Here is a 144179-nt window from a genome sequence, read left to right as displayed (position 1 = left end):
TATTAGCCATCAGCGTCAATGCGGACCTGCACGGGGGAGCACGTGACCCAGCCGCGGTTCTTCCGCTCCAGTGCCCACACGTTTACTGATAGTGTCAGATGCAAACAGCTACGTCAACTCGTGCACAGACTTGGATTTGGCGATCGATTTACTGAGCAATGCAAGTTCTACAAAAATACATATCAACTGTTGAAAAACAGGTGCTGTGGCAACTCGTTGGCCTGTCAGGCAAGGCTGTCTGCTTTCAGTGCTCGTGTATGTCTCAGCCTCGTTCGTCTTCTTCATATTGGTTGAAAAAACAATAAATGGCATTTCAGTAGAAACAAGGAAAGTGACATGCAGAGCATACGCTGATGATGTGGAGCTCTTTTTGAAAGACGTATCTGACTTTCATCCAGTACAAACTTTACTCTCTATTTCGACAGGCAACAGGCACAACGATAAACTGGAGCAACAGGTTTCCACTGCCCACTGTGTCCTGTACTCTGTTCCGCCAGTCGTCTTTGAGTTGCGCCGCCAACACATTCAAAGTGCTGCGTGTGCAGATGTCGTATACGACAACATTAAACTGGCTTTAAATACTGATTACTGTCAGCGCTGTAACGAACAGACACGCAAAACGCAAGCCGAACCTAATTCAGAAATCAGAGCTACCCAGCGTCTTTGTGTTGTCAAGGGCCTGGTGTGTCACCCACGTGTTGAATGTGTCGAAACAAATGGACAGGGCGATTAACCAGTCTGTAATCTGAGTTCTGTGGTGGCTGAATTTCGATTCTGTTCGCGGGGTTCCTTCATTCGACTCAAACCCCAAGAGCTGTGCAAGAGCCACATCAGTTTCTTACGACGCCATAAAATGTACAAAATAGACCACCATTTTTAGTATTAGAATACTACCAAGTAGTGATGTACGTATATTAAACAAAAGCTTACTTGCTAATGTTTCTTAGGATACTAAACACGATATTCTTCAGACTGACTTTTCGAATTAAGTAAATACATGTGAATCTATAGCACAATCTATTAAAATAGGGCCGGCCGGTGTGGCCGTGCGGTTAAAGGCGCTTCAGTCTGGAACCGCGTGACCGCTCCGGTCGCAGGTTCGAATCCTGCCTCGGGCATGGATGTGTGTGATGTCCTTAGGTTAGTTAGGTTTAATTAGTTCTAAGTTCTAGGCGACTGATGACCTCAGAAGTTAAGTCGCATAGTGCTCAGAGCCATTTTTTTTTATTAAAATAGGGCAGTCAAAATTATTTTAGAATAAATGAAGTAATCAACTCAGAAAACAGGCGCTACAGTCTGGAACCGCGCGACCACTACGGTCGCAGGTTCGAGTCGTGCCTCGGGCATCGATGTGTGTGATGTCCTTAGGTTAGTTAGGTTTAAGTAGTTCTAAGTTCCAGGGGACTGATGACCTTAGCAGCTAAGTTCCATAGTGCTCAGAGCCATTTGAACCAAATTTATTTTTTTTTTTTTTTTTTTTTTTTTTTTTTGACAGGTGTTACACAACCTATAGTGGCTAGTAGCTTCCTCATGGAGTTTGTAAAACGTTCACTAAAAGTTTGTGCAAGAGTTGTGCCATAGGTCTTCATGGCTGACACAATCGTAAGCCTTAAGGAAGAACTGGTGACGTCACCCGTGTTCCTTACTGCGTGAGCTGCCACACCCCTGTACACACAAACGACTTGGGAAATGTTGTTTTGTGCATCTCCACAATTCCGGTAAAAACTAATGCATTTATCATTTTTAGTTCTGACACGAAGCGTTTCATAATGAGTTTGTAGTGTTCGTCATGATAGAGGTCAGGAGCGGAGGGCGTTGTAAAATGAAAAGTAATGAAGTGGAATGGACCCAGTTTATTCCTGTAACGATGGTACAGTGGTGCCTACGTAGGGCCGAGCAGCCCCAAGAGGGGTTGCCGTCTGCTCATCAGAGAGGCAGAGGCTGGAGGAGCGACCACTCGGGGCCGAGGTCTGAAGCCGAGAGAGCGCGGAGCTGTTTCCGAGCCGCCCTCGCCGCTCCCGGCCGCGTCCCCACGTGATCACACGATTAGTCTCTGATTGGAGGATTGATTCCGCCAACGCGCCTTGCTAGTAGCGTACCCCCGTCAGCGCAACCGACCCGTGGGACTTGAGTCTGACCGAGGAGCACGTGGCAGGAATGTGCCGACCGTGGTCTTCCGGCCAGCACCTTCCACCACAGTATGCCACAAGCTACGGCCGAACATTATGCATGGAAAATTTTATTTAATAAAATTTTGTCGGCAGTGATCCCTCTTGGGGGGTCTCCTCCCTGCACATCCTTTCCCCTTCCGAAGAAGGCTCTCTGGATGAAAATGGAGCTTATTCTAATTGATTATTCCATTTAAAAATATATATGATCATTATGAAGGGTCCCAGAAATTAACATCCATAACATAGTGATATCAATATGTGCAAAAGTTACAGAGTGGCCTGAAGGAAGGCTCTTGAATAACAAACTTGTGAAGTTGGTGCGACGGCAGTGGGGCGGCGCCATGCTGTGAGTGTGTGTCGGCGGTGTGAGTGGTGGTGGGTACCCAGGCGATGGTGAGGGGCACCGGAGCATGGCACACTGAAACACTCCACCCTCGTGGGGGTGAGAGGATGCTCCCAGGCCTAACAGTCACAAGGGGGGTTTCCCCCGTAATGTTACTTTGAGTTCTTAAATCTAGGATTACAATGGTAATTGCCCGAGTGGCTGAATGAGAACATTACAAAATGACAAAAAGTTAAAGAGAAAACAAAATGACTTACATGAGGGTTAAGACTCGACAGTTAAATTGTGATTCCATAGACTTTACATAGAAATACAAATCCATTACAAAATTAGCTCATTGACCTGACACCTAGACTACAACTTAATTCTAAGGGGGGGGGGGGGGGGTCATGCCTGATCGCATGCACCAAGGTTGGCAGGTAGTTTCAGGTGTGATATTCAGGTTGTGGGGGCGGTACTACTTCTCGGAAGGAAGTGAACCATTTGCAAAACCCTCTTTTACAGAGTATCCAGGATACTATAATCAGAATCATTACAGTGATGATTACCGAACCAGCGCTGGGTAATACAGCGGTGGTTAATCGCTTGGTTTGGTGCCAATCAGCAATATGTGAGGCCACTCGGTCAAGAGCAACTTGGTTGTGTTCCTGGGTAAGGAGATGATTGATCGATTGGAGTAGATCTGAATCATTGGTATTCGGTTAATTCTTCAGCTTCTCATGGTGATGGATTTTAAAAGAGAGTTCAGGAAGGTATAAGGTAAATGTGGGAATGGTGACATGAAAGGTGGAGTGCAATTGAGCTGATATCCTCATAGAAGCAGCGTATACGTCACATCTTGAACTATTATACACTAGGCCACTATTATTCAGTGTTACCCGGTACGATTCAGTCTCTGACATTGAACGGTGGCGGTGACAGTCTGTGGAACAGCGAACAGAAAACTGTTGCCAACAGGCTGAATTATTGGTTGACGAAGTGAGACTAGAACACGAGGACATGGAGGTGTAGTAGTTTCAGCTAAAAACAGTGCCATCTCGCAGTCAGTAGTGTTAGTGTGTAAAATTAGCGTGGAGCATAAGTAATGTGTTGTGTGGGTGCAACTGAGTAGCTCAGCGCGAGAGAGAGTGGCGTGAGTTTGTCGATCCCGACTAACTATTAAAAATTCTTGAGTCTGCCAAACAACATGGTGGTGAAGGGTGGCCCAACAGACTGGAAAAGTGTATATTTGATGGCACTCGTATTCGCAATTTGCGCACGTGATTGGCAAACCTCATTGGCATCCGAATACCGTCAGAATTACGGGTAAGTCGGACCTCCAACGCAGCATAGTAAAAGGGGAAGTTGCTTTCCCGCACGGCATAAAGCATTTGTTTAGGGGCCAAAATTTGCAACGACACATTGTGTAGGATGTGCAAGAAGGGCTCTGAGGGTAACAGGTGTGGACTGAGCTTTCCTTGCAGTCCGAGTTGAATGGCCGAGTGTAACATGTGCACGTGTAACTGTGCTGTGTGTATATTAAATAAAAGAATCTGCGTGGTCTTCATAATGTCCAATGTGATAGTTAGATTACGTAATCCCGAGCGAAGATGAGTCCACTCTTGGTTAAAGGATTGTTCAAGTGCACCATAGTGTCGTGTTAATCTGTCGGCTACAACTTGTATTTGTCTAGTTGTGGCTAACAGGTTATTCTCAAGATGTGTCAGGCGCACCTGTTGATGTACCAACACTTCGTGATTAACTTGTGTTTCCGAAAGCGCTTGCTGTGTGTCCAAATCCCAGCGTTTTGCGTCTGTTTCGTCAGGAGTCCCAAAGACAGATTTTAATAATGTACCTCCAACGGGCAACCAGGCTCGTTTGAAACGAGGCAGTGGTACTGCATCCCTAATACTGTTCAATTGACTTCGAAGGGTTGAAATAATTCTAGTCACTTCCCACAACGATCGGAGAAACTCATCTTCCTTCGTCTGCGTCAAGAAGGTTTCATATTTTGACAATTGCTGAGCTGTATCATATAAAGCACGGTCTTCCTCTTCTAATAATGTTAAGTTAACATTAGCTGACGCAATAACATAATGTGGAGTATGCACCAGATTATGACGACGGCCAAAAAGCACGCCAGACGTGGAAGGGTAGACGTGAAATGGAGGCGCCTTAACGGCGACGACGACAACCATTGAGATTAACATTCTTCCCATTGCGGATGATAAATTGACAGCCATTTGAAGGGAGGTTGCTTTCAGCTTCCAATGTTGATAACGGTCGACTGCGAGAGAAAGTGTTAGTGCCCCTACAAGTAAAAATTTCCTGGCTTACTTGATGAGTAATTCAGAGATGAGAGAGGGGTACAACGTTGTAGCAATAGTTACCTGGCAAGTAGCGACGATGGACCAGTTCAGTCACGCTTACTGATGAAGAAGGCCACGAAGTAGAATCACGGCAGGCAGGCAACAGTTTGGCAGCCGTGGGGGTAGCAAGGCGATAAGACAATGGTGTGATTCAACACTGAGTATCCGCTGATCAATCACGCGTCAGCAAAAAAGACGCTGAACGCGGAGGCAGTACTACGCAGTGCAGACTAAGCGTAACTCGCTGGAAAAAATTTCTCAACCTGCTATGGAACGAAGGCCAAGTGTCGTTAATTAATTTGAGATTTTGTACGAAGAAAGTTTTTTTTTTTAATGAATAAAATGAGAAGGAATCCTGTGATCGCGGTGCAAACCTGCACAGCCTAGGCAACTCCCACGCATTGGCCACTACGCAGGGGCACCCACCCCACTAACGCTCGACACGGCGAGACAGGTGAAGTACTTCATAAATTTCAGAAATAATATTGAGTGGTTTTTCAGCTGTAGAAAACCCGAATGAGGGTAGGACACCTCAAGCTAACTCAATAATCATAGGATCTTTACTTACAAAAGTGGTCAATAGAGAGATTAACTATACTGAAGTCGGAAATGAATGTTAGCGAGAGCGAGTCTGTTGCTCGTGAATACAGAGGCTGGTGTGTGAAGCCGTGGAGGCGGCGCAGCGCAGCTCTATCAGCGCTGAGCCGGCAGAGTGCTGAGCTCAGATAACAGCGCCGGAGAGCGCTAGAGGCTCTGCGTCCGAGACCAAGGCATTGTAAGTGCAACTTAAAAGTAACAGTTTATTGCAAAGCAATAATAAACGAATAGCTGATGTCACAAAGACGTTTGATTCCATTTTAACAGAACTTAAGTGTTCAACAGGTAAATTGATTACGTCGTTGATTAAAAGAAACTGCTACTGAACATAACGTACATACGTACGTACTTCCCTTTCCCCTTCCGAAGAGCGGAGGGCATAACCGATAAGAGCCTTGTTCATGTACTTAGTATATGACAATAGAGGTCTGGTAACATCAACAAGTTACACCAAGGTAGTGTGGATGTGAACAGTGTGAGTGTGTTGTAAGTTGTTATTGGGCGTATGAAGTGTTGTGTAAATGTGTGACTAATGGTAGCTGATGGCGGATACGAATTGAAGGCCAATAGGTGCTATCAGAGATACTTCCAGTCGAGAAACAATGAAAATTAAAAGGGAATACCGAATATGACACACAAATAACGTATAACCATAAAGTGTACTACCATTAATCATAACTATAAATTGATAACAATAAGACATGACACTGAAGTAATTATAATTGACAAGAAATAAAATAAAGGGAATATTTCCCGAACATAAACTTCCGAATCGGATACGAAATCCGTCAGGGGATGTTGTTTTTTTAGTCGGTTGACGAAGTGCATAAGGGACTACGTCAGTAGAATCCGACAGTGTGTGTATATAACAACATTGTTCTTAAAAGTGCAGTTTGCACTGTCAGATGGTGAAAAGCAACGAATCCGTTCAGCAACGGAAAAGGCTGTCATTTGGGGAACGGTGTCTGAATCTTTGGCAGAATCCGACGATTTTGCGATGGAATTGACATGTAGAAGAAAGTGGCGTTGTATAAAATGTAATAAAAGAGCGTCTGGGGCTCAGTTCATTTGTGGTTGAGTGCCAAGGGCGTAGTGTGAGCGCAAATTGTCTCACGGTAATTGATGTATGAATTGTTTTGTGGTCAACCGAGGAGCCTAGGATTCGGTGACGTGTGAGTACAAGTTCGCGGTGCGAATTAGCTACCTGCGAGTGACTCGACTAATAAGTTCAGCAGTGCATTAGTGCAATCTGCAGACTTGGATTGATGATTACATAATTTGCAGGGCAATGGAGCAACCTGCGGACAGTGCTAAGGCAACCTGTCTAATAATTGAGGGGTAGGCAGTGCATTGGAGCTATCTGCGATACCGTGGTTCAGAGGGCCTAAGGGCGTCCGTCTGACTTAATAAATAATTGTTGTAGGCACGTGGGTTTCCTACGATACATGGAACAAAGGTATGAGCGGCGTTATTAGCGACCTGCTGTACTAGGAAAATGTCGACTGTTCAAGCAATAAAAATAGCTCTTAAGCTAGAATAGCATACATGCATAAATAGCGTCACTTTTTGTGCGCGCAATACATAACACTACATAAAATGAAACTCATGAACTATAAATCACTAGCGCTAGCATAATGACATAATTAAACACAATGATGTATAATAATAACGCTGCAAGTAGTCGGAACGCTCAACGTTAACATGTAACACTGGCCACCTGGGGCTGGCTGCTAGGCTGCGTGTGTGTTTGCTTTAAAACTGACGATAAGAAATTGAACTGAAAGGACAACTAGGCACAGTTCCCGTAGCGCTTACATCACCGGCTAATTAGAGGCAAAGTACGTATCTCACAGTGGATCATCGGCCGATATATTGGGGCAAGACTGCCACAAGGGAGAGCAATATCTCGGTGTAAAAGGGCGGTAAGATTAAAAGACCGGTACTGTCGGAAGAGGGTACCTAACATGTTGTAGGGGCCTCCCCATCGACAGAAGAAGGAAAACAGGATAGAACAATGACCACGGCGGTAGAGTAAAATAAATGGGGAGGGCAAAAATAACTGCGTAGCAACCAAGGAACAATCGCCCACCGATATACGGCAGCCCGGACGATTGGTCGTTTGTGCCTCGTCAGTGGCGTGAAAAACCCGTGGCATTGCATTGGTTTGCCCATATCTGGCCTTGTCCAAGGAAGATAACGTTAAATGTCCTCATAGTTCGATGTGTAAGAGGGTTAGGGCTGTAGTTTGTAGCTTATACAGTGAATCAAAGCAGTAGTGAAACTTCACGTATAGGATTGGCAGACTAAGGTATGCAGAAGAATGTAAATCGTTAAGAACTTCGTGTGATTTATCCAGCTAATGTGAAACAAAACGAGGAAAAGAATTTAAGCAATGAATCACACCTACTTAATATTTATGTTAAGATTTATTGGGATGTTTGAATGAATTTTGTTTGCCGTGTCTTCCGGCTGCATGAAAGAAACCAGCTCGGAGCTGTCAGCGAGCGCGCAGCGCACGCGTAGCTGCGGAGCAGGCAGCGGCACGTCAGCGGTCACGTGGGACGGCGTGCAGCCGCGGGAGGCCGGCCGCTGCTGCAGCGACGAGTAAACACGCGCTTAGCGTGTACCAGAAATAACGACCAATTAGAAATTGCTTATTATCTAGCATAAGAGTTTTTTAAAAAGGCTGTTAGTTATATAAAATGATGGTAAATGCATTGTAGTCTGTCATACACGGGGGATAGGGCAGTAATTTGCGGTTTGTTTTTGTAACTAGTCGGACGCGCCGCGTGTCGAGACGCTGGAGGCGGCAGCGCACGTGCTGATAAGATACGTCATCGCGCGGAGCGCTCTTACTGGCTGAGAAAAAATGATGGCCGCCGGCCAGTTCTTGGCGAGGAGAAGGGACAGCGCTGAAGAGGAGGGGAGGCGACGGCTGATGTGTTGTCCCGCCAACGGCTGGTCCCGTAAACAAAGCGAACGAGGCGTATGCATTTCAAGTCCTGGCTTTATCTGTTCCGATTACTTACGATCAGCTGCAGCAGATACAGAACTACGACATATAGTACAATACACTAGACGTCAACGTAACAAGTATTAAGAAAAGCTCGGAGTAAAAACACTCCACATGTACTGGTTTGCCAAATAGATAGCAATAGAGGACATTGAAGAATATTATTCGGAGTTAGCAGCCGCGGTACTGCCAACACCAAGTGTAATGGTTGCATTTGAAGCAAGTCAGTTGCGCGACGTGTAATGCGTGGCATTGCTTGCAAAACATAAAACATAATCATACGTATGAAAATGAGCAAAAATACATGACGGGACTGGGAACTCCGTGGTGGCCAGGCACGTCTTGCTTCCAAGTCCCTGGAGAAAATGACTTAAACTAAGCTGCAATAAAACATAACATAAAACTCTAACTAGGCGTGATTAATCACGCGACCTCAACCCATAAGGGTGTCGATTCCGCAGAGGGTATCTACAACCCTGTGGAGGTAATCTCCTCCGTTTTCTCCTTCGTCTTTGTTCCACTTGAGGTGGAGGTGACACAGGCGGATGGGGGGCTGCGACCTGTTGTGGTGACACAGCCCTACCGTGGTAAGGTTGCAGGCGGTCAAAGTGCACTATCACCGTACGATCGGTTAATTGCAGTTCTGCATTGACTGGTGAGGTCAACCGTACAATCCGATACGGGTCTTCAGAGCGGGGAGAGAACTTTTTAGTTCGTCCCTTTTTGATTGCCGGGTTTCGTAGTAACACTAAATCACCTGTTTGATAAGTCGATAAAACAGCATTTTTGTTCTGCCTGTGCAACTGTTTATTAGTGGCTTTGATATTATTCCTCTTTACCTTATACCAGATCGCTTTCAGCCGGCGGGCTAAGCCTTTTACTTCCTTTAATTCTACACCTTGAGGTAGTTTGTCTATTTCGAACGGCGAATTCATCGGCCGTCCAAACACAGCTTCGTAAGGGGTATAGCCCGTGGATTCATGTATTCGGGTGTTGTATGCAGAAGAAATATACGGTACATATCTGTCCCAATCAGCGTTCGTTTTTGCAACATAATAGGATAACATTTTACAAATTGTACGGTGTACGCGTTCAACGCGACCGTTGGCTTTAGGATGGAAGGGAGTTGTACGCCATTTTTTGATTGTTAGCAGTTTACAAACGTGTACAAATAAAGCAGACATGAAATTGGTTCCTTGATCCGTTAAAATGGCATCAGGACTTCCAAAAGGTAGTATCACACGATTTACAAACTCTGTCGCCACAGTTTGAGATGTCATGTCGGCGAGGGGAACTAAAATTAGATAACGTGAAAAGTGATCAATAACAGACAAAATGTATTTGTTACCTTGTTGCGACTGTGGAAAAGGACCTTGGAAGTCTAAAGCAAGAATTCCGAAGGGTGAAGATGCCTGAGGAAGTGTTTGCAGCGGCACTCGCGGCTGCCTATTTTGCGCTCGCTGTGCACACGGCAGGCAACATCTTACACACCTGTCCACGCCACGTTGTCCGTATTGCCACCAATAACGTGTCGCAGTTCGAGCGTTCGTAGCGCGTTTTCCGCTGTGACACGCTTGCATTGTATCGTGGCATTGCCGTATTATACGCTGCTGCAAGCATTTCGGTATTACCAAATGATTTCCATGGGGAGTTTTTCGATACAAAAGGTCATCTATTACTTCAAATTTTGGCAAGGTGGCGTATCTGTGACACTGAACGTCCACCTGCTGTGCTTCTTTTAACTCTTGAATTGATACCTCATCTGATTGAATGACACGCACTTTTCTACTTGACGCATCAGCATTTTGATGCAACCGTCCAGGCTTGTGCCGAACTTCAAAATCATATTCTGACAGTTTCATGGCCCAGCGCATAAGTTTGCTGCTAGGGTCTTTAAGATCCAATAACCACTGCAGAGCACAGTGATCGGTAAGAACTGTAAACTTGCGACCATAAAGGTAACATCTAAAATAATTAATTCCAAAAAGAAGGGCAAGCAATTCCATTTCTGTAGTACTGTAATTAGTTTCTGCTTTATTCAGTTGACGAGAGGCATACACAACGGATTTTTCCTCACCGTCTTGCATTTGGCGTAGGACACATCCTACAGCAAAATTAGGTACGTCACAAGATAAAATAAAAGGTTCAGTGAAGTCTGGGTAAACAAGTAAAGGTGAACTAGTTAAAATAGTTTTCACTGTTTGAAAGGCGGTCGAACATTCATCCTTCCACACAAAAGGAGTACCCTTTTTCAACAATTTAGTAAGAGGTTTGGTAATAGTAGCATAATCTTTAATAAAACGGCGGTAATAATTTGCAAGACCAAGGAAGGAATGCAATTCCGTTAAATTTGTTGGAATAGGAAAAAAGTGTCTACTGCTTCAGTTAATCGTGGATCTGGCTTGACTCCGCTGGAACTGATGACGTGACCTAAACACTGCGCTTGTGATTGAGCAAAAGAACATTTTTCTAATTTTAAGCTTAAATTAGCATTTTGCAATCGCAAAAGTACACTGCGTAGACGTTCAGCATGTTCAGCAATGGATACACAAGGCACATAGTAGGTTTCAACCCACGAAATAGCAGATCTGCAAATCGCTGAAAGGTTGCTGGCGCGTTGCGAAGCCCGAAAGGCATCCTTAAGAATTCATATAAGCCACCAGGAACTACAAAAGCTGTCTTAGCTCGATCTTGAGGAGCAACTGGAATTTGATGATACCCACTGCGCATGTCTGATGTTGTGAAGTACCAGACGATCGAGTGTTTCATCTATCCGGGGTAATGGATAATGATCTGGGGTAGTAACCTTGTTTACTGCTCGCATGTCTACACAGAGGCGATAGGATTTTTCTCCGGTCTATAGATTTCTTTGGAACGACTACAACTGGGCTAGACCACGCTCTAGAAGAGGGTTGTATTATTCCTGCTTCTAGTTGCTGTTGTATAGTTTCCTCTACCACTGACTGAAGATGGTAGGAAAGTCGGTACCCTTTTTGAGCTGTTGGCCTAGCATTTCCGGTTGGAATCTCATGTTGGATTAGATCTGTTGCTGGTAAATATTTCCTGTCTTCAAACAACCATGAATACTCATTCAATACTTCATTTATTAGCTTTTGTTCACGCAATGGGAGGTGACTAAGCTTAGCTTTAAACTTATCTGTCAGATGTGACGTGATTTTCCAATGGTGTTGAGAGGCGGCAGCAATATTTTTCTTTTTCAGAGAAGGGGTTTTCATTGGCAACTCATCTTCTGCGATAACCTGTAAGCTGGCTAATACTGTACCACGCGGTGCTAAAGCTCGCTTGTGACTAAACTTGTCTAAACACACGGGTACGCAATTTTCTTTCTGTACTTGCTGCGCTTTGCACAGGCTACGTTTTACGTGGACCTGCATCTGGTCAAGAGTTTCATTCTGGCAGAGTGGATCTACCAAGAAATGAACCTCTTCAGATTCACGTATCCCGACAGGCACTCGAAGGATCTTTCCTGTGCCTTCTGGTATCTCCACGGGATTATCGGCTTTTAGCACGGTTACGGAAGACTCCGAAACTTGGGAAACGGATCCTTTTTTTCCCAGCTTCGCTCGCCCGCAACGTGCAGTCACGTCCAAAACGGCGCACGTTGTCGCCTAATTGGACGTTATTGAACCTACAGTCAATAACCCGCTGGAAATGACACAGAAAGTCACTTCCCAGGATGATGTCGTAATCCGTGCGCTTGTTCCGTACAACCTCCACCGTAAAAGCATATTCTGTGTAGTCCAACATGAACTCAACGCAACAGCTGCCATCAGGTTTCCCTATGCCGGGACCAATACCACTGATATGGTACCGCGGCGGTTGCAATGTTCTTTTACCTCTCTTCGATAAAAATGCCAAGCTGATCTGTGCGCCTGTGTGAATTAGCACGCGTATTGGTTTGCGGCCTCCAACACCGTCGACAACCACGCTCGCCACCTGCGTGATTCCCTCATAAGCTGGTAGGGTGACTACTTTTAACGGGGCCCTGGAGGCGTGGCACTTCCTGCCCCGCGGCCGTTTCCCGAATTCTGTGGTTGGTTTCCGTTTCACCTGGAATTTGCAGGACAATGCACGCTTTGGTGACCCATGTTCCTGCACCGATGACAATATGGGACGCGACACTGCTCTACCACATGTCCTTGTCTACTACAGCGCCCACACTTAGTGTGGTTCGAAAAGACACGTCGGGGCTCGCTTTGCCGCGCGGACACGGCCACAAATCGGCTCGCCTCCTCTCTTAAGAGTGCTAACCGCACGGCTGCATGTAAAGTGCGGGGTGAAGCTACCTTGATTTCGCCCCCTACCCGTGGTCTAGGGGCAGTCTGCCTTCGGCAGGGCAACAGAGCGGACGCGTACGTGTTGACTTCCTGCGGCGCGCGAGCTCGCCTTGTTTACTTTCCGACGGCCGTTGCTTAAGTGCCGGCTTACCTTGTACGATCCATGGCGAACCGTTACCGTAAATCAACACTCCGATTTACTTTCTGCAACGATTGTGCCCGACCCAAAGCACTTGAGGTGGAGCGTTTTCTGCGAGAGGAAGTGAAGATCCCGGCGACCGATATTATAGGCATACATTTGTCCATCGTGAGCAGCACGGTCTATGTGAAAATCATTAACGACGCGGCGTGCGAACGCATACTACGTGAGACCAAACAGGGGCTCCGCTTCTGTCACGCTGATGGCATTGTGGGAGAGGTAACCGTCGACCACGCAGGCTTAGGTATGCGAACGATACGCATTTTCGAATTGCCATTCGAACTTCCAGCTGAGGAAGTCGTCGCGGCACTACGCCCATACGGCACAGTCCACGGCCACACTGCGGAGAAGTGGACACAGTTTCGGACGTATCCTGTCCTAAACGGGGTCCGACAGGTCACCATAGATCTCCGAAGCCACGTCCCGTCCTACTTACAGATCGGCGGATGCCGTGCCATAATTATATACGATGGCCAGCCTCGGACCTGTTCCGGGTGCGGCAAAGAAGGCCACCTTAGATCCGAATGCCTACAACGGCGTATTACGCAACTTCCAGCTGCCGAAAAACCACCCACGTCGCAACCTACAGTGCTACCGGTGACCTATGCCGCTGCTCTGGCTTCTCCTACCACTTTGCAACGTCGCCCGGTCACCACAAACGAGGCCACCAACGAGCCCGACCAGACGCCGACGGAGAGCGCCTCGGACGACCCGCCGCCTCGGCCGGCCATTGACGCCGCTCCGAAGATGCCGACGCAACCAGACGCTGACCCTGATCTCGGAAACACGATGGAGATCGACTCGCTCATCGTTCCTACAGTGGCCTTTCTGCCAGAACGACGTGACTCCCTTCCGTCGTCGGACACGGAGGGTCGCACAAGGAAACAACGTTCCCCGAAACGTCGCAAGCGAAGACGTCGCACCGTTTCCGGCCAAGAGGAGACGTTACAAGTCGAGGAGGACGTACCCGTCGACCAGCACGAAGCCTCAGAACCCGCTACTGCTGACGAAGACGTCATGAGCGCGGAGACATCTATCGGTGTGCCTGCGCCCCGTGCTGACGCTGAACTAAATCATGAACGTCTCACAGGCGACACGACACCACGCACAATTACATCTTCTGAAGACAAAATGGACGATACACCAGTTTCCGCTTCCACGGCGTGGCACGAGGAGGAGGTCACGGAGCAGGAGTCGTTACGGGACCCTGCGCCGTCACGGCCGCACCACTAATCATACTCTCACCAGACTCCCCTGCGGGCCAGCGGGATAACGTTCCGCTGCGACGCCCACACCCTTGCGCGGACGGCGGAGTGGACCAGCCACCAGCAATCCGACACCAGGCCTACCGGATAGCAACCATCAACACCAACAACATCCGTTCCAGGGTGAAAATCCGCCTTATGCAGGAGATGTTCTGGGCTTCGGATATTGATTTCGCCCTTCTGCAGGAAGTTCACTTGGCTAGTCTCCCGGATATTAATGGCTATACCGCCCACGCCTCCGCGAGTGATCCTATGGGCCGCGGGGTGGCCATCTACGTCCGCCACGGGATTTCTGTGACCGATGTCGCCTTCCTTCCATCAGCTCGGGGCATGGCACTCACTGCCATGGGGACACGCATCATTAATGTCTACGCTCCCTCAGGCACCGAACGACGGCATGAAAGAGCCCAGTTTTATTCCGAGGAAATCGCTCCCCTCTTTTTAGGGCGTTATGACCATTGCCTACTAGGAGGTGACTTTAACAGCGTTCTGCATCCTAAAGATCAGATTCCCCACTATACTACATGCCAGGAGCTACGTATAGTGGTGCGAGACCTCCTGCTTCACGATACCTGGGAAGTACAACACGGCGACCTTTCAGGCCATACCTTTCTTACAAGTCATTCCGCAAGCCGACTAGACAGGATATATGTCTCACAAACTCTTAGATCTGCGATACGGGGCGCCGAACGCTGGCCGCTGGCCTTTTCCGACCATTGCGCTTACATCTGTACGGTCCTCCTTCCGCCGCAATCAGTATGGCGCAGCCGTGCGCCATGGAAACTCAATACCTCACACTTGCATGACCAGACGTGTCGCCAACAAGTCACTGACACGTGGACAGCCTGCGAACGACGCCTTCCCCGCTACCGCTCGACATTGACATGGTGGTTGGACTGCGCCAAGCCGGCGATCCGGAAGACACTGATGAGATACGGGAAGGACATGGCCGACTGGCATCGCACCACTGTTGACTTCTATTACGCGATTCTCCGAGATCTGGATGCTCAACCGCCAACCCCGGACAACCAGTTGGAACGGCAAAGAACTAAGGCGAAGATAATTGCGCTGGCACGCCGGAAATTGCAAGGGGTCGTGATACGGACGCGGCGCCACGATCACGCGGATTTAGAAATTCCATCCATGCATGATATAGTGTCCGACAACCGAAGGCGTCGTCGGCAGATCATCAGCACTTTGACAACGCCTCATGGAACGCAGGTGACGACTCAGAATGACATCGTCCGCGCATTCGTCGAGCACTACCGTCGTACTTATAGTGATGACGACTCTGAAACTGCAGCAGACGACTCCATTTTGATTTACGTCACGCGCACCCTCCCCCACACGGAGGCGGATGCTTTGACAGTGGCGGTCACGCTAGACGAAGTCAACAACGCAATCGCCAAAGGTGCAGTCAACAGATCGCCCGGCATTGACGGCTTACCGATTGAGTTTTACCGTACCTTTCGGGACCTCATGGCCCCACGGTGGACGACTATGTATCAAGAACTGATAACATCTGACCAAGCAATCCCACCCGCCTTTGCTGAGGGCATCATTATACCAGTCCACAAGCCAGCCCGTGGTTCGATGGTCACGAGTTACAGGCCGCTCACCCTCCTCAATGCCGATTACAAGATTTTCGCGCGCTTACTGGCAATGCGGCTCCGAACTACACTCCCTCATATCCTCTCGCCAGAACAAACGACGCCTGGCGGACAGATTAACATACAGACTGCCACAGGGGAATGCCGCGACTTAATTGCGATAGCGGCGGCCTGCAGGCTCCGGGCAGCGGTCGTCGCTATAGACTTCGACAGCGCCTTCGATAAAGTGCGTCATCGTTTCCTGTTTTCGGTGGCAGCCCGAATGGGCATCCCTCCTCCGTTTCTCGACGTCATCCGGCGTCTTTACGACAGTGCCAGTTCACGTGTCCAAGTCAATGGACGTATAGCAGGGCCGGTACCTATCTGCCGTTCGATACGGCAGGGATGCCCCCTCTCTACCCTCCTGTATGCTATTTCCCTTGAGCCCCTTATTGGGGGCTTGACGACCAAGCTTTCTGGCCTCACCCTACGCCAACACACTTTTCGCTGTCGGGCATATGCTGATGACCTCCTCCTCCTCATTCGCTCCGGCTCTGAGATTCGGGATGTCCTCGACTTGATTACCCGTTATGGGGCTGCCGCTGGCAGTGCCATGAATGTCGCCAAATCTTCTGCAATGCACATTGGACGAGGCCTCCAGGAGGGTGAAGTGGCACCACTGCCGCTTGTGCGGACTTTCCGGTACCTGGGCATTACCTTTACCCCCACGGTCACACGCACGGCGGCAACGAATTTCCGTCGCCTGTTACACGTCATCCGCAACGACGTCCGCCAGAACCTCTTGCGCCGCCAGGACACACTTCAAAGGGTTGCGTTTATTAATCTTTATGTGGCATCAAAATTGGTTCACATCGCGCAAGTTCTCCCTCTGCCAACTGCAATTGGGCGCAACCTTCAGGCGGCTTTTGGCTATTACCTCACGGCTGGTTCAATGTTTAAGGTCCGTTATGAGACACTTACCCTGCCCACACGGTATGGTGGCGTCGGGCTCGTCAATGTCCGTATGCGATCTGCAGCCTTGTACATGAGTACCATGAGAAAACAGTGGATGGGCCAGGGTACATCTCTAACACGCAGCTTGCTTGAGGTCCTCCTACCAGCTTCCACCTCACCACCAGTGTCTGTCGGCCATATCGTGCCTCATTTGTCCCATCTTTCGACCTTTTTCGTCGACTACAGTTATATACATACCAGTCTCCCAGATACACGCCCACCTAGGACTAAGGATTTTTACAGCCTGTTGCTGCGCTGTGTTCCCCGGAATGTGATGGAGACCAAACACCCCTCCATCCAGTGGCCCATAGTGTGGACTACCGTCCACCAGCCCTTCCTCCCTACGAACGTCCGGGCGCTGTGGTATCACATAGTCAACAGGAAATTTGCCACGAAGCAGCGCCTGCACAACATTGGCTTGTCAGAATCCCCTCTTTGTCTCCTTTGCCAGCAACTGGACACTGATGAACACCGTCTGACATGCGCCTCATCGCACGATGTATGGCGCTTCGTGCAGCAAATCATTGCCTGCTATCTCCGGGTGCCACCAGACACAGTCGAGCCTCGAATGTTTCTATACCCGGAGGACCGAAATTTTCCCGCCGCCAAATGTCATGCTATTACGTGGGTCAAAGGGTGGGCGGTCGCTTATCTCTTTAATGAGGGACCTAAATCCCGCCTCGACTTCTGGACCTATTTACGAACAGCCCATGCAGCTCTCGAAAACACGCCACGTTACCAAACATTATTTGCTAACTATCTTCGAGCGGTCCTTGTTAGACCTCCACTGAGTTGGGGGGTGCCTGGCACAGAGGGCACCCTCCCCTCCTCCCCCGGCGGTGTCTGAGTTTCAACCGCCTACGATCTATTCTACTTCTGACCTCCGCGGATGGGAGAGCGCGTCGCAGATTGCGCGGATTTTATTTCTTTTTGCTTTTCCTTTTTCCTTTCTTTTTCTTTACCTAGAATTTATATTTCTTTTATCTTTCGCATATGTGTTCCCATAATTTCATGCTATTAGTGAATATTAAAAAAAAAAAAAAAAAAAAAAAAATACACGAATAAATAAAAAAAAAAAAAAAAAAAAAAAGGGGTAGCATCTTTGATTCATAATCAAACGTCTTCGGACACGGGTTCGATCCCCGCCACTGCCTAAATTTTGATAAATAATCAGCATTGGCGGCCGAAGACTTCCGGCATAAGAAGCCAGCCTCATTCAGCCAATGGCCTTGTCAAAGAGGGCGGAGGAGCGGATAGAGGTTCAGGGCACTCTCTTGTCCTAGGGGTGGGAAATTGCCCCTAAAGGCGGAAGAATCGGCAATGATCAACGACATGAGGATGCAGAAGGCAATGGAAACCGCTGCATTAAAGACACGTAACGTGTATCCACAGGACATGTGGCCTGTAATTGAAGAAGTGTCATGATGATCTCTCCATTGGCAAAAGATTCCGAAATAGTCCCCCATTTGGATCTCTGGGAGGGGACTGCCAAGGGGGAGGTTACCATGGGAAAAAGATTGAATATCAAAGGATAACGTTCTACGAGTCGGGGCGTGGAATGTCAGAAGCTTGAACGTGGTAGGAAAACTAGAAAATCTGAAAAGGGAAATGCAAAGGCTCAATCTAGATATAGTAGGGGTCAGTGAAGTGAAGTGGAAGGAAGACAAGGATTTCTGGTCAGATGAGTATCGGGTAATATCAACAGCAGCAGAAAATGGTATAACAGGTGTAGGATTCGTTATGAATAGGAAGCTAGGGCAGAGGGTGCGTTACTGTGAACAGTTCAGTGACCGGGTTGTTCTAATCAGAACCGACAGCAGACCAACACCGACAACGATAGTTCAGGTATACATGCCGACGTCGCAAGCTGAAGATGAACAGATAGAGAAAGTGTATGAGGATATTGAAAGGGTAATGCAGTATATAAAAGGGGACGAAAATCTAATAGTCATGGGCGACTGGAATGCAGTTGTAGGGGAAGGAATAGAAGAAAAGGTTACAGGAGAATATGGGATTGGGATAAGAAATGAAAGAGGAGAAAGACTAATTGAGTTCTGTAACAAGTTTCAGCCAGTAATAGCGAATACCCTGTTCAAGAATCACAAGAGGAGGAGGTATACTTGGAAAAGGCCGGGAGATACGGGAAGATTTCAATTAGAGAACATAATGGTCAGACAGAGATTCCGAAATCAGATACTGGATTGTAAGGCGTACCCAGGAGCAGATATAGACTCAGATCACAATATAGTAGTGATGAAGAGTAGGCTGAAGTTCAAGACATTAGTCAGGAAGAATCAATACGCAAAGAAGTGGGATACGGAAGTACTAAGGAATGACGAGATACGTTTGAAGTTCTCTAACGCTATAGATACAGCAATAAGGAATAGCGCAGTAGGCAGTACAGTTGAAGAGGAATGGACATCTCTAAAAAGGGCCATCACAGAAGTTGGAAAGGAAAACAAAGGTACAAAGAAGGTAGCTGCGAAGAAACCATGGGTAACAGAAGAAGTACTTCAGTTGATTGATGAAAGAAGGAAGTACAAACATGTTCCGGGAAAATCAGGAATACAGAACTACAACTCGCTGAGGAATGAAATAAATAGGAAGTGCAGGGAAGCTAAGACGAAACGGCTGCAGGAAAAATGTGAAGACATCGAAAAAGATATGATTGCCGGAAGGACAGACTCAGCATACAGGAAAGTCAAAACAACCTTTGAAACGTCCCCTTAGAACAATTATACACGACTGTGCTTAAACTGACACACAATATTTTTTTAGCGCAACGCAATCTGACTTTCAGAAATCCCTACAAAGGAATGGCCCTAACTAACATTAACCTGTACCTTTCACAAATCACTTACCTCACCAAAATCTTCATTACTCGAACTACTGCAATACAGCGAGCGCCACTACTGCCAGCTAAATAAAAGATTCAAACTACCGAAGGCACTAACTACTGATAGGGATAGTTAGCAAATGGAAGATTTTAATAGAGAACAAACACTGTATTTACCTTAATAGTCATAATATATGATATCCAGTATTACAAACTTCGAAACTCCGCCATCTCTCTCCCCACATCCACCACTGCTGGTGGCTCACCTCTAACTGCGCAACGCTACGCGCTGTTCACATCCAGCTGCCGCTGCCCAACACTACAATGGCAGACAACAATGCAAACTAGCCACAGACTGCACATAGCACAGCCAGTGATTTTCATATAGAGCGCTACGTAACGTTGCCAATAAGAAAACATAAACAGCCTACTTACACCTTCTACGCTTCTAATCCTGTCCGCGAATGCTTCTAAATCCTCACCCGTTTTTTGCTTAAGGGTGGAAAGCAAGTCGCGATAGTAACTAGTACCACGTTTGTCTGTATACCTTTCAATCGACCCTGTTGCAAGGGACTGGACGGTAGGGGCATTTTTCGAGCTCTCGACCGACTTCACGTAGTTCCGCGCTTCGCCGGTGAGCTTCATTTTCATCACGTTTAAGAGAAATTCATCTGGCCAACCGCAAAGCTTTCCGATGTCCTGGACATTCTGGACAAGCGTTCCAATATTCTCGTGCGACTTTCCAGCGAACGCCGGAATAATCGCTACTGCTGGAAAGCTCTGCACCACAGCCACAGGTGATCCTGCACTAGTCAGTGGTGGAGTCACCTGCTTCGGCTGTTCCTCCACTAGCACTTGCTTAGCAACGTTAGATTGCGGAGAAGCCATTTGCAGATCATCTGTCTGCTGCTTGATTTATCTGGGTCTGCAGCGCCGAGAGGGGATCTTTATCCTCTCCGGCTGCTCCTGCCTACAATTGCTGCCTGGTGGTCGGCATGTTACAACAGTGTGGGCGTCTACACCGCCGTAGCGTCGCTAGCGACTTGCATTATTTGGTGTCGTGCAGTCGACGAGCGGCGGCAGGCGCGTCGATCACGCTTTGTTGCGGGTGAAGTTTGTTGTCTCGTTTTGGTGTGTTGCACGTTGTTGTTGCGTGTTGGGAACAGGACAATGTAGACTTTCCACGCCCTGCTCATGAACCCGTGCCCTCAGCCCTGAGTTACATCCTTACCTCAGCAGCCAACAGCCGGTGGCCCTCACTACCCGTCACTAACTCTAACTGTCCTAATCTGTAGTGTCCTGACAATGAACAACACAGTTGAAACGTCCCCTTTGAAGAATTATACATGACTGTGCTTAAACTGATACACAATATTTTTTTAGCGCAACGCAATCTGACTTTCAAAAATCCCTACAAAAAAAAAATGGCCCTGACTAACATTAACCTATGCGTTTCACAAATCGCTTACCTCACAAAAATCTTGGCTACTCGAACTACTGCAATACAGCTAGCGCCACTACTGCCAGCTAAATAAAAGATTCAAACTATGGAAGGCACTAACTACTGATAGGGATAGTTAGCAAATGAAAGATATTAATAGAGAACAAACAATGTATTTACCTTAATATCATTATATATATATATAGCAGTTCATGACAAATTTCAAAACTCCGCCATCTCTCTCCCCACATCCACCACTGCTGGCGGCTCACCTCCAACTGCGCAACGCTATGCGCTGTTCACATCCAGCTGCTGCTGCCCAACACTACAATGGCAGACAACAATGCAAACTAGCCACAGACTTCACACAGCACAGCCAGTGATTTTTATACAGAGGTGGCGTTACCAATAAAAAAAACCTAAACAGCCTAATTACACAGTCTTGCACATAACAAGAGTGGCATATGATGCCCACAATGAAGTTGGCAGCAAGTTTCTCTGAGTGAAATATATGCTAAAGACCCAATAGAAACATTGTCAAAACAAAAATTTTTACATCTGGAAAGACGACGTCGATTTTGATACGATGACGATATATGCCATGAAGGCTCAGGTCTGAAGCAAGCAGGCAACCATGCCACGGTAAAACTGTGGCGGGATGGTCCTGTCGGTCAACCGCCACACAAGAGGGCGCTGCTGTGTCAGTTGTGCAATGATGCTGGTATCAGTGGTCACGTGAACATTCTCAAGAGCATAGACGAGGTTCTGGACGCCCAAGTAGCAGAGGCACCTGCCCATGTCTCTGTATTGTCAGGGCAGCAGTGGTAGGTTGTACAGCCAGCACAGCACAGGTGAGAGGGACTCTGAGCCCAGACGCGTCCACGCGAACTTTTGCGAACCTGTTATTAGGAGTGATGCTGTGGGCAGGCGAAGCTGTAGCCTGTTTCCCCCTCACGCCACAGCATGGACGTGCACCACTCGACTGGTGTCATCAGAGCATCACTTGGAAGATGGATTGGCGTGCCGAGGTCTTGAGCGACGAAAGCGGATTCTGCCTGCACGCAAGTGATGGTAGTTTGCTCGTACGACGCAGACCTGGCAAGCGCTGTCTCGTAGACAAGACACACTGGTCCCAGCCACTACAGCTCCCTTTCATTTTTGCTCCTTCTGGACGGGACTTTAACATGCAGCTGATATGTGCAGAATATTGTTACACCTGTTCAATGCCACTCTTGTAACTGGAAGGTAATGTGTTGTTCCAACAGGACAATCCTCCCCCACACGCTGCCTGTGGAACTCAACGTGCTCTGCAAGATGTGCGGCGAACTCCCTGGCGAGCAATGTCCCTGGACTTGTCTGCAACCGAGCAAATGTGGGATACGATGGGAGGAGAAGTGACTTCTGCGACTCGACAACCAACAACTCTTACAGAACCGGTCGAGCAGGGATGGCATAATGTATCGCAGTATTCTACATGTGTGCGATCGACTGGATACCAGAGTCAGTGCCTGCATTACCACCTGTGGAAGCTACGCCATATACTAATATGTGTATTTCAGCAGGAGCCGATACGTGCTACATCAGAACCGCTGGTGCTATTGATCTGTAAACGTAACAATTTCATGTACTCCATATACAGTGGCTACAATAAATCGTGAGTGAACTGGAAACCTCTAAATGGGTGCACTAATTTTTTTCCACAGAGTATAACAAGAGTTAAGTGTTTTCTCTGCCAGAGCGCTCCTAAAATAGTTTCGTTCAGTATAATAGGAAAGTCTTTAATACACACATAAACAAAGTATTGCTTCACTACGGTTCGACAGAAGTCCTGAAGTGAGACGTTGACTGTGGATATTGTATCACAGACACAGTCCCTTTGACTGTTTAGAGATATCACTAAACCCGCCCAAAGATGTAAACAACCGTGCATGAGCAGCGCGTATCAGACGGAGGGGGTCCGACAGCGGATCAGTTACAGTCATTCCACCAGGAAGGCTCGCGTTGTCTGAGTTCAACCGCGCCTAGACAGTCAATATCGCTGGGCCAACGCGTCCGCATTGTTACTTTGTGCCAGGAAGGACTCTCAACAAGGGAAGTGTCCAGGCGTCTCGGAGTGAACCAAAGCGATGTTGTTAAGAGACACAGAGAGACAGGAAGTGTCGATGACATGCCTCGCTCAGGCAACCCAGGAGCTGCTATCGCAGTGGATGACCGCTACCTACGGATTATGGCTCAGAGGAACCCTGACAGCCGTGCCACCATGTTGAATAATGTTTTTCGTGCAGCCACAGGACGTCGTGTTACGACTCAAGCTGTGCGCCATAGGCTTCATGATGCGCAAATTCACTCTCGACATCCATGTCGAGGTACATCTTTGCAACCAAGACAACATGTACAGATGGGCTCAATAACATCCCGAATGTAACGTTCAGGATTGGCATCACGTTTACTTCGCTGACGAGTTTCGCATATCCCTTCAACCAGACAATTGTCGGAGACGTGTTGGGAGGCAACCCGGTAAAGCTGAACGCCTTTGACACACTGTCCACAGAGTGCAGCAAGGTGGAGGTTCCCGGGTGTTTTGGGACGGCATTGTGTGGGGCCGACGCCCGCTGGTGGTCATGGAAGGCGCCGTATCGTCTGTACGATAAGTGAATGTCATCCTCCAACCGATAGTGCAAACATATCGGCAGCATATTGGCGAGGCATTCGTCTTCCTGGACGACATTCGCGCCCCCATCGTACAGATCTTGTGAATGACTTCCTTCAGGATCACGTCATCGTTCGACTAGAGCGGCCAGCATGTTCTCCAGAAATAAACCGTATCTAACATGCCTGGGCCATTCAAATAACTTCCGGGTTTGCGCCGGGTGACGTCGTCGACCACCGCCGATATTTCGACAGGAGCACACCCAGCCGTTGTCAAGGCACAACTGCAAGGAGGAAGCAATGTGCAAGGGAATTTAATACCTCGGTTCACAGAGGAGAAACAAGGAAGATACCACACACAGAACAAGTAACCGCAGAGTCAACACACAACCAAGGATAACCAACATCAGAAATATCGGTGGTGACTATTAATCAACAGGTGAGGTAGCACTAATTCTCTCCCTCTGTTTTTTTGATGAGAAGCAGAGCCGAAGCAGCATTTAAACAAAATCCACCATCTCTGTTTATAAGGTTGCTTTATAGTTTGATTTCAACAGCTTCCTTAATAACCTTGGTGCACAGTGCAGTCGTTATCTCAGACCCTGAAAGTTTGGCAGCTGAGCTATCACATCTCGAAGTAACCTTTCGTCAGAATGGTTATAGTGAGATGCAGATCAAGCCTGCGTTGCGCTATCAGCCTTCTGTGCAACGGGTGAATGACGATAGCAACGAAGTGGCACCCAAGTCTACGGCCTTTTTGCCTTACGCAGGAAGCATTTCCAACAGGATTGGCTCTATTTTGCGGAAATATGATGTGAAATGTGTTTTCCGACCACCGTCTAAGGTCCTGTTGGCGTCGGTAGAAGATCATCTTGGTTTGCGTAAGGCTGGTGTCTATCGCATTCCTTGCACTTGTGGCACGTCATATATTGGTCAGACAATCAGGACTGTGGAAGACCGGTGTATTGAACATAAGCGTCACATACGCTTACAACAGCCGAGCAAATCTGCTACTGCAGAACATTGCCTTGACACCGGCCATCCTATGGAATACAACAACACGGAGATTATGGATTGCACGTCCAGCTATTGGGATACTGTTATTAAGGAAGCTGTTGAAGTCAGACTATCAAGCAACATTATTAACAGAGATGGTGGATTTTGTTTAAAAGCTGCTTGGAATCCGGCTCTGTCTCTCATCAAAAACACAGGGACAGAATTAGTGCTACCTCACCTGTTGATTAATAGTCACTATCGATATTTCTGATGTTTGTTGTCCTTGGTTGTGTGTTGACTCTGTGGTTACTTGTTCTGTGCGCTCAAATGGCTCTGAGCATTATGGGACTGAACATCTGAGGTCATCAGTCCCCTAGAACTTAGAACTACTTAAACCTAACTAACCTAAGGACATCACACACATCCATGCCCGAGGCAGGATTCGAACCTGCTGCCGTAGCGGTCGCGCGGTTCCAAACTGTTGCGCCTAGAACCGCTCGGCCACACCGGCCGGCTTGTTCTGTGTGTGGTATCTTTCTTGTTTCTCCCCTGTGAACCGAGGTATTAAATACCCTTGCACATTGCTTCCTCCTTGCAGTTGTGCCTTGACAACGGCTGGGTGTCCTCCTGTCAAAATATCGGCGGTGGTCGACGACGTCACCCAGCAGCAAACCCGTAACTTATTTCAACATTCAATTCGCCGAGAAAAGTTAAGGTTTCACATGTCTGGGACAGATTGAAAAGGGTTGTTTATGGATGACTTGACCCACCAACCACTCTGAGGGACCTACGTCGAATCGCCGTTGAGGAGTGGGACAGTCTGAACCTACAGTGTCTTGAAGAACTTGTGGATAGTATGCCACGACGAATACAGGCACGCATCAATGAAAGAGGACGTGCTTCCGGGTATTAGAGGTACCGGTGTGTATAGCAATCTGGACAACCACCTCTGAAGGTCTCTGGTGTATGGTGGTACAACATGCACTGTGTGGTTTTCATGAGCAGTAAAAAGGGCGGAAATGATGTTTATGTTGATCTGTATTCCAATTTTCTGTACAGGCTCCGGAACTCTCGGAACCGAGGTGGTGTAAAACATTTTTAGAGTTGTGTATGTGTAGTGGATCACAATATTAATGTTTCAAGACTCTAGGTGCAGACAATCATTTGTGGCTATCCATGTGTGCCACTTTATTCACTTTTCCCGTCGTTTGAACCAATTTACTGCTGCATGTTGGAGGGGATTTTCGCCAATTGTCTTAGACGGGTCAGTGGTAGCCTACTTGATGGGCTTACTGGGAGGCTAATTCCCACACGACCGCCGCTGCAGGTAAGGTTCTGAACGTCCTGCCACAAGGAATCACCTTACAGGAGCGTCAGCAAGCAGCAGCAGGAGTGGCCAGTCATGTGCCTTCCAGTCGGCTCCTTATTCCGACAGGCTGAATGGGCTGTGTGCTGGATGTTATCATGGAGGAGCTTAGAGCTCGCGAAATCGGCAAGTCGGCTGTCAGTTCTCTTGGGATGGATGTGTTAAGTCGCGGGTCCCACTGAGGCGCAGTTTGTGTTTGACATGATTACTGCATCGGTGTTCTGGAGGGGGTGATCCTCCACAATTAACGGAGTTACGACAAAGTATTAGAAAGTGTGTTCCCGTGTGCTGGGCGTGTATTGACTCTGACATACTTCCCTGTGATTTGGGAAATTTGGAAATTTGTAGTAAGTTCCTATGGGACCAAACTGCTGGGGTCATCGGTCCCTAGGCTTACACACTACTTGATCTAACTTAAACTAACTTACGTTAAGGACAAGAAACACACCCATGTCCGAGGGGAGGACTCAAACCTCTGACGGGGGGAGCCGCGCGAATTGTGGCAAGAAGCGCTACACCGTGCGGCTACCCCGCGCGGCCCTGTTGTTCTCGGTGTGAATGTTCTGGACCTCTCTTAAGTCCATCGTAAAAATGTATTTACACTGACCCAAGTTGTCCAAAATTTCTTTTGGATTCAATGTTGGATGTGCACCAGTGATAGTCCTTGTGTTGAGGTATCTGTAGTCACAGCATAATCTCTATATTCTTGTACCATTCGAAAACATTTTTGGGAACAGTTAAAACATCTACACCTCTTCAACAATCCCCTCAGACAATTTCTGATGGAGAAATTCTTCTATTATTGGCTGTAGGTGTTCTGGAAGCCTGGATGGTTTCCTGTAGACAGGAGCGTTATTGTCGGTGAGCTCAGAGGAAACGTGGACATGTTAGGTAGATGGAGGTAGTGGTTAGGTAGAAAGTGACGGGCGTGGTTAGGGTGAATTCACATGTATAAACTGAACTTTTCCCGTGTAGATCTGAGACTGATGTTTTCTAAGTCACCGTTTCCCTGCTGGCTTTGAATTGTATATTGCATGCAGCCAATCCAAGGTCATTTATTCAACTTAGATGGTTATCTCCCCAGTCCTGCGGCCTGATCTTGGAACCTTACTCGATAGTAGTAACGTTACTACACTGAAACGCCAAGAAAAAAAAAAAGAAAAATACAGCACTTCCGAGATAGCGATGAAGTGGGGACTTTCTCGTACGACGATTTCATGAGTGTACTGTGAATATCAGAAATCCGCTAAAACATCAAATCGCCGACATCGCAGCGGCCGGAAAAAGATCCTGCAAGAACGCGACCAACGACGGCTGAAGAGAATCGTTCAACGTGACAGAAGTGCAACCGTTCCGCAAATTGCTGCAGATTTCAATGCTGGGCCATGAACAAGTTTCAGTGTGTGAACCATTCGACGAAACATAATCTATATGGGCTCTCTGAGGCGAACGCCCACCCGTGTACCCTTGATGACTGCACGACACAGAGCTTTACGCCTCGCCTGGGCGTCAGCACCGACATTGGGCTGCTGATGGCTGGAAACATTTTGTCTGGTCCGACGAGTCTCGTTTCATATTGTATCGAGCGGTTCAAGATGAATCGGTACCGAGACAACCTCATGAACCCATGGACCCTGCACGTCAACAGGGGACTGTTCAAGCTGGTGGAGGCTCCGTAATGGAGTGCAGCTGGAGTGATACGGGACCCCTGATACATCTAGATACGACTCTGACAGCTGACACGTATGCTACTATCCTGGCCAATGACCTGCATCCATTCATGTCCATCGTGCATTTCGACGGACTTTGGTAAATCCAGCAGGACAATGTGACACCCCACACGTCCAGAATTGCTACAGAGTGGCTCCAAAAACACTTTTCTGAGTTTAAACACTTCCGCTGGCCACCAAACTCCCCAGATATGAACATTATTGAGCAGATCTGGGATGTAATGTGCTGTTCAGAAGAGATCTCCACCCCTCGTACTCTCACGGATTTATGGACAGCCCTTCATGATTCATGGTGTCAGTTCCCTCCAGCACTACTCCAGACATTATTCGAGTCCACGCCACGTCGCGTTGCGGCACTTCTGCGTGCTCGCGGGGGCGCTACACGATGTTAGGCAGGTATACAGGCTTCTTTGGCTCCTCAGTGTACTAACAGCGCTGGTAATTGCCGGTGCTGGACTTAGATTGGTGAAGCTTAACCATGCCTCGCTGATCAAAGCGAAGATGACGACGTCAAATTTAGAGCGGTTTTACTAGTGTAGGAAATTTATACGGGTCCGCCAGTAAACTGCTTGCAACTAAACACGCGGAATAGAGCGTCACGTGATGTGTTTGACGCGGGGACTTAACATCTGAGGTCATCACTCCCCTAAAACTTAGAACTACTTAAACCCAACTAACCTAAGGACATCACACACACCCATTCCCGAGGCAGGATTCGAACCTGCGACAGTAGCGGTCTCGTGGTTCTAGACTGGAGCGCCTAGAACCGCTCGGCCACTCCGGCCGGCTGACGCGGGGCAAACCGCGATTGTGTTTTCGCGACGCTGCGTGGGTTCCGAACAAACGACGGAAGGAGTTCATCACTTTGTTTCGATTCTGCAGCGTGCTCGCGCGCGCGCACGTGTGTGTGTTGTGTGTGTGTGTGTGTGTGTGTGTGTTTGAGAGTGAGTGAGTGTGTATGTGATCAAACAGGTATGCAGGTCAGCTGAGCTGCACGTCACACCTACCTCGTGTCATACGAAGATGGCGAGGGATGCTGCAATCTCTAGTTCCTCTACATCTAAAATAGAAATCCCTCCTCCACGAAATTCACCGTTAAGGTTCGCTGTAATTTGACACTTTCTGAAAAAATGACTCTATATAATACCGTCTGTGGCAGTGATGCTCAGTGGGAGTGTATATTAAATTCACACAGGGATCGGTTCCATTTGCACTGTTCGCTCACTCTGTTTTTATTCGAACAAATTGGCCATCATCTGTTGATTACAAATCACACTAATTTCGAGGTACTACGTCCTTACAGTTTAACTCTTGCCAGACATATGTTCTTTCACATTAACTTCTGACAAATTTTTTCCCTTCCACTATATTAATTGTAAAAATACACTTTTAAGCAACATGGTTTCTTCTTTACAAGTGCTACGCCGTATATACATTAATTTTTAACGTTTTCTTTAATACCTTACTGTATTTCTCAATCAGTATGTCAACATCCTGTACAACAACTGCTCTTATTCCTGTGTCCTGTGCAATTGTCCTTTAACACTATGCATTCACTTCAAACAACATGTCACAACGACACTTGTTTGTTACTGTCTCATGCTATAACATTTTGCTCCCCTCTGACCAATCAGAACACTAATCAGCGCTACGAACACCATTACATGTTCTTCCACACAGTTGAGTTATCTCCATCTTCCTGCTCCTCTGGTTTGACACTGATACTAATTTTTCTTGGCACAGTACTGAACATACACGTAATACACACATACAATTCTTATTTAAGACTTGCATATTTTCAAAAAATAAATACTGTCATGGAACAATGTAGATAAGTAAATAAATTCGCAAAAAAATTCTGTATCAAGCTGAAGTTAAATATGGTACAAGGGAATAATTTTCAGATACACAATGCGTTGCCAGAGGTGAAAGTCATGTAAATTGTCATTAAAAAATTCCTAGTACTAGTCGGAGACAGAATTTTGGGTTGAGCGATCTAGTGTGAGACAAAAGACGAAGCACAGTTCTGCAGTTATTTGCAAGATAAGAAGGGTAACGTAGACATCTTTTTGAAGCTTTGTAGGAATAAATGGGAAAGGCAAACATTCCTGTAAAGATATTGCAAGAGTATATTATGTTCCCTTTACTGCCCAGTGGTTGAAATATTTTTTTCATATGCAAGAAATTCTTGCAGTATTTTCGTTTTTATCATATGCTATGGGTAACAAAATGTTTTTGTGAAAATTTCGGAGACCAAGTTAACATGTTATCACAGGGTGGGTTGGAAGAAATAGAGCAAGAAATTCTTATTATCTTGTAGTAAATTACATTTTAATAGTAGTTACTTAATGTCAATTCATTAAATTAACTAGACAAACACAGACATGTAGAATAATTTAGAACAAGTGAGAAAAATACACTGGTTTTGCGTTAGCAGTAGGAGTTAATTTTGTGTTGTCAGCTGGATTCAATCATTATGACTGGTCACTGGCTTTAGTCCTGCCTACAGTCGAGACAGCCCTTTGGAAACAATATCCATGTAACTTACAACGAGGATTGCGCAAGGAGAGACCGTTCATTTCTCCTCCTTTCCAGATTTCTCTCAGCTGTTGAACAGAGCTCCTGTCCTGGGCGTATGATATCCGGATTCCACCACGACAGCACTCTGTTCCTGAGCAGAGGCAGCGTCGTTCCATTACAAATGAAGAAAACGAACTGCAGTGGTCCCTGCACCATCGTGGCTATGTGTACGTAGTACACAAACTGCGCTATGCCTTGTGCCTGGTGGAACCCAATTCTAATAATTATACCTATCCCGCTCAAAATAACACCCTTAACTGACATAAAAACATATTGTTTCTTAGAGGCAAATTTACCGTTACTAAAAATTTTGAGTTGCCGCATGGAGTTCCGAGCACGTAAGTACATGTATCCCACCGACCCAAGACAAACCAAATTGAAAGTTATCGATAGAGAAATCCCCGCAAGGAATATTATCCGACTGTGCATCAGGTAATATTTGCTCATCTTTTCGAAAGCAATAGTTGCTATGCATACCACACTCCACGGTATAAGTGCGTACAGCGCTTGACCACGGAATACCCTTCTGGCTTCAGCAGGTGGCAGGTCGTCAGGGAGCCTAAGATGACGGACACACGCGTACATTTGGTAGCAGAATAAGTTTAGCCAGATACATCTTAGAAGAGTGAGGGCACTATCAATGTGGACCATCGTAGATAGGTCGGGGACACCTGTCATACGATAAATGACCTCAGAACACAAGATCTGCGTTATACCCGTGATCTGAATGGACAAGAATATCTTTCCCGGGACATTACGTAACTGGGGCAGGTACATGTATACAAGAGTGGTCAAAAAGCGGAAAATAATATTTAAGGCTATAAATGACATTTCTAAAGGTTTTAAGCTGTCGATTTTGAAATCTTTGTATTTCAAGGTGGCACTGTTCAAGCTGTCTTTGTACTTAAGAGCCCTTTCTGTTGGCCTCACATACCCTTTGTAGAACTCTCTTTCCCACGTTAAATTGTACGTCGTGAAGTGCGATCCGTTTGTGTAGAAACTGACGCCGCATAAATCGAAAGACTTATGGAAAGAAAAATCGCCACACATCAGCAACAGGACTGCTCTGGAAACAGAGCAGATGGCGTCTGTAGCGCTCGACTGCAGGCAGGACTGATCGCCAGGGCTGTCGAAATAGCAGCGAGCATCATGTACGGATTGTAGCATACTAAACGGGACGTCCTGACAAACGCCGAACGAGTTGGCTGTCATCCAGGCCAGCAGGCAGAGATTGACGTTTATCCTCTGCGTGTAGGCCAGGTAGCTGGTGACGGGTACGTGGGGCGACCTCTGCACCAGGTCGTCCCACAGCTGCACGCGGCACTGCTCGCGCAGGTTTTTGGTTTCCGGTGGCAGGTCTTCCAGCGGACACGTGGGGTGGTCGAGGGCGTTCGCCAACAGCTGCACGCAGTCAGTGTCCACGGAGACCATGGCGTTGCTTCTGTCCTCCCTCTGCCACTCCTCATCTGCAAAAGAATCAATGCGAGATGTACGCATCTGATCCCAGAGGCTCCTCTGGATCCCAAGACCAGGTGTATTTTAACTACATCATCGATGATAAATAATGTCAACAAAATTTTTTGTACTTGGAAAGATATATACCAGAGTTGAATCGAGAGAAGAGTACGCAATTCGTTTTCATCTACAGAGTATCCAGGAAGTCCCCCAAACCCTCTTGACTATCTACAGTAACTCTTCATCATTTCCTTGTGCCTTTTTCCCACGTCAACGCAGGGTCGGCGTTGTTACTATGGATTTGCCACTGTTAGTGTAGAGGGCATCCAGATCCCCTTCCTATCCCCACCCCATAACCTCCCCCCCCCCCAAGAGCCCGCATCTCGTGGTCGTGCGGTAGCGTTCTCACTTCCCACGCCCGGGTTCCCGGGTTCGATTCCCGGCGGGGTCAGGGATTTTCTCTGCCTCGTGATGGCTGGGTGTTGTGTGCTGTCCTTAGGTTAGTTAGGTTTAAGTAGTTCTAAGTTCTAGGGGACTGATGACCATAGATGTTAAGTCCCATAGTGCTCAGAGCCATTTGAACCATTTGAACCAGCCCCCCAAGATGGAATTAGTGTAGACCCAGCTGTCTGCGTCTAGTGAAAGCAATGGAATAGTGTGAACGTGTTCAGATGTCTGTGAGTCGTGTAATGGAGACGGGACGTGGGGACCGCCCGGTATTCACCTAGTGGGATGTGGAAAACCGCCTAAAAACCACATCCAGGCTGGCTGGCACACCGACGCTCGTTGGTAATCCACCAGGCGGATTCGATCTGGGGCCGGCGCGCCTACCCTAGTCCAGGAAGCAGCGCATTTGTGCTCTCGGTTAACATGGTGGGTGACTTTGTGCAATCATTGAGGACATACATTCGTTTGCTTGGTATCCCTCCTTTGAAGCTGACGAAAAGCGTTGGTGTAATTACTATACTCTTTTGTTTCACTACAGCACCATTTCAGTTGTGAATTCGTGTTGAAACAGTTACACTGTAAAGGAGCGTTTAGTGGCGCGTGTATGGATGTACGAAGGTCCACAGAGAGGGCAAACAACGAAAAACATTATGAGAGTATTTGCCATGGTGCAAATCGTAAAGCAGCTCTGCTTGTTTGAGCGCAATAAGCTGGTTATGTATCGAAGGCTGGTAGCGTGCTGGACGTAAAAAATACAAATGAAAGCGTGTTTCCTCAACCGGCCGAACAGTCTGGAATGAAATCCTTTCGCAAGAGTTGCTCACATTCAAACATTGTGGTCACCAACATATGACCACATTAAAAAATATTTGATAATGAAAGGATTTAGGCCGAAGTTAATGAATAAAGAATCTGACTGCTGCTTGGAGCGACGAGTTGCGACCTGCCGTGTCTCGCCCAAGAGTGTTAACAACAAGTATTATTTTTTATAGTCTCTAGCCGTATTTTGGAGTCTGAAGCGAAGCCTAATCTCAGGCTCTACTGTAGAGATTTTGGCGCAATTTCCACTAGCAGAGAGACAGGTTCACGAAATAGGTTTTTGTATATCATCTGTAAATTTTTAGTGCAAACTTCCTGAGCTTTGATAAATTAAAGTCCTTGCCTGAGTGAAAACCATGCGATTACCATGGCACGTTTACCTGTCTACATGTGAACGCTAACCTCAGTAACTGCCGCAGGTGTGCGTGTGTGTGTGTTTGTGTGTCTGTGTCTGTGTGTGTGTGTGTGTGTGTGTGTGTCTGGAGCTTACAGTCGGTCAACAGCGAGATTATCAGCACCCTTACTCACATTAAAAGAAACAAATGTGGATAAAACTAAGAAAATGGTATCACACAGTGAGGAGGAAACCTTTAAAGTGACGCTCATCCTCTCTCTCCCACCTCACTCGCGTTGACCACACAAGCACTCTGTCTCGCACCAGTTAAGACAACGGATAAAGGGTGAAAGGTGCTATATCTGGGATTAAAACGGAAATAAAAGGACAGGTGAGCTAAAAAAAGAGACTCTAAGAAATCTGATTGGCTGACCACATACGAAAAAGATGGGTTAGCTGGGCACACAATTAATACGTTAAAATCATCTCCCTAAAATTTTCGGAAACATAGTGGACAAATTACAAGACCATAAGACTCTCATCACATTCGTTTGAACGTTAATTAAAATGGAGGGCAGATCTATCAGCAAATCAGTCGCTGCCCACTGGTCGGAGAATAAAACACAGTCTGATAAAATCTGGCACACTATGATCTGTATGCCACAAGTACTACACAATGGACAGAGTCCTCACCGGAGCAAGAAGCCATGTGTCACAGGGCTGTGGCCTGTGTGAAGACGACTGGGGGGCCGCTCATCCTCCCACCGACCCAAAAGCAAGGAGACAGCAGGCAGGTGGATGGCACACCGCGCTAACCCAGCAGCGCGGCACGCCTCCCTGCTTGCTAGACCTGCCCTTTCGTTTCCAGCAATATCCACATGCCCTGGCACTCAGCAGACTGACTTCTCCTTCCCTTGCCGTTGTAGTAGGAGGAGGACGTCCTGGATATTGTGCACTACTTTAGCTACTGGGTACAAACGTTGTAGAGAGTGAAGAACACTCAGCGAATCAGACAAGACAAGGAATTTATCACGTTAAGCACATCTCGTCTGCTACAGTGCCTGCAAGGTCGCATGTCAATCTGCATCGAAGACAAAAAACTTGCAAGGCAGTCAGACATTGAGTATACAAACAGAGAAAACAATAGTGCAACCAACAGTGTCCCCCTGTTTCGACCCATCCATAAAGACAGTTATAATGGTTTGGTGACCATTAAAAAAGTCCTTTGGAGTGCTACATCTGCTATACTACACTAAATCTAAAGTTACTCTGGACCTCTACAGCAGTCAGGGTAGCAAACTGTTAAAACACTGCATTTGGGGTTGAACTTGTTCCACACCAAGTGACTACAGCACATGCCCTACCTAGTGTCCATATGTCCATGTTGCTCATGGAGAAATGGCATTCCAGAGGTGGAGGAGCAATGGTATGGTGTGCAGGTGAAGTTGGAGCTACAAGAAACTTACATGCCTGATTCACCATGAGGAGGTGTCGCTAGATGGTGAATGGCGGTTTCCCAACCTTAGCACAGAGACTGGGTATGGGGCTGGTTCTGTAAGCGCATCCTAATATTCTTATGCGTCAATAATCTTGAGGTAAAAAGATCTCGTTGACCTGTGCACTGTGCATCCATAGTCTAGCCACGAACACACAAGAGCCCTATAAAACTGGAGCAGACACACCCTGTCTCATCCCCTAGACCTTTGGTCAAGGCACTTTACAGTATTCAGTGCCTTCTGGGTTCTGGCTTTCAGGTCTCACAGGTGTGGCAACCACGAAAATTTGGAGTTCAAACTGAGGCCCAGAAAATTGATTGAGTCTTAAAAATGTCGACTTGTATCCCTCACATGCAAGTCAGGTAAATTAAAATTACTATGAGAATAATTAAAATTCTTATCTGCAGAAAACTGAAAACCTGTCTTTGCAGCCCACCTCCCTAACTTCCGCACTCTAAGTGCAACTGGTGGGTCGCCGTAGCACTTCTGGAGGAGGAACATGAAACAGCAAAATTGTCCACAGTTAAGAAGCACTGTACAAGGCTCCTTTCTGTATGTGTGATACTGTTTATCGCAAAAAAAAAGAGGTTAAAACTCAAAACATTGCTCTAGGAGCATCATTCCCTTGCACAAAACATTCCAACAGCGTGTAACGATATCAAGACCTAAAAAAGCGCTTAGACTTAGGGACCATATGAAGATGGTGAGATGACCATGAAAGCCCCATTCGTGGAGTTGCACGAGAATACTGTGCCTTCTGGTTTCTGGCTTTCAGGTCTCACACGTGTGGCAACCACGAAAATTTGGAGTTAAAACTGAAGCCCACAAACATAGTGTTGTACACCTTACCGATATCAGAGAATATGCCAAGACAGTGCTGTCTACATAGTAAGGCCTGCTGAATAGCCACCTCTAGTAGAGTCAGGTTGACAACAGTGGATCGAAACCTCCAGAATCCACACTGAGAGTGGTTAAGCAGTTGCCTGGTTTCTAACAGCCAGACCAAACGACGGTTAACTATTCGCTCGAGGGTCTTCCCTTCACAGCTTGTGAAGGCTGGCATCAGCAGTAGTCGCTGCAAAATGATCTGCCAGAGTTTGAGTGATGTTTCTGGGTGTAGTTTGGAGACACTTGTGTTTCAGCACTGGTGTTATTGGTAGACGACTGTGTTTGCCAGAAACCCTCATAATGGGTTCCAGTACTTTTGTAGAAGAAGTGGAATGGTTGACAAAGTCCAGAAACGCTTGGTACGCCGTTTTCTTGCTCTCCTTAATGATGTGTCAAGTATTGGCTCTCGTGACCTGAAAGGCTGTGAGATTGTGTGTTGCTGGGCTGTACTTAAATAGTTGAAGAGCTAACTGTACGCCTGTCCTGGATTGCTGAGCGACACACACCAGTCCAACAAGCAACAGGACCTTGGGATTAATAAGTCAGTGGTGTGATGGATCTATCGTGTGATGTGGTCCACCCATTCGTTGACACTGTTGCAGTCTTCAGACACAGCCAGATGGACGAAAAGCATCCAGTTAGCCCTACTGACCAACAATTTTCGTGGCTTCTGTGCAGGTAATGCTCCATCCAGTAGATGAATACAGACTGTGATGCGGTCACTGAGTGAAGATCATCAGTGACTGCCCACTGAACCTGGTCTGCGAAGCCTGGAGAGCAGAAAGAGAGGTCGCTGGCTCACAGTGACCCAGTGGCAGCACAGAAAGGAGTGGGAGTGCCTGTGTTGAGGATATGCAGCTCGTGAGACATCAGAAAGCTCTCCGAAACGCGACGGTGAGGACAAGTAGAGATTGATCTGCACAAGATATTTAGGACATTAAAGTCTCCAAGTAGGAAGAATGATTGGAAGGGCTCTTTCATAAGGTCTGTGACAGTCTCAGTGTGCAAATGGATAGGGTATAGTAAACCAAATTTAGTAAGTAGATAGCACACGAGTAGGCAGTTAATGTTATATGTGGCCCCCCGTGACAGGACGTTGTTGATTTTACAGCTTTGCAGTATTACGTGTTTTACAAAAGTAAAGTGAGCATAAAACGTCCAGCTGCACGAACTTGCAGCCAATTTGAAAGAGTAAGTAGCAGAAAGTTATCTAAGATTGAAAGTGAAATATATATGAATATAATATTAACTAAAATGGACAAGAAACTAGAAATGAATAGATTTAGATGAGAATGAATTCTCGGAGGTAGAGGAAAGTGAGTACACATTTACCGAAAGACGATACAAAAGAATGAGTGACAATCTTTCCAAACAAAATCCAGAATGTGAAGCAAAACCGAAAGAGCCACTGGTGATACTATGCTGGGACATGCTTTAATTAATCTCATGAAAGAATTTGAATTGCAGGAACCAGAAGAACTACCTGATGAAATCATAGAGGGATGAGAACTGTTAAAGATCGCTAGAGATATAGAGATCAAGAAACCTAAAAAGCCACCCAGTATACAACAGAAATAAGCAGGTAACATTTCCTGGAAGGACATAATGGTTGAACATAATTTACTGTGGGAAGAACAGGAGGTGAAAGACTCTAGAACTGTTAAACAAAACCATTATCCCCAGTAATGTTTATAATATTGAGTTGCAAGTATTTTTGGGTATAGGATCACAAATTAGTGCTGTATCAGAATCATTTTTTGAACATATTTCAAGTAAGCCAGGGTTAGTAATAATGTCTGTGAGTGGAGTGAAGATTGTAGGAGCTACTGGCAAGTCCAGTAAACCCATTTGGAAAAATGTACTGATTGAATTTAAATTGCAAGGACAGAAATTTGAACATGACATTTTATGGTACCTGAATTAAGTGCTGAGATGATTTCGGGTATTGATTGACTGGACAAAGAAAAAGTGTTTTTATATTGTCGTAATGGAATTGTTAAAATTAATAGGGAGCCTAATACATTAGAAATTAAATTTACAGAAGATGACACTGTACATGGCGCTAATGTAGAATCCATAATGCTAGAGATAGAATCTGAAAATGATGGTTTGTCCCACTTATATGAAATCTACCATGTGAAAAATTTAATACTGAATGAATAAAAAATTGACAATTTTAAGGAAATTGTTGATGCTATCCAAGAACTCTTGTGTGAACAGAAAGATGAACTATTTGCTGTTTTAAATAACAACAGGGAAGTATTCTCTGATAATCCAGGTGTTGTCACGAACTTTGAATACCATATCGATGCAGCTGAACATGAACCATTCTGCGTAAGACCCTATCCAGTGCCAATAGCTAAGAAAGAAGTGGTACAGGCCGAAATTCACAGAATGTTAGAATGGGGAGTGATTGAAAGAAGCAACAGTAAATATAATAGTCCACTTATTATAGTAGATAAGGAATACAGTGGCATGCAAGTTGTTATTCATGCATGAACACTGAACAAGATTGTCAGGAGAGAGGTAGACAGGCCAGAAAATGTGGGTGATCTGTTACAAAAATTCCATAATGTAATGTACTTAACTAGTCTTGACCTCACTGCGGGATATTGGCAAATAATCATTACACAAAGATTCCCAGAAACATACAGCATTCGTGTTTGCAGGGAAATGCTATCAGTATAAAGTTGTACCTTTTGGTTTAAATACTTCTGTTTCAGTTTTTATAAGAGCATTAGATACTGTGTTAGAAAAAGAACTTTGTGCCAGATTAACTGTTTGTATAGATGATTTGTTGATTGCTACTGAAAGTTGGGAAGAACATTGTGAACTATTGAACAAAACTCTCATTGCTCTTCAAGCAGGAGGAATGACTTTGAAATTGAAGAAATGTGAATTTGTAAAACAGGAGATTAAGTTTTTAGGACACATCGTAACTACAGATGGGATTGGCAAAGCTAAATGCAATTGAAAAGTGTTCTCCACCTAAGAACAGAAAACAACTGAAAGCATTTCTTGGTCTTTGTGGTTTTTATCGCAAATTTGCAAAGGGGTAAGCTTTTAATAGCCCATATTTGAACAGTTTGCTAAAGAAAAACAGTGCATATATTTGGACGTCAGAATGTCAGAAAGACTTCAGAGACTTGAAAACTGAGTTAATAAGAGAAACTATTTTACATCATCCTATTTTAAGTGAACCATTCCACATGATGACAGACAGTAGCACATAGGGGATTAGTATTGAAATCTTTCAAGAAAGCACAGAATCTGCGGAAGCAAAACATAGAACTATAGCTTTTGCTAGTAGAGATCTAACTAAATATGAGAAAAATAACACTATTTCAAAGAAAGAAGCTTTAACCATAATTTGGGGCTTAAAGAAATTTAGAAATTACTTATGGGGCACAAAACTATTATTCATACTGACCATAGGGCCTTAACTTTTTTGAAAGACTGTCGATTGTTTACTGGCAGGTTAAGTTAATGAGCTCTGTACTTACAACAGTTTGATTATGAAATTTTGTATATCAAAGGCAGTGAATGTCATGTGGCCGATGCTTCATCTCCATTGCCAGAGGATATGAATAACCTACTGAAAGAATGTAATAAAGGTGGTAAGTTTCACATGAGATGTATCAAAGACGTTCCAGGTAGAAAAAGAACTGAACAGATTTGTAAGAGTATGCGGTCTGGAAATCTGTTAAAACAAATTTCATTAACCCCAACTTCCCACAAATCAGTAAATTTTATAAGATATTTAATGGAATATTGTATAGGAGGAAGATGCAAGTACTCAGGAATGGAAAGTTTATTGGCCTATGCAGTTTGAAAATGAAGTTATTGATTATTTCCATTTTGCCTTAGGGCACTGTGGTCTAAAAAGTGTATTGAGAAATTAACTGATGTAATTGTGATTAATGTGGGTGCCACCGAGCAAATTGCTGACAGAATTAAATCTTGTGATGTGTGTCATAGGGCACAAGTTGCTAACCAGACCAACCAGGGTATATGCAAAACACAGTGCCAAAAGACATCTTGGAATTGTTATCAGTAGATTTGTATGGTCCTCTCCCTAAAACATAAGGAAGTAGGTCTTATATTGTGGTATTTTTAGGAGTTTTCTCTAAATTTATTAAGTTTTACCCTATCAGAAAAGCTACTGCAAAAGCAATCTTTAGTAAAATGAATGAATATTTTAACACCATTGGTAAACCCAGAGCAGTCCTATCTGATAATGGACCTCAGTTTATTTCTAAAATATGGAAAGAAGGTATGAGACAACATGGTATACAAGTGAAATATAGTTTTACCTACCACCCTGCAAGTAACCCTGTCGGAAGGTATGTGTGGGCATTCGGAAGATTAGGTAGAACCTATTGCCACCATATTCACAAGGCCTGGGGCAGATTTGTGACAGATTTTGAAAACGCCATGAGCACTCTCTACCATGAGACAATGGGGTTTACACCCAAATAAATTCTGTTGAACCATAAAAGCAAAAGAGTTATTGAAGAGATCTTGAAATTTCCACCTGTTTTAGGGATTAACTTGCATGAGCAAAAAGAACTAGTTGGGAGGAGAATGAAATGAAAGTGGCTGTTAGATCGAAAAGACATAATAAGTGCCTCAAAACAACTAAATTTAAACTTGGTGACTACGTTCTGGTGAAAGCACATGAAAAATCTAGTGAAATTAATGATGAAATTTCTAAATTTAAATACATTTACAATGGACCATTTGAAGTGCAAGGAGCTCCACATGCCAGTGCTTATTTTCTTCTATACCCTAGATCAAGAAAACCTTTGGGAGTTACAAACATTGTTAACCTAAAATAGTATGTCCACAGAAACAAATAATGAATGAAATCAAAACCCTCAGAGGGCACTGCACTCTATGCGATGCTAGGTGTCTGGCAAACACCAGGTACTCAAGTTATTGACAATACTATTTCCTTTTCTTTTCCTGTTGTCAATCTTCCTCTTCTAGCATTCAGAACTTCTACTATCATCTTTCCTTCTTCCCTATCAGAATAGATATCAGAATAAATAGATGTGTGTATGCTAAAGGGATGTGATAAATCCATGCAAAATACAGTAATTGTTTGTGGATAAAGAAGTAAATAAGTAATACACGTGCACTAGAAAATGACTAAACATGTTGTAAGTAAAGTGGGTACTGTAATAAGAAGTAGAAGCACGCAATGCAAATGAATGACTAAAGTTCTTGGAAGAAAGGTGTTCAAGAATAAGTAAAAGTAGAGTTTCAATGGATACTCTAGTATGATTAATGTCTAAAAGTTTTTGTATAAAAATGGTGATGAAAAAGTTTGTAAAAAACAAGGGAAAAGTATCTACTATATGTGTATGAGTTAGAATTGAGATGTTCCTTTTTCTAAACCACAGGAGTTGACGGAATTCACTTGCAATAAAATATAAGATGATTTCCTGAGTTGATATGTGCAATGACCTAGAAGCATGTGAAAAAGCAATGACAAATGAATAGAAAAAATCTCATTCTTGACTTAATCCTGCATATGACATTTAAATTCACAGGTTTATGATGTAGTCATTTGAAAAGAAATGTTTTTTGTTACCAGTGTCTAATATATGTGTTTAAGTTTCACATTCTGTATAACATAAAAAGATATATTGAACCAAATGTGTAATATTTACTGGAGATGATGTAATAGGGACTGCAAGGATAAAATTTCTGCAGTATAAAATAAAATAAAATGCCAAAAATGTGTTGTCGGGCAACAAACCAAAATAGTAAAGAGAATACAATAGAGTTAATGACAGAGGACTGCCAATTGCAGCAGGCAATAACAAAGACTTGCCAACCAGGGCAAGAATACAGTTAAAATATTTCCTTTTTAAAGAAAATTTGTACGTGTTTCTGTGTACCTAAATGTTTACAGACATGGTTTGCCAAGTGCTATTGCAGGCAACAAAATAAGCTGAATTTTCTGGATTAATGTTGTGTATGTTTTAATTATGAGTTGCAAAAATGGACTGACTATTTCTATAGAAGTCAGTGAAAAACAATATTAAATCTGATGTAACTATAGGTATGTCTGTGCAATCAACCAAAAATGGACTGTCTGGTTGTAACATGAGGGCAGTGGAAATTAAAGCTAGGTTCTAAATAAATATATTAGAGTGTTTATGTGCTTCTCTAGAACAAAAGTTTTGAATTGCTATTAATTAAATGTGCAATGTAGGATGCTTTTGTGTTTGGTTAATGTATGTCTTAGTTTATGTATATTTGCTTTTCTACAGAATGCTATACTTGTTTTATAAATGTGTAGGTTGTTTTATGAACTGGTTGTCTGTTAATGGATAATATATGTATGAGATGAAGATGATTAAGGATGTCCTGTTTAATGATGGATTTTTTTTGTCTGTTTATAATAATGTTAAAATGACTTTTTCTGTAGTAAAGAAAATATTTGGACAGTCTGTGTATGAGATGATAATGGGTAATGATGTCCTGTTTTACGATAAACCTGTTATTCATAAAGTAAATGATATATATGCTTCTTTTTGAACAATCTTTTGGAAGAAATGTATGATTCTTCTTAGTGTATTTACTGTATGTATGTAACATGTTTTCTCTTACCCAACGAAAGTTGGATGGAATAATTTTTTTTTTAGCCAGTACTACTTGAGTGATATAGATGTTTGGGAAAGCTCACTGAACCATGGGGCATGTGTAACACCATAGTAAGATCTTATGTATTGTTGTTCTTCTGATTATTATGCTTTACATAAAGTGTATTTTCTTTAGTATGTGCTCTTGATATGTTGTACTATGTTTTCTCTTCATTGACTAATAGCTTTTGTTGTATTTGGAAATGGATGATTTTGGTTAAGTAATTTTGTATTGATTTGTTAATACGGGTAAATACAATGTTTACTTAAAAATGTTTACTTTGTAATGGTACTCTGACTACCGCGCCTCCGCCAATACAAAGATATAATTTACGATCGCGCACGCAGAAGAGCGCTGCGCCAGCGACCGATTTTTATAAATAATTTTGTTCGTTTTTTTTTTTTTTACTTTTGCGTAGGTTTTTGTTTTTAACAACTAATTGATTAGACTCTCTCTCTTGTCTTCATACTAAAGACGTGTATTTTTCGGCGATGTGTTGAATGTGCTTTTGGGTGGAAATTAAAATTACATTACAAAGCGAGGTTGTTTCAATAGTGACTCGAGGTGGTTATCTTCAAATATGTAAATTGATCATGACAGCGACAACGTGAAGAAGTTTTCAACAGACGGAGAAAAGTGAAACCTACAAGAGAAATTAGGAGGACAGCCATGAAGACTACATTGTAATTAATACTGCGTACCTAACAAGATTATAAGATAAATTTCAATTAGTTTCTGATGCTATTTCCGTACAGTCGCTTTTTGTAGTGTTGCCAACCCGGTCTGCCATGCACGGTCAAATTACAGCATGATCTCAATCAATAATACGAAGTCCACCTTATCTGTAACTGAAACCACCAAAATTCCAAACCCAATCAGATTTTCTATTTTATATTTTTCACGGCAGAACCCCGAGGAGAACAGTACACTACAACTTGATACTTGTAACTGCTGATCCAAATTTAGCTCTCTTGGTTCATGTTATGGTAAAATATGGAGTGGTTCCCCTCTAAACAGAAGTTATTTAGCACGTACAAAATGTGATTTGTGTGAGTGAAATCTTTTCATGAGAGTCAGTTGGAGGCTAGCTACTGTACAGTTGGCAGCTAGTGGTTGGGAAGTTAACTGTGCAGGTGTCGAGTTACGCTTTTAGTGCTTGGATTTGTTATGCCAAAGCCTTGGGTGGATGAATGGATTTAATATGATGCTCTGTGGCCTGTAAGTATTATATAACGTGATGACCTCCATGAAGAAATAACAGAGTATTCGATTCGAATGGCAAGTCCCTCTGCCATCATATACTCGCCACCAATATTGCGCTATCACATTAACAGAGAGGAGGAATTATGAAGTGATGGATCAGCACAATTAGTATGTGCAAATACAAGTTAACTCATACCAAAATTTATGTGCATAACTTGATTCTGTTCCTCACCTAAATATCTCTCAGGATCCTCTCTGCTTGAACAATGATTTCTGAGTGTCCAGATTGTTAGAAATGATTATAAGAAAAAGAAAGACGATTAACTGGTTAAATTTGTTCAAAATTGAGTGAAATAGGTTATCTAAAAGTAATGTAGATTTTGGTAAAGTTGAAGAGGATGTAAGTGTAGCTTTGTGAAAACCTCCCAGTAATTGAACTTCTTCACTCTAAAGTGTCCAATCTCTTAAATTACTTGCTTAACTTCTGGTTTCAAATGTAGACAACTGAGATGATAACAGACAACAAGCCATTTTGTGGTCACTTTAAAGTTAATGTTCTTAATGAATGGTTTGAAAACCAGTACCTAGTAAAAATATTCACTGTAAAATCAGTTATAAAAATGCATAAAAGGTGAATCAATGTTTCAGAAAGAGAATTCCAAAAGTTGGCATTCTTTAAATTATTCATGAAAGTGGGGTAGTTTGTTTTATTGTAGTAGTAAAGATTAGGGGATTCCCCATTGAAAGTTGCACAAACTGCACATAGTTACATGATAGTAGTAAGTTCTAACGGCTTTTGAAATTTATGTTGAGTTTTGTGCACATTGTGTGTTAAAAGGTCCAATTTCAGTTTATGAGCACCCATTTACTGTTTTGTTCTGACTGAAGGTAAGGTTACTATGAATGCCATTATCCATGAAAACAGTTACTTTTTTGCTTTTAAAGAATAGAGTGAATCTTAATGCAAGTGAAATTTAATTGAATTCGTGCTGTGTTGAAAATATCACAAAATGAAACTAGACCTGTGTCCAATCTCCAGTTAGTGTAGGCTTGCAATTGTTGTGCTGATTAAGTTACTCAGGTTTGACAAAGTATTTAAAATTGATGAGTGTACCAATGTCTTTTGTGTTTCAGAGGCCAATCATGTTTTACAATAACTGCTAGTATCCACTTTACCACTTTTTTGCTTGTGATTGGTTTCACTGCATTTTCGTAGGAAACAAGTATAGACTGAGTTTTTCCACTAAAACTGGCTACTTTTTCTTTAAAAGAAATGTTTCGCATTTCTATGCCTAATTAGTCTGGCGACCGTATTCTATTTCATTTGAGTACGTTTGAGTAATTAAAACTTTATCTAAATTGGATCTTACACTTTCTGTGTTTTTATGTATCTTTCATTTCACGTCCAATAAGCAAAAAATGGTTCAAATGGTTCAAAAAATGGTTCAAATGGCTCTGAGCACTATGGGACTTAACTGCTGTGGTCATCAGTCCCCTAGAACTTAGAACTACTGAAACTTAACTAACCTAAGGACATCACACACATCCATGCCCGAGGCAGGATTCGAACCTGCGACCGTAGCAGTCCCGCGGTTCCGGACTGAGCGCCTAGAACCGCTAGACCACCGCAGCCGGCTTCAATAAGCAAAATGCTCTAGGCATTTCATGGTTAAATTTTGCAAAAGTTCTCACATTATACTGCATCTACATACCAAAATTGGCTACAAATATTATATCTATGTACTAAATGGTGCAGTATAGTGTTACACATGACTTTTCCCATGATGGGACAATTTGTTCAATTGGGGCATAGTGCATAGTAAACCAAATTTGGTAAATAGATACCACATGTGTAGGCTGTTAGTGTCATACCCTCCCACATGTGCACCAAAGTTAACGTAGGCTGCAAATACCTTGCTAAAGAAATAGGTTTCAACCTCCTGAATCTACTCTGTAAACTTGGCCAATTTTTAATCAGTTATGGTATATGGGGGTCAGATCAGGGACTGAGGGGAACGAACAGGATTGGGTTGATTTTGGGGGAAGAGACCAAACCGCAAGGTCATCGGTGTCATCAGATTAGGGAAGGATGAGGAAGGAAGTCGGCCGTGCCCTTTCAAAGGAACCATCCTGGCATTTGCCTGAAGCGATTCAGGGAAATCATGGAAAACCTAAATCAGGATGGGCGGACACGGGATGGAACCGTTGTCCTCCTAAATATGGTAGATGGAATTAGCATTGTTTTCACAGTTTGGCCATATCGATTCAAGTGTCCATTGGAGGCCCCCATGATAGCGATAAATAAATCACTCCTTATTCTAAATAAATCTATCCCTATAGCTGAGTATGCTTCTGGACGAACATCGTAACTTTGAACTACAAATAGAGAAAACTGGCAGAAAAGGTATAAATGTGATGAATAAAGTTATAACCGTAGCTAACAGGCAACAACAATCAGAGTTTACCATCAATCTATATTAGCATCAATTACAGGATATCGTGTAAGACTTTGGACTCATAGGTTGGAGCTAGTTAAGGCAGCTGCATTAGTGAGGAGAGTTCCGTCAGGAGTGCTGCCAAAATTAATGGGTGTCTATTGAACTGCCCCATATGATGCTTTGTCAGTAATTCTAGGAATATGCTCACTATAGTTGGAAAATAAAAAAAACTGGTCTTTTCCTGGCTACAGAAAGGCAATCAAATGAAAGTATGAAGGGTGCCTGGAACTGAGGCCAATCCTAAAAAGTAATAAATAAAAGATAACATATTACAACTGTGGCAAAACGTGTGGGAGGGAGTAAAAACGAGATTTCTTAACCCGTCGAGTGGACTGATTCATTACCTGACTGTTATGGCCCTTATGCTAAGTATCTATACAAAATTAGAAGATAGATACATGATAGCTGTTCCTGGGACAGTGCAGGCACACCAGAACACACATTGTGGGAGTGCATGATCTGTGAAGATAAATAATAACCAAATAATAGTAAATAATAAATCACTACTCAGTTCAGTTCAAGTCCTTGATTATCCAGTTAATGAAACCTCTCATGGCTTGGCACCTGTCTGCTAATGCAATCCACCTACTATGCCAAGAACACTGTAGTGTTATAATAACGCTGATTTTCGGAAGGGAAACTCATTTTTAGCTGTGTTTGAAGATTGTACACACATGTGAGTCTTGTTCTGCTGTCCGTCAATATCATAGGTTACCACATGCCTATCCTAAAATCCATGATGCTGTGTGGTGCTCTGAATAATTTAGCATAACTAATAGGTGAAAGCACTGAGTACTAATGAACAGTTAATTAATTCATTCCATGTGAGGATGAACCTGAATTACATAATTATCTATGCTTTTTTGTTTAACGTTACCCACTCATCTATGGTTTAATAAATCTTGTGTGAAATTCCTTAGAAATCTACTCCTACAGCTATCAGTATCAAGATTTTACTTTAAATACTGATCCTAATTGCTATGCGTTGTTTGAAAAGAATATTACTTCAGCTGGTATTGGCCAGTGGCGACCAAAGGCACTCAGTTTGATTACACTTATCTACAAGAAGTCAGTGGGTAAATTGTTTCCCATTGCCACTTTTAAATCCATTGAGCATTAATCTCATTAATGGTGTCCCATTACAATGCTAGTGAACTTGCATTTGAACCACCACAACTAGCCTGTTGGATATAACTGATGATACTCGAAAATCTCTTATTGTCATAGTTCATAAACCGAGTCATTCAGTTCAATGGTTACGTTTTATTTGATAAACCTTGGTACAACGTTTTGGCAGGCACTCAGGTCTGTCTCCAGTAAGTCCTTACATTTTATTTAATTGACACTGCCAGAATCTTTTGATAGACAGTTGGATCCTGTCAAGAAATCTCATTTCCGGTAAAGTGAAAGTAATAGTTATGTCTTATTTTGTGTCCCTGTCAGGATAGCACTTTTGATATGATTTCATATACACTAGTTAGGTGGTAATATTGGCTTATACATATTTTGTAGGTATATTATATCAATATTAATATTGATGATTACTCATGTTTATCACTGTCCTAGAGGTACTATGCAGGTGCTGCATTAGCAGAATGTCACAGCAAAGTTTGCAGCTAGTCATGTATGAATTGGCATACCTACATCCGACTGCACTTCCTCCTTAGGCCAGTGATCAGTTAGTTATACATGCAACCCTTGTCTGGTACTAAGTTTCTAACGGTCAGAACGACCATAACACCTCTTTCATCATGAACATATCATACTGTACAATCCAGTACTTTCCTTGCGCAGAATGCAGTAACACTGACCTTTTAAAATGATTTTTTTCAACCAACACTACTGTTTTTACACATCATTCATACAAAGTTTTCTCAGTATTATTAGGATTCACAGAATCAACATTTATAAGAAAATTATTAACAATTTATATTCCATAATTAACTATTCAATTTTAAATAAAAATATTAATCATTAATGAAAAATAGAAAATTATAAGAAATATTATACTTAGATCATATACGAAACGTTAAAATAACTGCAGCATTTACAATATTAACACTTTCACTGCCTCAGACGTGCTGGGTGTAATGTGGATACTGCTGGCCAAATTATTATACCTGTGCTGTCATGAAATACTTATCATCCGATCTTTGGAAAAGTATTGCGTGAAGAAGTTTCGTCTTTGCACATACTACTGTCTGACATCTTATCTCCATAAGGTACAGAATTTCATTTCCTTCTTGTCATATTTCACTACGTCAAATTAAGTAAAACATTTCACGAAATATGGAAGAGTTTCCATAACTAATAACACATTGCATTAACCGTGTGTATGTTTAGTTTCACTTCATTCGTTGCATTATAGGAAATGTAGATAAAATATGGAAATTTGATTTCAAACTTAGAACAGATCATTATCTCATTCCGTCCTCCAGTTATTGATTTTTATATCTGTTGGACACTTCCGTGAAATGCGTTCATTTCCGTCCCTGTGCATCATAGTGATGTGATCGTAATCAACATAATATTTCATAAACCGTTCGAGATAGTGAAACAAGGTTTACGCAAATGACAGCACTCAAAGACGTACATTGTTTGTATGATGAATAATCGAAACTTTTCTGTTAATCGAGATGAAGTAGCTGCTATGGAGCAGGGAGACGTCGGCAGAGTGGGACACATAAATACGTCAACAGTGCTTTAGGAAATCCCAGGGAGCGCACTTACACGTGCCCTCAGTGTGCTGGTGTAAGCTGTCGCCAGCACAGCAATTGGCAAAGATGATATGCAAAGTTCAGTAGTAGACGCCTCTAAAAGGCGGATTGTGGCGCCCTGAAAGTATTCCAAGTTCGGAGTTGTCATGGTCGCGTGGACCGCTCGGCAGGCCGACCACGTTGTGCCGGACGTTGGCCGAAGCAAGAGGGCTGCAGCCCGGGCACGAGGCTGGCAGTTCCACGGTGAGGCTGTGTCAGTGAAAGAGGCTTGCACGCCGAGAGTGCCAAAGGTGGCGGACTTTGTGAAACCATCGTGGCAGACATTTCGCAGTTTGTATAGATGTTAATACTAGCCAGATGAATCATGATACCTCAAAAAGAAACATGTAAATTACTATCATTTGCACGACGATTCTGATGCTGTAATCAGATTTTCAATATCTTTATTAGTTTAAAGTTTAGTATCTGCCGGTAAATTGTACAAGTAACACCCAGCAGTGAATTTCCAAAATTTAAACACTTCATTCGATTTCGTCGATCGACGTGTCTTTGGAAAGCTATTAGATTAAACCTAAAGTGGTATGAATTACAGGCATCTAACGTCAATAGTACATGAGTTATTGGAGGTGAAAATAGCCGATTACTATAGATAGTGTCAGGCCATAAGTACTCCACAGCATGCTTATAAATATATTTATTCATCTTTGTCTCTGTTTAAATCCGATATATGCTATTCGTGAAGAAAATGGTCAATTATTTACCGTGTTTTAGAAAGCACGGAGACATTAGGCTACTGGGTTACTTTGGCTCGCTATTCCTTTGATATATGTTTATATAATTTGTTGATGTATTTAATAATGGATGTTAGAGCTTGTTTATAGTCCAGCCGTAGGAATATTTATTTAATTTCAAGTTATTTAGATGTAAATCCAGTATTTCGAGAGTGTTTGATGTTTGTGAGCGTACTTTGGCTTGAAGACATGGCGGGAGCGCTCTAGCCAATCACAGCGCTCGTGAATGGGGAGACTCGATGGAAGTGGGAGAGGGGTACGGCAGAGGACACGGGGGAGGTGCTTGACGCGGCAGTCGAGGCAGAGACTTGGAGAGTGGGCAGCGGTTTGCGCCTGGTCGCCACAGATAGAAATACTTCGGAATGCCGACGTTTGCACTTGTGAGATTTCCGTGGCTTCTACAGTGAAGACGTAGTGTGCCTGTAGAAGTGAATATCTCGCGAGCTATGTTGTCGTTCATAACTAATTACGTGCAGTAGGAATCTATTGTTTTCCTGTTATTCAACTTATATTTTATTTAATTATTGGACCATCGACACCAATAAGTGTTCTCCAGAAATATATACCACACTGTCAAAAGTACTTCTACTGTCGTACTCATCATTTAAAGTCGTTAAGATAATCTGCAGATTTATTTAATTGCAATGCTTCATTTATAAACTTTTTTTTACGTCCTAAATTCGCAGTTGTTGAGTCATAGGAAGCTTCGACCATTCGATTCATGTGTACATCCATATTGTATACTGTAGACTCAGCTGTATTTGGCCTGTAATGCGACAACTACGTATCCCAGCTCCTAGACAACGAAACCAGCCAAAACTTTTCATATTGCAACTCTGTCGCAGGGTACATAGTTGAGGGCCATCCATTCACATTATCACATTTTTATTGAGAACGCCCGCACGCTGAATCAAGCGCGCCTGTCACGAGAGAGGCCAAAGATACACCCACAAGCAAGATGTCGCCAACGCCCTCTAGGCCTCACTCACGAACTCAAACTCCTGTTTGGCATCTGTCAGTACATTTGCAGAGCACATCACAGCCTATGACAGTACATTGTGACCAGATTGTTAACTATAGTGGGACTAGCAATGACACTAAAGTTTGTAATATCAAGGTTACCGATATTGCGTGCAAGAGGACTATTACTGATGAACTTGTACCAAAACACATGAACTCTATTGAAATTAAGTAAAAGTCTGTTCATGTAAATAAAGAACCATATTAGTCCACGTGTGCATTTGTAGTGTAGAAAGAGGATACCAACCATCCATAACAACGTCTGCTCCCTTGCTTCCTTGCGGTACAAGACTCCACACTCAGTAACTGTGGTGCAGCGGAACACGACGATTTAGCTCGTCCACAGCAGTTCAGTGCTTAGCAAAAAATTTATATCTCTAGCTGTTGAGCTACAGAAAACAAACATATTTAAAACCGGCCTTTTGTTCGGTCTCAAAAGAACTGTGTATGCAAAGCTTTACACTGTTCAGCGAAGATGATAAGAAAAGTTTCTCTCATGTGACAGAACTCTCACAGACGTACCGTTATCCCGCTAGCTGTCCATGAAGTTTTGACGTAATCTGTGTTCAGAGACCATGTTCAGATGGCTGTGTGATGAATATTGTTTTCAGGATGCTGCTGATCTCGTACTGAGGGACATGAAGCCTTCGGTGTATGGGGCAACGATAGACACTCCAGAAGAGTTGATTTTTCATTTGGTTAAAGAATCTAGACGTATCAGGGGTCCCACATCACTCCAACTGCACACGCTCCACACAATTACAGAGCCTACACCAGCTTCAACAGACCGCTGCGACCATGCAGTGTCCACCGATTCATGAGGTTGTCACCATACCCGTACAGGTCCATCTGCTCATCTGACCAGGCAACTTATTTGCAGTCATCAAGACTCAAATGTCGGTATAGACAGGCCTAGGCTAGGCATAAAGCTTTGTGTCGTGCATTCATCAAGGGTACATGATTGGGGCCTCGGCTCCGAAAGCCCGTATCGATGAGGATTCATTGAATGGTACGCACGCTGGCACTTGGTGATGGCCCAGCATTGAAATATGTAGCAAATTGCGGAAGGGTTGCACTTCCGTCACGTTGAACGATTGTCTACAGTCGATGTTGGTACGTTCTTGCAGGACCTTTTTGGGCCGCAGCTATGTCGGAGATTTGATGTTTTACAAGATTCCTAATATTCACGGTACACTGAAATGCTCGTATCGGAAAATCCTCTCTTGAGCCCTACCTTGGAAATGCTGTGTCTATTGTTCCGACTGTAACACCACTTTAAAACTCACTTAAATCTTGATAATCTGTCATTGCAGCACAAGTAACCGATCTAACATCTTCGCCAGACACTTGTAGTCTTATATAGGCGTTGCCGACCACAGCGCCGTATTCTGCCTGTTTACGTATCTCTGCATTTGAATACACATACCTATGCCAGTTCCTTTGGCGCATTAGTGAACACGAGTCAGTTGGTTGTTTTGATGGAATTGGGCATTGCTATGGCGATGGCAGCAATGGGTAAATGTAATTGCGCGACGTTTTCAGCAACGTCTCTAAAACCATACTAGTCAAGCAGCAGTGTTAACAACGTCTGTGAATATCACTAGCGTCGCGAAATTCACGGATGCCTAGTGGGGAACCGACGCTCCAGTGACGTTTCTGTAACATTTAAAGTGATTCTTTTTATATCTTCCAAACACTGTAATATTTGCTATATGTAGGTTTTTACATCCTATTGGGCAGGAGTCTATAGATACATCGAACTGGAGTAGTCAGCTTGCAATAGAACTAGGGGGAGAGTTGCCAACCAGTCGAGGAACCAGCAATGAAAAGCACACCAGTAGTTAACGCAGGTCACATGGGAAATTACGGAAAATGTGAAACCACACATCATTAGCTGTTTACGAGGCTCAGTCCTCGACCTGGAATACAGTAGGGAGTCACCAGTGCACAAAAATGAAGTGGCTGACTGAGAAAATTATTCTTACCTAAACTCTCGATGTCACCTACAAACTGTAGGTCGAAGAACCAGTTGTAATAATAGAAGGAATACAGTGCGTCGGCGAGACCAAACATTTGTGACGCCCGTCGATGTCGAGCGACGCACAGCGCAGTAAAGTCGTCCCTGAAGGAGAGGAACCGCTCGTTGTAGGACAGTAGGTCATGATTCAACAGAGGTCGTCTGTAACAAAAAAAGGTGCGACGTTAAAAGTTAAAAACAAGTTAATTCAGCGTGCCAGATCATGTGCAGCTCACGTGTGATGTAGAGGTATCCGCAAAGTATTTACTTTCAGCACTGGAGGGTGCACTGGTATGAAACTTCACGGCAAATTAAAATTGTGTGTCGGTCTGTCACTAGAACATTTTGCTCAAATAAAAGTCGTTTATTGTGATGAATTACGATGAATTACAGTGTTATACATGGAGGTGACAAAAGTTTGGGGGTAGCGATATGCACATGCACAAACGGCAACAGTATCACGTACACGAAGTTTAAAAGGGGAGTGCTTTGGTGGAGCTGTCATTTGTAATCAGGCACTTCACGTGAGAAGGGTTTCTACGCGATTACGATCGCATGACAGGTATCACCAGACTCTGAACACGGAATGCTAGTTGGATCTGGACGCATAGGCATTTTGGAAATCGTTAGAGAATTCAATATTCCGAGATTGACAGTTCCAAGAGAGTGTGCCAAAAATACCAAATATCCGTCATTACCTCTCATTACGGACAACACAGTGGCCGATGGTCTCAACCACCGAGAGCAGCACTGTTTGCGTAGAGTTGTCAGTGCTAACAGGCAAGCAATTCTGTGTGAAACAACCACAGAAATCAGTGTTGGACGTAAGACGAACGTATCCGTTAGGAAAGTGCAATGCAATTTGTTGTCAATGGGGAATGATAGTAGAAGATGCTGCTACTGCTCCTGTGCTAGTGACCATATTGGTTGCGCCCTAGAGTAAGGGAAACTGTGGCCTTTTCAGATGTTTCCCGATTTCATTGTGTAGGAGCTGATGGTAGGGTCTGAGTGTAGACCACACACCATAAAGCCGTGAACCCAAGTTCCCAACAAGGCAGTGTGCAAGCTGATGGTGGCTCCGTAATGGAATGAACAGGGTCCTCTGGTCCATCTGGACTGATAAATGACTGGAAACGGTCTCGTTCGGCTACTTGGAGACCATTTGCAGTCGTTCATGCAGTAATGTTCCCAAACAAAGTTGGAAATTTTATAGAGCACCATGCACCATGTCAGTAGCGGGACAGAGGGGTAGTCAGGTTGTCTACATCAGAGGCAGGTATGCACTCAGGGGGAAACCTATTGTTCTCCTTTGTTTGACAGGTACTTAACGTATTATTCTGCTAAATGCTTTGCCATGTTGCGGCACTTAACCTATTGTCCCTTCCAGCCCCTCCCACTCCCCTTCCCCCTCAGGAAGGGGATGCTGACGCATTTTGTTAGTGCAGGTTACCTACATCGTGGGCAGTATGCATTCAGAGGCAATCCTATTGTTCTCCTTTGATTGACAGGTACTTAACCTATTGTCCTGTTAAGTGGTTTTCCATGTCACTGCAGTTAACCTATTGTCCCCCTCCCCACCCACACTAACTCCCCCACCCCCTCACTGCTACAGGTACACTTTGAGGTCTGAGTTATTGGAATAGCCCCTGTCACTACTATTTCACATGATGACACAAGTACCATTAGACCTGTGACGTCACAGACATACTGATGGGGCTCCCATCGCAAATTCACGATGGGGGCCATGATGGCGCACGTACCGTTACCGAAGATGGCGGCGGCGGAAATTCAAAAAGTGCCATTCCCCCCTTGCAGGTGGGAAACTCAAATTTTGTCATTTTTTCTCGAGGGCCACGCTCACTTGGACTTGCAAGGAAATAGTTAAAGTCTCCACCACGAACCTCAACCAACTGCCACATCCCATTACCAACCCATGTTAGCAGGCTAACAGGTACTAACGTGCACTAACATGTACTAAAGTACACAGCGCATGATGTCATCTAAGATGGCGTCTGTGATATTAGTTGATGACAGATGTGCCACACACCACCTGGTGGGAAGTTGGAATTTCGACGGGAAGATAGGTCAATTGGGCTACCTCTGCTAACCTAACACCCCTCCTCTTCCCACAAAAAAATGGTGGGAAGTACAAATTGCAACAGGATAATGCAACATACCTAAGAAAATGGCAGGAAAAAAGAGCACCTGCACTGACCTAATTCACCCAACCAACACCTCTTTCTAGGAATTGGTAGGAAAAAGACTCAGTTGATCGATCATTTGGAGGGTATTTGATTGCTCTGTATGGAATATTGTTTAAACAATTAAGAAAATTTATGGAATATATGGAAAAGGTATATTGTTTATTTATAAGAAATTCAGTTTGTGGGGGTTGGATTTCTCTGGCTCATCATTCTCTGCTGTTTAGAAACATCTAGGTCTTGTAATAATCAATTACATGGGGAAAACATGTTGTGTAACGTAATGTTCAGCACTGTACTCTGGTTGTTTAACCTAATGTTTGGCCCTTTGTCGGCACTTAACCTGTTGTTCTGTTAAATGGTTTTCATTGTCATCCCCATCCCCTTAAACTATTGAACTGCGTTTCACATAAAAAGTATTCAAATTAACTTAGTGTGCTGCAATTAACCTGCTGCTCTGCTCCATGTCACCCACGCATACACTGCCTCCCCTTAACTACTGTACCGCTAATACCACATTGACATAAAAAATTTATGCAAATTAATTAAATCGATATTCTTCACATGTATGGTGTAGTTGTTTGTAATTTGTGGCATCCTATTGGTCTTTGAGTATTGTTTCTATGTATGGGGGTTCTTACCAGGGTTCTGATTCAAGAGATTGAGAAGGTTCAGAGAAGAACAGCAAGATTCGTGACTGGTACCTCTAACCATCACGAGAGTGTTACAAATCTCATTGAAAATTTGAAGTGGAACACACTTGCAGATAGACTACGCACTAAATGGAAGGGCTGCTCACTAAATTCAAAATCCTACCTTTGACGAGGATGCAGAGCATATATTATTACCACCAACTTTCATATCGAACAATGATCACCATTCAAAGATAAGGGAAATTGGAGCTCATACTGAGGTGATCAGACAGACGTTTTTCCCACACTCAAACTGAGAGTGGAACAGAAGGAGGGAAATATAACATTGGTGTGAATAGTGCCCTCGACCACGCACCGCTTGGTGGCTAGCAGAGTATATATTTAGATGGACTATAGTTTAAATAAAAGATTGCTAATAATAAAAACACATCCCACCACCTGACACCTGACGCTGCACTGGCACTCCCAGCGAAGCTATGACACAATAGTTTGGGCTCTGTGAGTATGAGACGCTGTCATCTCTTTCATACTTTGCACTTGAGAAATTCCTACCGAAATACGTGTTCACCTAGGCACCATTGCTGGTGTGATGACACATAGCTGCAGTTCAGTCCACCACCTAGAGATGTTGCAATGCTTCCCAGGGCACATTCCTAACAGGAGATCCTGTCCACCAGTGAACTTACCCGTCAAACTGCTGGTCTGGGAGCACCATCTGCCATTGTTTCCTGCAGACGAGACTTTCAGAGACAAAATTATTTTGCACAGATCGCTACATTGCACTGACAGTTAAACCCTGTAAAAATTGTCTACAGATCATCAAATACATACAAGACTCAAAAGAATATTTAACAGTCTAACTACAATTAAATATTACGATTGCAACTGCAGTCTGACACCGATAGATGTGCAGCTAATGTTTCCTCTGGAACGAATCTCATTATCTACAGTGCACATACTGTAATTTCCCATGTAAAAAATCGCTTGTGGTTATCGATGTCCCTAATATTTACGTCCCTCACGATAGGACACACAGTCATCTTCTCTAGTCATGCCACACCATAAACCACAGTAGCTTTACAATGCAGTATATACACATTTTGCACAAACAGTGCAGTTATCGTTTGTATCTGCACAGCATCCAAAAAAAGGCCCACACTCACACTGGCTATATGTCTCGATTCTCCTCAGTCCTAGGAAATTACCCGACAAAGTCGTCGAATCATCACTTCTGGAAGGTGCTGCACCCTGCCGAGATTCTTCAAACAAGTGTTATGAAGGGCAGGCGCCTGGCACTGTGTGGTAATGAATACCCCATCCGCGGATGTAATGCTAAGAAAGGCGTCACAGACGCGGGCTGGCGTACTGAATCAATATCACTTCTGACAGACAACAAGGAAAATACTAGGGTACGCTGACAGGGTGCCGATGAGGGGACGTATTGTAACAGCTGTATTGACTGTCCTGTTTGTACACTATAGCAGGTCCAGATGAACACTTGCATTGCTATATTGTGCAGCTGCTTAGGAAATGAATCTATCACCACGTATGTTCGGATATACTTTTCGATGCATTGAAATCACAATTCACCATTTTCAATCCATCGTTCTGTTATGACTAGACATACGCAGTCTTTTTTGTTTTTACGTGAATAGTAGTTTGATCACTTCCCACAAACGTATGTCAGAACATAAGCCACGTTCAAGCAGCAGCATAACATTTCCGATCGTCAACAGTAAACCTGTCTGTCATCAGAGGACTTCCATCTCATGTGTGATGAGACGTGACACATCCCTCTAAACGAACTTTGATTTATGTGATGTACTCCATCCTCCTGCCACATCTTGGGTGTAAAATCTAGACTTCAGCATCATAACTAAATTAGTGATACTGCATTCCCAGTGTACATATTTGCCCGACAGGAGTGCTGTTTACAGAGTTAGTGACAGATGGACTTAACATCTAAGGTCATCAGTCCCCTAGACTAAGAACTACTTAAACCTAACTAACCTAAGGACAGCACACACATCCATGCCTGAGGCAGGATTCGAAACGGCAGTTAGTGATGGAATGACTGCTAATTTTCACATGTCAGGCGCTGCTGCTGTACGTTTATCTGTTTCCTTGTAAGAGGTATTCGGAGTTACTAACAATCATTTTATATAGGGCTGATGCAGGTTCAAAATGGTTCAAATGGCTCTGAGCACTATGGGACTCAACATCTTAGGTCATAAGTCCCCTAGAACTTAGAACTACTTAAACCTAACTAACCTAAGGACATCACACACACCCATGCCCAAGGCAGGATTCGAACCTGCGACCGTAGCAGCCTCGTGGTTCCGGACTGCAGCGCCAGAACCGCACGGCCACCGCGGCCGGCGCTGATGCAGGCATAGTATAATTTTGGAACCATGATCGGATGTGTACAGTGGGTGCTATACATCACCTGAAAGCTATATTGTACCCGAATCACACAGAGCCAATGTTTTAAGGAAGTAGTTTTTTCGTTTTATGGTCCGATAACATAGTTTGTCATAGAGAATCCGAGAAGAACGATTTATGTCCCGTGCTTGAAATATATTTCTTACATTGGAATATTAACAGTGCTACATTCCATACAACTGATAGGTTGGAAATGCAGACGATCTAACATTACAGCCCGTTTTAAGTGCAGAACGTTGTAGCCCTAGAAGTGCATGTGTGTATGTTCTCTCTTACCAATACCTTCCAGGTACTCATCCTAGACTCTAGAACAATACTTTAGAGCATGCTCTGTGACTCTCATAGGCAGAGAGATAGAACATAAATTAAGCACTGTGCTCAAGGTGTAAGAAATATGCAGAGCTCTGCCATTTACTTAGGTGTGATGCATTATCCTGTTGGAATTTGAGCTTTCTGCCATTTTTCTGGAGTGAGGGGAGGGGGGTTAAGTTAGGGGAGGTAGCCCAGTTGACCTATCTTCCCGCCAAAATTTCAACTTCCTACCAGTGGGGTGTGGCACTTGCATCATCAACTGATGTCACAGCCGCCATCTTAGATGACTCTATGCACTGTGCACGTTAGTACACATTAGTGCACGTTAGTACACGTTAGACCACCAACATGGTAAGGGGATGTGGTGGTCGGTTGAAGATTGTGGTGGAGGCTTTAACTATTTCCTTCAAAGTCCAGGTGGGTATGGCACTCACAAAAACTCATTTCACGTCCAGGTGAGCATGGCCCTCGCGAAAAACTGACAAAATTTCAATTTCCCACCTGTGAGGGGGTACGGCACTTTTTGAATTTCCCACCACCGCTATCTTGGGTAACGATACTTGCGCCATCACGGCCGCCATCTTGGATTTGCGATGGGAGGTCAATCAGTGTATCTGTGGCATCACAGGTCTAATTGTACTTGTGTCCTCATGTGAAATAGTAGTGGCAGTTTCTATTCCAGTAACTCAGACTTCAAAGTGTACCTGTAGCAGTGAAAGGGGTAGGGGAGTTGGAGTGGGTGGGGTGGGGGGACAATAGGTTATCTGCAGTGACATGGAAAACCACTTAATGGGACAATAGGTTAAGTATGTGTCAATCAAAGGAGAACAATAGGATTGCCTCTGAGTGCATACCTGCCGCTGATGGAGGCAACCCGCAGTAACAAAATGGCCCCACACCCCCATTGTCCCACTAATGTCATCAGGCAATAATTATCTGCAACTGGTTCAAAGGACATTCTGGACAATCAAGGACATGAGTGCCATGGAACACTAATTTAACATAATTGTGAGGTCAGTTTTTGCACAAAATCGTGCACTGGAAACACTTTTGCTATTATGGATGGTTACAGAGGCAGCATGATTCAATATTTCTGCAGGGGATTTCCAATGAATCAATGCCGCATGTAGCTGCTGCACTACTCCAGGCAAATGGAGACCTGATACGATATTACTAGGTATCCCATGACTTTAGTCTCTTCAGAGTACAAATTCCAATGCAAACATTTACCCTTATCAACACACCCTTCAAATTATACCCATAATGCATGGAATATTTTGGGGTAAGGCGGCAGTAACAGTATCCATTTAGGAGAGGAGCGAAGTAGCTGATCGTCACGTCAATCATGAGATGCCCAGTGACTTCACCAAAGGTCTGTTTATTTTCCTTTACATTCAAAACAATTTTAGAATAGGGGTTTTATGCGCCCATTAGGGCACCTGTTGAGACATACATTTTATCGGTATGAATTAACAGGGCCAGTAAGGTAGGAAGAATAACCATTACTGAAGGAGTGGCGGTGGTGCATGGCAGTAGCTGTTAGCACGCACCAAGGCGGCGTGGGAGTCGCTGCTGGAGTACTCGTTGTTCTTCTTGCTAGTAAATATGGATTAAAGTGAATGTAGATTAAAGAGGGAATACTCTATTGAACGTAGGCAGAAAATTTCGATTAAAAAAAATGTATGTAACGTGAAAGGAACTACTGAGACAACCTAATGAATCCATGGACCCTATATGACAGCAAGGGCTGTTCAAGCTGGTGGGGGCTCTGTAATGGTGTGGGGCATGTGCAGTTGGAGTGATGTGGGATCCCTGATGAGTCTAGATACGACTCTGACAGGTGACACATACATAAGTAGCTTGTCTGTTCACCTGTGTCCATTCATGTCCATTGTGCATTCTGACAGACTTGGACAAATCCAGTAGGACAGTGCGACATGCCCGAAATATTATGTAAGATTAGAGTGTGTTTGAGGCATACAAGCCTACAATAGCTTGTTTAAATCTAATGTGGTGTCGTTACAGAATGAAGTTCACTTAGAAATTTCAGTTTGTCTTGTAGACACTGCATCAGCATTTCATAGGAAATGACCAGAAACTGGTGGCTTTAGAAGTTAATGACGTTCAGTTAATTAAAAAACAAATGAAAAACGAGAATTGTCACATTTAACATAAGCAGCAGTGATTCACTGGATAAAGTGTATGCAAATCTCTTTCTAGTATAAGAGATCTATTTAAAATCAAATGTAATGAGGTTGCAGGTGAACTGTCTTTTGATCTAAGATTGCGGTGAAATAGCTATTTTCGCCAGCCATCGTTAGGTAGCTATCTAATGCACCCTGAAAAGCGAAGCATTGTGCACTTATGGAATAACGTACAATTACCGGAAATTAAATTTACCTGACTCAGTCAAAAATTACACACGTCACACCACATGGAAATACAAATGGAGACAGGAGGGTGATGGGTAACGTATCAGGTTCTTATGAAGTCCGATCATGTACATTAACGACAAAGGGACTGCACAAAGTAAAATTCTTGAAGGTACCAAGGAGAGTAAAACAGAAACGGCCCAAGAAAATAGTATGGTTTAACGCATATGGAAACGAAACCAATCACCCATGTGAAGAGAACATAGACATCGTAAATATCTGTATGGGGATTGAATAAAGGAGTCTGCTAAAGACAGGGAGGACACTAGTATTGTCTCATGTGACTGTGTTGCAGAAGAGGTATATTTCAACAAGCCAAGAATGAATCCACTGAAAGATAAGTCGCTAAACATTTGCAATTCAGGAAATGATATTTATGAGAGAAGGGAGAAGTATAAATCAGATTATAAAGAAATGACAAACGAGAAACAAAAGTAAAGTCGAAGCTACATCGATCTGATACCTGATGAAGAGAAAATGGATACATTTGACGAAAAAAAGTATTTATTAGAAACTAGTGAAGAGTACAAAATTTAAACTGATCGCAGTAGTCTATACCAAGTAACCTCAGGGGATGCACAACTGTTCTGCAGCTATGAAATTCGCCATTATAGGGCCCATAGCTACGGTGGTGCTATCTAGTTTATATCACAATTCTGCACTACAGCCAACTCTCCTGTCAAGAGTACTCTTTAATCGTGGATCTAAGGGGACTGAAGTAGAAGTAAGTGTGACACTCAATTATGGAGTAATAGATTGAGTCTCAGCATTAAACAAAATCTCTGCGCTGTGCAGCTATACAGAACATGCGGATAAGGAGCATAAGGGCTCAAGTTCATGTTTGGTAATCTCTCCATTTAGGTTTTTTGTATGGCAATGCATTCTTCAAATATCGTGTCAATCTTTAAAGCATAAACCTAAATTCTTTTAACTATACCTAATAACAAAAATGCTAAACAAATGGAAGTCATAGAAATCATGAACATAAAATAGATCAAGTGACACGATAGTCTTTGACAGGTGCATATATGTGAAAATATAAAGTCACATGGGTGGATAAGATGTACTCAGAAACACGCAAAATATATCCTGTAGTATCATCGACACAGCACCTAAAAAATCACTACTCCCCTATGGAGACGTAATTGACACTAAAGTTTGACGAGTATACAGAAATAAACGTGAAAGAATAAGGATAAGAACAGATAAGTGAATAACACTATAAGGATAGTAGATATTTGCGTTAATAAGTCAAAAAAGTAGGACTTGGGAGGAAACCAGCTGGAGCAGGCAGCACATTAAAGTGTATAAAGGAGTCGAAAGTAACAAAACACTAAATAGCGTTAACACCTTGCAGTGGACTACAGATTAATAAGATATGTGAAGGGGAAGGAAGTGAGAGAATATCCAATAATATAAACAACTGGCACTTGTTTAAAACGAATTCATTTTGTAGGTGTTCAGGTAAGCCTCGCCACCTCCCAAGTTAGTAAGAGGATATTGGGTAGGAGGACTCATTCCCCATGTTGGTGTTGCTGTGGTCTTCAGTCTGAAGACTGGTTTGATGCATCTCTCCATGTTATTCTATCCTTTGCAAGCCTCTTCATGCCCGAGTAACGACTGCAGCCTACACCGCTCTGAATCTGCTTGCTGAATTCATCCATTAGTCTCCCTCTATGATTTTTATCCATCACGCTTCCTTCCAGTACTAAATTGGTGATCCCCTTATGCCTCAGAACATGTCCTGCCAATCGATCCCTTCTTCTAGTCGTGCCACAGACTCCTCTTCTCCCCACTTCTGTTCAGTACCTCCTCTTTAGTTATGTGATCTACCCTACCTAACAGTCACCACCCATATCTTTCTGAGTTGTCGTACACTATTTCCTTGCTCACTTTGATTAACCCTTCTACACCTACATTATCGTTGTGGACCTGTATATCCACAGCAGTTACCATGTTGAACGTAGCTGAGGACAAATGATCTACTTCCTTTCATGTCTCAACTTCCCTATCACTGAAATGATTCGTCTGTCTACCTCCTCAGACGCATAACTGCACATATCCTTCATCTGATTGAAAGTGATCACGAGTTCATGCAAAAGTCAACCCTTATTCTCACTCCATCTCATATCCACCCCACAATAACCCACGTAAAATAATTCTAGAAGAGTACCATAAAATCTAGGACGTTTACTGGAAGCTTGTACAGACTCAAATCAGAAAATACCTTGTCACTCTCCATATCCTGAAGGTATATCCGATACAAATTCCTTCCTGCAGCAAATTTCAACGAAAGTCACTATCACGCACACACACACACACACACACACATACACACACACTCATCCCAGCTATCAGTCCCATTTAAATTCTCCCTACTCCTTGACGTCTTGAAATATTCAAAGAATCTCATGGGTACTACTGTTCCTTCTTCCTCACCAATGTCTTGAACACACTAACTCGCCACTAGGAATTAGAGAGATGCCACAGCAATATACTTCATACAAAAAGACGCCTGAACTGACGACAGACAAGCTCTGAGTATACCAACTATAAACTCAAGTACTGGCAAGCTTTCTATTGACTTACCAGCCATGATCCACTCAACATTACCCTCTCTTTCTCAATAATCAACCCCTGACTGACAGTCTAACAAGGACCCTCTTGAGTCCAAGATCACAACTTCAGTCTTTAGTAAAGCTAATTTCAAAGCGTTGTGTTAACAATTCTGACAGGAAGAACATTAGCTGCAAATGACTCACCATGTGCATCAGGATGGTGACAGAAAATGTGTCCAGGAGGTGCACAGGTCATACTTCTATGGCACGTATGTATTATGCTTCACAGACAGACATTGTCGATATTCAAGACATGTTAAAAGCAAACCATGAAATTGCACTATGAACACCAAATGAAAAATAGTGCGTCATAGTCGTCAAAGAGGTGCCAACCATCAAGATCCAAGGCGAACTTCTTTGGGGTTACAAGCCGAAAAGGACGTCCAACTGCATATTCACTCTTAAAGAAAGCATACAGAATCATATTGGTGTAATAGGGTGGTGAAAACAGATGGAATGTGATTCATCCAGCCTAATGCAGAACAGCACGCCGAAGAGCTTATTGTGAAACTGATATCCTTGAAGACATAGCTCCAGAAAGTGCTATAATATGGTTTATAGACGTGCAAAAAGCAGACATCCAGAGGTCGAATTTACACAGTGGTTCCAGGTGGTGTGAAATGCAATGTCACACATTTTTTGGGAGGAATAGTTTGCTCTAAAGGAGCATGATTTTTATCTGGAGACGAGGAATCAAGCAAAAGCAAGTTAAATGGACCAGCGATTGGCCCAAACCACTGCTCTTACCATTGCTGTTGTTTTCTTACGCCGCTATTCCATTCTTGCTTTCTGTGACATAAATATATCCTACTGCCCTTGCAAGATCACACACACGAGAAAGAGTCGTAGGGAGCAGAGCACCTTCAGCTTGTCGCAGCACAATAAATAACTTTATAGCCGATTTACCATCAAGTTAAACAATCGGTATAATTGTATACTAATGTATTGAGGCATTGATTTTACTCGACTTTGACACAACTCTCTTAGTACCTCTAATTTCCTGGATTCCTTTTAAATGCATTTCTTCTTCAAACAAATTCCTTACTGAAGGATAGAATAATCATCTACAAATTTTCGGGTCGATTCCGTATTTTTCAGTGCATATCACGTGGACACTTCGTTTGAAATGTCGTTATCTTATGTCTTCCAATTCTATAGCACTGTTTCAAGTTATGCTACCGTCTACTACTTCCCTTGAAATCACTGTAATCTACGTCACACACAATTTGATGTGCATAATGTAGTAGGTAACTATCATGGACATCCCATAAATCTTATCAAGAAACCTTGAAACGCGCGGAGATCAGTTTTTGTAAAAAGTCCTTCTTGTTCTACCCTGAATATTTGTCCTTTTTCTTATGCAGAACACGGTCATACTGCTGTGGAATTATTCGAAATCAATTCACAGTTGCGTTACTCCTATCCTGCGGATGATCTTCCATGTATGTTATTATGTTTAATACCCGCTCCTTGGACAACGATTTGCCTTTACTACGTTTCAATGGAGCCGAGATTTCTGGCTCCCTGCCCTACAAGTGTGATGAACTACATATCTGGGACTCGTTTCAGTATCAGTTTCACTTGTTAAGCACATATTATCATCATTCCGCTCGTTATTTATACCATCTGTACAGTCAAACATATACGATGCCACACATCCCACTGAATCATCTTGCAGAAGTCTTAATATTTCATCTGCCACTTCTTTCTCACTCTGCAAAAATCCCTGTGTTTCTTTCTGACGAATCATCAACTTCGTGAAGTGTTGTTGTAAGTATATTGCAATGTTTGTTTCTTTATTGTTGCCATTGCTCTGCTTCATATCAGCACCACTAGCATTGTAACACTATTGCGAGTTACTCGTTGACTAAGCAGTTCAGTTATGTTCCATAGCCTCATGTTGTGCTCGCAGCTGGAGACCTCCAGTCCCACCCCTGTTGCCATTGGCAGTCAATATTGTGGTTGCATGCTAGACAATATGTGAGCAGTCGAATGCCACAATCATCATTGGCCTTTTGCCACCCCGCACTCAAAGGGGTCGTCGTAAGTACAGTAAAACTTTTCGCCTTGCACCTCCAAGACACACTCACCATCCTCGACAATCCCAAGCTGGCCACTCCGTGACCCCACATGCCCAGTGGTGGAGAGGCATATACGTTGTACCTCTCACTTCTGTCTTCCAGTATTTATGCACTGTGCTATGAGCAGATTTAAAATCGCACGTCACAGTGTAAGACATGAAAACTATGACCAATTACCACCCCACACCCTCCTATCGACACCTCTTCATCTTTTGTTTAATCGTTATCGCTGGTTAGCCCTTAGATTAATATAACTTTTGTACGCTCTTCCTTCCCTAATTGTTGCCATCATCTAGGCTAGACGTGGAAGTACACGTTATTAGCATGACTTTCCTCGATTAGACAAATTGTTTTAGCCCTGTTTGACCTCTATACTAGGTTTGTGTGTCAAGTACCACAAATTTTCAGAGGTTCTCACTGTTTCCATAAATTATGCAAACTTATGTAGTATCTGGCAGCAACGGTATTTGACTATTGTCCACTAGTCACATTTTCTGCTCAGTCCTGAATTAAATTATCGCAGCTGTTTACGTAACTGTAAAAAATACGTACGAGGGGAAGGAATGGAATAAAAATTCATGAATCGTAATGAGTTCGACAAAAGTTACAAAGTATACTCGCTTTTACCTAAGTATATAAGTCCCAGGCCTGTTCTTGTGTTCTTCCACTTTGTAGTACGCCATCTGCTCGCTGACGGATTGCACATCATGAACCCAGCCGCTTAATCTCGTGTGCAGCATGCCTCTCAGATGTTTCATGCTGTTAATCCATTCATGGCGTTGCAGATCATTTGAGTGGATACCCTGACACACACAGAAGGTGGTTCAAATTACTTACAATATTCACAATTAGCAGCCAACTTTAAGTTACACGTGTAGGTGCCACTATTGCATAATGCTTAAGTTAATGCTAGCTTATGACTAAATATTCAGTTTTGTACAACATATTATAACATTAATGCAAAGTGGGTTGTGTTGATGTCTTATCAAACACACGATTCTCAAGCTACAAAGTCAGTTCAGAGAGTTGCATTTATTTGTACACAATGGAGTCGAATTAATGTGACCACCACCTACATTCGACGTTAACACATACTAGCTATGGATGTGTATGGGTAGTTATAGATAAACTTTCCCTAAACAGATTATAAATGGATCTAGTGGATACGTTCGTCATACGCCCCGCACTGCTTTCTGCCGTTATTTCACGCAGTGCTGGTTGTCTGTTAGCAGTGACAGCTGTAGCCAAACGCCGCTGCTCTCGATCATCAAGTGAAGGGTGTCAGCCACTGCATTGTCCGTGGTGAGAGGAAATCCCTGAAATTTGCTATTCTCGGCACAGTCTTTATACTGTAGGCAGCAGGATACTGAATTCTCTGACGATTTCCGAAATGGAATTGCCCATGAATCTAGCTCCAACTACTATTCCGCGCACAAAGCGTGTTAATTGCCGTGGTACGATCATAACCACGCCAGACATGAATCACCTGAGTATAGTCGGCAGCTGCGCCAATGCTCTGCCCTTCCACGCCTTGTGCACGCGACATTACCACCATCAGTAAGTGAGCACATCGTTACCCCGTGCCTTGTCACCTCAGTGTAATTTCGCAGAAGGAGCAAGAATACTGGAGTGTGAGGTAGGTAGTGGTTGGTCATGATGTCCACGGTGCATAAGCTTAAGTTCGCGCCCATTAAATTCTTCATGTGTGGATAGACATTCTCCAAGTTATTTCTGAACGATGAAGCCTTTAAAAAATCAACATAGGCTGTCAAATTCTATTACGCAAGGTGATCTTTATAGCAGACCGTAATCCCTGACCCCTCTCTCCCGCGTATTACCTACAGAGTAATAGACTCCAAATAAGCAGATTCTCAGATAGTGAGATAAAGGACGGTTTAGTAACATCTGGAACATTGCCTAAGAAATATGTGGCCACCAGGCTTAGGCTTGTACTGTAGGATCTGACAGGAAGTTTTCCAGCTGGTTTAGGAAGTTACGAGAAACTACGAACGAGAAAGGTACGGATGATTTTCTTGGCTATCCTTAACCGTTCCCACTGTGCTTGCTTTGCCTAATAACCGCACAAGGTAGAGGGGGTCCGATCTCTTGCAGTGAGTTAACATTGCAGTCAGAGCGGCGGAAACAGCGACACTGTGAGCCACGTAAGCCAGTAAACAGACTGAGAGGACTGACCACGTAATCGTGGCTGTGTGTATCACTTTCTCATCCCGCGTACATATAACATAAAACACGAAAAGAATCTCCACTTACCATTTGCTCGAAAGCGAGGGGGACGAGCAGCTGAGAGAAATGTTTGACACCCAGTGAGAGCAGCTGCGCCGAGTCCCGCCAGTAGTCAGAGAGGTGCTCCAGGAAGACCGGTATCTCGGCCTGGAATTCTGGACAAGAAGACGGACGAGAAAGTGGTGAAGAGGTCAGTGAATCAGATTTCTATGGAAGCACAACATTCACTTTCTGCATTCACAAGGATAAAGAGGGTATGAAGGTAGAATTTACTAAATATGTATACACTGTCAGACTACTGTCACACTACAGTATGGACACCTTTTTCGGACCGAAGCGGTACACGAGTAGTATATCTGTGCCTGTATCATATGTTGATGGAAATGTCATCTCTATGTCAGCTTACTTTTAGTATTTTAAACACTGGCGTCAACAGCACTAAATTCCAGGGGGGGGGGGGGAGGGGGACCAAATAGGTAGGCTTACATCATAAAAGACTCTAAATAGGAGATCTCCTTGAAGAACGTAAAAAAATTGGAAGCTAAAATCATTTTTTGGAGGATTGGTAAGGTCTCAGACCACATAAACTGACGGGGAAAGAAAACGCAATGCCAAGAAAGAATTGTGTGACATAAACGAAAGTAGGAGTGTTTCTATATCTTAATGATGACGCCTATTCCAATTTCGCGCCAGTCGCGTATGACGATACAAATTACATTTATTTAAATACACACTGTAACTGTTATGATGGTCAGTTACCTTTCGTACTGGATGTGGCAGATTGACGTTAGTCAAGAATATCTTCAAGGCGACAGACACGCTATTATCAACAGCTCACAGCGTTTGTAATAGGGCTATGGGAACCTGGATGTTCCTTTGTGATATTGCAGAAAGACTTGACAGGTAGGTAGGTAGCCACTGTACATGACTGCTGGCCACGGTGGGCACGAGAATGCACGGTCTCGAGAGGACTGGGCTCCAGACGACCACGTGGGTCTATGGAGAGGGAAAACCATCGTGTTCAGCAGATGGCTGAAGGAATGTGAGCAGCAGTTGGAACAACAGTAACATAATGAACTGTTACAAATTGGTTACTTCAAGGACAGCTCCGAGCAAAACTCCCTGTACTGTGCATTCTCCTCACCCCAAACCACCGCCATTTGCGACTTCAGTGCTGTCAAGAGAGAGCTCGCTGGGGGCAGGGTGGAGATCTGTCGTGTTTTCTGATAAGAGTTGGTTCTGCCGCGGTGCCAGTGACGGCCATGTGTCAGTTAGGAGAAGCCCAGAGGCCTGCAGCCAGCTTGTCTGTGTGCTAGACACATTCAGCCTACATCTGGAGTTATGGTAGGAGGTGCGATTTCGTATAGTAGCAGGAACACCCTCGTGGTTATCGCATCCCTCTGACGCAAATTTGTACGTCAGTCTGATGACTCGACCTGTTGAACCGACATTCACGAACAGCGTCCTAAGGAGTGTTTTCCAACAGGATATCGCTCGCTGTAGTGACCCCAACATGCTCTACAGTCGACATGTTGCCTTGGGCTGTTCGACCATCACATTTCCGATCGAGCGCGTATAACACATCATCAGAAGACGATTCCAGTGTCATCCACACCAAGCTTTAACCGTCCCTGCATTGAGTGACCATGTGCAATAGGCACGGAACTCCATCCGACAAACTGAAACGTGGCACCTGTACGACACAACGGATGCTCGTTTGCATGCCTGCATTCTAAATTTCGGGAGTTACACGTTTATTAATGTACAAGCATTTCACATTTGGAATGGCTTTCGCCCTGCTTACATTAAGCTGAGATCTACCAGCGCTAATCATCTAAATATGGTGCCTAGACTTTTGTATTCCCGAAATTTAGTAAGTCTACATTAATTAATTTTTTGTGTTGAAATTTTTTTTCCCGTCACTTTATTTCAGTAGCTTTTTAAATTTCTACAGCTCTCCAATTTAAGCCCAGATTAAAACTTGTTTTGCTATTATCTAGTATAAAAACATATATGATATTAACATATGCACTTTTGAGGCTGTGCGTATGAGTAAAGTGTATTACCTCCTAAACCAACGTGGAAACCATTCTGAAAGCAAATAAAAGATTCGTTCATCCACGATTTCGTCTCAGTCGGTCGAGTAAAACAGTAAGAGGTGGAGACCGCATTTTTAAATACTGTATTAGTTTCATTATTAAAACCAGCTTAAGAAAGTGAAAATAACCCGTCAGAAAATGCAATGTACTTCATAGTTTCAAGTACAGACCTATGCTTTAAAAGCATGGAGATCGCTGAAAACCTGTTATTTTACAAGAATATATTTTTTCTGTGTTAGCCGGACGAAGCTGCGATATGTAAAGCGCTAGTTTATTATAAACTTTCTTCTAGGGAACATTCAAGGAATGATAATATGTACAAATGTAATTTTCAATACGCTGTCTTTCAGTCACTTTAAAAATAAATTCCTACAAGCTTAGTAGTCACTCCCTTGTCTTTCAGGAAAGGAAGTAGCAATCAGTTGCTTGTAACACTCTTCACAGCAATTGCTTTTGACACAAGCACTAACTACAACATTATTATTATACAAACATCAGGTTGTAAATGATTGTTGCATGGAATTCAGCTGGGTGCCTCCTTGCCACCCCTTCGAAAAAGCTTTCAGCAAAACCAATCAGTTTCACGTTCATCTACCCTCATCATTCGTCCCACGTAGTCATACCAACACAGCTCGAAATATTTTCTTTTTATTGAATAATATAAGAGAATTTTCTTACTGACACGTTAGTCAGTCCTACAAACCATTACTAATCACTGCATAAGAGCTTTCGATATGTGTAATTCGTTAGAGTTTGGAAATATTCGTTCAACGACGTCATTCTTTCTTTGTCAGCTAACAAGGAAACGTCTACAAGCGGTGTCATGGACTTTCAGAAAACTTCTGTACGGTGATAACATGCTGTGCAGTGTAACGGTGAAGCTACAGGCGTCAAGTGCTGCCGTTGGTGGGGAGGCTTGTGTGCCTCAGCCATACAGATAGCCGCACCATAGGTGCAACCACAACGGAGGGGTATCTGCTGAGAGGCCCCTCCTGAAGAGGGGCACCAGCATATTAACCCATTTTATCCCACTGTTCCATTTCTGGAACAAAAATTTGTAATTTTTTTGTGTACAGTGATTTTAGTTTCTGGTAAGTTTGTTACACTGCTGGCCTTCTACATGCTCCTTGCTTTTACACAAAACTGCCAGCTGCGCTGCTAGCATCTGTGTAGAAACAGTGTTAGTGCTGTAGTAATTGCTGTTTATGGAAAAATGGCTACAAGGAAAGGGCAAATAAGTTTTACTATATTTGACAGTGGATAACGACATTATATTTTCTAAATATGGCGTATAAATACAATAATGATAGTCTGTGTGTGTTTTATTTGTTCATATCTGTTCTCAACAATGGGTTATAATGCATTACAGCTGAGTGTTACATTTTTGGAACAGTAGGATTGAGTGGTTGCATTGAAATAACAGTAAAACACTTGCATTTTAGGTTGACTGCCGATGAAATTATAGCATTATTGGAATAGGATACTGATTTTTGTGATGCAGACTTGTACATAAATCCCCCTGATGACCCATGGTGCTCAGATGAAGATTCAGGTGACGAGTGTGAAATTGATATAAATCATAGTGGCAAAAAGCTAGAATCTGTTGCAGAAGCAAAACTTACGAAGTATTGTGAATGGGACATTGTTACCCAATAAGTAAATATTAGACAGTACTATGAATTGAAGATTTTGATTAGTAAATACACTTATTACAATCTTTTACATTATTTATCTGTAACTTTAAATATTATTTATAGTTTCTAGAAAGTTGATGTTTTATTTTACAGGTGGGTCATAGGGAGCCTAATGAGCCATCATGTTCAGCTTCTGGTGCTGCCCATGTTGATAATGTTCTCAGCCCCTAAAGTTCTACATCAAATACTATTCCTGTTACTGGCAGAAGAAAGAGGGCTGATATGAGATGGCTCAGAATGACATAAATGAAGTGCAGATGAAGACATGGACACTTACAGAATTTTTGATGGAAGAAATGTCACCAGTACAGCTACTTGAACTGTTTTATGATGACACTATTGTTGACATGCTAGCCCATTACCCAAATATTTACGTTCATCAGCAGGGAGATACATCATTCAGTGTGTCAAGTGTAGAAATAAGAGTATTACTGGCCATATTTCTTCTGACAGGTTACAACCCTTTACCTTTAGAATGTACTGAGAAATGAACGAGGATTGCCATAATCTATCTGTGTCAAAAGCAATGACAAGGGGAAGATTTGACAAAATTGTGAAATGCATACATGTCTGCGATAACAACAGCTTATCCAAATATGACAGATTTTCAAAATTGAGAGCCCTTTGGAAGCTCTTGTATAGTAGGTGGCTAAGAGCTTTCAATAACGAAAGACTGCTATGTATTAATGAGGCTATGATTCTGTATTATGGTAGACATGGAACAAAGTAAGAAATAGCAGGTAAACCGATTAGGTTTGGTTATAATATTTATTGTCTTCATACAAGACTAGGGTACCTAGTTCAAGCAGAACCATACCAGGGTGTTGCAACAGGAAACACAAGACCTGAGCTTGTTGTATGTGGTTCAGTTCTGTTAGTCCTAGTATCAAAACTTCCATTTGAGAATGAACAGACATATGATTTCTTTTTTTATAACCTCTATACTTCCTTGCCACTTTTGTATGCACTAACAGGAAAGGGCTGCACTGTAACAGGAACAATTCGCTCAAGTAGAACAGAGGGAGCTTCTCTGCAAGAACTTCATAAAATGAAAAACGCTCCAGGGAGAACATATGACCAAGTAACCGATAATAATCTGATTCGCTACCATGACAACAGTATTGTTATCATCATGTCAAACAGAACTGGAGTTCAACCAACTGGACAATCCAAATGATACAGTAGGAGTGAGAAAAACTTTATTGATATAATTACTCCTGCTGCAGGTGGTAACTACAACACTTACATGGGACAAGTGGACAGACTTAATGAAAATATTGTAAACTAAAGGATTAGTTTCAGAACAAAGAAATGATGCTACCAACTTCTTGCTTTTCTGCTAACTGCATCAACATACAATGCTTGGTTGTTGTATAGACAAACAATACAGTATAAGGGCAATCCACTCGATCTTCTTGGCTTCAGAAGGTATGTGGTCAACAGCTACTTTCAAAAGTACAGCTCATGACAATCATCTGCCCATCCAGTACTAAATCCAAAAGCCTTACATAAAAGGGTGCTCAATGATGTACACTATGATGGACAAGATCATCTGATTGTACCATTAGGCAAACAACTAAGATGTGGCCAGTGCAAGAAGAACACAGCAAAACAATGTAAGAAATGTAAAATTCCTTTGCATGCAAATTGTTTTGAGCAGTTTCATACAAACTAAAGTTGAAACTGAACTCAGTAAATCACAGTTTAATTTTGTTTATTCCTTATTTGGTTACACATCCACATTTTGGATAATCTGTAAATGAGCTGTATCAACTATGTAGTGAGAAAAATAAACGTAAATATGAAAAATTTACATTCGTTTCTCACAGTATTACCATGCACGGTACCTGCACCCTCCCGTTCACGCTGTTCCATTTTGGGAACGTCAATTTTTTTACACTAAATATGTTGTTAAAATCATGAAAGTGGTATTTATGGTTTATCCTCACTCGATTTAAATAGGAATTCGTAAGACATTTGAATGGAAAACCTTCTTGGGATCAAACAGATTAAGTAGTTGGAGGGGCAACAGTCTGGATGATTGACTGATTTGGCCTTGTAACATTACTGAAAATGGCCTTGCTGTTCTGGTACTGCGAACGGCTGAAAGCAAGGGAAAACTACAGCTGTAATTTTTCCCTTGTGAATGCAGCTTTCCTGTATGGTTAAATGATGGTGGCGACCTCTTGGATAAAATATTACAGAGGTAAAATAGTCCCCCATTTGGATCTCCAGGCGGGGACTACTAAGTAGGATGTCGTTATGAGAAGAAAGAAAACGCGTTCTGGGGATCGGAGTGTGGAATGTCAGATCCCTTAATCGAGCAGGCACGTTATAAAATTTAAAGAGGGAACTGGATGGGTTGAAGTTAGATAAAGTGGGAATTAGTGAAGTTCGGTGGTAGGAGGAACTTTTGGTCAGGTGGACACAGGATTATAAATACAATAAAATACGTGTAATGACTAGGTTTAATAATAATGTATAAAAAATAGGAGTGCAGTCAACCTATTATGAACAACATAGTGAACGCATTATTGTAGCCAAGATAGACACGAAGCCCATGCCTACGACAGTAGTACAAGTTTATATACCAACTAGCTCCGCAGATGACGAAGAGATTGAAGAGATGTATGATGACGTAAAAGATATCATTCAGATAGTGAGGGGACACGAAAATTTAATAGTCGTGGGAGACTAGAATTAGATAGTAGGAAAAGGAAGAGAAGGAAAAATATTGTAAGTCAATTTGGAATACGGTGAAGGAATGAAAGAGGAAGCCGCCTGGTAGAATTTTGCACAGAGTATGACTTGATCATGGCTAACACTTGGTTCAAGAATCATGAAAGAAGGTTGTACACGTGGGAGAGGCCTGGAGACAGTGGAGGATTTCAGATAGATTATACAATGGTAAGAGAGAGATTTAGTAACCAGGTTTTTAATTGTAAGACATTTCCAGAGGCAGATGTGGACTCTGACCACAATCTATGAGTTATGCACTATAGATTAAAACTGAAGAAACATCAAAAACGTGGAAATTTAAGAGGTTGGTACCTGGATAAATTGAAAGAACCAGAGGTTGTAGAGAGTTTCAGAGACAGCATTAGGGAACGATTGACAAGAATGGGGGAAAGAAATACAGTACAAGAAAAAATGGGTAGCTCTGAGAGAAGAAATAGTGTAGGCAGCAGAAGATGAGATAGGTAAAAAGACGAGGGCTAGTAGACATCCTTGGGTAACAGATGAGATATCGATTTTAACTGATGAAAGGAGAAAATGCAGTAAATGAAGCAGCCGATAAGGAATACAAACGTCTCAAAAATGAGATCAAAGGGAAGTGCAAAATGGCAAAGCAGGGATGACTAGAGGACAATTGTAAGGATGCAGAGGCATATATTGCTAGGGATAAGATAGATGCTGCCTAAAGGAAAATTAAAGAGACCTTTGGAGAAAAGAGTACCACTTGTATGAAAACCAAGAGCTCAGGTGGAAAACCTCTTATAAGCAAGGCAGGGAAAGCAGAAAGATGGAAGGAGTATATAGAGGCTCTATATAAGTGTGGTGTACTGGAGGGCAATGTTATGGAAATGGAAGAGGACGTAGGTGAAGATGAAGTGGGAGACCTGATACTGAGTGAAGAATTTGACAGGACACTAGAAGGTATAAGTCGAAACAAGGTCCTGGCAGTAGACAGCATTCCATTAACTCCTGAAAGCCTTAGGAGAGCTGGCCCTGACAAAACTCTACTAGCTGGTGAGCAAGATGTATCAGACAGGTGAAATACCCTCAGACTTCAAGAAAAATATAATAATTCCAATCCCAAAGAAAGCAGGTGTTGACAAGTGTGAAAATCATCGAACTATCAGTTTAACAAGTCACAGCTGCAAAATACTAACACGAATTCTTTACAGACGAATGGAAAAACTGGTAGAAGCCAGCGTTGGGGAAGATCACGTGAGGCAATACTGACCCTATGACTTATCTTAGAAAATAGATTAAGGAAAGGCAAACCTTCTTTTTTAGCATTTGTAGGCACAGGGAAGACTTTTGACAATGTGGGTGGTATACTCTCTTTCAAATTCTGAAGATGGCAGGGGCCAAATACATGGAACGAAAGGCTATTTACAATTTGTACAAAAACCAGATGGTAGTTATAAGAGTCGAGGGACATGAAAGGGAGGCAGTGGTTGGGAAGGGAGTGAGACACGGTTGTAGCCTATCCCCTTTGTTATTCAATCTGTATATTGAGCAAGCAGTAAAGGAAACAAAAGAAAACTTTGGAGTACCAATTAAAATCCATGGAGAAGAAATAAAACGGTTGATGATTGCCAATGACATTGTAATTCTGTCAGAGACAGCAGAAGACCAGGAAGAGCAGTTGAATACAATGGACAGTGTCTTGAAAGGACGATATAAGATGAACATCTACAAAAGCAAAACGAGGATAATGGAATGCATAATTAAATCAGGCGATGCTGAGGGAATTAGATTAGTAAATGAGAGGCTTAAAGTAATAGATGAGTTGCTATTTTATTAGCGAAATATTTGATGATGGTCGATATAGAAAGTATATAAAATGTAGACTGACAATGGCCAGGAATGCGTTCCTGAAGAAGAGAAATTTGTTAACATCGAGCATTGATTTAAGCGTCAGGAAGTCTTTTCTGGAAGTATTTGTACAGAGTGTAACCATGTATGGAAGTGAAGCATGGACGATAAATGTTTTAGACAAGAAGAGGCTTTTGAAATGGTGGTACAAAATAATGCTGAAAACTAGATGGATAGATCATGTAACTAATGATCATGTACTGAACAGAAGTGGCGAGAAGAGAAGTTTGTGGAGCAAGTTGACTAGAAGAAGGGATCGGTTGGTAGAACACGTTCTGAGGCATCAAGGGATCACCAAGTTAGTATTGGAGGGCAGGGTGGAGGGTAAAAATCGTAGAGGGAGACCAAGAGGTAAGTACAGTAAGCAGATTCTGAAGGATGTAGGTTGCAGTAGCTACTTGGAGATGAAGAAGCTTGTGCAGGATAGGGTAGCATGGAGAACTGCATCAAACCAGTCTCTGGACTGAAGACCACAACAACAACAACACATCAACATTTACAATTTGTCTCATTCTCTTCTTTTTTACGTTCTTTTTCCAACTGGGATCATTTCGCAAGTGTTTTCATTATTTTTATTTATCACTCATAATGTTTAAACATTTGAAACAACAGATGAATCGTTTAACAACAAAAGACGAAATAGTCTCTTTATACTGGCTGTGCATTTGTGCCAAAAATGTATATTTCTATTTAAGATGTTCCTTCTTTGGATGGTTAAATGATAAAAACATTTTAAAAATTTATTCTTATTCCACTAGGGACTAAGTAAAATGGTGATTTAAACAAAAGAAGGGATTACAAATAAAACGAAATCTAATCCAAATGTGGAATGGAAATAATGAATGCAATAACATGGTGAGAAACATAGAATGATAAAGAAGAAGAATTTGAGTCGGAATTAATAAACAAAAATAATAAAATGAAATGTAAATAAATTCCAAGTTCAAAACGCATCAGAAAAAGTGAGAGCAATTTTAAAAATATATTGATTAAAATTATGTTACAAAGGAATGGAAATAAAGAAATAGAACCCAATTAATTTAGCAAAAATAATGATTAAAGTCGTTTCAAAAAACGTTTAAAAATAAAAAAATTTTATCTACCTGACTAGTTCTGAACTCTTAACTTCCTACATGTGAGGCCTGTGCAAGCAGTCTGTTTAAAAGTGTCTTCTTTAAAGTTGAAGATTATTAGGCGAAATTCCGAATTTTTTTCGTCGATTACTCGTAAATGAATGCCTGTGATGGTGACTGCCTGCAGCGTCTGAAACTTGAGACCTTGACGTATATCACTGTGTAAATGATTTCAGAAAGTCGATCCCATCGCTGGGGATCTATCCTCGTGAGACTCAAAAACTTGAAATTGCTTTTGAAGAAACCTTTTCCCACATGTCCCCATTGTCGCCCTCTCTCCCCACATTCGGTGGTGACACCTATGATTTTAAATAAAGAAAAATTAATTTTCCCAGCAGTTGAAAACTATGATGCGATAGGATGACATTAATTCATACCAACTTCCAGCCAAAACATACGTATGAAATGCCATATCATATATTTTAAGCATGGCAATAAGTTCTTCAAGAGGACATTTGGAGAGCGTTTATGATGATGGACACTAGTCTCGAATAAACCGAATGTTTAACACCTTAATACCTATTAATGATAAACATTTGCGCAAAGTTAAGCAAAAATCTTACTGGTGTTTTACGGTAACATTTTCCATTTTCGACACTGTATGTCCACATAGCTGCGAAACGTTCACTGTAACTCCTTCTATCACTGATCAGTTAATCGCTTCTCTCCATGTTGGTGCCAGGCCGTTCTATTAGTTTGCAGTAAATTCGATTTGGTACAAAATATTGAATTTAATTGATGAAAGGAGGAAATATAAAAATGCAGTAAGTGAAACAGGCAAAAAGGAATACAAACGTCTCAAAAATGAGATCGACAGGAAGTGCAAAATGGCTAAGCAGGGATGGCTAGAGGACAAATGTAAGGATGTAGAGGCCTATCTCACTAGGGGTAAGATAGATACCGCCTACAGGAAAATTAAAGAGACCTTTGGAGATAAGAGAACGACTTGTATAAATATCAAGAGCTCAGATGGAAACCCAGTTCTAAGCAAAGAAGGGAAAGCAGAAAGGTGGAAGGAGTATATAGAGGGCCTATACAAGGGCAATGTACTTGAAGACAATATTATGGAAATGGAAGAGGATGTAGATGAAGATGAAATGGGAGATATGATACTGCGTGAAGAGTTTGACAGAGCACTGAAAGACCTGAGTCGAAACAAGGCCCCCGGAGTAGACAATATTCCATTGGAACTACTGAAGGCCGTGGGAGAGCCAGTCCTGACAAAACTCTACCATCTGGTGAGCAAGATGTATGAAACAGGCGAAATACCCTCAGACTTCAAGAAGAATATAATAATTCCAATCCCAAAGAAAGCAGGTGTTGACAGATGTGAAAATTACCGAACTATCAGCTTAATAAGTCACAGCTGCAAAATACTAACACGAATTCTTTACAGACGAATGGAAAAACTGGTAGAGGCCAACCTCGGGGAAGATCAGTTTGGATTCTGTAGAAACATTGGAACACGTGAGTCAATACTGACCTTACGACTTATCTTAGAAGAAAGATTAAGGAAAGGCAAACCTACGTTTCTAGCATTTGTAGACTTAGAGAAAGCTTTTGACAATGTTGACTGGAATACACTCTTTCAAATTCTAAAGGTGGCAGGGGTAAAATACAGGGAGCGAAAGGCTATTTACAATTTGTACAGAAACCAGATGGCAGTTATAAGAGTCGAGGGACATGAAAGGGAAGCAGTGGTTGGGAAGGGAGTAAGACAGGGTTGTAGCCTCTCCCCGATGTTGTTCAATCTGTATATTGAGCAAGCAGTAAAGGAAACAAAAGAAAAATTCGGAGTAGGTATTAAAATTCATGGAGAAGAAATAAAAACTTTGAGGTTCGCCGATGACATTGTAATTCTGTCAGAGACAGCAAAGGACTTGGAAGAGCAGTTGAATGGAATGGACAGTGTCTTGAAAGGAGGATATAAGATGAACATCAACAAAAGCAAAACAAGGATAATGGAATGTAGTCTAATTACGTCGGGTGATGCTGAGGGAATTAGATTAGGAAATGAGGCACTTAAAGTAGTAAAGGAGTTTTGCTATTTGGGGAGCAAAATAACTGATGATGGTCGAAGTAGAGAGGATATAAAATGTAGGCTGGCAATGGCAAGGAAAGCGTTTCTGAAGAAGAGAAATTTGTTAACATCCAGTATTGATTTAAGTGTCAGGAAGTCATTTCTGAAAGTATTCGTATGGAGTGTAGCCATGTATGGAAGTGAAACATGGACGATAACCAGTTTGGACAGGAAGAGAATAGAAGCTTTCGAAATGTGGTGCTACAGAAGAATGCTGAAGATTAGATGGGTAGATCACGTAACTAATGAGGAAGTATTGAATAGGATTGGGGAGAAGAGAAGTTTGTGGCACAACTTGACCAGAAGAAGGGATCGGTTGGTAGGACATGTTCTGAGGCATCAAGGGATCACCAATTTAGTATTGGAGGGCAGCGTGGAGGGTAAAGATCGTAGAGGGAGACCAAGAGATGAATACACTAAGCAGATTCAGAAGGATGTAGGTTGCAGTAGGTACTGGGAGATGAAAAACCTTGCACAGGGTAGTGTAGCATGGAGAGCTGCATCAAACCAGTCTCAGGACTGAAGACCACAACAACAACAACAAAAGTGTAAGTCGCACAGTGTATGGGGATGCTGGGCCTCTTTCATTACATTATACATATGTTCTGGACCACTTTCTTTACATCATGTGACCCACGTCATAATCTAAGATAGCGGCAGCCACGCCCCCTTGTCTATCAAGTTACAACCCACGCCCTCCCCTCCCCCCTTCTCCCCTCCCACCACCGTCTCATCAGCCTCTCCAAACAGCCACACCGTGGTATTAAAATCAAGCATAATGATGTTGCTAAGTTCAAAGATATGCAGTAAAGAATTACGTAACATTAACTTGAATGGGAACCAATGTGAGATACGGGCATCATTTGCTTGACAGTAATATTTCGTTCACACACACACACATTTATCTGTATTTAATAACTTTATTGTGTAAATCTCGCGCAAAAATGGAGTCAAGCTGCATTATTTCCATAACTTTCACATTGAAGTCAAAGTTTGTTACGTAAGACATTTTTGTACACAAACGCTCGAACTATCTCTCTTTCTCTCTCTCCCTCTCCCTCCCTCTGTCTCTCAGTCTCTCTCTCTCTCTTTCTCTCTCTCTCTCTCTCTCTCTCTCACACACACACACACACACACACACACACACACACACACACACACTCACATACACACAGACACACACAGACACACACACACGCACACACACACACACACACACACACACACACACATATCCGGCGAAACTGGTTCCAAAACAAGATTTTGAAGCCTAAAGTAAGAATTCCATTGCCATAATCATGCTAAAATAATTTCAACTTGGCCTAACTTGGTCTAACTTGACCAGGCTCATAACGCAGAATATACATCTTAACTGAAATACCATGCTAATCAGACAAACTCACAGACAGACAGTCTGAATTACTAGAAGATGTAATTAATTAGACATGTACTTGATGTAAGTTACAATACACAAGCAGACCGTCTTTCCTGTTTACTCCCAACACGACCATGGACGGTGAGAGAGATGACACATCACCAAAGATGATTCAATATTTCTAAGTAAAACCGTTGATGATATTATATATGATTTATATGATTTATCGAGTACAAAACTCATGCAGGTGGTTTATAATCAATATGTATTGGAGAAGTAAGTGCATAATATGTGTGTCCCTGAAACTCATAAACGAGTCGCAGTACAATTAAGGGAGTTGTATGGTGCGGTAGCTATCCATCCTCCATCCATGAAGGTTCCCATTTTTACCTGAAGGGCATGCTTTTGAAGATACCTTGAAGAACCAAGAAAAGCTGGTACACCTGCCAAATGTCATGTAACGCCCCCGCGAGCACGCAGAAGTGCCACAACACGTCGTGGTACAGACTCGACTAATGTCTGAAGTAGTGCTGGAGGGAAGTGACACCATGAATCCTGCAGGGCTGTCCATAAATCCGTAAGAGTACGAGGTGGTGGAGATCTCTTCTGAACAGACAATGTTCATGACTGGGTAGTCTGGTGGTCAGCGGAAGTGTTTAAACTCAGAAGAGCATTCCTGGAGCCACTCTGTAGCAATTCTGGATGTGTGGGATGTTGCATTGTCCTGGTGGATGCACGTGATCAAACAGGATACTTAAGTACGTGTCACCTGTCAGAGTTGTGTCCAGGTGTATTAGTGGTCATATCACTCCAACTGCACACGCCCCACACCATTACAGAGACTCCACCAGCTTGAACAGTCCCCTGTTGACATGCAGGGTCCATGGATTCATGAGGTACAAGTCCATTCGCTCGATTCAATTTGAAACCAGATTCTTGCGAGCAGGTAACATCTTTCCAGTCAACAACATTACAATATCCGAACACATCCATCCACTCGATACAATTTGAAACAGGACTCTTCCGACCAGGCATCATGTTTCCAGTCATCAACAGTCCAATGTCGGTGTTGACGGGACCAGGCGAGCCGTAAAGCTTTGTGTCATGCAGTCATTGTCTCCGAAGGCCCATTTAACAACTGCGCCAGAGATTTGTTGTCTTATGAAGGCGTTGCCGACCGGAGCGCCGTATTCTGATTGTTTAGATATATCTGCATTTGAATACGTGAGCCTATACCAGTTTCTTTGGCGCTTCAGTGTAGTTCATAATAAGTTGAGCCACCCTATAATAGAATTACAAATATCAGGATCCATTGTGTACTGAACATAAAATTCAGTGTGAACATCCAGTTTCATGTAAACAGAGAGAAGAGCTTAGGCAAGTGTTAGTCAAGCATAACAATGTGTTGTCACATGTATGGAAACATATTAATAATGCAATTTAAATGTAAGAAGTTGGAAATATTTTTCAAGAAACCATATCTAACGATGACCAGTTGCCAAGAACCTCTTAAAAAATGATTCAACGAACGTTAGATTGGGGAATATTGGAACAGGCAATACATATTTTTAAAAATTCACTGGTGGTAGCACTGAATTGCGATAGAATTGTAAGGCTGGTACTGGATTCTCATAGTTTAAACAAAATTTAATAAGGGATAAAGCACAAAATATACGAAGTTATTGCAATAATTCTGAGGAGCTACTTGTTTCACATGAATGGTTGGATATAATTTGTGATTACTGGAATTTTCCATTGGCAAAAGACTGAAGAAATTATGTGTCCCGTATATATAATGGATTTTCTCATGGGTATAGGGTATTTCCCTCTGTCTGTAATATTTTAAGATCTATGGCGCTGTTACAGAGGCAGGAAGCATTAGGGCAAGTGACATTTTACGTAGACAACATGAAGTTGCATGTCCTACTTGGGAAGAGTATTTTAGTTTTCTGGACAATGTATGACATGAAGTAGGACAAGGTGGCACAAAACTGAATTAAGAAAGTATGGCATGCACTAAGAACCAATTTTATTTCTTGCTCCATGTGTTTAACGGAGAACGTATTTTAGCAAAACCATCCCGGTTCTCCGTGACTGAGCTGTTTGAAACGTCAAAGAAAAAGCAACAACGTAAAGCCATGTTTAACTTGTTTATGTCTTATCGGCGTTTTGTAGAAGGAGTCATTCTACGCTTCTTACACACATCAGATGTTAAAAGAGGATAGCCCCTGGGTTCAGATTAAAGAATATCAGCCCATATTTTATGAGCTAAAAAATCATTTCGTAAATAACCCGCTGCTGAATCACTCACATTTTGAGAAGACTTCTTTTATTTTATTGAACTCTGGTGCATATGGTAAAAGAGTGTATAAAATAAAAAGAAGGGGTATTGAAGTGTGTAAGATGATAGCTTTTACCACTTAATCACTGCAATCAGTGGAGCATAATAAAGGAGTATCAGAGCTAGACGCACTGTCCATCGTATTTGGAATGAAGAAATCTGAGCATTCTTTGTTGAATCACCAAGTAATAATATGCAATGATTTTAAAGCATTAACATTTTTGCAAACTTGTCAGCTAAAACATGCCAGGTGAGCAATGTTCCTGCAACAGTTCGATCATGAAATTAAAAACATATGAAGAAAGTGTACTTTGGCGGCCAACAGGTTGCCTAGAATGCTGAACTATATAAGGCGTCTGAACTTACATTAACTAAAAACGATTTGGTACCCACTTTTGCTATAAATGAAATCAAAGCGGAAATTGCTTTGAAGAAAATATGTCGGTACTCTGAAAGAGAACAGAATAGGGTGATCTTCGGAGATCAGTAAAACATCATTTGGGAGACCCTAATTATCCCATAGTAGCACAATATTACAATATCCATCAAGGAATTTGGTGCAAGAGGACGAACATGGATTTGCCAGAACGGATACTATGCTTCCCCTCCAAAAATCTGCCATTTTAATAGACTAAGTGTATTTAGAGTAAGAGCATTAAGGGACTAAGAAATCCATTACAAACTTCAATGAGAGAGTAACTTTAGAAAATATGCGTTTTGAGTTAAATAGAAGATTAGTAAATAGCATTGTGCAAGGGAATATGCAATCCCTTGAACACAGTGGAATTATTAGCAGTTTATCATTTTCGACCTACGCCTAGTTCTAGAGGAGTGTGCTTTGGTCTACTTCAGTGGATTCAGTAAATACATTAAGCTATTTCCAGACAGAAGGGCTAATACCACAACACCTACAGAAAAGCTGGGTAACAACAATTTTGTTGAGTTAGGTAGGCCTCAGAATGTCGTGGTGAGTAATGGTAAACGGTTTCCAAAAAATGGTTCAAATGGCTCTGAGCACTATGGGGCTTAACTGTTGCGGCCATCAGTCCCCTAGAACTTAGAACTGCTGAAACCTAACTAACCTAAGGACATCACACACATACATGCCCGAGGCAGGATTCGAACCTGCCTAGAAACGCTCGGCCACTCCGGTCGGCGGTAAACGGTTTGATGCTAAAAAAGTGAAGAAATGTTGTCAGGATACGATACATAATTATCTTAGGATTTTCCCTTAGATAAATATGAGTGATAAGGTTATAGGGGACTTTGCAGAAGATGTAGAGGAAACATTCAACATGGGGTAATAATATTAAGGAATTAGAAGCCATCATTAACAACCACAAGCCTGATGCAACAGTATTTGCATCATACAAATTAATATGTAACCATAAACCAGAGCTGACTGACTTTCTTGTTTTATTCGATATCTCATTAGGCAATAATCAAGCACAAGAAAGAGTAAACAGGGGAAAGAATGTTAGATGCGAAATGGTGATATGGTGTAAAATCTGTAACCCCATCTAATTTCAAAGTAGGATAACTGGTATTAGTAAAGAGTAATGAATAAAGCAGAATGGCACAAACTAAAATGGATATGCAGGTATATAAGCAACCATTCAGAATTGTACGAAACCTCACGTGAATGTCTCTCGAATATCTGAAAATCTGGAAGGAATTGAGACTCAGGAACATTATAGCCCTGGGAAAAATTATAGATAACAGTATCTAAGAGTCTGTTGGGAAGGTACTTCTGCATCGTAGTTACACTGTTTGGCGAACTAAGAGGCCTGAACTGGATGGAACTTTATTTCCAAATGCAAGTATCATACTTCCATTTATCTTTCGTTCTTATTAATTAAGTGTTATTTGTCTTTATTTTTGACTATCTTGACTAGAATGGCGCAGCTGAAACAATTACCTCATACTGACCACTTTGAATCAAGTCAGAAATCTGAAACTACAGTTTGCATCTGAGAACAACGTAAACAAATATATATACATTTATATCTGATGTAGATAGTAGAGAGTGTGATGTGTATGGGGACAGAGAGCCATATTATCTCATATCTATGTACGTTGCATGGAATATGAAGCTAGAGCTAGTAAAAGCCTGAAGATTCAACTAAGTGTAGTTATTAGGTATTACGTAAAAGAACTCAAGACTTAATGAAGGAGACGTCCCTGTATGTTGAAAGGGATCAGCATAATGATGGTGTATGGAGTAATATTGAATAAAAAGAGTATAAAACGTCGTGTATATTGAGGAGAAAAAGAGGTTCTCGGAAATGTGTCAGGAAAACGCAGATAATTGCAGTGTTGCAAGAGGTGCTGCAGACAAATAACGGGCAAGTACAGGAAGAAATAATGTCTGATTTATATAAGGGGCGATCAAACAGTTTCCTTTAATTTACGTCTATGGTCACAAACCTTTTGATAACAGATTATCGGTCTCGGTCTTTAATGACCATCATTAGATCTGCAGCAAAAATGGGAAAAACTTAAATTCACTCGCAAACTATATACAGCTTAAGAACAATACAGACCATAATGAAAAGTAGTGCTGACAAAATTTACATTTGTGCACTTTGAATATGAAGAGGCGTACCTGTTTCATAAAAACAAAGTCATAATGTACTGCAGCCATGGAGGCATCGTCAAATGTTAAATGCGGAATCAGCACCAGCATCGTCATTAACGTATAAATAACATCACATACACGAGTCATTTTGTCAGTAGTACTACTGTATAAACAAGTTGCCGTACAGTAGCCACAAGATGTTTGTGTTGTAAGTTCACCAGATGTCGCTAATGTCGGCATACACTACTTTTCAATAATTAATTGAAATAGCGAAAATAAAGGGCTGGTACAATAGTTGAAGTCTGTAATAAGCTTATAACGTATAACAGGCATTACATTAATAAAAAGAAATAAAAAGAAGAACACGACAAAGTTAATATTGCTAAAAGGGGGGAAGACTTAAAAAACAGTGGTTGACATGTGCTGTAGATAATGACATAAATATTAAACACCGTTGATAGTGTACCGGGTAATATTAAACGATCGTAAAACAAATCACTAAAGGAGCCACAAATGAAAGAAAACATAGCGCAGCACATAATCAGCCCCCTCTGTTAGCGCTAACCACAGAACTCCGCACAGGCGGGAAGTGGCTGGAGGGACGTGACCGGCAGAGGGCACCTCGTACCCAGCCGTTGCAAGAAAAGAATGATAAAATTCCGTAACAGTGGATGATCTACATCATCTGATTAATGTAGTCTATGAAATGAATAGAGAGGGAACAAGAACATACTAGAGTCATGCGTAAAACGTATGAAAACGAAGTAAATATGTGATGCACTCAATGCTAGGTGAACTTGTCAACACACTATATATAACAGAGGCGTGAAGTGATTAGAGTAAAACATTGTCAAATAAAGCAAAGTAGGCATTGGGCACAAAGTCATTTTGCCAGTGAGGCAGTTGAGCTGGTTCTCTAACAAATTAAGATCACGGCTTTTTCCCCCTCGGTGAAGAACACGCGTACAACTCCCAATGCTCCCTATGGAGTGACCTGTATCAGATAAACGCTGTCCCAAAGCCGTTTTGTTTCTGTGAGTGTCCTTTAAACCTTAATTTAAAAGAGCGGCCTGTTTGACCGATATAATATTTGTCACAATTACTGCAGTCAATCCTTTATACTCCAGAGCCATCAAATTTATCATAGTTCCCTTTCAGTTTATGTTTTATTCGTAGTTTTAGGGTGTTATTAACCTGAAAGCGACATCTGACATCAGAGCTTTTAAAACATTTTTCTATTTGCAAAAAGTTTCCATCTGAAAGACCTTGCTACAGCATATCTGCAATGTAGCATGACTCTGACGCGGGTATATAAGCACCGACATGTAGGCAAGGGGTAGTGTACCATTCGTGTCACTTTGAGGAGTGTGCGGTAAACACAGCCCCATAATCTATGTGTTTTTTATCTTAGACGAGATTTACGTCCTAACATAACTTAAAGGGCACATTCCGTTTCATTTAACAACTATCTTAGCACCCACTGCTTCTCTTGTGTGGAGTGTATGGTCCACACTGGTTATTTCTTTATCGGATTTTTACGTCGTTCAGAAATCGCTACATCTTCTAAGCTTTTCACGCTAATTAAGGCCGTAGAAGTATGGTCTTTTCCGAATGCACTTCCGACCAGAAATCAATTCTGGTAGCTGGAGTCAGAGATCCTCATTAATCCACCCTTTTGAGTAATTTCGGTGACATTTACTTTCATCAAAATTTTCATTCCCTAACGCATATTTCTTTACAAGTCAAATACCAATTTTCATAGATTTAACTTTAAATATGTTTTAATATAAAGAAATTTTTTGTAAAAACTAACGTCCCCTATTTCAGCCCCTTAGGGGTTGCATTTCCAGAAAACATTTAAACATCAATTTCTTTACCTCTAACCAAGAAGCCAAATACAAACTTTCAACATTTTGTTTGAAAAATTCTTTCGTAATCAAATATTTCGAGAACCATTTTCATTCCCAATTTTACCTCCTTAGCAGCTGAATTTCCAGAAACACCGAAACACATAATTTTTTAAATTTCCAACCATGAACGCAAATACAAATTTTCTTCAGTTTACCTATAGAAAGGATTACTTAATGAAATACATTCATAAAAATTTTCATCGCCTGTATCACCCCCTTAGCGACTAAAATACCAAAAACACCAAAACACATACTTTTTAATTACTAACGAAGAAGTCCTATGCCATTTTTCAGAGATACATCTTTAAAAATGCTTTATTAGTACTGTAATAATGATTTATTTTCAAAATAAACTTTCACCCACTATTTTAACTCCTTAGTAATTGAATTTTCAAAAATACTGAAGCATGTATTTTTTTTATTTCTGATTGAGAAACCAAATACCAGTTTTCAAGCTCTAGCATCACAATTAACATAAGAGTGACATGTCTTGAAAAAACATTTCAGCCCCTACTTCACCCTCTTAGGGATGGAATTTCGAACAATGCCTCACTAAATGGTGCTAACAGTGTAAGACCAGCGCCCATTCCAGTAGTTCAAGTTCGTCTCATTAGCAGTTTGGGCTGATGAATGATGAGTCAGTGAATGAGTCACACACTATTTCATTCACTTAGGAGCTGAATTTCCAAAAACACCGAAACACGTATTTCTTGTTTCTAATCGAGTATCCAAATACAAATTTTAATTAATTTAGCTTTAAAATGCTTTCATAATGAAATAATTTCATAAAACATTTCACTGCTTATACCAAAAACGTTGAAAACCGTATTTCTTTTTATTTCTAAGTAAAAATTCAAGTAACATAGATATAACTTCAATAATTGTTTTAACAGTTCTTTAATAAAGATTTATTTTGCTATAAGTGCTGAAAGACTGTTTCTTTACTCTCTCCAAATTTCGAATTTGTATCCTTGGTGGTTAAGGCTGGATAGTGACGAGTCAGTCACCCAGGACATTGCCCTTAATATATAGAGATAACAAACTGTCAAAGGAGATACTCACCAGTTTTGCTGATATTGTGGTCATTATGAAGAAATTCCCAATTATAATCCAAGACAAGGCGATTCCTGTGGTTTATGGCTCTTGTGATCTGCTGTACAGCGTGCAGTAACTTGGTGAGGGTCGCACCCCTCAGCCGATCCGTTTGCAGTGTCTCCAGGTTCCATTCCATGTTATCCAACCTTAAACAATAAAATGCGGTCACCTGATGTAACAAGTGACATTTTGATACTAGACTGTCTTTTCGTGAACAGAGCAATGAAACCAAACTCAGGCAGCCACTTCTCAAGTTTTTAGGTCGCCCTTCGACACTGACATCCAGGCCATTAGGTATGAATCAAGATATTAGACTGAGTTATTCCAGCGTGAATTGTGAATGGTATGCGAGTCTGTTGACACGTTTTGGTAAAGTGAGCGGTCTTTGTTGAAGAATACTTTTACACAAATTCATCCAATACTATGATAGGACAAGTACAAACTCTAGTACAGATAGATAATTACTAACGTACTCCTTATAGAACATACAAACATATACATTATGTTGATTGGTGAATGTTCAAATTTCATAATCATACCATAGCACTCGGTGTCACTTGACACAAGTCTTTCAGGCTAAGTTTCGAAACATGGCGTCGACAGTTCTCTACAAGTGTCTGTTCCTGCACAGCACAGCCACATGCACCACTTTCACTATAAAGCCACCACTTCATCAAGAGGTGGCCATATCTGCCTTGCGACATTCGGGTGCAGATGAGTCATGAGCATTCACCACAACGAAGATCAGACTCTGCACGCTTCACCGTTGGATTCTGAATAAGATGCGCCTTTTGGGTGGAAGTTCATTCCCACATTCTTTCTACATCTCGGTGACATCGAAGATAAATACGAAAATAAACACAAAGTGGCCTGTGTGACTTTCTTCAGGTGTGCAATCAGTGGATTTATGGAATACAGTATTTAGAACTGAGTTCATACGGTGCTTCAGAATTTGCACATCGGTCGCTTTAGATCTCAGGTGAGCAGGAGCAGTGTTGGATAGGACAGGCAACCATCGAGTGGCACTTGATCTGGCAGTGCCACTAACGGTTCTCAAGGCCTCACTGTGCATAATGGTCACTACATTTTCATGCTGGGGCATTGCGTAGCATATCTGCATTTCATCCCCAGTCATTTCCAGAAAATTGGTGCAATTGATTTACTGTTGAGCCAAACTTTGTCAGATCCATTGAGTGCAGCACAAATGACAGAGACAGATAAGGGAGACGCCTACAGTAGATGTTTAGACAAGCAGTTATTTCATTTGGGTTTGGCCACAGTCAGCGCACTGTTCAACCAAAGCACTATGACCACCAAATTACTATCGATACGAAACAGTCCAGACTGTAGCAGCGTTACCTGGCAAGGAACGTGTGCTAGTCACACACACACACACACACACGCACACACACGCTTCATGTGGTATCAGTGAGAGAGCTGTCTGTGTGTAGAATGGGAAGGCACGCAGTCTACCTGAGTTCCTCCAAGGGCGGATTGTGATGGCCCAGAGGCTCGGCACGAGCATTTCAGAAACTGCACGGCTCGACGGATGTTCCGGGAGTACTGTGGGAGTGTCTTCAATACGAGGTGAAACTAAGGTGAAACCACATCCTGACATCGAGGGGCCACAACCCTACAACACCACCACCTGATCAAACCAGAGTATCTCCCTACAGATTATCTTACAACCCTCAATTAAATGGAAAATATAAAATTAAAAAGACTGAAAATCGAACGAGATATGAATAATGAAACACACGTCCTCGCCACACCAACAAATGAAGGAACATAGGGCTGCTGGCCTGGATGATATCTGCAGTGTACGAATAAAGCATTTTGGTAGTACAGCCTTACAATGTAATGTAAAGTTAATGAATAGCTGTATCAGTAAGTAGCATGCGCATTCCGAAACTGTAGAGGAAAGCCAGAGTGGTAGCCCAGCTGAAACAAGGGAAAGATCCTACAGATCCTCATACTTCTCGCCTTTGTCACATTTGTGTCATCTCTATGGGGCCATTGAAAGAATACTTTTTGAAAGACTTTTTGTAGCATTAGAGACCAAATTCATACCAGAACCAGTAGGATTTATGCTTGGTGGTTGCGGTAAAATACTCAGTCTCATTCAACATATAGAGGACGGCCTCTAACAGAAACAGATAATGGGACTCGCTTTTACAGATCTCTCTGCTGGCTATGATACTGTCAGTCACCAACGGCTGCTCGATAAATTTTATGACAAGGACTTTGAATGACAAAATTAGCGGAACGTCTATTTCAAAATAGACTTTTTACGTGACGCTACAAACAGGAAATAGGCACAGGAGAAGGCGAAAAAATGACACTCACACAAAATTGGCTCAAATGGCTCTAACCTAAGGACATCACACACATCCATGCCCGAGGCAGGATTCGAACCTGCGACCGTAGTAGTCGCCCGGTTCCAAACTGTAGCGCCAAGAACGGCTCGGCCATATTGGCCGATCTACCTACACACACACACACACACACACACACACACACACACATATATATATATATATATATATATATATATATATATATATATATATATATCGACGATATTCCCATGGGTTCACAAGGAAAATCGTTTGTGGTGTGAATTCTCAAAGACATACTATGGAGAACACTTCCGCACATCAAATCCCAGTAGAACTCTGATGTGTGTCTTTCACTTTAGAAATAAAGACGCACATACACAATTTAAAGTGGCGAGGCTGGGTCAAGAACTAAACCAGATGAACCGCTGAAATATTTGGGTATCCGACTTGACAACAATGTGACATTTTGGACGTTAAGGGAAATGTGTGTGCGAATAATAACATCATCCAAAAATTCAGCGGCACGAAATGGGGAGTTCATCCTCAAATTCTGAGAACATCGGCTCTCGTCCTATATTTCTCTGCAGCTGAGAATGCGACAAATGCCTGGTACCACTCTGCAGTTGCCACATATGCCGACGTAGCAGACAATGAGAAAGAGCGCGTAGTGTCTGGCTCCTAAAATCAATGCTAGTTAGGCAAATTTACCCAACCTTCGACATAGCTCGACCCATAAACAGAAGGTAAGTTGCAGTCCGATTATCACCGGCACGATTTATACGGTTACGAAATACAGCACAGGCTACTGATATCCCAGTGAAGTTTAATGCGAAGGACTAATTCTGTAAACGAGCCTCCTGAAATAGGATAAAAAATGTATTGCAAAACTGTACTGATCAGATGCTAATGAAGCCTGAAGAACCACTGGCTGCTGCGAATCATCTGTTGTTTCCGACATGGCAGGTGCTTCATCACTTAAGAACGACCATCACACACTGCAATACCAATCTGAGAAAATGGAGGTGTAACAAGAACAACTCCTGTGAATGTGCTGCAATACAAGACTTAACGATATGTCCAAAAACAGGCAAAACCATCACAGTGGCATACTTTATGGTGGCAAATGACAAAGCCATCCATTGTCTCAGTACTGGAAATTCATTTATCAGCCAGGACATTATGACAACCTACCTTATAGCCTGTACGTTCACGTTTGGCATGGATAATAGTGGAGCCTTATCATGGTATGGAAGCAGTGAGTCCTTTCTAGGCCGCTGGAGGGAGCTGGAACTACATCTACACACACAAATCCCCTAATTCCCGTAAATTCCGGGGAGGAGGGCCATGAGCTGCGACGCCACGTTGAAGCACATCCCAGATGTGTTCGATCAGGTTCAGATCTGGTGAGTTGGAGGGCCAGCAAACCAATTGGGGCTTGTCACTGTGTTCCTTGAACCATTCCATCACTCTCCTTGCCACGTCACATGGTGCATTATCTAGCCGAAAAAAAAAGTTGTCAGAAAACATGATCGTCAAGCAGGGGTGTATGTGGTCTGCAAACCAGTGTACTATTCTTGGCCATCATGGTGCCTTACACGAGCTCCATTGGACCCACGGATGTCCACGTGAGTGTTCCCTGGAGCATAATGCAGCCGCCATCAGTCTGTCTCCACCCCACATTACACGTGTCACGGAACTGTTCCCCTGGAAGACGACGGATTGGGGCCCTTGCAGCTGAATGATGAAGAAGGTATCGAGATTCATCAGATCATGCCACAACATACCAATGCGCCAAGTACGGGAGTCGATGATAGTGTGCCCATTTCAGTCGCAGTTGCTGACGTCGTTAGCATTTGCAGAGACACAGGCTGTCAGCTGTGGAGGCCTGTCACTAGGAGTGTTTGGTGCACTGTGTGTCTAGACACACTTGAACTCTGGCCAGCATTAAAGTTGGATGTTAGTTCCCCCACTGTCCGCTGCCTGTCCTGGTTTACCAGTCTGCACAGCTTTCGACGTACAACATCTGTAATGATGGGTGGCCACCCAACCCCACGACGTGTGGACGTGCTTTCACCAGGGTGTCGCCACATGTTGAACACACTCACCACTGCAGTCCTAGAACACCTGACAAGTGGTGCAGTTTCCGTGCTGGACCTCCGGCCCATCACACTCTGTCCTCGGTCACACTCAGGTATATCACGTGCCTTCCACATTATAAACATGCACAGAATACTCACTGATACTAGAGATGCACCGTGCATGTGTCGACTGGCATTTATTCCTCACAGGGTGACAGTTCCATCGCCTAGGTGGGTCTATATCACTGGTAGGTCGGTGGTCATAATGTTCTGGCTAATCGGGTCTCTGGTACTGTTACCAATCTGCACACATAAGGTGAGTAAGTACTGACATAAAGCCTGAGGTTATTATACATTATGCTGCCAGGTCGTTAATACCAAACATGAACAATAAGGGCCCTAACACGCTTCTGTGGGACACATTGCTAGTGACTCTTGGCATGCTGTCTGCAAAGTGGTCGATTCATCGCTGCCCAGGCCTACCACACTTTTCCATGGAGGCACTCCTGAGACCATCGAATGAGTATGCAGAGATTTCTCGTGATGGTAGACTCACACTTTCACCAGGTCTAAAGCATGCTCAACCTGGTTCATGTAACAGCTGAAATGGTAGTTTTATGCCTGTGTGGATCAATGTTTTAAGGATGTGGTACACGTCCTTGTTTTACAGCTTGAAGACAACAAACATAATTCTTACGATTCTTTTGGACAGACATTTAGATATCTGCACATCTATTTTGACAAGAAGGGGCAGTTAGTGAGGCGGGGCCTCATAGCAGAAACCATATGGACATTTGCCTGAAGTGATTTAGGGAAAACAGAATACTGAAGTTAGAATATCTGGCTGGTGAATAGAGCAGACTGGTGGTGCGCTGTCCGTTCATCTCTTAGCAACAGACCTGCATACTCTACGTACACAATATCAAGTGCAATCAACAGTATGACGAAGAATATTAGGTTTTAATTTCATGTACCATAACTTCCCATCGGCTTGCCGGAAAATACTTAGCTAACATCGCTCCACAATGAGTGACATATTGGGCTCAGAGGTATGTCAGTACTTTCCAGTACAGAACTTTGAGATGAAGTTTTCCATAAAAACAAAATGAAGATCGAAAATGTGCTATGACATAACTGTGGTGTGTTATTATTATTTACTTGTGTTACATTGTTAGGAAACCTCTGTGTTATCAAGTAATCCTTCACTGTATAGAACTTACTGCTTAACAGGTGGTTATTAACTGCATCTGTAAATATTTTCGTTTATAGTCACTTTTGTCTTCTTAAGCAATCTATTGGACATTTTTATTCCTCGGTACATACCCATGTTCATGAACACAGCAATTTCTGCTCTAATTAACTGACTGATAAATGTGCTGACTACTGTTCTTGCTTCATGTTAATGTTCTATTATTTTACTGGCATCAGCAGACAGAATTAGTGATTTTCACAGGTGATACATGCATTATTGTGAATGCTAGTAAAAAATCATCAGCAGAAAAAAATAGTAAATTGTGCTTTTGTAAAAGTTAAGCCACTAATAGGCTACCTTTAAAATTTGAAAACGCAGTCACACACACACACACACCAACTAGTTTTGTGCTGTCAAAAGCATCCTACCACTGATTAACCGAAAATACAGAACAGAAATAGTTAACAGTGTAGAAGTTTTAAGTTCTTAAGTGCCCATACTGATGAAAAGTTCAACTGGAAAACCCGTTGAGTAGACTTGCTAAAATGTTTAGCTTTGTTTACTGTTGCAAAGAGAATAATTTTCAACTCTGGGGATATAGAAGTCAGTAAGTTGATATAATTTCCATATTTCCATTCATTGATGTCTTAATGGAAAATATTCTTGCCTAACTTCTCACAGAGGCAAAAAGTATTCATTTCCCCAAAGAAATTAATTACAATTATGTGAGTGGTCCTCACACATACGTCTAGCAAGTATCCCTCTAATAATCCGAGAATATTAATCAAAGCCTCGTAATTCATTTATGAACTTTAAAATTTGTTACAATCAGTGAATCCGAGTTTGAAAGTAACAGAGATATTCATAACACTAGAAGCATTTGCTTTGCCCTTCATGCAACCTTGGCACAGAAAAACTGAAATATACACCATCTGAAGAAAAATTTCAGATCATAGAAGAGTTTTTCAATGTAGATTCAAGATGTGCCTCCTTAACAATCCCTTTTATTCTATAGAGGAATTCTTCAAGTGCATAGCACGTAGTCATGTGAATAGTATATTTTGGTTAAAAACTGTGTCTTATTTTTCTTCAAATGAGACAGTTCACATCAAAACGTTTATTTATTTATCTATCGTGACTATGATGTGTGGAACACGTCACTAAGTAACTTGACATGCTAGAGCCATTTCTTTTTCTAATATACCTTAATGACAATGTAACAGCTGCAGCAGATGACTCTGGAGACGTTTTTCTTGTGGAGGGGATAGACACTATGTTTACACATTCGAATTAGGAACTGAATTAATTATATTCTGGAGGAAGTAGCCTTTGGTTTATAGGGGACAGGCTGATAAAATTGAAGTAGGAACATGCACTTTCTTGTGAATGAACATGTCTTTTCTGGTGTTCAACTCCTACAATGGTGGTATACTGTATTCTTAAACGACAGGCACTTTTTTTGAGCCACCAGGTTTCTGACTAGTTTGATGCACCTCACCATGAATTCCTCTGCTGTGCTAATCTCTCCATTTCAGAGTAGCACTTCCAACATTTGTCTTCAATTATTTGCTGGATGTACTCCAATCTCTGCTTCTCTTTATAAATTCTACCGTCGACAGCTCCCTCTAGTACCATATAAGCTATTCCCCAATATCTTAAAAGATGTCCTTGTCAGTGCTCGAATATATTCCTCACCTAACTGACTCACCAGAGAACCACCTCATTCCTTACCTCATCAGTCAACCTAATTTTCAGCAGTCTTCTGTAGCACCACATTTCAAATGCTTCGATACTCTTCTTTTCCGGTTTTCCGAAAGTCCATGTTTCACTTACCATACAATCCTATGCTCCAAACGTACATTTTCAGAAATTTCTTTCACAAATTAGGGCCTATGTCTGATACTGACACACTCCTCTTGGGAAGAAATGCTCTTTTCGCCAATGCTAGTATGCATTTTTTGTCCTTTTTTGCTCCGTCTGTCATGGGTTATTTTTCTGCCTAGGTAACAGAATTCCTTAATTTCATCTACTTCGTGACCGCCAATTTTGATGTTACGTTCGTCGCTCTTCTCATTTCTGCTACTTTCGTCTTTCTTCAATTTACTCTCAGTCCATATTCTGCGCTCATTAGACCATTCCACTCAGGAAATCCTGTAAGTCTCGATCACTTTCACTGAAGACAGAAAGGTCATCAGCAAATGTTATTTTTTATATCCTTTCACCTTTAATTTTAATTTCACTCTTTAATCTTTCTGTTATTTCCATCACTGCTTTTACGAAGAATAGATTGAGCAATAGGGGCGAAAGAGTACATCCCTGTCTTCCACTCTCATTGTTCCCTGTTGATCCTTGTACATGTCGTATACTACCCGCTCTTCACTATAGCTTACCCTTATTTTACTCAGAATTTCGGACATCTTACACCATTTGACCTCGTCGAACGCTTTTTCCAGGTCAACAACTCCAATAAAAGTGTCTTGACTTTTTCTTCCTTGCTTCCATTATCAACCGCAACGTCAGAATTGCCTCTCTAGTGGTTTACCTTTCCTAAAGCCAAGGTGACAGTCATCTAATGGATCCTCCATTTTAATTTTGTTTCTTCTGAATATTATTCTTGTCAGAAATTTGGATTATCAGATGTTAAGATGATTGTGCGATAATTCTCGCACTTGTCGGGTCTTGTAATCTTCAGAATTATGTTGATGATGCTTCTTAAAAAGTCAGATGGAACGTCCTCAAACTCATACATTCTACACACCAACGTGAATAATCGTTTACTTTCGACTTCCCCAATGATTTTAAAAATTTCTATGGAGTGTTATCTATCCCCTTTTGCTTTATTTGATCTTAAGTCTTCCAAAACTCTTTAAATTCCGGTAGTAATACTGGATCCCGTATCTCTTCTATACTGATTCCTGTTTCTTCTTTTTTAGGTTAGAGGGTCTTTTTTAGGTTAGAGGGTCTCAGGAAACCACACAGAAAAGGAGTTTGTCGAAAAAGGGGCAGGTACAACACAGTAAGGCAATTGTGGCAACAGTTGGTATTGTAGTTGTAAATTGTCGTAGCTGTTTTGGGAAAGAACCAGAAAGCCCTAATAGAAAGCGTTGAAGCTGAAATAGTACGGAAATCTGGCTAAAGCCGAAAATAAGTTCAGCCGAAAACTTTTCAATCGACCATTCAAAAAGGATAGATTAAACACAGTTGGTAGTGTTTATCGCTGTCAGAAGTAGTTTGCCTTGTAGCGAAATTGAAGTAGATAGTTCCTGCGAAATAGTATGGGTAGAGGTTGTACTTGACAATCGGACTAAACTATTAATAGGATCGTTTTACCTACCCCCGACTCAGAAGATATAGTTGCTGAACAGTTCAAAGAAAACTTGAGTCTCATTTACAATAAGTACCCCACTCATAAAATTATACTCGGTGGTAACTTTAATCTAGCCTCGATATGCTGGAAAAATTATACGATTAAAGCCTGCTGCAGGCATAAAACGTCATCCGAAATTTTACTGAATGCTTTCACAGATAATTATTTTGAACAATTAGTTAATGAGCCCACTCGAAGAGTGAATTGTTTCGAAAGCATACTTGACCTGTTAGCAACAAATCCTGCACAAATAGTATCATGTCGAAACAGGGATTAGCGACCACAAGGTAGTTGCTGCTAGGCTGAATACCGTAACACCTACAACCATCAAAGAGAAACGCAAAGTATACCTATTTAAAAAAGCTGATAAAAAAGCTCTTAACGTCTTTTGAAGAGGCAGTCTCCAGTCCTTCCCATCTGATCATGTAAGCGTAGAAAAGATGTGGAATGATATCAAACATAGTATCGACGGTAACTGAGAGATATATAACACATAAATTAATAAGTGATAGTACTGATCCCCCATGGTACACAAAACGGGTCAGATCGCTGTTGCAGAGGCAACGAAAAAAGCGTACCAAATTTAAAAGAACGCAAAATCCCCAAGACTGGTAAAGTTTTACAGAAGTTCGAAATATAGCGCGTACTTCAATGCGAGATGCTTTTAATAACTTCCACAACGGAACTCTGTCTCTGAATCTGGCAGAAAACCCGAAAGATTTTAGTCATACATAAAGCACACCAGTGGAAAGACGCAACCAGTACCTTCACTGCGCTATAAAAACGGTGTATACACTGATGACTGTGCCACTAAAGCAGAGTTTCCGAAACTCCTTCACCAAAGAGGACGAAGTAAATATTCCTGAATTCCAATCAAGAACAACTGCCGAGATGACAGACATAGAAGTAGATATCCTCGGTGTAACGAAGCAGCTTAACTCAGTTAAAAAAGGCAAGGCCTCCAGGCCAGATCGTATACCAGTCAGGTTCCTTTCAGAGTAAGCTGATACAATAGCCCCATATTTAGCTCATAGAAAGATCCGCACCTAAAGACTGGAAAATTGGTCAAGTAGCACCAATACCCAAAAAGGGAAATAGGAGTAATCAGCTCAATACAGGCCCTTATCACTAAAGTCGTTTTGAAGTTGGATTTCGGAACATATACTGTATTAGAACATTACGAATTACCTCGAAGAAAACGATTTATTGACACACAGTCAGCACGGCTTCAGAAAATATCGTTCTTGTGAAACACAACTGGATTCGTGATTTCCTGTCAGAAAGGTCAGTTAGTAGTAACAGACGGAAAGTAATAGAGTAAAACAGAAGTAATATCTGGCGTTCCCCAAGTAAGTATTACAGGCCCTCTACTGTTCCTGATCTATATTAATGAGATAGGAGGCAATCTGAGTAGCCGCCTTAGTGTGTTTGCAGATGATGCTGTCATTTCCCGGCTTGTAAAGTCGTCAGATGGACAAAACGAACTGCAAAATTAAGTAGATATGATATCTGTGTGGTGCGAAAAGTGGCAGTTGACCCTGAATAAAGAAAAGTGTGGAGCTATTCACACGAGTAATAAAAGAAATCGGCTTAATTTCGATTACGCGATAAGTCACACAAATCTGAAGGCTGTAAATTCAACTAAATACTTAGGGATTACAATTGCAAAGAAGCTAAATTGGAACAATCACATAGATAATATTGTGGGTAGAGCAAACCAAAGACGGCGATTCATTGGCAGAACACTTAGAAGGTGCGACAGGTCTACTACAGAGACTGCTTACACGACGCTTGTCCGCCCTATTCTGGAGTATTGCTGTGCGGTGTGGGATCAGCATCAGGTGGGACTGACGGATGACAGGGAAAAAGTACAAAGAAGGGCAGCTCGTTTTGTATTATCACGAAATAGGGGAGATAGTACCGCAGACATGATACATGAATTGGAGTGACAATCATTAAAACAAAGGCGTTCTTCGTTGGGACGGGATATTCTCCTGAAATTTCAATCAACAGTTCCCTCCGTCGATTGCGGAAACATTCTGTTGTCACCCACCTACATAGGGAGAAATGATCATCAGTATAAGGTAAGAGAAAACAGGGCTCGCACAGAAGAATTTAAGTGCTCATTTTTCTCGCGCACCGTTCGAGAATGGGACGGTAGAGAGGCAGCTTGAAGGTGGTTGACTGAACCCTCTGCCCGGCACGTTATTGTGAATAGCAGAGTAATCACGTAGATGTAGATCTACCTCTTCCGAGCTCAGTAATTTTACTGTCCAAGTATCAGAACCCGTCAGCTACTTCTAGTGACTCATTTCCTAATTTAATTACACCTTTACATTTCACAGTTCAGACTGATTTGTTCACTTAATAACCTAAGGACAGGTAACTTTGTTTTCTACGATTTAATATCGTTGAGATATAAGACCATTTGAAAGAAAAGAAAATGAATTAACTTAACGGTACTCCGTGTTTGACAGAACATGACAGGAAAATCGTACTGCAAACACTTTCTTGGTGTTTATTTAATCACAATCCGGCTCTCAGTTTGTAGGTCAGCGTCACGTCGACACTTGACCATGAGTTAAGGAGCTGAAAACCAGTTTGACATTAAGTGAATAACAGCTGCCGAACATCAGGAAGGTGTTCCCTTTATGATTTTAAAGCAAAGTTATGTCCGAATGAGGAACTAAGACTCGAGATTTATAAATATTCGGTGAAAAGTTGTCGTAGCCTCACTCATATACGAATGTCACTAGCAGTAAGAATAAACTTACGCTAACAAACTCTGGGCTCTTGTCCTGGCGCTCCAGTGGGAACAGAGCGGCGGCCGCGTCATCTTCTGCCAGTGGCGTCGTGGGAGGGGCATGGAGGAGTGTGCGACCGCCACACCGCTCTCCAGCGCACTGTCGACTTTCAGAACCTGGAGCCGGTCTTTCGGACGCAATCAGCTCGTGAAATGACATCACGAGGCTGAGGGCACCCCATTCCAGTCCTCCGAGGTAAAATACTTCGCAGTACTTGGAACCGAACACAGACCCCTTCTATACCAGGTCTACAAACTGAGCATTGATCTGCTTTGGTCTTTGTAGAAAGAAACTAACCTGTTGATAACTTTTCTGAGTGAAATTAAAAACAAAGTGGGCAATCACTTCTTGATTTCCAACACGATGCTCACTATTAGCCACAATAGGTGTACTCAAAAATTTTGCAAGCCTCATACAATTTGCAAAACGTGACATAAACCCACCAGACAAAATGTTATTCACCACCTTAACTGAGCACACGTGTCGCTTTGGAGTGCTACAGATGTTGCAGGACTGGTACCATGCAGTCACGTGACCCCCGCCACTGACGTCAGCCACAACACTGAGGTGGTAATCGTGGTGTGCAGGTCGCTTGTGACAGATCAGTAGATTAAGACGGGTCGACGTGTAGATCTTACGGAATGGCAGAAGTGATCTATCACTTTTGAACAAGCACATGAACAGACCATGAATGAAGTTACCCAAGGTACTGGATTCAACGCTCACTGTGCATGTGTCTGGAGGGAACGATGTGCCAGTCATAGCGACAAAAGTCAGCGTAACAATACTGTTCTTAAAGAGACTCTAACCGCCGGGACTGAGAACGACTGTCACTCTGAGTGAATGTTGAGTCGTTTCACACCTTACACCAACTGCTGCTGTCAGTGAATGTGAGACATGTGATGTGTCATCTTACTACACACGTTCTATTCACAGTGATTAAGTTTGCAAATTAAAATAATGGTTAAGAGTAGGAAGCAGAGGAACCCTACACTATATGATCAAAAGTATTCGGACGCCTGGCTGAAAATGGCATACAAGTTTCCTGGCGCCCTCCACCAGTAATGCTGGAATTCAATATGGTGTTGCCCCAACCTTAGCCTTGATGACGGCTTCCACTCTCGCAGGTATGCGATCAATCAGGTGCTGGATGGTTTCTTTGGGAATGGCAGCCCATTCTTCACCGAGTGCTGCACTGAGGAGAGGTATCGATATCGGTCGGTGAGGCCTGGCACATCCCATAGATGTTCCATAGGATTCAGGTCAGGACTCTGTGCAGGCCAGTCCATTACGGGGATGTTATTGTCGTTTAAGCACTCCGCCACAGGCAGTGCATTATGAACAGAAGCTCGATCGTGTTGAAAGATGCAGTAGCCATCACCGAATTGCTTTTCAACAGTGGGAAGCGAGAAGGTGCTTAAAACATCAATGTAGGCCTGTGTTGTGATAGTACCACGCCAAACAGCAAGCGGTCCATGAAAAACACGACCACACCATAACACCAACGCCTCCGAAATTTACTGTTCGCACTACACACGCTAGCAGATGACGTTCACCGGGCATTCACCATCCCACACACTGCCATCGGATCGCCACATTGTGTACCGTGGTTTGTCTCCCTCACTGTTCAACTGCTCAATGTTTACGCTCCTTACACCAAGAGAGGCGTCGTTTGGCATTTACTGGTGTGATGTGTGGCTTATGAGCAGTCTCTCGACCATGAAATCCTCCTGTCAAACTGACATAGTACTTGCAGTGGATCCTGATGCAGTTCGGAATTCCTGTGTGATGGTCTGGATAGGTGTCTGCCTATTACACATTACGATCCTCTTCAACTGTCAGCAGTCTCTGTCAGTCAGAAGAAGAGGTCGGCCTGTACGCTTTCGTGCTGTACGTGCCCCTTCACATTCCCACTTCACTATCAAATTGTAAACAGTGGTCCTAGAGATGTAAAGGAGTGTGGAAATCTCGCGTACAGACATATGACACAAGTGATACCCAACGACCTGACCACGTTCCAAATCCCTGAGTTCGGCAGAGCGCTCCATTCTTCTCTCTCACGCTGTCTAATTACTACTGAGTTTGCTGATATGGGGTACCTGGCAGTAGGTGGCAGCATAATGCACCTAACATGAAAAACGTTTGTTTTTCGGGGTGTCCGGATACATTTGATCACATAGTGTATGTAGATGGATGTAAACCTTTATTAAAGAGAGGTTAGCGAAAACTACATCATGATCCAAACCTGGAATCAAGAGGGATTAGAATTTTGTTTCTAACTGCCTAATTTCCAGAATATGACAGCTACAAGAAATCATTGAAGCTCGGGAGGAAGACAGTGCCCACAAAAATTCCAATTCATCGTGGCAGTAGTTTGGCTTGTCGTGTCAGGAGAAAAAATACTGTGTAGTTTGCAGAGACAGATACCCCCTGAGGTGCTAACAGGTGAAACAATCACAGGCAGTGTAGAACTGAAAGGAAAATTAGTCCCTCCCACGTTGTCAGCGTTGGGAGGTATAAAAAATTATTTAATAGATGGTCAGGAGAGTGTTTCAGTGGGGCCATCGAATTGGGCCATTATAGTATGAAAAGCATTATTTGTCCTACAGTGGACTGTCTGACGTCACTGCAGCCAAAAAATGTGAGCAGAGAGGATGGCAACCAGTGAGAACGCGCCAGGTGTTGGAAGAAACTGGACAGGCGAATAATTGGTGCTTCACCTCTATGGCATGACAAGCTTTTCTTGGTCATTCCCAGTTAACAAACTGCCATGAAATACAGTTTCATAGCAAGTGAGTCTGTTTGACATTGATGAAGTATATTTTGTTTTGTGACAATCTACACAGACTTAAAAGATGATACATAATGAGCAAAGCTAACGCAGTGCAATACACCATCACCCCAACTCTAAATGGTAAGTGGGACGATGTAGGGTGCCAAGCTGTCGACTGGTTGAATGTTGTTACTATATCATCGTGCGTGGCCTCTTGATCATGATGACAGGCTTAAATCAGTTTGTGTCATGTTATTACTTGCCAGCAGATCCAAAATCATGTCGACTTTGTGGACTTAAGTCAGATTCGGTGGGCCACTCAGTACAGAAGTATTGTTACAGGGTAGAACTGTAAACTCATCTACACACATATGACTACCACTGTGTCTGATGAGAGAAGCAATCCGTGAGTGCTGGTGGTAAGTAGGAGGGTGGGGAAGGAGGAAGGATAGCATGGAAGCGGTGGGGGAGGGTGCTGTGTTGCTTGTGGGAATACGCAGGAATATGATGGGGACATGACAAAAAACAAGCTGTCAGTCCGCATGACAAACTGTGACCAGGAGGCAGCTGGACACCCAGTTGCTGATTACGCTGCCCACTACATTGGACCTCAGTTCAGTGACTGCTTCACAGCCTGGGCCATCTGGATCCTGACTAACAGCACCAGCTTTTTCTGAATTGAGCAGGTGGGAACTCTCCTGCAATTATCTTACCTTCCCATAAGCCCCCTAGCTGAGACCTTGCTATTCCTTTCGCTCCACACTCCTATCCCATTCCTGCTTCCACTCCAGTTCTACACAGCCTTCTATTTCATCAATGCCTTCGCTACTCTTTTTCCTCACATCTCCCTTTGCCATTCCTGCTCAACTGGTAACTTTAAGGGAAGTTGAGCTCCGTATGACTAAGCTGAAGAAACTCCAGAGGTCATTATCAAGTTGTCACAAGGTGTTATCTTGATATCTCCTAGATGACCAATGTTTCGTCCCGTCTACTGACTAACTAATATTAGTCTCGGAAAATAGAGGTAGTAAAGGTAACTTAGAGAACAAATATGAGAACTGGAGAAGAGGATTACATGTACGACTATGGGTTGGTTCTTTCAGTGGCGTACGTACCCTTGTACAGAGCAAGAGCGAATGCAGTCGGCAGCGACGCTGCGGATGAGGCCCCTGGTGAGCTCCCTGGAGCTGTCCTCCGTGAGGTGGCGAACCTCCGCGAGGGCGCGGCCGCACTCCTCGTCCTCCGCGGCCGGCGGCTCGTGGCCTCTGCGCGGCACCAGCCGTGTGGCGGCCGGCACCGCGACGGACGGCGCCTCCAGGTTCTCGCACGTTTCGAACAGATAATAATTTCCTGCGAAACGATTTCCAGTACCCATTAGGCTGGCACACTGACTGATCAGACAGGTTCTTCTTGATTACTACTGTCTAGACGGTCACTAGCAGCCATTGAAATTGCAACACAAAAAAATCGACTCCACCGAGACCGAACGTCGCCAGGTTGAACTGGTCGCTCTCATATATCTCCGGCACCTTGTGTTATCGTACACAGTAAATGGCTGGCAAGTTTGACAAAAATCATTAAATTTCTGACATCTTAAGACCTGTGAATGATCTGCAGACCTCTCACCTTCGAGATCTCCATCATTCTGTCTTCAGCAAAATATTAAGTTCCTGGCAGACGAAAATCGTGTGCCGGACGGAGACTCGAACTCGGGACCTTTGAATTCGCGGGCAAGTCCTCGATTGGTAGAGCACTTGCCCACGAAAGCCAAAGGTCCCGAGTTCGAGTCCCAGTCGGGCACACCGATTTTATCTGCAAGGAAGTTTCAGGTCCAGAGTTCGAGTCTCAGTCAGGCACACAGTTTTAATCTGCCAGGAAGTTTCATATCAGAGCACGCTTGACTGCAGAGTGAAAATCTCATTCTATGTTTCCCATGCTGTCCCAACGTACATCGATACAGAGAGTGTTGGGCTGTTACCTCCAGCACGTTCTGCAGACCTCTCACCCATTGAAAGCACCTTGTCACGTGTTGCTAAGAAACGGGCACGTCAAAACTCACCAGCCATTGAGCTCTGGTACAGAGTTGAAGAGGGGTAGAATGTAACTATACCTGTCATCTAAGCTTTAGTTCGACTCAACGTCCAGTCAGATCACAGCCAGTGTTGATGGCACAACTGGAGGCTCTGTGTGCTACAGCTTGTATAGTCATCAGTCAGCTAACAACGTAATCATAGTATCTGCCCGTATTCAGAAAACACACAGAAAGTACAATTTAGTTATTTTCTGTACCTTCTGCTGTTACGAATCTAGTAGCCAAATGTGGGCTTCTACATCCATAATTTAGCGACGACTTTGATGTACAGCAAACCAGCTGCTTGGAATTTCCTGAAGGAATGATACTGCGAGCCGGACTGGGACTCTAACTCGGGAACTTTACTTTTTGCTCTCCGGACTGAACCACCCAAGCACGACTCACGACCCCTCCTCACAGCTTTACCTCCGCCAGTACTTCATAGAAGTTTTCCTGTGAAACGTACTGGATTAGCACTCCTCCTTCATCCAGTTTTCCGATTTTGCACATTTTCTGCAGTTTTTGAGGTGTGACATGAATTACACGTCTTTTTTAAACAAAAATCTTGTTCAATACCGCAGCATTTTCAAGAACAATCTCAAATTTCATCATTCGTTAAAACACTTCAGCGTCGATTCTAATGATACGTTCAGTACCATACCTTTTATCTCCGACACATAACGCTTCTGCTTAGTGAAGCATTATACACTTAAGCGCCAAAGAAACTGGTATAGGTATGCGCAGATATGCAGAGATATGTAAACAGGCAGAATACGGCGCTGTGGTCGGCAAGGCCTATATAAACAAAAAATGTTTCGCGCAGTTGTTAGATCGGTTATTGCTGCTACAGTGTCAGTTAATCAAGACGAGTTTGAATGTGCCGTTACAGTTGGTGCGCGAGCAATGGGACACAGCATCTCCGAGATACCGATGAAGTGGGGATTTTTCCGTACGACCATTTCACGAGTGTACCGTGAATATCTGGAATCTGGTAAAAGTCAAATCTCCGACACCGCTGCGAACGGAAAAAGATCCTGGAAGAACGGGACCAACGACGACTTAAGAGAATAGTTCAACGTGGCAAAAGCCCCACCCTTCTGCAAATTGCTGCAGATTTCAATTCTGGGCCATCAACAAGTGTCAGTGTGCGTATCATTCAACGAAACGTCATCGATATGGGCATTCGGAGCAGAGTGCTTATTCGTGTGCCCTCGTGACTGCACAATACAAATCTTGACGCCTCGGCTGGTCCTGTCAAAACCTACACTGGACTGTTGACGTCTGGAAACATGTTGCCTGGTCGGACGAGCCTCATTTCAAATTGTATCGACCGCATGGACATTTGAGGGTGTGGAGACAACCTCATGAATCCACGGACCTTTGCTTGTCAGTAGGGGACTGTTCAAGGTATTGGAGAATCTGTAACGTGGGGCGTGTGCAATTGGAGTGATTTGTGACCCCTGATACGTCTAGATACGACTCTGGCAGGTGACATGTACATAAGCATCCTGTCAGATCACACGCACCCATTCGTGTCCATTGTGCATTCCGACGGCCTTGGGCAATTCCAGCAGGACAATGCGACACCCCACACGTCCATAATTTTACAGAGTGGCTCCAGGAACACTTCTGAGTTAAAAGACTCCCGTTAGCCACCAGACTCCGCAGACATGAACATTATTGAGCATATCTGGGATGCCCTGCAACGTGCTGTTCAGAAGAGATCTTCACGCCGTAGTACTCTTTCGGATTTATGGACAGCCCTGCAGGATTCATGGTGTAAGTTCCCTTCAGCACTACTTCAGACATTAGCCGACTCCATACGACGTCATGTTGCGGCACTTCTGTGTGCTCGCGTGGGCCCTACACGATATTAGGTGGGTGTACCAGTTTCTTTGGCTCTTCAGTGTAAAAGAAATGAAATGTTGTGGTTGGCATTGTTGTGCATAGGGAACTGTTGGCGGTGTATTATATGTTCATTTTCGTAACATCTTTTTGTAATCTACATTGTTGTACGTGTGGCTAGCTATCATTTTGGGAGAGAGAACCTATATCCATGTTGAAACAGTAACGAAAGAACTGATCAGTGAAATTCCTAGAAGTAGCGCTGCAAAGCGATGAGCAATGGAGCGAGCTCGTACGGACGGTAACAGGTAGTAAGGCGAATGGTCGACTTCGGTTACAGGGAAGTGCAGCTCATCTGCAAAGGAGGCCGCGTATAGAAGAATTGTGCGGTCCATTCTTGAGTACTGGTCGCGTGTGTGGTACGCCCGCCAAGTCGAACTGTAGGAAGATGTCGAGGCAAATCAGAGGAATGCTCCTGGACTTGTTACCGGTAGGTTCGATAGACACGCGAGTGTTACTAAGATACTTGGTGACGTCAAATGGGAATTCACGGAGGGAAGACGATGTTCTGTTCGCGAAAACCTGCTGATAAAATTCACAAGTGGAATGGAACTGACTAGTAGTCGCGGGCTGAACCCTCCTGCATTCACCATGCGGTGACCTAGCCAGTATCTATGTAGATGTAGATGGAATGCTTGTTACAGGCTACATTCCCTTGTACTACACACGAAGGGTTCCTCAATGCTTTGCGTATTGTACACGGGAAGAATGAAATACGTAGGTGGCTCTAGTTTAATCTCTGATTCCAAACTTTTTCACTGGATCGTCACCCTATACAGGCTATCGAGTAATAGCTGAGACTAGTTTGGCCTTAACAGCGTTCCCCTGATGCTCTTATGCGACTCAGAGAAGCCTGTGTCCATTCGAATTGCTCTCTTCGTTGTTGTTGTTGTGTTCTTCAGTCCGAAGACTGGTTCGATGCAGCTCTCCATGCTATTCTATCCTGTGCAAACCTCTTCATGTCCGAGTAACTACCGCAACCTACATCCCTCTGCATCTGCTTACTGTATTCATCTGTTGGTCTCCCTCTACAGTTTTTACACCACACGATACATGATCCACTCATCTAATCTTGAGCATTCTTCTGTAGCACCCCATTTCAAAAGCTTCTATTCCTTTCTTGTCTAAACTATTTACCAGCCATTTTTCACTTGCATACATGGCTACACTCTATACAAATACTTTCAGAAAGGACTTCCTGACATTTAAGTCTATACTCGATGTTAACAAATTTCTCTTCTTCAGAAACGCTTTTCTTGCCATAGCCAGGCTGCATTTCATATCCTCCCTACTTCGACCATCATACTTTGCTTCCCAAACAGCAAAACTTATTTCTAGTTTCGTATACAAGTGCCTCATTTCCTAATATAATTCCCTCAGCACCATCTGATTTAATTCGACTACATTCCATTATCGTCGTGCGGTAGCGTTCTCGCTTCCCACGCCCGGGTTCCCGGGTTCGATTCCCGGCAGGGTCAGGGATTTTCTCTGCCTCGTGATGACTGGGTGTTGTGTGATGTCCTTAGGTTAGTTAGGTTTAAGTAGTTCTAGGTTCTAGGGGACTGATGACCATAGATGTTAAGTCCCATAGTGCTCAGAGCCATTTGAACCATTATCGTCGTTTTCCTTTTGTTGATGTTCATCTTAAAACCTCCTTTGCTCTCTTCGCCTACCTTCGGAATCCTCACTTAATCCTTTTTCGTATGCATCCCATACATTTCAACAGTAAGCAGGGCTGGGTTGCACGACCGTTTTGTAAGGAAGCTCCCTTATAGACTAATTAGTTATGTTGTAATGAGTAACGGAGCAGTATACGGACTTCACAGTTCGGCCCTCGGCGCATGGATATGGTGAATCACTTCTTTGTAATCTCCTCCTAGCATTTTCTCCAATGCAGTTTTAAAATTGGTAATTAGGTGATTGTATTCACGCAACATTCTCTTTTTTCCACGCCTCGCATGTATCCCTACAGGCTGCTTCATTGGTCCCATTCCCCACTATGTCTGTCTGTAGGGACTGATGGTGATGGTTAAGTGGAGGACGCAAAGAGGCAATTACGGTAAATTTCACCTTGAATCGTAAGAGTAGGTGAAAACCTGGCATTTTTACCTCCGTACCCGTAGCAAATGATGTCGTCTCAAAGCATGCATTGCATTTCCCAATTATATTTTAACAACACATTGATTCATTACATTCCGTCAAAAATGCAGTTTTTAGGGGTTCCTCCGGCTTTCCTAGGAATTTGAGAGCTCGTCTCCAGAGCAAATCAGACCAACCATTTCTTCCTACGATTTCAACGCGTTACGATGTTTACATTTTTGATGTATCCTCCCTAAGATGACCAATCGATGATTAACGTAGTCAGTTAAATGATTCATAATTAAATGCAGCTCACTAAATGCTTCCCACATTTTACATGTAAAAGTACATAGTCTCTCTGTTTCTTATTTGCATTCAAATAACGCCGTCGCTCAGAGTGTTCAAGCGTCTCGAAAGCTGCAAGACACCTCTGACACTCAGTGTCTAAAATGCAGCGTGTCAGTGACTGGTCTGTCTCTGCAGCTGTTACGGCCGCATGACGTTCTGCATGTAAGGTACGGCGGCTCTGAGACTGCTTTGAGGCTTGATGAATTCGAGAAACTTTCGCAGACAGAGCTATCTTAGAAAATACTCTAAATCACACTCACGTTTACGAAGCGTAGCATGAAATAACCGATAATCAGTGCGCATCTGGCAGCACGCGAACCTAATATACTCCAAAACTCTGCTTACAAAAACAGGACCTTAATGTTCTCGTACCTGAGGTTATGTTAATGATAAAAAGGTAGGGCCCAGTGTTGTGGACGGACCTTGGGCTAGAGGCCATTTGCATACCCAGCAGAAGGATCCTCTCAGTGCCACTATCCTACAGTACAGGATCAAAGTACGAATAGTACACACTTCATCTTGCTTAGGCAAATGGAGCAAATCGGTTGGTTCTTTTTGCATTTGACGTGGTCTATAATGTGTTAGGGCAACGGCCTTGCCGCAGTGGATACACCAGTTCCCGTCACATCACCGATGTTAAGCACCGTCCGGCGTGGCCGGCACTTGGATGGGTGACCATCCGGGCCGCCATGCGCTGTTGCCATTTGTCGGGGTGCACTCGGCCTCGTGATGCCAATTGAGGAGCTACTCGACTGAATATTAGCGGTTCCGGTCAAAGAAAACCATCGTAACGACCGGGAGAGCGGTGTGCTGACCACACGCCCCTCGTATCCGCATCCTCAGTGAGGATGACACGGCGGTCGGATGGTAGCGATGGGGCACTTGTGGCCTGCTGACGGAGTGCTTATAATGTGTTTGATGAAACGGATGGAGGCACCGTTAGTTTATATGCGGTTCCTTGGAAAACCATACAAAAAAGGCTTTTTACTATATTTTCGACTGCACCGGCTGACCAGAACCCAGCCGAGGATTCCAAGACAGCGATTCACAGCAAATATCCCAAAGATCCCGGTCTCGAACAAACTTGAAAATTGTTTTCATAACTTTTTACATTCCGAGATACAGAGAGGTTAAAAGATATCCTACTTGTACGCGCAAAATACGCACCTTTAATCCGGTTTGAGACGAAATCATGATACATAAAGTGACGTAACAAGAAGAAATATGCTGTAAGGTGTCTCCGTTATCATCTGGGTACTTCATGTTGTAAAACTAAAATCCATTTGCTCCTAAAAATCAGGTCTGAAGGCGAAACTCAGTTTTGTGTTATTTCAGTTTCACATACTCTATGTGGACAAAAGTATCCGGACACCTGGTTGAAAATGACTCACAGGTTCGTCGCGCCCTCCATCGGTAATGCTGGAATTCAATATGGTATCGGCCCACCCTTAGCCTTGATGTAGCTTCCAGTCTCGCAGGCATACGTTTAATCAGGGGCCTTTGGGAATGGCAGCCCATTCTTCACGGAGTGCTGCGCTGAGGAGAGGTATTGATGTCGGTGAGGCCTGCCACGAAGTCGGCGTTCCAAAACATCCCAAAGGTGTTCTATAGGATTCACGTCAGGACTCTGTGCAGACCAGTCTATTACAGAGATGCCATTCTCGTGTAATCACTCCGCCACAGGCAGTGCATTATGAACAATGCTCGATCGTGTTAAAAGATGCAATCGCCATTCCCGAATTACATTTCAACAGTGGGAAGCAAGAAGGTGCTTAAAACATCAATGTAGTCCTGTGTTGTGACAGTGCCACCCAAAACAACAAGGGGTGCAAGCTCCCTCCATGAAAAACACGACCACACCACAACACCACCGCCTCCGAATTTTACTACCGGCACTACACACGCTGGCAGGTGACATTCACCGGGCATTCGCCATTCCCACACTCTGCCATCGGATCGCCATATTGTGTACTGTCATTCGTCACTAAACACAACGTTTTTCCGCTGTTTAGTCGTCCAGTGTTTACGCTCCTTACACCAATCCAAGGATCGTTTGACATTTACCGGCATCATGAGTGGCTTATGAGCAGCCTCTCGACCATGAAATCCTCCCGCCTAACTCTCGTAGTACTTGCAGTGGATCCTGATGCAGTTTGGAGTCCCTGTGTAAGGGTCTGGATAGATGTCTGCCTATTATACGTTACGACCCTCTTCAACTGTCAGCGGTCTCTGTCAGTCAACAGACGAGTTCGGCCTGTACGATTTTGTGCTGTACGTATCCCTTCACGTTTCCACTTCACTAGCACATCGGAAACAGTAGACCTAGGGACGTTAAGAGTGTGGAAATCTCGCGTACAGATTCATGACACAAGTGACCCCAATCACCTGACCACGTTCGAAGTCCGTGAGTCCCCCATAGGGCCCCATTCTGCTCTCTCACGATGTCTAATGACTACTGAGGTCGCTGATATGGAGTACCTGGTGGTAGATGGCAGCACAATGCACCTAATATAAAAAATGTATGGTTTCCGGGTGTCTCGATACGTTTGATCACATAGTGTAAGTGAAGTATCTATATTTTATTGGCCAATAACTTTATTTTCATATAAGTTACATGCCCTGTTGCAGCAGGGAAAGGAAAGAAAACAACTGAGAAATGTTCGTATCGGACAGAAAAAATGCGATTATGTCCCTGTTTAACTGAAAGACCCTTGACTGAATACTGAGTGCTATCTGCCCCACTCTACATTCCTCAGCACCTCTAAAGATTTTGCTGAGAGAGAAGAAGAGAGTGGCAGTGGCGAAGAGACAGAAAAGTAATAAATACTGAAGGATGGGAAGGATGGTAAAAAGTGGTTGTGCTATAGAAAATGCAAACGGGACGGTGGCAGTGTGGGGGGAACAGAGAAGCTCAGTGCCAGTGGAGCATAGTTGAGAGTGACAGAACAGTTCTTTGAAACGAGTGAAGGAAACAGTCCCAGGGTGATAAGGTGTGGCCAGGGGGGGAGGGGGGAGTGGAGGAGAGCCAGCGATATTAAGAGACAGAGTGAATGATGTGTATGACAATGACAAAGAAGAAGAGACACATGCAGTGGGGAGGAAGAAATAGTATATTAGCGATAAGAAAGAGCAAGAGGGAGACAGAGACAGTGACAGAAGGGTGTAGTAGTAGGACAGAATGAAGGGGAGTGTGGCTGTGAGACAGGAGAGAATGACAAAGACACACAAAGTTATAATAGCGATGATGGGCTGAATGGGTGGGTGAGGAAGGACATCTGGAAGTGGATGAGTATTAGCCGGTCACAGGGGTGGACTACTGGATGTGAGCGAGTTACAGGTAGTGGAACTTGTTGAAGAACGAATATGTTCGCATGCCTATATTTTTGAGTAAAATTTTACAGGTGCAGAAGAAAGTGGCTGCTAACCCACTTTTGATTGAGAGCCTTTTAAGGAAATGATTTTTTTGTGGTCCGGTAGGAGCGATTTTTCCACTGCTATGTTTCTTATAGCTTTCCCAGCGTAATAGCCGGCCGGTGTGGCCGAGCGGCTCTAGGCGTTTGAGTCTGGAACCGCGCAACCTCTACGGTCGCGGGTTCGAATCCTGCCTCGGGCATGGATGTGTGTGATGTCCTTAGGTTAGTTAGGTTTAAGTATTTCTACGTCTAGGGGACTGATGACCTCAGATGTTAAGTCCCATAGTGCTCAGAGCCATTTGAACCGGTGTAACAGTTTTAACCACGGTTCTCGGGCTTACCTTAGCATTTTATCATTGCATCTCCACAATATTACGCCGTAAAAATCGTATGGCCTCACCAGGTGGTGTAGCAGTTATTTTTAAAACTGCAGAAACCGCACGCACGAGCAGACCTCGGTTTTGCACTGTAACGGTTTAATCTATAAACACTTGTAGTCGTCGACATCTGCTGGGGTGTCGTCTACGGGATAGTCACGTATACCATGTTTAAAAATGTGCATAATACTTATAAAGATAATACAACTACGCAGCTTAAAAAAGATGGAAAGGATGTTCTACAAATAGATAATATTGAAAACATTTTAGAAACTAAAAAAAAGATAGTGTTAGAGAAACAAAGAAACATTTGGTGCTGAACAGTTATGCAATTTAACAGGATTTTTTTTTTCTTCCCTGAGTTTACCACGTTTTCCTTCGAAGTCCAAGATATCTCCATACCAGATTTTATCCAAATTGGTTCAGCGATTTAGTCATGACAATGTAACACACAGATTTACTTTCACATTTGTAATATATGTATGGGTTTTACGTTCCCTGTACTGTACCAGTTAACCGTTGTCCACCACCGCCTTGGCATACGACTGAGCACATGTGATCATTCCGATATGTTTACAAGTTGTAACACCCAGGTATTTCTACGAGATGAGTGATTCCTATGTGTGAAGTGCACGATTTTATACTTCTGAACGTTTAATGCAAGTTGCCATTCTTTGTGCCAGTTTGAAGTCGTATCGATTTTCAACATATGGTTAGACGTTTGTGCCGGTTCTTTCGGGTAGCACTTCATTATAGATAACTGCGTCATGTGAGGTTATTATCAATATTTTCCACTGCGTAATCAACACTCAGTACGAACATAAATTTCACAAAGTACACTATAACACAAAGAAGAAACGACGCACCACGAAGAAATTATCCGAATCGGTAGATGTGGTGGACAGATATAAATAAACTAGTGATGACAAGTGAAGAAAAAAAATTAATAGTTTTTTCCAGAGAAAGAGCTTCACAAACTGAGCAAGTCAGTAACGTGCTGTACACCTCTGGTCCTCATGCCGGCAGATATTCGGCTTAGCATTGACTGACGGAGTTGTTGGATGACCTGCTGAGGGACATCGTGCGAAATTCTGCTCAGCTGGCAAATTAGATCGCCAAAGGCTCGAGACGGTGGGAGGGCTCTTTCCACAATGCTCCTTACGTTCTTTATTGGGGAGAGATCCGGCGACATTGCTGCCCAAGGTGGAGTTTGGCAAGCAGGAATACGAGCAGCAGAAATCCTCGCCGTCTGCGGGAGAGCATTATCTTCCTGAAATATAAGCCCAGGATGGTCTGCCATGAAAGGCGACAAAAGTGGGCGTAGAAAATCGTCGACGTACTACTGTGCAGTAAAGGCGGTGCAGATGCCTACCAAAGAGTTCCTGCTACGAAGAGAAAAGAAACGTCACCCCAGACCACTCCTGGGTGCCGCGCCACGCGGCGGGCGACATTCTGGTTGGTGTCCCGCCATTGCGCGGGACGTCTGTAGACACGTCTTTGGTCTGAGAGCTCAGTGACTGGAGTAGAATCGTCTTCACTGATGAATTCTGCTTCGAACTGAGCCCCGATGGCCAGTGGAGAGGTGTCTGGAGGCGCCCCAGACAGTGGTAAGATAAGCCAAACAGCTGCTTGCATAAGGCCAGAGGTTGATCAACGTTTTACAGACTTGCTCAACTTGTGAAGTTATTTTTTTTTCAATAAATCATCCGATTTTTCTTAAACTACAATTACATGTTTGTCGGTCCATCTACATCACATCTACCGATTTCCGTCCCATTCACATAATTCTTGGTGCGTCGTATTTATTTTGTAGTGTAGTTCGCTATGATTACCTCTGCATCTGTCGAATTCGTCTCAGTCCTAGCTGCGTTATTGCAGCCTGAATGAAACCCCATCACGGTACTCTTTTTAATATATTTTGGTTTGATGACTACTCAAATATATTTTAAGATAAGTAAATACGCTACCTGATATCCTGGGTCATAGCCTTTGAGTTGACACATATATAAAGATTTAGTCTGTTCATGCACGTCCCACATATTTCAGATTCTTTGCTGGTTGACGTAAAGAAATTCACTGCATAAACAGTATGATCTTTAGGGAACATTACCACGAGCCTTACTGTACAAACTATATGTTGATTACCCATCAGAAAATATTAATAGTCTTCTGACTGGTTTGATACAGCCCGCCACGAATTCCTCTGCTGTGCTAACTTCTTGATCTCAGAGGAGCACTTGCAACCTATGTCCTCAGTTATTTGCTGTCTTCCTATAGAGTTTTTGCCTTCTACAGTTCCTCTAGTACAATGGACGTCATTCCCTCATGTCTTAACACATGTCCTATCATCCTGTCCCTTCTCCTTACCACTTTTTTACCACATATTCCATTCCGATTCAGCACAGAAGTTCCTCATTCCTCACCTTATCTGTCCACCTAATTTTCAACATTCCTCTGTAGCACCACTTCTCAAATGCTTCAATTCTCTTATGTTCCTGTTTTCCCACAGTCCATGTTTCACTACCATACAGTGCTATACTGCAGACGTACATTCTCAGAAATTTTTTCCTCAAATTAAGGTCGATATTTGATATTGGTAGACTTCTATTGGCCAGGAATTCCCATTTTGCCATTACTAGTCTGCTTTTGATGTCCTCCTTGCTCCGTCCGTCACTCGTTATTTTACTGCCTAGGTAGCAGAATTCCTTAACTTCGTCTACTTCGTGACCAAGAATCCTGATGTTAAGTTTCTCTCCTCATTTCTACTACTTCTCATTACCTCTGTCTTTCTTCGATTTACTCTCAGTCCATACTCTGTACTCATCAAACTGTTCATTCCATTCCGTAGAGCATGTAATTCTTCTTGACTTTCACTCAGGATAGCAATGTCATCAGCGAGTAGTATCATTGATATCCTTTCACCTTGAATTTTAATTCCACTCCTGAACCTTATTTCCATCATTGGTTCCTCGATGTTCAGATTGAACACTAGGGGTGCAAGACTACATCCTTGTCTTACACCCTTTTTGGTAAGAGCGCTTCGTTTTTGGTCGTCCACTCTTATTATTCCCTTTTGGCTGGTTCACGTATTGTATATGACCCATGTCTCCCTGTAGCTTACCCCTATTTCTCTCAGAATTTTGAACATATTGCACAATTTTACATTGTCGAACGCTTTCTCCAGGTCGACAAATCCTGTGAACGTGTCTTGATTTTTCTTTAGTCTGCGTCCATTATTAACGGCAATGTCATAGTTGCCTCTCTCGTGCCTTTACCTTTTCTAAAGCAAAACTGATCGTCATCTAGCACATCCTCAATTTTCTTTTCCATTCTTCTGTATATTATCCTTGTCAGCAAGTTGGATCCATGAGCTGCTAAGCTGATTGTGCGATATTCTCGCTCTTGTCAACTCTTGACGTTTTCGGAATTGTGTGGATGACATTCTACACACCAACGTAAATAGTCGTTTTGTTGCCACTTCCCTCATCGTTTTTAATAATTCTGATGAGATGTTATCCAGCCCTTCTGCCTTATTTGATCTTAAGTCCTCCAAAGCTCCTTTAAATTCCGACTCTAATACTGGGTCCCCTACCTCTTCTAAATCGACTCCTGTTTCTTCTTCTATCACATCAGACAAATCTTCCCCCTCACAGAGACTTTCATTGTATTCTCTCCGCCTATCCGCTCTCTCCTCTGCATTTAACAGTGGAATTCCCGTTGCACTCTTAATGTTATCACCCTTGCTTTTAATGTCACCGAAGGTTCTTTTGACTTTCAGGTATGCTGCGTCAGTCCTGCCAACAATCATTTCTTTTTTGATTCTTTCACATTTTTCATGCACCCCTTTCGTCTTAGCTTCCCTGCACTTCCTATTTATTTCGTTCCTCAGCGACTTGTATTTCTGTATTCCCTAGTTTCCCAAAACATTTTTGTATTTCCTCCTTTCATCGATCAATTGAAATATTTTTTCTGTTACCCTCCGTTTCTTCGCAGTTACCTTCTTTGTACCTGTATTTTCCTTCCCAGCTTTTGTTGTCGCCCTTTTTAGGGACGTCCATTCCTCTTCAACTGTACTGCCTACTGAGCTCTTCCTCATTGCTGTATCTATATATTTTCTACCCAACATGGAAGTTTGACGCTAGTTCCGCCACAGTTCGCTGCCCAGCCTACGATGTCCGACACCGGTAATGAGGGGTGGCTGCCCAACCTCTGGGTGTGGTTTCACTCTGGTTTCACCACGTATGAAGCCAGGCTGACAACACGCATTAAATATTGATAGACGTTTCGAGAAAGTATGCACTAAATACAGGACAGTGTTAAACAGATAACTTTAATACCCACTGTCGTAATGGATTCAGATGGCACGGAGCAGGAGTATTTCGACTGGCTGTCTATACACGATAATATGGTGTCTATCAGAATTGCAGCGTTATCCGAAATATCTCGTACTAGTGCAATATCTAACGCGAGCACAGAGTGTGTTGTCCAAATCGAAAACGTAGCTATTGTTCACTGATTTCATTGGCAATTTGGAGAATTCGAGCTGGCTAGGCAGATGTATGCACGCGCCGATGGGAAACTTTTCAGAACGATAGAGATGAGATACCGGTACGTCAGTGAGCGAGAGGTCTATTCAAGGCTTCATGAGAGACACTGGACTGCACCTGTGGCACCTGAACTGCCGCTCACAGGAGCCCCAAGACTTGGCTCGTCTGTACGCTGGCGGCCAGCGGGGGTGGGTGCCGCCAACTCCAGAGCTTCAGTCCGGCCTGCTCTGCAGACTTGCAGCCTCTGCCGTCGACTTCCCGCCTGCCTTCCAACACGCTCTCACCTCCCGGAATGACACCCTCTTTAGATCCCCCACCATGGCCTGTCTGCCCACATTTATACAGGAAAACAAAAATCCTCACATTATAATGGACATACGACGGGTGTTCAGTAAGTAACGCAACACTTTTTCTCTGCCAACAGTTATGTTTTATTCAGGTTACCAAGACACCATACTATTCCCCAGTTCTCTGGCTCCTAAACTCTATTTCTGAACACAACGTCGGTTCAGCGCGACACCCTTACGCCGCCTCATTGGGAGGGCCTCATGGCACCACTCTACTGGGTGATGACGGAGCCAGCCTCCTGCTGCATCGATAATTTCCCCGTCATCCACGCACTGCTTCCTGTAGTGGTTATCCTTCATTGGGACAAACAGATGGCAATTGGAATGTGTGAGTTCCGTGATGTAGTATGCACGAGGAGGACCAGTCCCATGATGGTCTGTGAGCTCATTTCGGGTGTGTAGAATTGTCTAAGGCCTTACACAATCATGGATAACAACGGCGGCGTGTTTGTTGCTGTCAGAAGTAGTTCAACTTGCCGCCAAACTGAAGTAGATACTACCTGTGAGCTAGTGTGGGCGGAGGTCATTGTTGGCAACCGGTATACAATCATAATTGGATCCTTTAATCGACCTCCCAATTCAGATGATTCAGTTGTTGAAAGGTTCAAAGAAAACTTGAGTTTGATTTCAAACACCAACCCGACTAATACGATTATAGTTGGTGGTGACTTTAATTTAGCCTCGATATGTTGGCGAAAATACATGTTCAATTCCGGAGGTACGCATAAAACATCATCCGAAATTGTGCTAAACGCATTCCCTGAAAACTATTTCGAGCAGTTGGTTCGTGAGCCCACACGAATAGTAAACGGCTGTGGAAACACACTTGATCTCTTAGCAGCAAATAATCCTGAGTTAATAACGAGCATCATAACGGATACACGGATTACTGAACACAGGGTTGTCGTAGCGAGACAGAATATTGTAACACCCAAATCTTCCAAATATAAACGAAAAATATACCTATTCAAAAAAGCAGATAAAAATTCATTTGACACCTTCCTCACAGGCAATATCCACTCATTCCAAATTAATAATATCCGTGTAGACCAGATGTAGCTTGAATTCAAAGAAATAGTATCGGCAGCAACTGAGAGAGTTGTACCAAGTAAATTAACAAACGACGGAGCTGATCCTCCTTGGTACACAAAACAGGTGAGGAGACTGTTGCAGAAACAACGAAACAAACATGCAAAATTTAAACAGACGCAAAATCACCAAGATTGGCGATCTTTTACAAAAGCTCGAAATTTAGCGCGGAATTCAATGCGAGATACTTGCAATAGTTTCCACAACGAAACCTTGTCTCGAAATCTGGCAGAAAATCCAAAGAGATTCTGGTCGTATGTGAATTATATTGCCGGCCGGTGTGGCCGTGCGGTTCTAGGCGCGTCAGTCTGGAAGCGTGAGACCGCTACGGTCGCAGGTTCGAATCCTGCCTTGGGCATGGATGTGTGTGATGTTCTTAGGTTAGTTAGGTTTAAGTAGTTCTAAGTTCTAGGGGACTGATGACCTCAGCTGTTAAGTCCCATAGTGCTCAGAGCCATTTGAACCATTTTTTTGAATTATGTTAATGGCAAGAAACAATCAATGTCTTCTCTGCGTGATAGCAACGGAGATACTATCGAAGGCAGTGCTGCCAAAGCAGAGTTACTAAACATAGTCTTCCGAAATACCTTCACAAAAGAAGACGAAGTTAATATCGCAGAATTCGTATCAAGAACAGTTGCCAACATGAGTAACGTAGAAGTAAATATCCTCGGAGTAGTAAAGCAACTTGAATCACTTAATAAAAGCAAGTCTTCTGGTCCAGACTGTACACCAATTAGGTTCCTTTCGGAGTATGCTGATGCATTAGCTCCATACTTAACAATCATATAAAATCGTTCTCTCGACGAAAGATCCGTACCTAAGGACTGGAAAGTTGCACAGGTCACACCAATATTCAAGAAAGGTAGTAGGAGTAATCCACTAAATTACAGGCCCATATCGTTAACGTCGATATGGAGCAGGATTTTGGAACATATAGCCTGTTGTGTTCTAACATTATGAATTACTTCGAAGAAAACGGCCTATTGACACACAGTCGACATGGACTTAGAAAAGATCGTTCTTGTGAAACAGAACTAGATGTTTACTCGCCCGAAATGTTGAGTGCTATTGACAAGGTATTTCAGATTGATTCCGTATTTCTGGATTTCCGAAAGGTTTTTGACACTGTACCACACAAGCGGCTTGTAGTGAAATTGCGTGCCTATGGAATATCATCTCAGTTATGTAACTGGATTCATGATTTCATGTCAGAGAGATCTCAGTAATTGACGGAAAGTCATCGAGTAAAACAGAAGTGATTTCTGGCGTTCCCAAGTTAGTGTTATATCTATATAAACGATTTGGGAGACAATATGACCAGCCGTCTTAGGTTGTTTGCATATGTCACTGTCGTTTATCGACTAATAAAGTCATCAGAATATCAAAATAAATTACAAAATGATTCAGAAAAGATATCTGATTGGTGTGAATATTGGCAATTGACCCTAAATAACGAAAAGTGTGAGGTCACCCACATGAGTGCTGATACGAATCCGTTAAACTTCGGTTACACGATAAATCAGTCAAATCTAAAAGCCGTAAATTCAACTAAAAACCTAGGAATTACAATTACGAAGAACTTGAATTGTAAGAAACTCATAGAAAATGTCGTGGGGGAAGCCTAACCAAAGACAGCGATTCATTGGCAGGACACTTAGAAAATGTAACAGATCCACTGAGGAGACTGCCTACACTACACTTGTCCGCCCTCTTTTAGAATACTGCTGCGCTGTCTGGGATCCTTACCAGATAGAATTGGCGGAGTACATCGAAGAAGCTGAAAAAAGGACAGCACGTTTTTTATCATAGCGAAATATGGGGAAGTGTTACTGAAATGGTACAGGATTTGGGCTGGACATCATTAAAACAAAGTCGTTTTCCGTTCCGACGGAGTCTTCTCACGAAATTCCAGTCACCAACTTTCTCTTCCGAATGCGAAAATATTTTATTGAGACCGACCTACATAGGGAAAAACGGTCACCACGACAAAATAAGGGAAATCAGAGTTCATACGGATAGGTGTTCGTTCTTTTCGCGCGCTACACGAGATTGGAACAATAGAGAATTGTGTAGGTGGTTCGATGAACCCTCTGACAGGCACTTAAATGTGATCTGCAGAGGATCCATGTAGATGTAGATGTAGATTTTTGTGACGGCAAACATGCAGAAGTCGTTTCTTCAGTTCACTGAATGTAGCGCAGTACGCTTCAGATTTGACCTTCGCCCCATGAGGGAGGAGATCAAACAGAATAACCCCTTCAGAATCCGACAAGACGGACGCCGTTACTTTACCAACTGACCGTACGGCTTTCAGTTTTTTCTTCAGAAGTGGGGTTGTGTGGCGCCACTCCATGGATTGCCGTTTTTTCTTCGTTTCGAAGTGATGAATCCAAGTTTCATAGCATGTGCCGATGTCCGACAAAAAATTGTAACTATCAGTTACGTAATGTGCAAGCATTTCCGCACAGACGGTCCTTCCATGAAGTTAAAATCTTCTGGGCTATTAGGCCACTTCATATTTCCTCTAAAATAATCGACGTTTCGACCCCTCTGCTGGGATCTTCTTCAGGATCTTCCCGTGTCCACTGCTGCTAGAACACTCTTTCTGTTAGGCGACGAGGAACCCAGGAGGCGCACACCTTTGAGTAGTTCACGTGGTGGACGAGTGTGTCAGCGCTAACAACACGGACGTCCAGTTCTGCAGCGAGATGTCTGAGTGTGATCCGTCCATCATCTGGAATGAGAGTGTCCGCACGTTTCAACACTGCAGGAGTCACAGCTGAGTGTGGACGGCCGGCACGCGGCAGATCCGAAGGTCTTGTGCGACCTTGTTGCGATGACGTTAGATGCCTCGCCCAACGACTCACCGTGCTTTCGTTCAATGCCACGTCACCGTAGACATTCTGCACGCGCCTGTCAGTGTTTGCGACGCTCTGGTGTTCCGCCAATAGAAATTATAAATTCTCTCTGCTTGGAACGCACCTCTGTTAGAGACGCCATTTTAAAGGCTGCGTATTGTCCCCCACCACCTATCGGAGCTCCATGAGACAATAGGCGGGAATATTCCAATATGTAGCATACAAAAGTCCGTATTTTTTCAATCAAAATTTTCCGAGAAAAATTGTGTTGCATTACTTATTGAACGCCCCTAGTGTAGTGGTTTTAATTTCAGTGATACGCCTCTGAGCTGGATACGTTGAATATCTCGTCACGTATATTTACCTGACGATCTGCCGCCATTCCTTGTTTTTTACTCGTGTAAGAGAGTCAGTGTTACAGTGTTTTTCCACCTAGACTTACACAGTTGACAGTAAGCTAATACGATAGCTGATTACTCAACAGTCTTCGGATCGGTTAAAACAATAATCCAGCAGGATCTGCCTTTATATGCGGTAGTGTGGCTGACAGATGAGTACACGCCGGAAATGAAGCAGCAGTCAGAGCACTGAATGGCAGCAAGTGGACCAACAGTAAATAAAAAAAAAATTATATTCATCTGCCTAAAAATTTATGGTCAGATTATTCTACCACGCAAAAGACATTCTCCCCGCTAGTTGGGCTACGAAGGATACGAGAATATTTTAAAAGGGCGACTCAAGTACTCTTTAGAAAAGCACCAACAAAGAGCAATAAGAGCCCTAGACTGCAACGCTAACAAATACAGGAGAAGATTTAATGTCTCTGTAAGCAAACAACGCTGAGCCCGTGAGAAGCGACCTCGGAGCCATCTGATAAAGTTTATCTCGGTTGAGAGATAATCTCGCGAGATAACATTTAAGCTGTTTCGTACCTGCTCCGTGTTACTGTTCGTTGCGATGTTCCTCGCAGTCAGTAGCACTGCCGTGAAGTAAACTCATGAAGCGAGGCCCCTGATAGGCAGCTATCATCAACAGCCGAAACATCGGGATGCCATCATAGTGTGTACATTGCAAATAATCAATGCGAGCTTTACAGTAATGTGCATGAGATATTAGTTAACTTGTAAATGCAGAAAGCTTCGAGGTCCTAATCGACACACAGATCTTGGCTGCATTGTGTCCAAGAGCCAGCGAATCCACTTCGCACGCAGCACAGCCCACTGCGTAGTTTGGTACGACTGCGTGTCCTCTCGTCTCATCACTGTCCTCGTCATTTGTTTGGAGAAGGCTGGAAGTTTACTGGATCGGAGTAGCGTCGCAGTGGCTGAAAGACATTGCCTGACATTTTTTACAACATAATTAATCATTAATACTTGTAAGTAAGTAATTCCCGACGTTGCCCAAGATGTTTAATATCTGTCAAGAAATTGATTGGCCCTGTGACTTGTTGATACCCACAGCGAAAGCAACCCGCTTGGGAAACAGCAATCAACTTTTTTTCTTCCTTACTGTTGCTTCCCCCTCCTCCCCCCCTCCCCCACCCCCCGCCAACGTATGGGCTTTGGTTGGATCGTCAGGGGACACTATTTGCCGGGCTTCAGTCATATGAGAGGAAAAATTTTAGAAAAGTATTACAAAAGCAGTTGCAATAAAAGACAGATCGACAGCTATGTAAGTGAAAATACTGGAAGTTGATTTAGTAATTAATTAAATTACAGATACAGATGAATCGAAAACGAGAGTCGCATACGAATATACAGGGTGAGTCACCAACTATTGCCACCAAGAATAACTCCGAAAGTATGATAGTAGCTGAAAAGTTTGTGGGGCAGATCTTGCATGGGACAACGGCGGCCATAATGTGTCGTTGGTTTTTTGTTGCTAGGTGGTGTCGCGTCAGAGATATGAAGGACAACTTCGTTTTCTTAAATGGGATGCTATAGTTTGGCACTTATTAGCTCACAGCGGCTATCGAGACGAATCGAATGACGTGTAACAGTAAGGTCTTTGATGATCAACGAAGGTCAAAAACGCGGCACGAACGTCCATGTACAGAAGGTGTTCGAACTGATGACCATTGGTATCAAGTCAGTGCTGCAATCTTCTTATCATGGATTGAGTGGTATTCCTTCTCACTTCGGCACTTGTCGACCCACATGCTCTGACAATTCTCTCTCGCATATCTTCAGCTGTAGTAGAACGTCTTTATAAACAATGTCCTTTATGAATCCCCACAAGAAAAACTCCAGGGTGTCGAGTCTGGCGAACGAGCCGCCCACGACTCGTCTCCTCCGCATCCAGTCCAACCATCTGGGAATTGTCTCTGCAACTCGTTTCTGGCCGTCAGCGAAAAATGTGCCGGACACGCAAAGTGTCGATACTACATTCTGTTCCTAAAGGTATTTCTTCCAATAACAGACCTAATGTTTCTTCCAGTAACATGGTGTACTTCCTAACATTAGGATTTCATTCGATGAAATAGGGGCCTGTAATTCTGTCCAGAATCCCACACCGTACAGTAACCGACCACGGTTTTTGGTGTGCAACTTGCCGCAGCCAACATGGATTTTCAGTTGCCCAGTAATGTATGTTATGCGAATTAATCAATTTGCGCATACAATTCTTCATTTGAGGAAGAGAACCACATTTGTAACTTTTTTATATCGTAAGATGGCATGCTGTTGTATATGCGTATAAATCAGTTCAAATGATACTTTCTTAAACTTTCCGTGTGACTTGATTATTTAATTGTTCAAATGGCTCAGAACACTATGGGACTTAACTTCTGAGGTCATCAGTCCCCTAGAACTTGCAACTGCTTGAACCTAACTAACCTAAGCACATCACACACATCAATGCCCGAGGCAGGATTCGAACCTGCGGCCGTAGCGGTCGCGCGGTTCCACACTGTAGCGCCTAGAACCGCTCGGCAACTCCGGCTGGCGATTATTTAATATTAAGCTAAAAGTAAAGATAGCTCAAGATAGCTTTAGCGCCCCTCCTTGAGGTTTTCCTGTATCCGCCACTGCTCGTGTGTAGGTATGTATACAAGTTTCTGAAAAGAGCCACAGGTCGCAGTTAGTATTATGTATCTACCGGTTTCGCTCTCCAAATGACAATACCAGCTCTTGCTAAAAATATATGTAGCCTACGTCCTCCCAAATTTTCACTATGGCATCATGTAGAAATTTGAAGTAGATCGGCGAAGAACTTTTAGAGTTATTTCGCAAAAACCTTTCCTCTATATGTACCACAAACACATATATTTAAAGTCAGATTACGAAATATTATGCAGACAGTGACCTTCCTCTTCCCTTGAAGGTAAAGTGTGCAAAATTTCATGAAGATCGGAATAATACTGTAGATTTGTATGAATTACAATGAAACGAACACTATACACCGTGTATCATAATAAATAGTGTAAACACATACAGTTGAAAGTACACGATACTAGAAGCAAAAAAGTCTCAGGAAACATGGGGTCGATAATGGATATCTTAAGAACTACGAGCAGTTTTTCATCTTCGATACTATGAAGCAAATTTCTTCTACTGCAAGCTCTTTGCTTTCCACATTTTGGGAAGTAGTAGTAGGGACCAAAACAAGAAAAAGTGTCCAGTAAACATTGGCTCTAAAATGTACACCTTAAGAGCTATGAACACGTGCTCATCTTCGCTACTTGGAAACACAACTCTTCTAATGAACAATTGCTTATAGCTTTACAGGTTTGCATTTTATAGCAAATGTTACTGGACATACTTCCCAAAATGTGGAAAGCAAAGAGCCTGCAGTAGGTGAGACCTGCTTCACAGTATCGAAGATGGAGAATTGCTCGTAGCTCTTAAGGTATGCATTTACGACGCTATGTTTACTGAGACTTTTTTACTTCTAGTATCGTGTACTTTGAACTACATGCGTTTACACTAGTAATTATGATCCACAATATATATATATATATATATATATATATATATATATATATATATATATATGTGTGTGTGTGTGTGTGTGTGTGTGTGTATAGATTATTATAACTATGATGTTTGCCGCCCCTTCTCTGAGTGATCCGCGATCTACATGACTGTATGCAGGCAGGATGTCTTCTCAAGTACCGTTCCACCCCTCACAACTACGGCCTGCTGTAAGCACCACGCAGTCTGACTCGCCATGTCAGCTAAGCACGTTCACCGGCCATTGGAAAACACTGGTAGCTCTACAAACCACTGCTCGAAATAACAGAGGGCACTGGAAAACTAATATAGCGACTGGAAACGGCTGTAGCTGTTCAATGCACACCAGTACATACCGACAGGAATTGCAGAGAATATACACTGGAGCCGTTGATGACTGGAAACGTGTTTTCTGGTCGGGCGACTCCCGTTTCAAATTGTATCGAGTGGATGAACGTGTACGAGTATGGAGACAACCTCATGAATGTTTAGAGTCGGTGGCATGCAAGAAACTTATTTCGAAATACCACTGAATGCTTTCTTAGAAAACTATTTCGAACTGTTAGTTCAGGAGCGCACTCGAAGTGTTAATGGTTTAGAAACTATATTTTAACTCTTAGCAACAAATAAAGGTGAACCAATAGAGAGCACAATAGCGGATACACAGATTAGTGGCTACAAGGCTGTTGTAGTGAGACTGAATACCGTAACACCTAAACCCACCAAAAATATGCCATGTTATCAGAAGTATCTGGACACTTGGCTGAAAACGACTTACAAGTTCGTGGTAATGCTGGAATCCACCCTCAGCCTTGATGACAGCTTCCACTCTCGCAGGCGTACGTTCAGTCAGGTGCTGAAAGGTTTCTTGGGGAGTGGCAGCCTATTATTCACGGAGTGCTACATTAAGGAAAGGTATCGATGTTAGTCGGTGAGGCTGGGCAAGAAGTCGGTGTTCCAAGACATCCTAAAGGTATTCTGTAGGATTCAGGTCATGACTCTGTGCAGCCCAGTCCATTACAAGGATGCTATGGTCGTGTAGCCACTCCGCCACAGGCCGTGCATTATGAATAGGTGCTCGATCGTGTTTTAAGCGTAAATCACCATTCCCCCAATTTCTCTTCAACAGTGGGAACTACAAAGATGCTTAGAGCCGGCCGGAGTGGCCGAGCGGTTCTAGGCGCTACAGTCTGGAACCGCGCGACGGCTACGGTCGCAGGTTCGAATCCTGCCTCGGGCGTGGATGTGTGTGATAGCCTTAGGATAGTTAGGTTTAAGTAGTTCTTAGTACTAGAGGACTGATGACCTTAGAAGTTAAGTCCCATAGTGCTCAGAGCCATTTGAACCATTTTTGAAGATGCTTAAAACATCAGTGTTGGCCTGTGCTGTGACAGTGCCACGAAAAACAACAAGGAGTTCAAGCCCCCTTCATGAACAACACGACCAGACCATAACACCACCGCCTCCGAATTTTACTGTTGGCACTACACACGCTGGCAGATGACTTTCACTGGGCGTTCGCCATACCCACACCCTGCCATCGGATCGCCACATTGTGTACCGTGATTCGTCACTCCACACAACGTTTTCCCACTGTTCAGTCGTCCAATGTTTACGCTCCCTACACCAAGCGACGCGTCGTTTTGTATTTACCGGTCTGATGTGTGTCTTATGAGCTGCCGCTCGAGCACGAACTCCAAGTTTTCGCACCTCCCGCCGAACTGCCACAGTACCTGCAGTGGATCCTGATGCAGTTTGGAATTCCTGTGTGATGGTTGGATAGATGCCTGCCCATTACACGTTACGACCCTCTTCAACTGTCAGCGGTCTCTGTCAGTCAACAGACGAGGTCGGGCTGTACGCTTGTGTGCTGTGCGTGCCCCTTCACGTTTCCACTTTACTATCGCATCGGAAACAGTGGACCTAGGGACGTTTAGGAGTGTGGAAATCTCGCGTACAGACGTATGACACAAGTGACACCCAATCACCTGACCACGTTTAAGGTCGGTGAGTTTCGCAAGGCGCCCCATTCTGCTCTCTCACGATGTCTAATGACTACTGACGTCGCTGATATGGAGTACCTGGCAGTAGGTGGGAGCACAATGCATCAAATATGAAACACGCATGTTTTTGGCATGTCCGGATGCTTTTGAGCACATAGTGTACATGCAAAATACATCTACTTAAACAAGCAGATAAAAATCCGCTTCACGCAATTTCCACTCTTTTCGATCGCAATATCTAAATACAGACAAGACGGAGTTTGAATGCTAGGAAATGGCATCGACCGCAGTTGAGAGATGCGTATCAAACAGATTCCCCACGATACACAAAACATATCAGAACGGTGTAGCAGAAGCAACAGAAAAAAGCACACAAATTTTTAAAAGAACGAAAGAACACCTAGATCGTCAAAGTTATACAGAAGCTCGAAATTTAGCGGGAACTTCGATGGAACATGTCTTGAATAGTTTTCTAAAAATCTGAATGAAAACTGAGAGATTCCGATCATACACTCCTGGAAATTGAAATAAGAACACCGTGAATTCATTGTCCCAGGAAGGGGAAACTTTATTGACACATTCCTGGGGTCAGATACATCACATGATCACACTGACAGAACCACAGGCACATAGACACAGGCAACAGAGCATGCACAATGTCGGCACTAGTACAGTGTATATCCACCTTTCGCAGCAATGCAGGCTGCTATTCTCCCATGGAGACGATCGTAGAGATGCTGGATGTAGTCCTGTGGAACGGCTTGCCATGCCATTTCCACCTGGCGCCTCAGTTGGACCAGCGTTCGTGCTGGACGTGCAGACCGCGTGAGACGACGTTTCATCCAGTCCCAAACATGCTCAATGGGGGACAGATCCGGAGATCTTGCTGGCCAGGGTAGTTGACTTACACCTTCTGGAGCACGTTGGGTGGCACGGGATACATGCGGACGTGCATTGTCCTGTTGGGACAGCAAGTTCCCTTGCCGGTCTAGGAATGGTACAACGATGGGTTCGATGACGGTTTGGATGTACCGTGCACTATTCAGTGTCCCCTCGACGATCACCAGTGGTGTACGGCCAGTGTAGGAGGTCGCTCCCCACACCATGATGTCGGGTGTTGGCCCTGTGTGCCTCGGTCGTATGCAGTCCTGATTGTGGCGCTCACCTGCACGGCGCCAAACACGCATACGACCATCATTGGCACCAAGGCAGAAGCGACTCTCATCGCTGAAGACGACACGTCTCCATTCGTCCCTCCATTCACGCCTGTCGCGACACCACTGGAGGCGGGCTGCACGATGTTGGGGCGTGAGCGGAAGACGGCCTAACGGTGTGCGGGACCGTAGCCCAGCTTCATGCAGACGGTTGCGAATGGTCCTCGCCGATACCCCAGGAGCAACAGTGTCCCTAATTTGCTGGGGCGGTGCGGTCCCCTACGGCACTGCGTAGGATCCTACGGTCTTGGCGTGCATCCGTGCGTCGCTGCGGTCCGGTCCCAGGTCGACGGGCACGTGCACCTTCCGCCGACCACTGGCGACAACATCGATGTACTGTGGAGACCTCACGCCCCACGTGTTGAGCAATTCGGCGGTACGTCCACCCGGCCTCCCGCATGCCCACTATACGCCCTCGCTCAAAGTCCGTCAACTGCACATACGGTTCACGTCCACGCTGTCGCGGCATGTTACCAGTGTTAAAGACTGCGATGGAGCTCCGTATGCCACGGCAAACTGGCTGACACTGACGGCGGCGGTGCAGAAATGCTGCGCAGCTAGCGCCATTCGACGGCCAACACCGCGGTTCCTGGTGTGTCCGCTGTGCCGTGCGTGTGATCATTGCTTGTACAGCCCTCTCGCAGTGTCCGGAGCAAGTATGGTGGGTCTGACACACCGGTGTCAATGTGTTCTTTTTTCCATTTCCAGAAGTGTATGTAAAGTACAGCAGCAGCAAGACGCAATCAATACCTCCACTGCGCGTTAACAATGGTGATGTTAGTGATGACAGTGCCAGTAAATAAGAGTTACTAAACATCGTTTCCCGACATTCGTTCACCGAAGAAGTCGAGGTAAATATACCAGAATTCGAATAAAGAACAACTGTCAACATGAGTAACTTAGAAGTAGTTGTCCTCGCTGTAGCGAAGCAGCTCAAATCTATTAAGAAACGGAACTCTTCTAGTCCCGACTGTATACCAGCCAGGTTCCTTACAAAGTATGCTGATGCAATAGCTCCGTACTTAGAAGTCGCGTACAACCGCCCGCTCCACGAAAGATCCGTACCCGAAGACTGGAAAGTTGCACGAGTCACACCAATACTAAGAACGGAAGCAGGAGTAATCCTGTGCATTGCAGATCCACATTAGTAGCGACGATTTGCAGTATGATTTTGAAGATGCTCTGTGTTCGAACATCATGAATCACCTGGAAGAAGGCGTTTTATCGAGAGATAACTAACACATATTCAGTAAATATTGTTCTTGTGAAGAAACAACACGCTCTTTATCCTCACGAAGTAATAAGTGATATCGAAAGGGGATGTCAAATTGATTTAATACTTTTATGTTTTCAGAAGGCTTTTGACACTGTTCCCCACAGACGGAATGTTATCAAATTACGTGTGTCTCAGTTGTGCGAGTGGATTCGTGATTTCATGTCGGAAAGGTCATAGTTCGTAGTAATCGACGGAAACTCTTCGAGTAATTCCAAAGGAATATTTATAGGACCTCTGTTGTTCCTCATCTACATGAATCATTTAGAAGACAATCTGAACAGCCCACAAAGATTTTTCATCTGCATCTACATCTACACGGGTAAGTCACATTTAAGTGCTTGGCAGAAGGTTCGTCGAACCACTTTCACAATAATTGTGTATTATTCCGATCTCGTACAGCGCGGAGGAAACGAACACCTGTATCTTTCAGTGCGAACTCTGATTTCCCTTATTTTATTATGGTTTTCGTAGATCAGCGTAAGCAAAATATTTTCACATTCGGAGGAGAAAGTTGCTGATTGAAATCTCGTGAGAAGATTCCGTAGCAACGAAAAACGCCTTTGTTTTAATGATGTCCAGCCCAAATCCTGTTCATTTCAGTGACACCCTCTCCCATATTTCGCGATTATACAAAACGTGCTGCCCTTCTTTGAACTTTTTCGATGTACTCTGTCAATCCTATCTGGTAAGGATCCCACACCGCGCAGCAGTATCCTAAAAGATGACGGACAAACGTAGTGCACGCAGTCTTTTGAGTAGACCTGTTACATGTTCTAAGTGTTTTGCCAATGAAACGCAGTCTTTGGTTAGCCTTCCTCACAGCATTTTCTATGTGTTCCTTCCAATTTAAAATGTTGATTATTCTGATTCCTAGCTATGTACTTAAACTTAACGGTGCTTAGATTTGACTGATTTATCGTGTAACCGAAGTTTAACGAATTTCTTTTAGCACTCATGTGGATGATCTCACACTTTTCATTGTTTAGCGACAATTACCAATTTTCCCACTATACAGATATTTTTTCTAAATCGTTTTACAATTCGTTTGGATCTTCTGATAACCTCATTAGTCGATAAACATCATCTGCAAGGCGGCTGCTCAGACTGTGGCTCTGAGCACTATGCGACTTAACTTCTGAGGTCATCAGTCGACTAGAACTTAGAACTAATTAAACCTAACTAACCTAAGGACATCACATACATCCATGCACGAGGCAGGGTTCGAACCTGCGACCGTAGCGGTCACGCGGTTCCAGACTGAAGCACCTAGAACCGCACGGCCGCACCGGCCGGCGCTCAGACTATCTCCCAAATAGTTTAAGTAGATGAGGAACAGCAAAGGGCCGATAACACTAACTTGGGGGACGCTAGAAATCACTTGTATTTTTCTATATGACTTTCCGCCAGTTACTACGAATTGCGACCTCTCTGACAGGAAATTACGTATCCAGTCGCATAACTGAAACGATATTCCGTCAGCACGCTATTTCACTACAAGCCACTTGCTGCTGATGCTGTAATTTACGATTGTCGTTAAGTCATCAGATGATAAAAAACAATTTCAAAATGATTTAGGCATGATCTCTGTATGATTTGAAAAGTGGCAACTGACTCTAAATAATGGAAAGTGTGAAGTCATTAACATGAGTAGTAAAATATATCCGCGAAATTTCAGTAACACGATAAATTAAAGAAATCTAATTGAGTTAAACAATTAGAGATTAGTATTACGAGTAAATTAAACTGGAAATGTCACATAGGTAATGTGTGTGGGAAGGCTAACCAAAGGCGTTGATTTATTGGCAGAAGATTATAAAACTGCAACAGGCCTACTAGAGAGACTGCCTACACTACACTTGTCCGCCCTGTTCCGGAATATTGCTGTATTGAGTGGGATTCTTACCAGGTAGGATTGACGGACATCGTAAATGTCCAAAGAAGGGCACTCGTTCTGTATTACCACGAAATAGGAGAGAGTTTGCCACGGATATAATACAGGAATTGGAGTGGCTGTCATGAAAACAAAGACGTTTCACGTTAAAGCAGGTTCTTCTCATGAAACTGCGATCACCAGCTTTCTCCTCCGAGTGTTGGAATATATTTTTTGGCGCCCACCTACACAGAGAAGAAGAAGAATAGAAATCAGGGTTCGTATGAAAAGATTTAAATGTTCATTTCTCCTGCAGGCTGCTCGAGAGTGGAACACTAGCCACGTAACTTGAAGGTACAATGTAGTTCGATGAACTGCTTAAATATGAACTGTAGAGTGATCATACAGATGTAGACGTATGATGTACTCCTTCGTTGGTGGCCTGTGAACGTTTTACCTTGTTTCACAGCACTATGTGCAAGCCAAGCTGCCTGTTTGAGTACATAACTGTGTAACTGCGTAACGTCGAGTGAGTCGACGCTGTACGAAGATGTACTCACCGAGGTCTTGGCAGTACGTCTCCCACATCAGTCCATCGCCGTAACTCATGTCGTCGGTGACGCTGGCGACGTGGTTACAGACACAGTCGAGCATCGAGGAGTTATCTGCTGCCAGCAAAACCAGCAGCGACGTAGCTACGCCCGCTGGGTCCATTGTCAGCTACTCACGCAGAGGTGCGAACGAACACAGGCGGTGCGTACCGCAGGGAGCACTGACTGAGTGTGCGCTACGTGCAGCGGAAGAGTTTCCGCAGGAAGGTTAAACCGCAGGAAGCGTGACGTCTCCCACCCGTGACTCGCTCATTTTTCCCTTTACCTTACCAGACATCAACTGCGGACACGCATTCGTCACAAAAGAGTATTTGTTTCACAAATACGCCTGCAACGTGGACTTAGGACGACATCGAGTTACACTAAGAGACTTGTAGCAGATGTCCAGGCGTACTGATTTACTATTCCGACACAAAAATCTCATGACGTGCCAGTCTTTAATAATGAATTGGGAACTGATGCATATTCAAGTGCCAAAGAAACTGGTACACCTGCCTAACATCATGTAAGGCACCAGCGAACACGCAGAAGTGCCACATGCGCTCGACTAATGTCTGAAGCAGTGCTGGAAGGAATGAACACCATAAGTCCGCAAGAGGGAGTGGAGATATCTTCTGGGTAGCACGTTGCAGCACATACCAGATGTGGTCAGTGATGTTCATGTCTGGGGAGTTTGGTGGCCAGCGGAGGTGTTTAAACCCATAAATGTGTTCCCGAAGCCACTCTGTAGTAATTCTCGACGTGTGGGACGTCGCATTGTCCTGCTGGAATTGCCCGAGTCCGTCGGAATGGAAAATGGACATGAATGGATGCAGGTCATCAGGCAAGGTGCTTACGTACGTGTCACCTGTCAGTGTCGTATATAGACGTATCAGAGGTCCCATATCACTCGAAGTACACATGCCCCACATCCTTACAGAGCCTCCAGCAGCTTGAACCCTCGCTACTGACACGCAGGGATTCATGAGGTTGTCTCCATACCTGCACACATCCATCCGTCGCTAGAACTTGAAACGACACTCGTCCGTCCAGGTAACATGTTTCCAGCCATCAACAGCCCAACGTCTCTGTTGACGGGCCCTGGCGAGGAGTAAAGCTTTGTGTTGTGCCGTCATCAAGGGTAGACGAGTAGGCCTTTGGTTCCAAAAGACCATATCGATCATGTTTTGTTGAATGGTTCGCACGCCGATACTTGTTGATGGTGCAGCACTGAAATCTGCAGCAATTTGCATAAGTGTTGCACTTCTGTCACGTTAAACTATTCTCTTCAGTCGTCGTTGGTACCGTTCTTGCAGGATGTTTTGTCGGCCGCAGCGATGTCGGAGATTTGATGTTTTACCCGATTGCTGATATTCACGGTACACTCGCGATATGATCGTACGGGGAAAACTCCTCACTTCCTATCTACCTTGGAGATGCTGTGTTCCATCGCTCGTACGCCGACAAACTCACTTAAATGTTGATAACCTGCCACTGTAGCTGCAATAACCAATTTAATGATTCCGCCAGACACTTGTTGTCTTACATGGGAGCTGCCGACCGCAGCGCCGCGTTCTGCTTATTTACATATCTCTGTATTTGAATATGCATGCCCATAACAGTTTCTTTCCCGCTTCATTGTAGATCTGCAAAGAGCGTTCAAAAAGTTTTGCACAGTGGTCGCTAATCTTTTTATTTTTTGCAGCAGGAGAGTTAAATTTTTTGTGAACGTACTTGGAACATTCAGCTATAACTTGGTATATAAAAGTATTTCCTTTCATTTACAGGTGAGCCATAATGGACCGTGAAGTAGATGTCAGGTGGCGACTACGGTCGATGATGGAGTTCCCCTTTCAAGACAGGCGATGACTCTGCCACATTGATTCAGAGGAAGTTTCTCCCTGTTAATGGGGAGGACACTGTGAATGGCAGCAGTATCCAGCGGTGGTTGCAGAGGTTTAAAGAAGTTGATTTCTCTTTACTGGGAAATCCACGATGCGGTAGACCATCCATGGCAGTGAGTGATGTGAATAAGGAGACCATTGACCAAATCATCCAAAAGACAGATGTGTGACGACACGACAAATTGCTGAAATGACTCGTTTGTCATTGGGTAGTGTGGTATCACTGGTACAGTCACTAGGGTACAGAAAAGTCTCTGCACGTTGGGTGCCTAGATTACTGACAAGCGAAATGAAACCGATGAGGAAGAATGTGTGCTAGGGTCTCATGAAGACCTTTACCGAAGAGTGGAAACAGTGTCTTGACGGCATCATTACATAGGATTAAACATGCTTGTTTTTGTCCGAACCTGAGAGCAAAGTACAATCCATGGAGCGGCGCCGTCCGGGTTCCCCTCGGGAGAAGAAAAAAAGACGTTCACGAACAAGAGGGTGAAAGGTGATGACCTCGTTCTTCTGGGATCAGTGTGGTGTCGTTTTCATTGACTTTTTGGAACCTAGCTCCACAGTTAATCGGGACCATTACTGTTTGTCAATGGACAAGCTGCGACGTGCCGTCAAGACCCACAGACCACAGCTTCAGCGTCAGTTCATCGGACTACACCGTGACAATGCCACACCCCATACAGTTCTTATGCCTCAGAAAAAAATGAGGACAATGGGTTGGAAAATTGTTCCTCATCCTCCCTACAGTGCGGATTTTTACCTCTTTGATCGTCAGAAGGCCCGCCTGCGCGGTAAAACATTTGATAGTGGGACTTATTTCCTGTGTCACGCGATGGTTAATAGTCAATCCCCAGAATTTTACAAAAGTGCATAGTAAGAACGTTGGGCCAGATGCGTCACAGCTGATGGAGGCTACACAGTGTAGGCTCAATGTAGAGCTAAATGTTCCAAGTATGTTCACAAAAAATTTCATTCTCCTCCTTCAAAAAATAAAAAAAAGAGACGACTGTGCAATACTTTATAACGCCCTTTGTGCATTATATCAATTCGAAATTGCGAATATGGACAACCATAAGCTGTGGAGTGGAATGACGACAGTGAAAGTTTGTGCCGGACCGGGACTCGAACCCGGACGTCCCACTCGTCGCGAGTGGCCGCCTTGCCATTAGGCTATCCGAGCGGGACCCGCGGCCAGCCGCAAACACCTGTTTGTTGTCAACCATGTGTCTGCAAGCTGTACTCTTACCTCCATTATGTGTATTCCAACACAGGGGAGACGTTTCTGTAGAAAGTCGCCTGCCTACAGTCGGAGGATGAATACGCCACTGCAGTGCCTGTGTTATTCTGAATTACGATGCAGGCACGCCGAAGCGAACTTCACGTCGTAATTCGGAATAACACAGGCACTGCAATATCGTATCGTTGTATAAACCCGTCGATAACTGCGTTTGTAACAAAAATAAATTTGTTGATCAAACTGATTATCGATGGATACGTTATGCAGGAAATACGCTAATGAGCGAACACATGACCACCACGGCAGTCCGGGAAGCTGAATGCCGCCAGGTACCGCTTAGTGTGTGTACATATTGTAGTAAGTGTGAGGTGTCGAGATGGCTACTATTGGCGAGAAAACTGCGCTACTAGGATATTAGTTGAAAAGACAAAGGCACCACATCAGCTGGGGGGGTGGGGGGGGAGAGTAGGTGGTGGTTGTGAGGGGAGGGGTGGAGAGGGGGGGTACGCCTGGGGGGGATTCCTTCGAAATGGAGAAAGCTGCAGCCCTATACTCGGATCTGAAAATCGCAACACCAAGGAGCAGTTCTGCAACTGAAACGTAAGTTGGGAGGCGTCTTTCTGCTTCAGAATGATGATGTCTATCCAAATTTAAGAGCAGTGCCAGTCGCACAAGAGTGTGGCTAGCAGTGCCTCTATGGGGATGCAAATCAAGTTTCTTTTAAATACTTGCTGCAACGTTCGTGAGCGTTAATTACCTTTGAAACAGTCCGCCCCCGGTTGCTAAGTGGTCAGTGCGACAGAATGTCAATCCTATGGGCCCGGGTTCGATTCCCGGCTGGGTCGGACATTTTCTCCGCTCAGGGACTGGGTGCTGTGTTGTCCTAATTATCATCATTTCGTCCGCATCGACGCGCAAGTCGCGAAAGTGGCGTCAAATCGCAAGACTTGCACCTGGCGAACAGTCTACCCGACGGGAGGCCCTAGTCACATATTTCATTTATCTTTGAAATTGGACTTTGCCATTTGATGTTTGTCACTGGGACTGAAAGAGGTTGTGTATTAGGGCTACAAGAAGGTCCATGTTCCTTTTGCAACATTACAGAAAAACTTGCCCCGAATGTTGCTACTGTACATCATTGTTGCCAGAAACGGTCACGACAATGTACTGCGGAGCCAATAAGATTGGGCTCCAAACGGCCACGTGGAACTACAGAGAGGGAAAACAATTGTGTTTGGCGTATGGCTCTGGCGTACCGTACTGCATCTGCAGCGGCAGCTTAGGTGGTAGTTGGCACCACAATGACACAATGAGCTGTTACAAAGTGGTTACTTCAGGAACAGGTCTGAGGTGGATGCCTTGTAGCGTGCATTCTACTACCTACAGACCAGCGACGTTTGAGAGTTGAGTGGTGTCAAGCGAGAACTCAGTGGAGCGCAGCAGGGTGGAGGTGTCGTGTGTTTTGTGGTGGAGGCTGGTTCCACCTCGGTGCCAGTGATGGCCGGAGTCGACTAGGAGGAGGCGACTTGAGTGCCTGCAGCCGACCCGCCTGCCTGCCAGACACGTGGGACCCACACCCGGGGTTACGGTCTGCAGTGTGGCTTCGTGTGAAGGCTGGATCACTCTCGTGGTTACTCCATGCACCCTGACTGCTAAGTTGTACGTCAGTCTGGCGATTCGACCTGTTGTCCTCAGAAGCGACCTCCGAGTTCTGCTTTGCTGCCGTGAGGCGATAAGCGAATGAACTGTTTACTGAACTCTGCATTCCGTTATAAATTCCCCAACGTGATTCTTATGCACTTAATGATACCAAGGTAATGCTGTTCCTTATCTATATAAATGATTTCGGAGACAATTGATGAATCGTCTGAGGTTGTTTGTAGATCGGCTCTGAGCACTATGGGACTTAACTTCAGAGGTCATCAGTCCCCTAGAACTTAGAACTACTTAAACCTAACTAACCTAAGGACATCACACACATCCATGCCGGAGGCAGGATTCGAACCTGCGAGCGTCGCGCTCGTGCGCTTCCAGACTGAAGCGCCTAGAACCGCTCTGCCACTCCGGCCGGCTTGTTTGTAAATGATGCTGTCATTTACCATCTAGTAAAGTCATTAGAATATCAAAACCAATTTGAAAAACGATTAGAAAATATATCTGTATGTTGCGAAAATTGGCAGTTGACCCTAAATAATGAAAAGTGTGAGGTTCTCCACATGAGTGCTAAACGGAATCGGTGAAACTTCGATTAGACGATAAATCAGTCAAATCTAAAGGCCGTAAATTCAACTAAACACCTAGGCATCACAATTATGAACAACAATAATTGGAAAGCACACATAGGAAATGTTGTGGGTAGGTGAGCCAAAGACTGCGTTTTATTGGCTGAAGATGCCACAGATCTACTAGAGAGACTGCCTACACCACGCTTGTCCGTCCTCTTCTGGAGCGCTGCTGTACGGTGTTGGATCCTTACCAGACAGAATAAACGGACTACATCGAGAGTGTTCAAAGAAGAACAGCATATTTTGTATTATCGAGAAACAGGGGAGACAGTGTCACTGACACGATACAGGATCATCATTAAAACACAGGCGTTTTTCGTTGCGGCAGAAACTTATCACGAAATTTCGATCACCAGCTTTCGCCTCAGAATGCCAAAAAATTTTTTGACGCCGACCTACACAGGAAGAAACTATCATCATCATAAAATAAGGAAATCAGAGCTCGCTCAGAAGGATATAGGTGTTCGTTTTTTCCGCACGCTGTTTGAGACTGGAATAATAGAGGATTATCCTGAAGGTGGTTCGATAAACCGTTTGCCAGGCACGTAAATGTAATTTGCAAAGTATCCCTGTAGGTGTAAATATAGATTAAGGGTTTACTACGAGTGATATTACGGACTTGACAGGCCGTCTATGGTTCTTTCACTTGCTTGCATAAACTAATTTAATGCATGAAACTTCCTTGCACATTAAAACTGTGTGCCGGACCGAGACTCGAACTCGGGACCTTTGCTTTCGCGGGCAAGTGCTCTACCAACTGAGCTACCCAAGCACGACTCATGCCCTGTTCTCACAGTTTTACTTTTGCCAGTATCTCGTCTCCTACCTTCCCAACTTAACAGAAGCTCTCCTGCAAACACAGGAAGTTTGGAAGGTAGGAGACGAGGTACTGCCAGAGGTACAGCTGTGAGTTCACTCATCAAACAACAGCGGACAATTGATAGACTCGTTAATATTTCTGTCAAACTGATTTCATGCCTAGTGCATGTCCCACTAAGTTCACGTTTTCAAGACCCAACGTAAAATGCCTCCCCCTTGTTTTCTAACACAAGATTTACTAAGAAGATAGTAATAACTCAACATTATTGTAAAATGAATAGAGCACATCCACAACTCAAAATATCTACAAAAATAACAATAATAATAATACCATAACTAGTAATAAGTAAAATTTCCACAAAACAACTTTTTTTTGCTAATTTTTCTCTGTAAATAACTAGATCGTACAATCAATGCTTATTCCCAATCCATTCTGCCACACGTACAGATGTAGTGTACAAATACTCAGAAAAAGCTAAACTGCAACAATAAACAGTGCAAGAAACAACTAACGAAATGTGACTGACAGACTCTCGAAAAATATATATATATAAAAGCACCAAATGAAATAATTACCTGGACAGTACAGTAACAGAAAAATAAAAGCAAAGAATGGATTGTCTCGTCTTTAGAAGTAAAACGCAAACTGTAATTGTAAAACGAAAATCGTTATTTTGTAAATAAAAGTCTATATACGTTAAAAAAAAAGTTGGAGTCTCGGTCCAGCACACAGTTTTAATCTGCCAGGAAGTTTCATATCAGGGCACACTCCGTTGCAGAGTGAAAATCTCGTTCTGGAATTATTTTATGCTTGTTTGTTTTTAATGTTGTTACTTTCTTTTTTGTTACATCAATTTCTTTGCGATATATCTTGTGGCTATTTAATTCGCGTGAGCTGCTATGAAATTTTATTGTATGTATGTCTACTATCTTTCTTTTCTGCGATACATTCTTTGGTTTAGGAATAAACCTCATTGCCTTCAGATGTAGCGTCTGTGACTTAGATATGACATCGGTCAAAGCCATGGAGTAAAAAAATCTCTGGAGTGGTCACTGCGTGATGCTCACGTTGTCAACATTAAGCAGAAATTATCACGTGATCTCGGCATGACTCTGTTTAAGAACAGTTCATCTTGGCCATTGCGTCCCGTCAAAACGTTCCACACTGCATTTCAAATGGCGGCATTCAGACAAGTCGTCAACAGACCGTCACGTCACGTCACGTCACGGCAGGTCAAGGGTTCCCGGGAAGGAAATGTCGACAGTATCATTGTCTGCTAACGTCGTAAGTTAACCTATTTTCCCGCACTCACGCGTGTTATAGTAGTGGATATTGTGCTTTGTATCTTCTTAATATTTCTTTTATTATTGTGCTTCATTTTCGTGGCAAATTGTAAATGTTTCATGCTGACTTGCAGGTTTTTTGCATTGGATGTTTTTACACAAGCAGTGTGAGATATTCGAAAGCGACAAAACTATTTAGGTTTGAGAGTAGCAGAACAGATGCCCACTTTCCCACAGCACAGAAATGTCGACGTTTTGAAATGTTGTTTCACGTCTTAGCACAAACAAAACTGATCAAGAACATGCCTTATTTGGTTTGCTTTGGCCATTAACAACCTTGTTTCCTCAATTGCAATACTGTACTCTCACACAGACTAAGGGAATTGACGCTACATGACGTGACAGACAGTGTAAACACACGCTGACTTGACGGTGCAGTTAGATGACGCCCGCTCATTTTACTCATCTAAGCTGAGAGAAGAATTTATTCCAGGTATCGAATGCAAATTGTTATGGCGTCTACAAAACACCTGTCCCAAATACACAGCGCATACGAAGGGTCTCTATCGGTACTAAGGATATGGCGGCATTCCAACTTTGTGGGACGTTTTACGGACAGACCTACGCCGCCCCGAGGTCACGTGCCCACTGTGGCAATGTGTGTCGACAACAGAAAATTAAATCCGTGCATCCGAATGCTCACCCTGTGGTCAAAGCCGAGGGTGAAACGGGGCACTAGAATTTATTCACTGCTTTTTTACCGTTTGTGTATCATTAAATGAGGCGTCTTCATCGTCCTTGCGCCAATGAAATTCGTATCCTTAACACCAGTGCAATACTGTCACGTTATGTTGGCTTCTCATCTCCCTGGAACTGAAATGGTAGAGACTGCACGAATTCGAGCTGCTGATACTTTGATTCATTTCGCTGTCGACTTTGGCAAAGGCAAATTCTCGTAATTTTCTTTAGTATGGTATGTATGACACATGGACATGTTTCTCATTTAATCCTGTGTATCATGTGGGTATTCCTTTCGGCATGGTGTCACATTTTCATGCTATGGACATGCTGTTTACACCTTGTAGACACAGAAAACATTGATCTTCCAAAGATGTATTTGTAAGTGTAATCACAGAAAACATAGTTCTTCCAAATATGTATGATTTTATGTACCTATGATCTTCCTGTAAACATGTGTTATCGTACAGGGACATACAACCTATGCTATTCATCTTTGGGCATTAGTCCATCAGTATCTTCCATAGCATATTTTCAGACCAAATTCACTACACATGTAACTACTGTACTAATGTTCATTCTGTGGCTCGATTGTTTAATGACTGGAAAACATATTTGCTACCTGTTTGTCACAGATTTAGACGATTTTGGACTTTCTGCACGCTGAGACATCCATTTCAATAGACCTTGACGATGACTTCACTTAACAATGTCTGATTATACTCAGTGAACCTGATAATGACTTAAGGCCAAAATCATGATTTTAATATAGAACAAGGAAGTGTGTACAGTCAGAAGGCGGAAATATCATTCAAGAGCTGTGATCGTCATTGATTAAAGCTGTGTTTTATTTCAGTGATATGTAACATACAGCAGTGAGCATCATTTACCTGTGACCTCTTACACACTTGTGTATCCTGTTATCTGATAGGATCGCCGACGACGAGTTCATCTAGCAGCCTACACATGTGCAATATCTCGCTGGCAATGTCACCAGCAGTTGTTGCTAGTTATTGGTCACAAAACACACCAGCGTTTTATATAGCAATTTTAATCAGTAATTCGAACGATACAAAGTCTGGAACACCTGCTATCGAAAATTACCTGGAGTGATGAGCAAAATCTCGCATGTCGATTAATACCCGCAGAAAAACAAGAGTTTAAATGCATTAACGTTCTTTTGGGATGTTACAGACTGGAAACTGTAACATATCAACTAAAATAGTGTGCAGACTTAAACTACTGCTCTTCTTCCCTTATCTCGGCATTTCTAACTAGGGCTCAGGATTAACCCATTGCAGCTTATACGTATTATGGGTATTTTATGCTGTACTACATTGTTGTCAGTTAATTTTTCTCAAAATTTCCCTGGAAAGAACTACTCTCCTAACTCATACATATTTTTAAAGCATAATATCTAGGAACCCATAATGGAGAGAAAAAATCGTAGATGCAAGTTTGCAGAAAAATGCTCTACAAAACTTATTAACGCTGCGTTTACCGAAATTTCCACTGGAAAGTAGACATATAGGGAAAAAGATTTTGTCGTGATTTCGGGTGGTTTTTCGAATGTGACCACATGCACACGTCCACTCTAATGTCGAGACCTTAGACTTTACAGCTTAACATACTAAAAATGTGGAACTACCGGAATAAATGCGATCGTGAATTAGTAATTGCATTGAGCTACAGGGTGTTCTGAAATTCCTGTTCCAAACTTCTAATACATGTAGATGGGAGTGGGTGCATAATATTTTGGACAAAAACCCACGGCCGAAAACTTACGGTTTGTGTCCAGCTTTTGAATTCACACACTTTTACTTGAGGAATTAAATTATACTTTGTTGTTGTGGTCTTCAGTCCAGAGACTTCTTTGATCCAGCTATCCATGCTACTCAATTTTCTGTGCAAGCTTCTTCATCTCACAGTACCTACTGAACCCAAATAGCAAAACTCATTTACTACTTTAAGTGTCCATTTCCTAATCTAATTCTCTCAGCATCACCAGATTTAATTCGACTATATTCCATTATCCCTGTTTTGCTTTTGTTGATGTTTATCTTATATCCTCTTCTCAAGACACCGTCCGTACCGCTCAGCTGCCCTTCCAATTAACTTTGAAACGTCCCCTTAGAACAATTTCTAAATTACTGTGCTGATAAACCTCTTACATTATTCGCTTTTCAAACAGCTGAGCAAAACTGAACGTACTCAAACATTCACTAAAGTGACACACAATATTTTTTTAGTGCAACGCAATCTCACTTTCAAAAATCCCTACAAAAGAATGGCCCTGACTAACATTAACCTATACCTTTCACAAATCACTTACCTCACAAAAATCTTCCTTACTCGAACTACTGCAATACAGCGACCGCCACTACTGCCAGCTAAATAAAAGATTCAAACTACAGAAGGCACTAACTACTGATAGGCATAGTTAGCAGATGAAAGATTTTAATAGAGAACAAACAATGATTTTCCTTAATAGTCATCAAAAGTCATAATATATATAGCAGTTCATGACATCCAGTCTTACAAATTTCAAAACTCCGCCATTTCTCTCCCCACATCCACCACTGCTGGCGGCTCACCTCCAACTGCGCAACGCTATGCGCTGTTAACAGCCAACAGCCCAACACTACGATGGCCGGCAACAATGCAAATCAGCCACAGACTGCACACAGCACAGCCAGTGATTTTCATACAGAGCGCTACGTGGCGTTACCAATATAAAAACCTAAACAGC

General features: G+C 43.1%; 1 protein-coding gene across 1 annotated transcript; it reads right to left on the bottom strand.

Annotated features, from left to right (window-relative positions):
• Positions 1-31786: 31786 nt before the first annotated feature.
• LOC124553427 lies at positions 31787-133284 on the bottom strand. The gene is made up of 7 exons (XM_047127289.1): positions 133131-133284; positions 118103-118283; positions 104336-104485; positions 88635-88813; positions 67785-67912; positions 66141-66316; positions 31787-31901 (listed from the first exon to the last, which is right to left on the bottom strand). The coding sequence occupies exons 1-7, from the start codon at positions 133282-133284 to the stop codon at positions 31898-31900; spliced, it is 972 nt and encodes a 323-aa protein (XP_046983245.1). The 3' UTR covers positions 31787-31897.
• Positions 133285-144179: the final 10895 nt, after the last annotated feature.

This window comes from Schistocerca americana, chromosome 11 (assembly GCF_021461395.2).
Source record: "Schistocerca americana isolate TAMUIC-IGC-003095 chromosome 11, iqSchAmer2.1, whole genome shotgun sequence".
Classification (NCBI taxonomy): Eukaryota; Metazoa; Arthropoda; class Insecta; order Orthoptera; family Acrididae; genus Schistocerca; species Schistocerca americana.
The sequence above is the reverse complement of the archived record's forward strand: the minus strand, read 5'-3'. Positions and strand labels throughout refer to the sequence as shown.

What these genes read in the sequence shown, in the direction of transcription:
- LOC124553427 (XM_047127289.1), bottom strand. Translation starts at nt 133,284, where the DNA reads ATGGACCCAGCGGGCGTAGCTACGTCGCTGCTGGTTTTGCTGGCAGCA. An exon ending in GACGTACTGCCAAGACCTCG is followed by an intron (nt 118,284 to 133,130) that starts GTGAGTACATCT and finishes GTGGGCAGACAG; the next exon opens with GCCATGGTGGGGGATCTAAA. An exon ending in AGCCAAGTCTTGGGGCTCCT is followed by an intron (nt 104,486 to 118,102) that starts GTGAGCGGCAGT and finishes GGTGCCGCGCAG; the next exon opens with AGGCCACGAGCCGCCGGCCG.